Source organism: Microcaecilia unicolor, chromosome 6 (genome assembly GCF_901765095.1).
Source record: "Microcaecilia unicolor chromosome 6, aMicUni1.1, whole genome shotgun sequence".
Lineage (NCBI taxonomy): Eukaryota > Metazoa > Chordata > Amphibia > Gymnophiona > Siphonopidae > Microcaecilia > Microcaecilia unicolor.
In genome coordinates, this window is record NC_044036.1 from 297,631,564 (window position 1) to 297,772,469 (window position 140,906).

The 140,906-nt window shown below is 43.1% G+C and overlaps 2 protein-coding genes across 2 annotated transcripts; one reads left to right on the forward strand and one right to left on the reverse strand.

Annotated features, from left to right (window-relative positions):
* Positions 1–10,210: 10,210 nt before the first annotated feature.
* On the forward strand, positions 10,211–40,387 carry LOC115473208 (WAP, Kazal, immunoglobulin, Kunitz and NTR domain-containing protein 2-like). The gene is given in 11 exon segments (XM_030207978.1): positions 10,211–11,286; positions 22,604–22,777; positions 22,984–23,046; positions 38,446–38,784; positions 38,786–38,915; positions 38,918–39,031; positions 39,034–39,273; positions 39,276–39,317; positions 39,320–39,574; positions 39,577–39,698; positions 39,700–40,387. Coding segments are annotated over 10 exon segments (1,734 nt in total). The 5' UTR covers positions 10,211–11,286; the 3' UTR covers positions 39,955–40,387.
* Positions 40,388–50,240: 9,853 nt separating this feature from the next.
* LOC115473217 (myosin heavy chain, skeletal muscle, adult-like) lies at positions 50,241–100,169 on the reverse strand. The gene is given in 48 exon segments (XM_030207998.1): positions 50,241–50,527; positions 52,053–52,148; positions 55,351–55,455; positions 56,413–56,583; positions 56,671–56,796; positions 57,109–57,312; positions 57,395–57,703; positions 59,105–59,229; positions 59,323–59,488; positions 59,574–59,671; positions 59,674–59,756; positions 59,868–60,064; positions 61,925–62,043; positions 64,748–64,822; positions 64,825–64,870; positions 67,274–67,476; positions 67,479–67,662; positions 67,753–67,815; positions 67,817–67,844; positions 67,924–68,047; positions 68,050–68,068; positions 68,171–68,347; positions 69,276–69,407; positions 69,409–69,519; positions 70,125–70,232; positions 70,234–70,382; positions 72,139–72,210; positions 72,213–72,282; positions 72,604–72,727; positions 72,881–73,000; positions 73,081–73,166; positions 73,265–73,332; positions 73,448–73,645; positions 73,648–73,756; positions 75,567–75,737; positions 77,163–77,312; positions 77,397–77,515; positions 77,693–77,827; positions 80,461–80,568; positions 80,964–81,062; positions 82,269–82,332; positions 85,134–85,226; positions 85,446–85,557; positions 86,861–86,888; positions 91,074–91,230; positions 93,904–94,047; positions 94,135–94,384; positions 100,091–100,169. Coding segments are annotated over 47 exon segments (5,802 nt in total). The 5' UTR covers positions 94,339–94,384; positions 100,091–100,169; the 3' UTR covers positions 50,241–50,374.
* Positions 100,170–140,906: the final 40,737 nt, after the last annotated feature.

Genomic DNA, 140,906 nt, shown 5'->3' on the forward strand with positions numbered 1-140,906 from the left:
ACATGCTTGGGACAAACATGAAAGGATTGAGAGGTGAGAAAAGGTGGAGTTGGGATGTCATTGGTCACCAATTGAAATTGCACCTAAAACATCAAGAATGAGCCTCAGATCAGTAGGCCAAGAAACAATAAGTGCACGAGGTCAAACACCTGCCTAACAGTACCCAAGCTATCCCCAGATTACCTTTTGAAACTATAGGCCTGGTGAATGCCAGATCAGCTATCCGTAATGATTCATGATGCCTAGATGCTATTCCTAGATTGTATTTTAGGAATAACTGAAACCTGGATAGATGAAACGGGGGAATTACCACTGAATTAAGCCCAACAGGTTTCAACATCCAACATCAACCAGGACTAGGAAGATGGAGTGGATGGGTAGCTGTGGGACACACACTACACAGAAACTTCATCTCTCATATAACTGAATGAGAATCCCTTTTAATCCAGCTAGAAAAAGAGAAAGCAGTCTGGCAACTCATGGTATACCAACCAACTACATTATCTATGCAAGAACTCCTCAATCTGGTATAGACATGGCCCTGAGTTTTCCTATTTTGGTGAGCATAGGAAACTTTACATTATTGAAACACCTGATGCCACTATAGCTGCCTTCCTGAACCTGATGATAGCACTTAGGTTGACATAGATGATCAATTTCTCCAAGCCACAACAAGAGCCACATATTAGACCTGATGGGGTCAATGTCACCTTCCAAAGATGAGAAAATCTGCTGAGAATTTTCTAGAGTCCTTAGCTTCTCCCCCATATCAATAACAAGATGACTAGTGTCAGCAAGGTAATGACTGGAATACAAATTTAGGTAGACCCTAGAGAAAACTGCCACTAAGTCTTTTGACCCACTCATAAACAGACACCTTGGTTATTTCTAGAACTTAAGACCCTTAATCACAAAGGATGGAAACTGGCAGGAGAGCATGAATCTCAACCTGGATGAGGTCAGGCTAAGAAGCACATGATGATGAACTGCCAAGCTTTAGCAGCAGCCAAAAACTATTCCCCTCCATGCATTGAGCAGGTTGCCAATTCAACCAAGCACCTATTAAACAGCCTACTGCAACAGAACCAGCCTGTCTGTCTAAAACTGAACTGCAATGATTTTGTTTCATAATTTGTCAACAAAATTAAGTCTCTATCAGTACCTACTGATAGTCCCATTGTCTTATCAGTTAATCAGGTGTGCACAAACTTGCCCTCTCCTCACACAGACATATGGGATTCCTTTAACCTGATAACAGAGGATGCCCTTGACAAAATCCTGAGAGTCCAACCAATTACCTGCTTCCTTGAGCCCTGTTGAGAGAAACGTGCATCAGGCAAGTAGAGGCCAAATAGAAGGGATTACAAAAATAGTCAACTACACCCTATTTACTGGGCAACTCCAACAGCATTGCAAAGTGCCATAGTGTACCCTTTGCTAAAGAACAACCACCTTGACCAAGACAAGCTCGAAGGTTACCAGTTGGCAACTAACATCCCATTGCTAGGAAAATTTTTGTTTAAATGTGTTGTGTTCACATTGTGATGTGATTCAATAATGTGTATTGCTATTTGAATGTTTTGTATTGCTGTAATTACATTTTGCCTATATCCAGGTTATTGCTGTTTACACTTCCTTGAGTGAATTACTCAACAAAATGGTAAATTATTAAACATTATAAAGCACTTTCTGCATCTTTTAAAGTAAAACAAAATTACAGTAAAATTAACATAGCATCCCAATAAACCTATCGTCCCATCATACAAAAACCTATTGCATAATAACCCCCAAATTCTATAAATGGCATTTTAAGTTGCGCATGCAAATTTGGACACATGCCCAATTTGTGTGCACAATTTAATTGAATAATAAAGTGCCGCACGAAAGACTCCTGAAGAAATTGCAGAGTCATGGAATCGGAGGTAGGGTATTATTATGGATTAAGAACTGGTTGAAAGATAGGAAGCAGAGAGTAGGATTGCGTGGCCAGTATTCTCAGTGGAGGAGGGTAGTTAGTGGGGTCCCGCAGGGGTCTGTGCTGGGTCCGTTGCTTTTTAATGTATTTATAAATGACCTAGAGATGGGAATAACTAGTGAGGTAATTAAATTCGCCGATGACACAAAATTATTCAGGGTCGTCAAGTCGCAGGAGGAATGTGAACGATTACAGGAGGACCTTGCGAGACTGGGAGAATGGGCGTGCAAGTGGCAGATGAAGTTCAATGTTGACAAGTGCAAAGTGATGCATGTGGGTAAGAGGAACCCGAATTATAGCTACGTCTTGCAAGGTTCCGCGTTAGGAGTTACGGATCAAGAAAGGGATCTGGGTGTCGTCGTCGATGATACGCTGAAACCTTCTGCTCAGTGTGCTGCTGCGGCTAGGAAAGCGAATGGAATGTTGGGTGTTATTAAGAAGGGTATGGAGTCCAGGTGTGCGGATGTTATAATGCCGTTGTATCGCTCCATGGTGCGACCGCACCTGGAGTATTGTGTTCAGTACTGGTCTCCGTATCTCAAAAAAGATATAGTAGAATTGGAAAAGGTACAGCGAAGGGCGACGAAAATGATAGTGGGGATGGGACGACTTTCCTATGAAGAGAGGCTGAGAAGGCTAGGGCTTTTCAGCTTGGAGAAGAGACGGCTGAGGGGAGATATGATAGAAGTGTATAAAATAATGAGTGGAATGGATCGGGTGGATGTGAAGCGACTGTTCACGCTATCCAAAAATACTAGGACTAGAGGGCATGAGTTGAAGCTACAGTGTGGTAAATTTAAAACGAATCGGAGAAAATTCTTCTTCACCCAACGTGTAATTAGACTCTGGAATTCATTGCCGGAGAACGTGGTACGGGCGGTTAGCTTGACGGAGTTTAAAAAGGGGTTAGATAGATTCCTAAAGGACAAGTCCATAGACCGCTATTAAATGGACTGGAAAAATTCCTCATTTTTAGGTATAACTTGTCTGGAATGTTTTTACGTTTGGGGAGCGTGCCAGGTGCCCTTGACCTGGATTGGCCACTGTCGGTGACAGGGTGCTGGGCTAGATGGACCTTTGGTCTTTCCCAGTATGGCACTACTTATGTACTTATGTACTAATTGGGTCCTAACAATTATTGGTTTCTAATTGTCATTAATTAAGATCATTGTGAGTAAATTTATATGTGGATCAAAAAAGGGGACATGGCTGTGGGAGGGTTATGGGCAACTCGGGAGTTCCTGCATTTTATACATGTTCTAGAATAAGGGGGATCCAGAATCTAGCCCTATATGTTTCCAACACAATCTCCTCAAACCTCAGAAATCAGAACTAGTAGCAGACAACAGGCATAGAAATAAAAAAAACAAATTGTAAACCGCTTTTCCAAGCAATATTACAAAACAATGTACATTTTTAAACATCAATACAAAGTACATGAAAGCAACATGACACACTGTTTTGAGACATCCATGTATGTTAAATCAGACATGCCTCTCCCCCCCCCCCCCCCCCAAAATGGTATAGATTATGAATTTCTAAAGAAATGTTCTATAACCCAGCTGCCAATTCTTGTATTCCAGTCAGTATTCCTTCCCTAAGTCTTGTGCAGATTTGAGATTTTGGGGTGAAACATAATTAGCCTTTTAACTACAGTGGACTACTTTTATAAAGAAATGTAAACTAGTGTTAATTTAAATCTTGCTTAGTGTTATTTATTATTGAGTCATTTTACTAAGCTGCACTAAGTGCTAGCACATGCTTACCACATCTTAAAAGGGTTTACAGTGGGAGGTCCTGAGGTAAGTCTGAGATTAGCATACACAAACCGCACTAAAATCTTTTTTCTTTTTCATGGCAGAGGGAGCACGTTGGGGATGGAGAGTGGATACGCTAGCACTGATCAGCTAGTGCATTGTGCACTAACTGATCAGCATGTGAGCCCTTACCACCTACAAAATAAGTGTTGATAAGTGCTCACATGCTAATTGATTTTAATTAATGGCTGCAAGCTAATGGCGACCATGTGGCCATTAATTTGTTTTCTCCGAGGACAAGCAGGCTGCTTGTTCTCACTGATGGGTGACGTCCACGGCAGCCCCTCCAATCGGAAACTTCACTAGCAAAGGCCTTTGCTAGTCCTTGTGCGCCCATGCGCACTGCGCATGCGTGGCCGTCTTCCCGCCCAAACTGGCTCGTGTTCGTCAGTCTTCTTTTGTCCGCGCTCGGTACGGTCGTGTTTGCGCCGTTCGCGCCCCTTAAGTTGACCCTCGCACGTCTTTTGACTTTTTCGCTTTCAAAAAAAAAAAAAAGGGATTTCGGAGAAGGGCCTTTCGGTCTTTTTCCCTTCCCCGTATTTCTAGTTTTTGTCCCTGATAAGTTTTCTTTCGTTTTCGGGGTAGGCCCCTTTGAGGCCTCGGGTCGAGTTTTTTTTTCCTCTCCCTCTCTTTTTGGTGCCTTACCGCAATTACGAGTTTTGATTTCGCCGGCGTGATTTTTCCGCCCATGTCATCGAAGTCTCCCAGCGGCTTCAAGAAGTGCACCCAGTGCGCCCGGGTAATCTCGCTCACTGATAGGCACGCGTCGTGTCTTCAGTGTCTGGGGGCTGGGCACCGCCCGCAGGCCTGTAGTCTTTGCGCCCTTTTACAGAAAAGGACTCAGGTAGCGAGATTGGCCCAGTGGAACGTTTTGTTCTCGGGCTCTTCGTCGGCATCGGCACCGGGAGTATCGAGTGCGTCGACGTCGACAGCGTCAAGACCTCCGCCCTCGGCCGCGACTGTATCGGTTGCATCGAGGCATCGACTCTCTGCATCGTCAGGGCCGAGACATCGGAAGGCTGCGTCGGCGGTACCGGGACCTCCACTAGTGCTGATGTCGTCGGACGGTGGTGCTTCGTCTGGAGTGCAGGTGAGGGCTGTCCATTCCCCTGCTGGTGGCGGTGAGCCTTCGGGTGGGTCTCCCCCTACCCTGAGGGCTCCTGCGGTACAGCCCCCCCCCTTCCGAGACCGACCTTCGGCCTCGGCCCTGAGGAAGCGACGGCTGGATTCTACGTCCTCGTCGGTACCGGGAAGCTCCGGTGACATGCTTCGTTTGAAAAAGTCAAAGAAGCATCGACACCGGTCTCCTTCCCGCGTCGGTACCGAGAGCTCTGGGTCGCCGAGGGAGTCGGCACCCAGTAGGCATCGGCACCGGGAGGACCGCTCACCCTCTGTTCAGGAGGTGTCGATGCACTCCACCTTGGACAGCCCGGAACAGCCTCCACCCCCGGAACAGACTCTGACTTCAGCTCCTGCATCGGCTTCCATGTCTTTCTCCACAGCCGCCCTGCACGAGAGTCTCCGGGCCGTTCTCCCAGAGATCCTGGGAGAGCTGTTGCGCCCTTCCCCTCCGGTACCGGGGGTGCTTGCGCCACCAGTACCGTCGAGTGAGGCGCCGGCTGGCCCCTTGCCCGGGGTGAGGTCTCCGACATCGGTGCCGCTTGCGGTACCGACTGCGGTTGCCTCCCAGGAAGGCTCCCCAACGACGTCGGCAGAGGGAGCTTCGCCGGTGCGGGAGAGGGAGTCTACCTCTCGACGCTCCCACCGTGGCCGTGATTCCACGGAGTCGAGCCGGGCACGGCTTCAGACACAGGTTCGTGAACTTATGTCTGATACCGATGGTGAGGCCTCGTGGGAGGAGGAGGAGGACATCAGATATTTCTCTGACGAGGAGTCTGATGGCCTTCCTTCTGATCCCACTCCCTCCCCTGAAAGGCAGCTTTCTCCTCCCGAGAGTCTGTCTTTTGCGGCCTTTGTCCGGGAGATGTCTACGGCCATCCCCTTCCCGGTGGTTGTGGAGGACGAACCCAGGGCTGAAATGTTTGAGCTCCTGGACTATCCTTCTCCACCTAAGGAAGCGTCCACAGTACCCATGCATCATGTCCTCAAAAAGACATTGCTGGCGAACTGGACCAAGCCTCTAAGTAATCCCCACATTCCCAAGAAGATCGAGTCCCAGTACCGGATCCATGGGGACCCAGAGCTGATGCGCACTCAGTTGCCTCATGACTCTGGAGTTGTGGATTTGGCCCTAAAGAAGGCTAAGAGTTCTAGGGAGCATGCTTCGGCGCCCCCGGGCAAGGACTGTAGAACCTTAGACTCCTTTGGGAGGAAGGCCTACCATTTTTCTATGCTCGTGGCCAAAATCCAGTCTTACCAGCTCTACACGAGCATACACATGCGGAATAATGTGCGGCAGTTGGCGGGCTTGGTGGACAAGCTCCCTCCTGAGCAAGCCAAGCCATTTCAGGAGGTGGCCAGGCAGCTGAAGGTGTGCAGAAAATTCCTGGCCAGAGGGGTGTATGACACCTTTGATGTTGCGTCCAGGGCCGCTGCTCAAGGTGTGGTGATGCGCAGACTCTCATGGCTGCGTGCCTCCGACCTGGAGAATAGGATCCAGCAGCGGATTGCGGACTCGCCTTGCCGTGCGGACAATATTTTTTGAGAGAAGGTCGAACAGGTGGTAGAGCAGCTCCACCAGCGGGATACCGCTTTCGACAAGTTCTCCCGCCGGCAGCCTTCAGCTTCTACCTCCACAGGTAGACGTTTTTATGGGGGAAGGAAGACTGTTCCCTACTCTTCTGGTAAGCGTAGGTACAATCCTCCTTCTCCACAGCCTGCGGCCCAGGCTAAGCCCCAGCGCGCTCGCTCTCGTCAGCAGCGTGCGCCTCAGCAAGGCCCCTCGGCTCCCCAGCAAAAGCAAGGGACGAGCTTTTGACTGGCTCCAGCAGAGCATAGCCGACATCAACGTGTCAGTGCCGGGCGATCTGCCGGTCGGAGGGAGGTTGAAAGTTTTTCACCAAAGGTGGCCTCTCATAACCTCCGATCAGTGGGTTCTTCAAATAGTCCGGCAAGGATACACCCTCAATTTGGCCTCCAAACCTCCAAATTGTTCACCGGGAGCTCAGTCTTACAGCTTCCAGCACAAGCAGGTACTTGCAGAGGAACTCTCCGCTCTTCTCAGCGCCAATGCGGTCGAGCCCGTGCCATCCGGGCAAGAAGGGCTGGGATTCTATTCCAGGTACTTCCTTGTGGAAAAGAAAACGGGGGATGCGTCCCATCCTAGACCTAAGGGCCCTGAACAAATATCTGGTCAAGGAAAAGTTCAGGATGCTTTCCCTGGGCACCCTTCTCCCCATGATTCAGGAAAACGATTGGCTATGCTCTCTGGACTTGAAGGACGCCTACACGCACATCCCGATACTGCCAGCTCACAGACAGTATCTGCGATTTCAGCTGGGCACACGTCACTTCCAGTACTGTGTGCTACCCTTTGGGCTTGCCTCTGCGCCCAGAGTGTTCACGAAGTGCTTGGCTGTAGTAGCAGCGGCGCTTCGCAGGCTGGGGGTGCACGTGTTCACATATCTCGACGATTGGCTGGTGAAGAACACATCCGAGGCAGGAGCTCTGCAGTCCATGCAGATGACTATTCGCCTCCTGGAGCTACTGGGGTTTGTGATAAATTACCCAAAGTCCCATCTTCTCCCAGTACAGAGACTCGAATTCATAGGAGCTCTGCTGGATTCTCGGACGGCTCGGGCCTATCTCCCAGAGACGAGAGCCAACAACTTGTTGTCCCTCGTCTCGCGGGTGCGAGCATCCCAGCAGATCACAGCTCGGCAGATGTTGAGATTGTTGGGCCACATGGCCTCCACAGTTCATGTGACTCCCATGGCCCGCCTTCACATGCGATCTGCCCAATGGACCCTAGCTTCCCAGTGGTTTCAGGCTGCTGGGGATCTAGAAGATGTGATCCACCTGTCCACGAGTTTTCTCAAATCCCTGTATTGGTGGACGATTTGGTCCAATTTGACTCTGGGACGCCCTTTCCAAATTCCTCAGCCACAAAAAGTGCTGACTACGGATGCGTCTCTCCTGGGGTGGGGAGCTCATGTCGATGGGCTTCACACCCAGGGAAGCTGGTCCCTCCAGGAACGCGATCTGCAGATCAATCTCCTGGAGTTACGAGCGGTCTGGAACGCTCTGAAGGTTTTCAGAGATCGGCTGTCCCACCAAATTATCCAAATTCAGAGAGACAACCAGGTTGCCATGTATTACATCAACAAGCAGGGGGGCACTGGATCTTGCCCCCTGTGTCAGGAAGCCGTCAGCATGTGGCTCTGGGCTCGCAGTCACGGCATGGTGCTCCAAGCCACTTATCTGGCAGGCGTAAACAACAGTCTGGCCGACAGGTTGAGCAGGATTATGCAACCTCACGAGTGGTCGCTCAATTCCCGTGTAGTGCGACATCTTCAAGGTGTGGGGCACCCCCTTGGTAGATCTCTTTGCATCTCGAGCCAACCACAAAGTCCCTCAGTTCTGTTCCAGGCTTCAGGCCCACGGCAGACTGGCATCGGATGCCTTCCTCCTGGACTGGGGGGAGGGTCTGCTGTATGCTTATCCTCCCATACCTCTGGTGGGGAAGACTTTGTTGAAACTCAAGCAAGACCGAGGCACCATGATTCTGATTGCTCCTTTTTGGCCGCGTCAGATCTGGTTCCCTCTTCTTCTGGAGTTGTCCTTCGAAGAACCGTGGAGATTGGAGTGTTTTCCGACCCTCATCACACAGGACGAAGGGGCGCTTCTGCATCCCAACCTCCAGTCTCTGGCTCTCACGGCCTGGATGTTGAGAGCGTAGACTTTGCCTCTTTGGGTCTGTCAGAGGGTGTCTCCCGCATCTTGCTTGCTTCCAGGAAAGATTCCACTAAGAGGAGTTACTTCTTTCTATGGAGGAGGTTTGCCGTCTGGTGTGACAGCAAGGCCCTAGATCCTCGCTCTTGTCCTACACAGACCCTGCTTGAATACCTTCTGCACTTGTCTGAGTCTGGTCTCAAGACCAACTCTGTAAGGGTTCACCTTAGCGCAATCAGTGCATACCATAACCATGTGGAAGGTAAGCCGATCTCAGGACAGCCTTTAGTTGTTCGCTTCATGAGAGGTTTGCTTTTGTCAAAGCCCCCCGTCAAGCCTCCTACAATGTCATGGGATCTCAGTGTCGTTCTCACCCAGCTGATGAAACCGCCTTTTGAGCCACTGAACTCCTGCCATCTGAAGTACTTGACCTGGAAGGTCATTTTCTTGGTGGCAGTTACTTCAGCTCGTAGAGTCAGTGAGCTTCAGGCCCTGGTAGCCCAGGCCCCTTCATCAAATTTTATCATAACAGAGTAGTCCTCCGCACTCACCCTAAGTTCTTGCCAAAGGTTGTGTCGGAGTTCCATCTGAACCAGTCAATTGTCTTGCCAACATTCTTTCCCCGTCCTCATTCCTGCCCTGCTGAACGTCAGCTGCACACATTGGACTGCAAGAGAGCATTGGCCTTCTATCTGGAGCGGACACAGCCCAACAGACAGTCCGCCCAATTGTTTGTTTCTTTTGATCCCAACAGGAGGGGAGTGGCTGTGGGAAAATGCACCATATCCAATTGGCTAGCAGATTGCATTTCCTTCACTTACGCCCAGGCTGGGCTGGCTCTTGAGGGTCATGTCACGGCTCATAATGTTAGAGCCATGGCAGCGTCGGTAGCCCACTTGAAGTCAGCCACTATTGAAGAGATTTGCAAAGCTGCGACGTGGTCATCTGTCCACACATTCACATCTCATTACTGCCTGCAGCAGGATACCCGACGCGACAGTCGGTTCGGGCAGTCAGTGCTTCAGAATCTGTTCGGGGTTTAGGATCCAATTCCACCCCCCTAGGCCCATGTTTTATTCTGTTCCAGGCTACACTCTCAGTTAGTTGGAAAAATTGTTAGGTCAATCTCAGTTATGTCCTCGCTGTTGCGAGGCCCAATTGACCATGTTTGTTGTTTTGAGTGAGCCTGGGGGCTAGGGATACCCCATCAGTGAGAACAAGCAGCCTGCTTGTCCTCGGAGAAAGCGAATGCTACATACCTGTAGAAGGTATTCTCCGAGGACAGCAGGCTGATTGTTCTCACAAACCCGCCCGCCTCCTCTTTGGAGTTGTGTCTTTGTCTTGCTACATATGGGACTGACGAACACGAGTCGGTTCGGGTGGGAAGACGGCCGCGCATGCGCGGTACGCATGGGCGCGCGAGGACTAGCAAAGGCCTTTGGTAGTGAAGTTTCCGATTGGAGGGGCTGCCGTGGACGTCACCCATCAGTGAGAACAATCAGCCTGCTGTCCTCGGAGAATACCTTCTACAGGTATGTAGCATTCGCTTTAATGGGAAATTGGGCATTTTATTGCTGTGGTAGAAAGTTGCCCCATGTGCTAAGGCCACTTTTTCCTGCATCTTTGTAGAAGGACCCAATATTTTGCAGGAGACACTGCTTGAAACCAAACTCTCAACAAGAATGTAATTTTAATCCAGCACTGAACTCCCAGTCAGCAGATGAGAAGCTGCTTTATGAGTTGCTGGCAGTTTATGGAATAATCACTTAAGTAATACTGTATATAATGCATTGCAATATCAAATACATGCAAGGCTCAGTATTGCAGTTGGCACTGGATGCCAAATGCTTAGGGCCCTGTTTACTATGGTGCGCTAGCATTTGCGAAAAATTAGCATGAGCTGACGTTAGAGACACCCATGTAGTCCTATGGGTGTCTCTAGTGTCAATGTGCACTAAAAACGCTAGCATGGCTTAGTAAACAGGGCCATTAATACTTTTCCCCCAAAATTAATAGCACTTATACACCCAGAGTTATGCATATAAAATTGGGGTGGGATGAGTTTTGAAGTTTTCTGCAGACTAGTGATATTCTGCCACTGCATGGATAATCTAGGCAGTAAACTCTGGCTGCAGAGATAACGGGTATAATTTTATATGTATAAGCCATGCCTAAAAGTTTTGTCTTTTTTTTTTTCTTTTGTGGATTTTATATTCTTAGGATCACTGAAGATATGCATAATTTTATATGCCTGTCCTGTGCATGGAAAGGTAAATTTTCATCAGGATGTCCAGGAAATAATTTGAAATGTCTAGTGTATATGTTTAGTAAGCACTGCTGAATTTAAAAGTATATGCAGATGCGTCAATCATACATATGGATATCTATATAAACTGCAATATTCAGCCACTACACATAGAATTATACATTTAGCTTTTCTGGCACAGTTATACCTGTTGTTTTTGTTTTTGGCTTTGTAGCTAAACGGAAGTTGCAGCAGCTATTTTAAGATATGCGTCGGCAGTCTTGCAAGACTACTACTGGGGTTCGAGGCAGTCATTTTGATGGTAGAGACAGCATGGGCAGGAGTAACTGGGGATTGCTGCTACCCCGATTAGCCACTAGACCAACAGGGATTCTAAGGTAGATCCGGGAGAGGAGAAGGAGCCGAGCCTGCTCCTGTTTAGTGGGAGGAGGGGAAGAAGCAAGTGTGCACTATGGGTACAGCCTGATGAGTTTTGATTTCAGCTGAAACTGTTCTGGTATTTTTGGCTGAAACCGAAACAAGGCTGAATATGGATTTCAGGCAGGTTTTGGCACCAAAACCAAAGTTGTGGGCCCCTAAATGTATGTTAATATTAATTGCTGTGGGATACATAGTAATGAGATGCAAAGCATGGAAATACATTCAAGACACATCACTGTGTAAATTGAACACCACTACTTTTGGAGCATTGGGCCTCATCTTAAAGGGACTAGGCAATAATGCATAATCTCTAACTCCTGCAAACACATCCCTTTCGGTCTTGCCTGTAAAATTCCCTGGGGTCTAGAGATTGCAGGGCAGGATCTGCTGGCACCATGTAACAGCAATAATGTTATTTCCCAGTCCCTTTAACATATGACCTGGCTTCACAGCTGATGCTTCCAGGCAGTATGAATTGCAAAGTTGATCATAAGCTGTGTTACTTACATACTGTGGTAATAACTAACGTGCAGTATCTTAGTACTTTAGGGTACTTACTCTGTAAACTAAGGTGTAGTAAAAGCCTGACTTTTACTACATCTTAATAATGGTTAGAAAAGGGAGCAGAATCAATGAAAGCTGCAAAGAATAGGTACAGACATCTCATCAGAGTATACACGTGGTCTGCTTTTCCAGATAAGGCAGTATATCAAGTTGTTTTTAAACTTTAACCATTACCAGCCTACTCAACAAATATAAAGATGCATCTCTGTATGACATTCTGGGGCTCATTTTCAAAGCACTTAGACTTACAAAGTTTGTTGGTTCCAAGTTCCAAAGCAACTTGAAAGAAATTACTTTTTCTATTACTATGTCTTCTCTCTTACTTCAGTCATCCACTGGACCCGCTGACCCCATCACAGGCTTTTTGCTTCAGATGTACTTGAAGAGGTTTTTAGCATTAGTTTTTGCCTCTGAAGCAAGTTTCTTCTCAGTCTTTCTTGGCCTTCCTTATTACTTTTCTGCATCTAGCTTGCCATTGCTTGTGCTCATCCCTTCATTTATTTTCTTAGTCTGCTTTTCATTTTCTTAAAGGTTCCATTTTGGCTTTCATCATCTCTTCCACTTCACTAAGGCAGAAGCTATGTTTACATCGAGCTCTTGCAGATTATGTTTTATATATATATATATTTTTTTATTTTTTTTTTAATTTACAGCTAAAAGTTTTACATAACTTTGTTCAGTCTGTATTGAGTCTCCGGTCCTCATTTTTATTTCCTCTACTTAGTTTTATTGCAGTTGTTTGGAGAAAAGGCAATTTTTTGCCTTCCGTGTACACTACAAGCTGAATCTGCATCTAACCTCTCCCCCCCACACACACAATAAAAGAAAATGCCTCCAGTGACCTGCATTATTTGGACCATCAAAGGACATAAGAATCAGAAACTACACACACAAACATACATTTTAATTCAAGACTAGTTAATGTCTTTACCTTATACTGATCTTTAAGATTTTGATATTTTGCTGAAATCCCCACTGATCAAAGTTCCAGAGGAAATTCAAAGAAGCATGTGAAATAGTCATTTGATTTATAATTTAGTGAATAGAAGTGCCTTATTAAATATTGAATGCTGGACTTTAAATCTGTTTACCTTGTTCTTAAGATTAAAAAGCACAAAATAATATAGATAAAGATTTTCCTTTGCTGTGGATAAATAAAATTCTGCAAGGCTGACCGACCATTCATCCCCTAGGGCAGGGCTACTCAATTCTGGTCCTTGAGGCCTACAGGCAGGCCAGGTTTTCAGGATATTCACAATAAGTATGCATACCAAGGAGGCAGTGCATATTAATTGTGGATATCCTGAAAGCCTGGCCTGTCTGTGGACCTGGAGAACTGGAATTAAGTAGCCCTGCCCTAGAGAATCTCGACATTCCAGGAAGCAGGCACTTCAAAGAGACTTTAACTCTCACTAAGTACTATTTGCCTACTTAGCACTCCATTGGTTAATTTCTGACAAACTAGCTAGCTAGAGAACTCTGTAATCTCTTACTTTAAACAATAAGAATGTCTTCAGCCCACTATTCCAAAGCTACTCATATATCCCCATAGTTTAGGGAAGAGAAGACTATAGCCTCCCCAATCCACCTAAAGGTCACAAACCCAAGAGGCAAAACACCTATCTAACTATACCCACATGACTATCTGCCTACCACCATCTAGTTATCCCTACACCTAACCGACTACTATTTGGAAACTTGAGCCTCGTAAATGTTAGGTCAGCTAATAAAAAAATTCCGGTGACTCATAATGTCATCACTGAATTCCACCTTGACATCCTGGGAGTAACAGACTCGGCTGGATGAAAACGAAGTCCCATTCATGGAAGTGTGCCCCACAGTATTCATGATACACCATTAAGCAAGACCAGGGAAGTCGGGTGGAGGGATAGCAGTCTTGATCCAAGAGACAAACTGCTCAGAGTCTTCCGTACTCCACCTATCTGAATCAGAATTCTTCCTAATCAGCCAGGAGATAAGGAATCAGTGTGGCTTCTTGTGGCCTACAGAGAACATCACATTGAGGAGTTAATTCTCTAAAGTTAGGTGCTGGGATACTGCATGCTAAGCACAAATTCTATAATGGCAATAATATACATAATTGTCATTATAGAATACTTGCAATTTTGCACACTAAGTGTAAAAATTGTGCACAATATTATAGAATGAGGCATCTGGGTCTGAACTGGTGGCAAAGGTAACCCCCTAGGTTACTGCTATATTTTGAGCACTCTGGAGCAGGCCACAGCTAGCTTAGTTATATCAGTGCACTGCCACTGCTCTATGGGAAAAGAGGTTTGAAGCTACATGAGGTGGGGATTTGAGATGCTGAATCGTGGGCTGGTGAAGGGAGAGATTTCAGATCGTGCCACCAATGGGGGGAATTGATTTTCTTACTCCTATGGGGAGTTACCCATAGATAAGATGACCCTGCTTTTTCTGATGCCTTTTAGAGCACAAATTTCTCAACATAGCTGAGTATATATGGTACTTGACTGTTCGGGTTGGGCGGGGTAGGTAGATATATATTTGTCACTGTTGTGTTGAGTTCTCACACCTTCCTTCCCTGTTTGAATCTTATTAATTGATAATTGTATGTTGTATTATTATTATCTTCAGCAGTTATAACCTAAGCCTCCTGACCCTTACTCTTACATCCCTTGGCATTGTTTTGTGAATTATTATTTTAATGCTATTTTTATTTGTAAATTGCCAAAGATTTTTATTGTGATAAGCTGTAAATTGTTAGTGGTCATGAGAGACTTTATAACATATTTTCTCTACAGGCAGCGAAGGAGGGTTCAGCCTACTCGGCCCCAAATATCATCGGAAGTCCTTCCTATCATCATATTTATGGCCCATTTTGGACTTTCTCACCTTTCCTTTCAGTTTCGGTTTTTATCTAATCAATTCCTGTTCTCCCTTCCCTTCTCCCACTGATTCTTCTGCCCTCTTAACTGTCATTGTACTTGATTTCACAGTTCATTGTAAGCCGCTTTGAGGCAGCTTTAAGTGGTATAAAGCGGGGTATAAATGTTCTGAAATAAATAAATAAAATATTGGAACTCCATGCACCATGACCTCTTCTTTCATTGATATGGTGGTAGCTCTAGCATTCACTCAAGTGATCTGATCTCCAACCCATGAAAAGGGTCATATGCTAGACTTAGTGTCAAGGCTGGTTGCAATAAAATCCCTATCATGGACAGATCCTTTTCTAATAAAAAGTTTCTATAAAGGACTACCTTAAACAGATAAGCCCAACCAAAGTCTGGAAGGAGGTATCAAATATCATCTTTGTTTGATATACCCCTAAACAAGAAATATCTAAGTTTACAATGGATAAAATAAATTGTGGAAGGAGATCACAGGCCAAGGATATCTACGACAGGAGAACTAGGTTGCAGATCAATTCAAATTGAATCAAGTGTCCAAACCACAAAGCTGTACATCTATAAAACAAATATCTAAGACAATAGTTAAAATAAGCAAAAATGGCAAGATACTAATGAATGCATAAGCAGGGAGCACACCGTCACACCCTGAAGCCTTTATGACTGGGGGAATGACAAGTTAAAGGTAAGTTTTTTAAAATGTCTTAAATTTCTGGAACTACATTTCAGGATGAGTATCTAGTGGCAAGTTCAGAGCATTGGGGCAAGTATGCTGAAACAGAAATGCCTAGTGATATTCAGAGATGAGAAATCTGACTGCTGAGAGTTTCCTAGAGACCTTGTCTTACTCCCATATGGATGAAAAGTTGACTGCAGAACAGGTTGACGTCTGGAATGCAGTCTTAGCAGTACCCTTAGGAAAAAAACAGCCCCACCAAAGTAGTTTTATGCTGTATGCACAAAAGCTCTCTGTGGTTCACCCCAGAATTATGGGTCTTTAAGTGTCAAGGATGTAAACGAAAGAAAATGGTGGAAATCTTGCCTAGGTGAAGATGGGCTCAACTGTAAGAAACACATGGCAAGGTACTGCCAGTCTTTAACAATAGCTAAAAAACAGCACACTGAACAAATTCAACCAAGCAGATTTTCCAAATAGTAAAAAGTGTACTGCGAACTCCAGAACAGAACCTGCCTTCCCAGTTGCATCTAACCAGCAGTGCTTTTGCCGCATACTTTGACAACAAAATTAAAGGTCTCCATCAGGACCTGCAGTCTGTTCTATCTAGCCTCCCACCAGCTAATGAAGAGAACTCTCCCCTCCACCCCCAGCCATCTGGGACTCATTCAACCAGATAACAGAGGAGGCTTTTGAAGAAATTTTGAAAAGCCTTTGGCTGACATCCTGCCCTTTTGACCCCTGCTCGGCAAAAATAGTACAACGAGCAAGCAAAAACATTGTTAATTCCTCTTTAGTAGATAGGCTGCTACCAGCAACACTAGAAAGAGCTGTGTTGCGCCCCCTACTGAAAAATCAGTTTGTAACATCCTTTTCCTAGCAAAACTTGTAGAACAGCAAAATAAAAGCAACTGGCTTCCATGTCAGTCTGGCTCCAGACCTGGGTATGGAACAGAGACAGTACTTGTATCCAGGCTTTGACAGTCTACAGAAACCATGACAGAGGGTGTGCTTCTATAATAGTGTTGCTAGATTTTTCAGCAGGCACTATGGATCACGATAATATGCTTACGAGGATGGCAGAAACAGATATTGGTGGCACAGTGTTTACATGGTTCAAATCCTATTTGTTCTTTCCAGCAACAGCATGTCATCACCTTGAGCACTGAACTGTGTAGTTGACTGAGAAAGGGGTAAGAGAATTTACTTGTACCTTACCGACTATCTCTTTGTGTAAAGATCTGTTGATGGGAACATATCACTAGGCAGTCAGATTTGTGGAGGATTTTCAGTAGATTGTATCAAAAGGCCTTTATCAGGTTGTTTAAAGAATATGGATCTTAATTTTGCTCAAGGTTACTTTTTCTGCCTGGCTAAGAATCCGATCTGTTATCTCTTGGCCAGGTCTGAACTTTCACTAAGAAAATGCTGTCTGCAAGATGTCCATCATTTATTGAGAATTACTCTTATTAGTGCTTCCCCAGTGATAGAATGAAAAGAAATTCTACAGTGGTTATCACAGCTGATTATCACCCTTCTTATACAGGTGGCTCAATTAATGTATCTTGGGAGCTCTGAGGCACAGGACCACATTTCCAGGTAACACTGGAAGAATTTTGTAAATTTACGGATCATGTAATCAGCCTGTTTGAAAATACTGGATGGTTTGCCATCTAGTCCTGGAGATTTCCCTGCTGATACTGGTCTGAGAGCTTTACTGAGCTTGGACACAATTGATGGTGTGGGAGCAAACAGGTTATGTGCGAGTGTATGGCTGAATGTGTGTGTCTAGGGATCATGTATACATTTGTCTCTGCCCCCCAAGTTCTCTATTTCTCTTTATATACCTGCAATAAGAACTACACTTAATAGATTCTGTAAAAATAATGGTTTATTTAGCATGGCAGCATAAACACAAAGCATAGATTGTTACAAATTGTATCACTAATAGTTAAGTCTTAGATAAACAAAACCAAAGCACCAAATATTCTCTAATAAAATATAACCAAAATAACAACTTGATTTGGCTCATAATTCATGGAGCAATAGAAATGTTGTGTCTAACACCTGATCTCTGGAAGACTACATAAACTAAGCCATATGATATTTTAGTGGCAACAACGAGTACATGATGGTAGCCACAATTACTCTCCTTACACCGACCCAAGCTGACTTGGTATTAGCCGGCAAGCAGAGGTAGATACCATATCCAGTGAAGTCTTTTGAGTCACAGGCTTGCTGCTGCAAATAACAGAAAAAAGAGCAGACAACGTAAAAAATAAAATGATATTTATTTCAAAGTCATCAATTGCTGTTTTGATGACTTTGAAATAAATAGCATTTTATTTTTTACGTGGTCTGCTCTTTTTTCTGTTGTTCTGGATCTTGCAGATCGTTTGCCTGTTCATTTTTTGCTGCTGAGAATGGCAGCTCAGTATACCAATGTCCTGGACAAAAACTTGTAGGAAAAGCAGTGGCAGGATGCCAAGCAATGCAAAATAACTGAAGTATGGCAGAAATCATCATGTCTCTACAAAGCAATTATTATATTTCAGAAACCAATACTGTTTGTTCAAACTCTAAACAGTCTGTGATTGTTTGCACAAGGGCATATTGATACTGGCAGAACCAATCAGGTAGGCAATCCCACATTTGGTATTCAAGGTACAGTGTCTCGGCAGTAGTATGCTAGAGTCCAGTTCTGGCTTGCAATATTTTGTTTTCCCATTGCTACTTCTTTTTACATGATACTTTGACCAGCAGAATAACAGAGCTATAAACACATTGTCCATGGTCTTTCACACAAAACAGGCTATATGGCCATCCTCCTTAGTTTGGTTCTAATGCTTGTAAAGTGGTTCAGGCTGTATGCCCCACAGTGCTAAATTCAGGTTTACCAATATTGTTTAAGTGGGGAGGTGTCATTCAGAGCTTCTCCCTGCATGCTGGAAGGAGTATTTAGAAGAGAGTTGAAGTGTTATGCAGGAACTTGTCAGTAGTTCTGACCCCCTGCATGTGCCATTTCTGTCACTACAAAAAAAATTTTTTTTGTAGTGTCGGTGCTTACCTGGTGGTAACTGCTGCCCAGTTACCACCAGGCTAGCACAGGATCCTTTACCACTTTACTCAATGGATGGTGGTAAGTGCTTCCCCTGAAATGGCCACGTGGCAAGTGGTTCACTCACTGCACAGCCATTTCTTTTTGTGAAAAATGACTGAGGGGTCCTTTTATTAAACTGCAGTAAAAAGAGGCCAACACACGTGTCAAAAACACATGCTAGCACAGGCCCCCGTTTACTGCAGTTTAATAAAAGGACTCCTCAGTCTTTTTTTTTTTTTTTTGCAAGGATTTTAGCAGCATCTGTTGAATGAACAGGTGCATTTCCACTTGATGTGAGACCATTAACAGCTCAGAAACTCAAAAAGAAAAGTTTGGTATTGCGTTTATCAGCTGCTTCCCACACTTCTCTGGCTTTCTCATGTGACCATTTACATTTTTCATTTGCCACAGCCAGATCTTAACACCATGCTCGACTTGGATTTAGGGGATAGTCTTTCCAGTGTGAAGTATGTGCATCTTGACTGGAACGCGGGCTATTTCTGTTTCATTTTCCTCAGACCAGTCCTGATATTTCTTGTAAAAAACCTCCAAAACTTTAGCAGTCACAGAAATAGTAAATGACTTGAAGCAGATTTTGCAGTGCTATTTTGTAGTCTGTATCTGTGAAGTTGGAGGTCAGGGGGCTGTGCAGTCAGTTTGTTGTAACTACTCCTGAGTTTAGCTCTTTAATGATATGGGATTTGCATTAGAAGACGTATGAGGAGAGACTTGCTGACCTGAACATGTATACCCTGGAGGAAAGGAGAAACGGATGATATGATACAGACATTCAAATATTTGAAAGGTATTAATCCGCAAACGAACCTTTTCCAGAGATGGGAAGTCGGTAGAACTAGAAGACATGAAATGAGATTGAAGGGGGGCAGACTCGAGAAAAATGTCAGGAAGTATTTTTTTCACGGAGAGAGTGGTGGATGCTTGGAATGCCCTCCCGCGGGAGGTGGTGGAGATGAAAACGGTAACGGAATTCAAACGTGCGTGGGATAAACATAAAGGGATCCTGTTCAGAAGGAAGGGATCCTCAGGAGCTTAGCCGAGATTGGATGGCAGAGCCGGTGGTGGGAGGCGGGGCTGGTGGTTGGGAGGTGGGGCAAGTGCAGGGCAGACTTCTACGGTCTGTGCCCTGAAAAAGACAGATACAAATCAAGGTAAGGTATACACAAAAAGTAACACATGAGTTATATTGTTGGGCAGACTGGATGGACCGTGCAGGTCTTTTTCTGCCGTCATTTACTATGTTAATTTCTTTGAAGATGGCTGTGTATGGTTCTAGGTTGCATTTTTTTAATCATCTGTGCCTAAAGTGACATCTGGCTTTTGACTAATTGTGTGATCAGATCAGAAATTCTAACTTCTTATAATATGGCTGGTCTTTACATCATGAATGTCCATCTTCCTAACAATGATGTAATCTAGGAGATGCCATTGCTTGGAATGAAGGTGCATCCCAGGTAGTCTTGTACTACTTTGGCTGATGGAACATAGAATTGTTGATAGCATTTGGACAGAAAAAATAGTCTGGCTTTACCAATACTTATAATAGCTCAGCACTTTATTACATTAAGATATGTCAAAGCTAAGTCCTGCATTGTCATAACCCATGATTATCAGTTTATTATTAAGAATGGCCTTTGTGGTTCCATCTAGCTGCTCATAAGAAAATATCCTTGTGAGCCATGGTAGGGGCTAATGAATGTAGCATGCCTACCCTTGGAAAATTGAATTAGGGTGAATATCAGTCTGCCATTGATTCCTTTTGGAAGTTTGTCCAAACTGTGTCCCACAGTGGTATGAACGGTGAAGCTCACTCCAGAAGCTCATATTTCATCTTTCCAGTAGAATGTATAGGTATGCAAACCTCTGTGCTAATAGGGACATTGTCTCTTTCTGTTCTTGAGATGTCATCAATCAATGAACATACATAACCTGTTGCAAAGTTCATATTGAGTTGTTAACACTATTGGATGTCCTACACCAGCAGTAACCTTGCAGGCTGTGATAAGGGTAGGCAATTATTAAAGGCCCTTTTCATTAAACTGAGGATCTTTACTGACACTATTTGAATCTGTGTACCACCAATGCGTGGGGCACATTGGGCAGAGATAGAGCTGCTTCAAGAAAAAAAAATAGTCTCTGAGTTCCCTGGGTTTAATTTGACCTCATTATTGGCCAACCATTCTGCCATTCAGTTTAGGTGAAATATCAGCAATAAATTCAGGGGTACTAGAGATCCATATATCAAGCCTAACAAATAGAAGTTACAGTAGAGCCCAGGTGCTGATGTAACCAGGTCTGTCATGCAAGTTAGAACTCCTAACATTGACCAAGTTGGCTTAGGAGTTTGGTGGTGGGGCACCATTATGAAAGGCTTTGAGGGTATAGATCAAATGTCCATGTAACAACTGCACTGGTGTTTATGGCCATTTTAGATTATTGTAGAATCTCGTAGTTGGAAATGAGAAGAGATGGGTATTGAATGTAAACTAAAAGTGGATCTTGTATGCACAGCTATCCCAGGGGAGTGGAGCAAGAATGAAGCTTGATGACAAAACCTACCTTCAGGATATCATCCCATATCCAAAACAGTCACACTTTGGGCCTTGAAGCTGGGTTGTATCGCCTAGAAGTGTCAACTGGAATAGTTGGTCAGACTGCATGAACCTTGTCTATTGTGGAGGTCAATATTCAAATGATTTGTCCAGCTCTGGGAGCTGAAATTTACTACCTCTTCCCTGCCCCTGCTGAGAAGAAAAATTTTGTCTGGGTAGATTGTTGCCTGTGCATACTTACCCACGTTAAAAGAGGTGGGGCTAGAGGCATTCCTGGGGTATGGAAAAACTTTCTGATCTGTGCTGATTGAACAAATGTAGTAATAAGTCAGTTCACACAAAAGGCTGTCCCAAAGTTACCTGGATAAAGTTAACCAGAAAACTTTGCCCCTCTCTATCTTCTTGAACATTGATTTCAAAATTGCTATGTTTTAAAACATTAACAATAACATTTGTCATTGTTCAAGATAAATTATTGCTTATCATGTATGCTTTTGAAATAGTGCAAATAACACAGAATGTACTGTTTTCTTTCCATAACTAAAGGAATAATCAAATATAGTATAAACATGTTAACTAAGTTATTCCATAATAACAGAAGCAATAGTAGCACAGCACTGCTAATGAATTATAAATCCCCTTACAATGTATACAATTATCATAAATCTTGCTGGAATTTAATTTTTATACAAAATACTGTACATGTGTGGTTCCAGAGTATGGAACTCTTACTATGTTTTTAAAGATCAGCAATAGTAGGATTAAGGTCCCCTGAGGGCACTAAGGAATTCAATAAGCCCTTATGAATTTCAGAAGGTTTCAGCACTGTAACTCATACTGAAATTATTCAGTGTTAAAAAAAATGCAGAAAAATAGTGGAAATATGTAACAAAAGAGAGAAATATGCTGCATTTTTCCATTTTATTGAATGGTTTTAAATAAGTACCATACATTTCCTTGGAAGAAGTCCCACTTCTAGCTTCATGTAATTTAAAAAGCAGCCATTCATAAGTAAATACCATTCTCAGTGCAGGAAACCAGTTTAGGCCTAGGGGTTAAGAAGGCCCCCTTAAATTCAGAAACATGCAGGTGTCCTACCGTGCTAGGTCCAACCCTTTAAACTCTTTCCAGCTTTTTTTTTCCAGCTTTTTTCCTGTAAGAAATCTGCGGCTGCCACCCAAGCAAGAAAATGTGTCAAAGAAATCAAGTTCACTTTTTTCTGACTTTTGGAGCAGATCATGGGCATAAATTTAACAAACTGTACACTAAGTATTAACATTTTTTTTTCTTAAACTAAGGTGTTAACTTTATAAACCCTTTAATCCAATGCAGTCCAGACTAGACTGAATTAACAAAAAGAGGAAGGACTGCTGATTTTTCTAAGGGCAAATATGCTCCAGGCTTGAAATTCAAAGCAACAAGATCTCACATTGGAGAAGTTCTGAGATGTTGTGGGTGTTGTTTTGTCAGATGTGGATCCTATTGTGGAAGATGACTCTTCTGTTGCTGTTGGATATTCCTTTAAAGTGTAAAACATTGCCTCCCATAAGGTATTCTCATGCTGGGCTATGTCCAAATGATATGAATCCCAACCTATGGGTGGATGCCCAGAGCACCTGCAAGAGGGAGTGTGAAGCAGACCAGGTAAGCAACAATCTATGTATGGGAAATAGCATGTCTCTTTTTAATTGTTATGAATTATTGGGATGTAACTATTATAATGCTAGCTAAATGACTTTTCTGGCTCTGGATAGCATGTTAGTTTAGGTGTTAAATATATTGCTATACTATGAATTATTGGTGAGCTCTCACATTTTGTCTGGTGAAATTAGTTTAATTATTACATACAGGTCTGGTGGTGGCGAGCTGGAGACTCCTTCAAAAAAACACCCTCTATGCAAGATGCTACCAAGGTTTGAGTCTTGAAACTTCCTTTTTTTTTTTTTGAACACTCAGGTTTAAGATTTTTAAATATCTGTGGGGAAAGGACTGTTTTAGAATAGATTAGCTTTAGACTATTACTTCAAGTTCTGCTGATGAGAGTGCAGAGGAAAAGATCTACCATCACCACTTATTTATATATCATCAGACATACAGAGCACTATAGAGATACAAATAAGAAAGTCCTGTTCCATGGAGCTTACAGCAGCTAGATCAGGCCTGTCCTCTGGCTGAAATGTGCTGTACACAATGTTCCTTGTACGCTCACAACACAATAACCAGCTGGCACTCCTGCCTCCCTCAAGTCATCAACTTGATACAACAATTTTCCTTTTCTTATTATTGCCCTTTACATTAGAACCCTTTGCCCCACAACCTAAGAGGTGAACCAAATCACACTTGTTTCAAAATTTGTCGTGAGTCCTGAAGGGCATGGTGTGGGGGAAATGGGGGGTAATACCAATGCCTTTCTCTCCTTTCCTTGCTTCTTTAGATGTCATAATTTCTTTCTTTTTATAATTGGTATAAATTTGTGAACTGTTCTGCAGCATCCTTAAAAAGGTTGAAAGGTGGTATACCAACCACTGAAACTAAACTGAACAAGGTCCCTCATTCAATTAGAGATTCATACTTCTGCTTCCTGGGTTGTCTGGGACTCGGGATGTTGTGGAGGGAGTGGTAGTCATTGTGTGGGAGTGAAGGCTAGATGGTCAAAATTAGAGACCATGGTTGTAAGGTTCTAAGCAGACCCAGGCTGCATAACCCACAGCCAGGATGGTTGCTGCAGTGGACCAACTAAATATGTTTGTTGGGAGAGGAAAGTAAATCTCCCTAGTAGTGTGAGAAAAGGTTCATGAGGCCAGATCCCAGTCTTGTTCCAAATGAGCTGGAGAGAAAAAAACAGAGCAAAGAGAATTATTTGATCAATAAAAAAAAAAAAAGGACAGGGACAAAACAAGAGGGTTCAGGAAATATATTTGTTACAGTAAACGGTTAAAATCAAGAAGGTTAACATCCTAAAAAGCTAGGGTCAACATTTTAAATCAAAATCATAGGTATAGAGGTAGGTTCTGGAATATGACTAGAAAGAGAACAAGCATGATGTGCCAAATAGCTGCATGGGAGCGGAGTTAGCAGGAAGCCAGCGAGGAATCCCACAGGGATCTCCTCCAAGTCCATGGGATTCCCGCAGGAATCCCCTCCAGCTCTGCAGGGATAGATGTAGGTCCTGTGGGGTTCCCGCAGAAGTGTGGTGCCAGGCCAACCTACCTAGCCTTTCCTTGTGTTTCTAAGCTAGCTTAGCAATTATAATAGCACTAAAAAAAGAATTAATGGATATAGTTGATAGCATTGAAATCCCTATAAGCACTGAGAGAGGAAGTTGTCAGCATGGGCTACTGTTAAGTTGGGCTATTTTAGTACAGGGGATGGGGATAGAGGAGATTCCATTGGGGGCGGGTTAGATTCCTGTGGGAACGGGCGGGGACAGGTAACATTTCTGTCCCAATCAACTCTCTAGTGCCAAATTATGAAGGCTGTTCCAGACAAACAGCACAGTAAGATGTTAAGCATGGAGTTAGAAGCAGACGATGCAGAAATGGAGAATAGCTTACCTGATGAATGCAATTTTCCTAATTAGCCTTAATGTGTTGATATGTAGCTCTCCTATGTTTGAAATTTCTGGCAGTATTTACTCTCTAAACTGACTTAATACTTTCTGAACAGAAAAATAATGTACCAAAATTGAACATGTTATAAGTATACTGCACAGTGAGCATCATTTGACTGCTATCACTGCCTGCTGTTGCCACTCATCATAAATTTAGTGACTGCTGTCCATCTCACTTTGACAGGCAAAAAATTGAAAAATCTACAACTTGTCAATTAGCTTATGTAATTTATTTGATAGTGTCCCTGTGGTTTATTATACGTTGGACAAATGTCTTGCCCTTTAAAGACCAAACTAACTGAACATCACCACTGTATTAAATGTAAATGTTTACACTGGTGGCATATTGTATATAATTTGATCATGCTTTTGATTCTTTATGCTGTATTGTTTTGGAACAATTACAGCTTTCTGAGCACCTTGGATATATTTGACGCCATTTGATAAAGCACAAACAGAGACTGATTTTCTATTTTGGTACTGTGGCGCATTGGAGTTTGGACACTATGAAAGAATGGACAGTGTACTTTTGATTGGTGTATTGAAAGGAAGTAGGAGGAGAATGGTGATGTCACAGTTTTAAATCTGGGTGGCCTTGTTCCCCTCTGCAACCATTTTGAAAGCCGCAAATATGAACAGTGGATTTCTCCCCCTGATGCAGCAATTTTGCAAAACAGGGAATTGGATTTACAAATCTCTGTGGACTGAAATTTTTCAGAGATGGAGTTACAAAAAGTTTTTTGGCTGGTAGTGCAATTGACGTTTTGACTGGAAGGAAGCAAAGTATATTGAGAATATTGAACATTTGCAGACATTGTCTATAAAACTATTCTATTTGAATTCATGAAAGATCTGATTTGAATGAAGCGTCAAAAGCAAGTGTTTTGGTGACTTTATTTAATTGAAGAGTTAAAATATATAGCATTTACAGCGGATTTTTTTAGACTGGATAAATGTAACATCAGGGCATGCAAGGGAGGTAAGTTCCTAGATATAATAGGTGACTGCTGCATGGACCTGCTGGTTCAGGAAGTAACAAGAGGGGAAAATTCTAGATCTAGTCCTGTCTAGATCTAGAATTTGGTACAAGAGGTAACAGTGTCAGGGCCACTTGGCAACAGTGATCATAGCATAATCAAATTTAATAACTGGAATAAGTACACACAGTAAATCTGCTACATTTAACTTTCAAAACATAGACTATGATAACATAAGGAAAATGATAATTAAAAAAACAAACAAACCTAGAGGAACAGCTGCAAAGATCAGAAGTTTACATCAGGTTCAAAAGTACCATCATGGAAGCCTAGACCTCAATATATTCCACATATTCAAAAAGACGGAAGGAAGGCCAAACAGACAGCACTATTAAAAAGTGAGGTGAAGGAGGGCACCATTGTTGGGCTGTGCTTAGGGCATCAGTTGACCTTAATCTAGCCCTGGGTACATTTGAAGCAAGAAACTAGTGATAGAATCAGTTGGACCACTAGATGTTTGAGGGTTAGGACTGGCACTCAGGAAGCATAAGGCAATAGCAGAGAGATTAAGTAGGCAAATCTATAAGTGGTGCCTCTGCTGTGCGCAGAACATATATTTCAGAGTGCCCAGATTCCATTTTAGAATATTAGCATAATCTAGCATTGATGTGCCTTACATTTAGGTGCCCACAGTTAAACCAGCCATTGACATAACTGAGTATTTCTAAATGCAGCAAAGACGTGTGTAACTGGGAGACACGCACATAGCCTGCCCATGTTCTACCCTCTTGTGTACACCCTGCCCTTTGCTTTTGTTCTTAAAGGAAATTAATTATGCCTGATAACTAGAAAATGTATTCTTCAATACTAGACATTGCTGGGAAGCAGGAGCAGCCAGGGGGTCCTTGAAACAGAAGACCTTTTTAATGGTGTAGGAAGCTTATCTGCATAGTTTGAGTCTCAGAGGGTGTAGACTGTTACTTAATTCCTTATAAAATGGCTATTTGTTTTGCTTAGTTGTTCAGATAGGGAGTACACCCAAGGGGGAACATCTGTTTGTTTGAATTAGGGTGCGTGTGTGTGTGTGTGGGGGGGGGGGGTGGTGGTGGTGGTGGTTATTTATTTATTTATTCTTATATCCCACAATTATCCAAAAACAAGTTTCGGTTCATTGTGGCTTACGATTGTTACATGATTACATTATTAGTATTCGGTTACATATGTTGTGGAACATTTGTGCTTATGAGATTAACCATAAACTTTCTTGAAAAGGTATGTTTTTAGTTCTTTTCTGAATTGGAGGTAATTGTTGATGCTTCTTATGGCCTTGGGAATTGAGTTCCACCACTTGGTGCCCAGGTAGCTGAATCCTCTGGTGTAGATGGATTTGTATGTGATGTTTCTGCAGTTGGGTAGGTGGAGTAATAGGTAGCTCCTGGTTTCTGGGCTTGTGTTTTTTGGTGATAGCTCAGTCAGGTTTAACATGTAGTCAGGAGACATGCCAAACAGTATTTTAAAAATTAAAGTGCTAGCTTTAAAGAATAATCTAGCTTTGATTGGGAACCAGCTGTCTTGTCTGGGAAGAAGGTGAGCCCTTAGGTCCCGCAAGGCCCCGAAGGACCTCAGAGGACAGCCATGCAACCCTAAGTCTTCACCCGCGGCGACCGCCGTTCACCGGGGGTTGAGCCCCCAGCTGCAGGCGGCCAACGGGACTTCCGGAACCGCGGGGTTGACGGACTGACCCAGCACTGGGAGCGGGGAGGGCAGGTGGAAAATCAGAGAAGTCCAGAAACAGGCAACAGGTCAAGGTAGGCGGCTATCAGAGTCGTCCAAAAACAGGCAACAAGTCAGGGCAGGCAGCTATCAGGGTTGTCCAGTAACAGTCCAAAGGTCAAACCAGGAGAACAAGGGAACGCACAGAGAACAGGAGCACACGAAGACTGGCCTCAGGAAACAGAACCTGAAGCAACGTCCTGTTCCAGCCCTGCTCCTTAAATACTGTGGTGGAATATAATCATTGGAAATAACCCACACTGGATCCACTTAAGAAGCGGATGGGGATTTAATAGAATTACTGAAGAAGCTCACGATAAGATAAGTGAATTTAAATATTCTTTTCAGTGCCTCTCGAATATATGAACTATGAATTAGTCAATAAAACCTTACAAGAGGGATAGTGGCACAAGAGATACTTGCTGGACTGTTACTTTTAATACATTTTTTGAAGTGTTTGAGCACTATTGTGGTTTTCGTGAAGGGAACACGTATTCAAATAAAAAAAGAATAAAAAACCACGGAGAGGCTCTATGATTGAGATGCTCAACCACCCAATGAGATGCACAGATGTTGGGCAAATTCTCGTGTTATAGGGTGAGTTAATACTCTGAGAGCCCTCCAAAAATTCAAAACAATAACCATCCAAGGAGTACTGTATCAAACAATAGTTTAAAAGAGCAGTCCTTCTTTAATAGTACTCCCGTATCCACCAGCCTGGTCTCTTGGTAGAAGAGTAGTTATTTGATAAGTACCTAGGCATAACGCTGGGATTATTTTTGTTACCTTAAATACTGTCAGCATTCAACCGCCCAGCCCCAGCCGACATGGCCAGCCAATCGGAACTCGGCTACTGCAGAAATCCCTCTGGTTGGTTCCGTCCGGCCTCCCAGGCGGGACTACAGTACCGGCAACCCAATCTGGTTCCTCTGAGGCGGAGCTTCGGGTTCCCACGCCCGAATGTGGAGAAAACGCCGGCCATCGCGTCTCGGCGCCATCTTCCCAGCTGGTGCAAGCACGGACTCCGCAGCTGGCGACCGATAGCCCGGAAGCTGTGATCGCCGGCCTACGGGCCCGGCCCCGGACAAGGCGGCCACCGCTGCGACGGGTCCTGGCTCTCAGCCGCGGCCTCAGAATGGCCGGCCATCGCTGCAAGGGACACTGGCTCGGCCCTGACTGCACTCGAGACAGGCGTTCATCCGGGGAACCGTTGGGTAAGTCCTCTCTGACTGCGGGTCCTTCCTCCCGGCCCTTGCTTCCCGCAGAGGAGCAGCCGGAGGGATCGAAGGATGTGACATTATCCTCCCCGGATGCCCCCTTCTTTCTGGGTCCTGGTTTCTGAGGATAACGATCATGGAAGGCCCGTACCAACTCTGGGGCATGTACATTGGTGGCTGGCTCCCAGGAGTTGTTGTCGGGACCGAAATGCTTCCATGATAACAGGTAGAGCAGCTTTCCCCGGCGCCTCTTGAAGTCTAAGATTTCTTCAACTTCGTACTCAGGATCGGGGTCAGCCTCTGGAACAACTGGCTCTTTACCCTGTGGATGCCACTTAGACCCCCGAAAGACCTTCAGCAGCGAAACATGGAAGGCATTATGCATTCGTAGCGCTCTAGGTAACCGCAGGCGGTATGTCACAGCTCCGATCCGAGACTGGACCATGAATGGCCCGATGAACCGCGGCCCCAGCCTCCGGGAGGGCACCCGGAGCCTCAGGTATTTAGTACTCAGCCATACCTTTTGCCCCGGCTGAAGGACCGGGGCGGGGCGCCGGTGCCGGTCTGCAAACGACTTATACCTGGCGGCTGCTTTCTGTAGTTGTTCTCGGGCCATGTTCCAGACTTCCCGCAGGCCAGCAAGGGTTTGAGTAACCAGGGGCATAGAGGAGTCAGAGGGAATGGGCGGAGGAAGCCGCGGATGTTGTCCGTATACAATGAAGAATGGAGATTGCCCGGAAGCAGAGTGTTCACTGTGGTTATAGGCGAACTCGGCCCAAGGTAGAAGAGATGCCCAGTTGTCTTGCCGCCTGTTGACAAAAGCCCGCAAGAATCCCTTTAGCGTCTGGTTAATCCGCTCGACCATCCCGTTGGTCTGGGGATGGTAGGCAGAGGAGAAATGGGTGACGATCCCCAGGGCGTAACACAGGGCTCTCCAGAATCGCGAAGTGAACTGGGCTCCCCGGTCGCTGATGATCCTGACTGGTAGCCCATGGAGCCGGAAGATGTGCTGGATGAAGTGCTGGGCTAACAGTGCTGCCGACGGAAGCCCCGGCAGGGGAACAAAGTGCGCCATACGGGAGAACCACCCAAATTACTGTGTGCCCCTGGGAGCGGGGAGATCCGTAATGAAGTCCATAGACAGTTCTTCCCAGGGGGCTGCAGGAATGGGCAAGGGCTGCAGATCCCCCCAGGGGCGCCCCACAACAGACTTGGTCCGGGCACAGGTGGGGCAGGTCGTGACAAACTGAAGGATATCTTGGTTCATACGAGGCCATCGGTACTGTCGAGTAATAAGATGGAGGGTTTTTTGAAACCCGAAGTGTCCAGCCCACATAGACGAGTGTCCCCAGTGCATTACCTTTTCCCGGTTCTGCGGAGGCACGAATTCCCACGTTGGGGTGACCCCACCCGGGGCCGCACAGAGGCAAGCCGGATCCAACATAGGATGAGGTTCCTCGAGGTCCTCTGGAACTTCGAAAGGCTCTGGAGAGGGAGTCTGCAGGGGTGTTTTGCGCAGCCGACTGGAACACTAGTTGAAACCGGAACCTGGCGAAGAACAACGACCAGCGGGCCTGCCGCGGATTCAACCTTTGTGCCTCCTGCAGATACAAAAGATTCTTGTGATCCGTAATCACTGTAAATCGATGCTCTGCCCCTTCCAGCAGATGTCTCCACTCTTGCAGAGCTAACTTCAAAGCTAGCAGTTCTCTATCCCCTACGGTATAGTTGCGCTCCGCTGGGGAAAACTTCCGGGAGAAGAAGAAACAGGGTTGGCGCCGGCTCTTGGCGTTAACTTGAGAGAGAACAGCCCCGGCACCCAAAGCAGAGGCGTCCACCTCTACCGTAAAAGGTTTGTCCGGATCCGGGACCTGAACGATGGGAGCGGATTCAAATGCTTTCTTCAACTGACTGAACGCTGTGTGCGCCTCGGCCGGCCAGTTCTTGACATCCGCATGCTTCTTAGTGAGTGCTGTCAACGGAGCCGTCAATTGAGAATAATGGGGAATAAATTGACGGTAATAATTAGCAAACCCCAGGAACCGTTGCAGCGCCTTCAGGCCTTGGGGTTGGGGCCACTCCCGGATAGCGCGGAGTTTGTCTGGATCCATCCGCAGACCCCCAGGTAAGAGAATATGTCCTAAAAAAGGCAAAGTCTGATGGTGGAAAGAGCATTTGCTGAGTTTGGCAAACAAGCGGTACTGCCGCAAGCGCTAGAGGACGGTCCGAACGTGGGCCGCATGCTCCTGGGGATCTTTAGAGAAAATCAGGATGTCGTCCAGGTATACGATTACAGTAGAATAAAGCAGGTCTTCAAGGGCGAAGTTCATGAACCTTTGGAACACCGCTGGAGCGTTGCACAGGCCGAAGGGCATCACCCGGTATTCAAAGAGCCCCTCGTGCATGTTGAATGCAGTTTTCCATTCGTCCCCCTGCCGGATATGGACCAAGTTGTAGGCCCCACGGAGGTCCAACTTGGTAAAGATCTGGGCCCCCTGCAGCCGATCAAACAACTCCAGGATAAGGGGCAGAGGATATCGGTCCTTTACAGTGATGGCATTTAGACCCCGGTAGTCGATACAAGGCCTCAAGGAGCCATCCTTCTTGGTCACAAAAAAGAATCCTGCCCCGGCAGGGGACGTGGAGGGGCAAATGAACCCCTTCTGGAGATTCTCTCGGATGTAGGTTTGCATGACCTTCGATTCCTCTGGGGATAACGTGTAGAGTCGGCCCCGCGGTGGCATCTTGCCGGTCATCAAATTAATAGCTCAATCAAAGGACCGATGTGGGGGTAGCACGTCCGCTTCCACGGGATTGAACACATCAGCGAAGTCCCGGTACTCTTCTGGCAGAGCAGCTTGACAGACTGGCATGGTTCTAGGAGTGGCCACCACCGCGGGGCAGCTGGACTCCCGACCCCTCAGACAGGTCTCGGGGCAGGCGCCACCCCAGGCTTGAATCTTTCCTAGAGTCCAATCTATCACAGGGGTGTGACGCCGTAACCAGGGCAGGCCCAGCACCACGGGATGAATGGTACAGGGCAGAATCAGAAATTGAGCCTCCTCACGATGGTCTTCCCCCACTTGGCGCCCCAGGAATGGGGTCACCTCAGTGATAGACTGGGGTAACGCCATTCCCTGGATGGACGTCACCTGCAAGGCGGGAGGATAGGGCAGTATAGGCCATCCCATCTGCCGCTGGAGTTCCTGACTAATAAAATTTCCCCCTGCCCCGGAATCCAACAAGGCTCGGGTGTGAACCACCGTCTCCTGCCACCGCAGGGTCACCGGGAGAGTAATCAAATTGTCTGGTAGGGGATTTGAGTGCCCCAAGACCCCTCCCCTTATGGCCCCTTGGGAATAGCGTTTCCCGGCTGTGCGAGGCAATTGCTGATGAAGTGACCGGCCTCGCCGCAATACAGGCAAAGCTGCCCCGGAGCGTTGAGTCCTCTCAGACGGGGTTAACCGTTGACGGCCAATGACCATAGGCTCCTCGGAAACCTCCCTCGGCCCTCTGGAGCCCCGTCGAAGGGAGAGTACCCGACTAGGCTGGGCCCGCCTACGGACCCCCTCCGCCGGTCGGCATGGGTTCTAGCCCTTTCCTGGAATCGGGTATCCACCCGAACACAGAGCGAGATCAAGGCATCCAGCTGCCCCGGAACCTCCCGACCGGCCAGCTCGTCCTTGATCCGATCCTGAAGTCCCTCCAGGAAGATAGCGGATAGGGACTCCTGATTCCAGCGCAATTCTGTCGCCAGAGTCCGAAACCAGATAGCATAGTCCGCCACGGTCCCTTTGCCCTGCTGAATCCGCCGCAGCTCGGAAGCGGCGGAAGACGGCCTTCCTGGAAGATCAAACACCATGCGGAACCGGCGCTGGAACTCCGCGTAGTTATCCAAAAGTGGATCTTGTTGTTCACATAGCGGAGACGCCCAGGCTAGTGCTCGTCCAGTTAGCAAAGAAATAACATAGGCCGCCTTTACCTGGTCTGAGGCAAAAGCCTCTGGTTGCATTTTAAAGTACAAGTTGCACTGGTTGAGGAACCCCCGGCAGCTTCCAGGGACACCATCAAACCGAGTAGGCTCAGGGAACCGAGGTCCCGGGAAGGACCCTCCCTGACGGGGAGCCCCTGCAGCGGCCTGGTGCTGCACCTGGACCGTGGTTAACTGAGAGCAGACATTCTGCAGGGCCCCCGACAGAGCGTTCAACTGCTCCTGCTGCTGGTGGAGAATCTTAGCCAGGTCTCGTAGATCGGGTTGCGTTGGCGAGCCATGGCTTCAGGTTCCTGTCTGTCTGGGAAGAAGGTGAGCCCTTAGGTCCCGCAAGGCCCCGAGGACCTCAGAGGACAGCCGGGCAACCCCAAGTCTTCACCCGCAGCGACCACCGTTCACGGGGGTTGAGCCCCAGCTGCAGGCGGCCAACGGGACTTCCGGAACCGCGGGGTTGACGGACTGACCCAGCACTGGAACGGGAGCGGGGAGGGCAGGTGGCAAATCAGAGAAGTCCAGAAACAGGCAACAGGTCAAGGTAGGCGGCTATCAGAGTAGTCCAAAAACAGGCAACAAGTCAGGGCAGGCAGCTATCAGGGTTGTCCAGTAACAGTCCAAAGGTCAAACCAGGAGAACAAGGGAACGCACAGAGAACAGGAGCACACGAAGACTGGCCTCGGGAAACAGAACCTGAAGCAACGTCCTGTTCCAGCCCTGCTCCTTAAATACTGTCAGCATTCAACCGCCAGCCCCAGCCGACATGGCCGGCCAATCGGAACTCGGCTACTGCAGAAATCCCTCTGGTTGGTTCCGTCTGGCCTCCCAGGCGGGACTACAGTACCGGCATCCAATCTGGTTCCTCTGAGGCGGAGCTTCGGGTTCCCACGCCCGAATGTGGAGAAAACGCCGGCCATCTCGTCTCGGCGCCATCTTCCCAGCTGGTGCAAGCGCGGGCTCTGCAGCCGGCGACCGATAGCCCGGAAGCCGCGATCGCCGGCCTACGGGCCTGGCCCCGGACAAGGTGGCCACCGCTGCGACGGGTCCTGGCTCTCAGCCTCGGCCTCAGAATGGCCGGCCATCGCCGCAAGGGACACTGGCTCGGCCCTGACTGCACTCGAGACAGGCGTTCATCCGGGGAACCGTTGGGTAAGTCCTCTCTGGCTGCGGGTCCTTCCTCCCAGCCCTTGCTTCCTGCAGAGGAGCAGCCAAAGGGAGCGAAGGATGTGACACCAGCAATATAAGCAGTGGAGTTACTTTCTCGTATTTTGATTTTTTGAATATGTCTTACTGCCATATTTTGGATGGTCTGCAGTGATTTTAGTACATTACCTTTGCATCCTATGTATGCTGCGTTGGAATAGTCCAGCTGTGGTAGTATCAGAAATTGTGCTATAAGACGGAATTTGTCTGTGAAAATATTCTCTTTTCCTCCTCAGTTTCTATAGAGTTTTGAAACTCTTTGATGTCCCTGCTGAGACTTGATTTTCATAAGATAGGTGTTTGTCAAAGATGATTCCTAGTATTTTTAGTTGTTCTTCAATAGGGTATGTTGTTAGATTTTGGTAAGAATTGGGATTATGTGGGCTGGATAGTACCAGTAGTTTGGTTTTTGTCTCTGTTTAGTTTGAGTTTTAAGGTGTTGGCCCAGCCTTCCATAAGGTCCATACCTTTTTTTTACCCTTTCTGATGATATCTCTGTGATATTGTTCTCGAACGGTATATACGTGGTGATGTCATCAGCTTATATATATATGGATTGAATTTTCTCTAGTTTCTTTCCAAGTGGTGCTATCATAACATTGATTAGTATAGGCAATATTGGTGAGCCTTGTGGCACTCCACATTCTGGGATCCAGGGGGCTGAAAGCAGGTTAAACATTTTTACTATATATGATCTCATCTTCAGGAATCCATTTATCCAAGATGCTGCTGCTCCACTGATTCCCATGTGTCCAGCAGGATCATTAATATTGTGTGGTCTACTACATCAAAGGCACTCGACATATCAAATTGTAGTAGTAATATTTTCTGGCCTTGGCTTATCAATTTTCTGAATGTTGTTATCAGTGTGGTTATGACAGTCTCCGTACTGTGTAGTGGGCTGAACCTTGATTGGGAGTTGTGGAGTAGCGAGGACTTACATCAAATATTCTGTTAGTTGTTGTGCTACTAGACCCGCCATCGTTTGGTCAATAGTGGAATTGAGGCCACTGGCCTGTAGCTTGTAATAGCGCTGATCTTGTTTGTGGCATTATTGGGGATTGGGGTGAGTATGATGATGTCCTTATCCAAGGGGAAATGACCATTCGCAAACATGTATTCTATGACCATTCGTGAATATGTATTCTATGTGTTCCGTGTAGCATTGGATGAACCAGTCTGGTGGATTTTTTATCATATAGTTTGGGCAGCTGTCTAGTTGGCATTTAACATGTGCATACTTTAACATTGTTTTGACTAATTTGGTTGTTGGTATTTTAAAGGATGACCAGATTCTGTCTGCCTTGATATGATCATTGTTGGTTTTGTGTTCAGGTAAGAATTCTGTGAGGGATGTTTGCGGTGCACCAAGGGTTTATCTTACTTTTGTTATTTTTCATTCAAAGTATTGTGCGAGCTCATCTGCTGTTGGTGGTAATTCATTTGATGTCAGTAGGTTTTGGGTGTTTAGCAGGTTGTTCATGAGTTCATATTCTATTTTCGTGTTGGTCTGTTCTGTGTCTCCGTATATATTGCAGTGTTCTACTTTGGCTTTCTTAATGTTGTGTTTGTACATTCTTAGGGCTTTCCTGCATGTAATTTTATTCAGGTCTATTTTGTTTTTAGCCCAGTTTCTTCCCAGTTTTCACAGTTTTTTTTCATCTCTAGTAGTACATCCTTGAATCAGGGACGAGACTGTTTTTTGCTTCTTATTTTTGTTTTGAGTAGTGCTATTTTGTTTAGTGTATTTTTGCTTACTTCATCCCAGTTACTCAGGAAATGAGTGGCATTAGGTGTTATTTCTGTTTGTTCATTCTGTGCATTTGACCAGAAATTATTGTTGTCCACCTTCCCTCTGGTTTTAATTTTGTGTGGTGTTTTTAGTTTCCTTTCTTACCATTTTCTTTCCATTGGAGGGTGAGTGTGAGTTTGCTGTGGTCTGTCCATAGCACTTCTTACATAAGTACATAAGTAGTGCCATACTGGGAAAGACCAAAGGTCCATCTAGCCCAGCATCCTGTCACCGACAGTGGCCAATCCAGGTCAAGGGCACCTGGCACGCTCCCCAAACGTAAAAACATTCCAGACAAGTTATACCTAAAAATGCGGAATTTTTCCAAGTCCATTTAATAGCGGTCTATGGACTTGTCCTTTAGGAATCTATCTAACCCCTTTTTAAACTCCGTCAAGCTAACCGCCCGTACCACGTTCTCCAGCAACGAATTCCAGAGTCTAATTACACGTTGGGTGAAGAAAAATTTTCTCCAATTCGTTTTAAATTTACCACACTGTAGCTTCAACTCATGCCCTCTAGTCCTAGTATTTTTGGATAGCGTGAACAGTTGCTTCACATCCACCCGATCCGTTCCACTCATTATTTTATACACTTCTATCATATCTCCCCTCAGCCGTCTCTTCTCCAAGCTGAAAAGCCCTAGCCTTCTCAGCCTCTCTTCATAGGAAAGTCGTCCCATCCCCACTATCATTTTCGTCGCCCTTCGCTGTACCTTTTCCAATTCTACTATATCTTTTTTGAGATACGGAGACCAGTACTGAACACAATACTCCAGGTGCGGTCGCACCATGGAGCGATACAACGGCATTATAACATCCGCACACCTGGACTCCATACCCTTCCTAATAACACCCAACATTCTATTCGCTTTCCTAGCCGCAGCAGCACACTGAGCAGAAGGTTTCAGCGTATCATCGACGACGACACCAGATCCCTTTCTTGATCCGTAACTCCTAACGTGGAACCTTGCAAGACGTAGCTATAATTCGGGTTCCTCTTACCCACATGCATCACTTTGCACTTGTCAACATTGAACTTCATCTGCCACTTGCACGCCCATTCTCCCAGTCTCGCAAGGTCCTCCTGTAATCGTTCACATTCCTCCTGCGACTTGACGACCCTGAATAATTTTGTGTCATCGGCGAATTTAATTACCTCACTAGTTATTCCCATCTCTAGGTCATTTATAAATACATTAAAAGCAACGGACCCAGCACAGACCCCTGCGGGACCCCACTAACTACCCTCCTCCACTGAGAATACTGGCCACGCAATCCTACTCTCTGCTTCCTATCTTTCAACCAGTTCTTAATCCATAATAATACCCTACCTCCGATTCCATGACTCTGCAATTTCTTCAGGAGTCTTTCGTGCGGCACTTTGTCAAACACCTTCTGAAAATCCAGATATACAATATCAACCGGCTCCCCATTGTCCACATGTTTGCTTACCCCCTCAAAAAAATGCATTAGATTGGTGAGGCAAGACTTCCCTTCACTAAATCCGTGCTGACTTTGTCTCATCAGTCCATGTTTTTGTATATGCTCTGCAATTTTATTCTTAATAATAGCCTCCACCATCTTGCCCGGCACCGACGTCAGACTCACCGGTCTATAATTTCCCGGATCTCCTCTGGAACCCTTCTTAAAAATCGGAGTAACATTGGCTACCCTCCAGTCTTCCGGTACTACACTCGATTTTAGGGACAGGTTGCATATTTCTAACAGTAGCTCCGCAAGTTCATTTTTTAGTTCTATTAATACTCTGGGATGAATACCATCAGGTCCCGGTGATTTACTACTCTTCAGCTTGCTGAACTGACCCATTACATCCTCCAAGATTACATGGTTTTCTAGGATGTGGTGGTTGTTTAAGAGCCTGTAGGCTAGTATATCTAGTTGATGGCCTTTGGTGTGTGATGATATGGCTTGTGGTGTTTTGAAGTTTTATTGGTTAAGGAAGGTGATTAAGTTTGTAATATTAGAGTGGAGGAGTGGCCAAGTCGTTAGAGCACCAGTCTTGCAATCCAGAGGTGGCTGGTTCAAATCCCACTGCTGCTCCTTGTGATCTTGGGCAAGTCACTTAACCCTCCATTGCCTCAGGTACAAACTTAGATTGTGAGCCCTCCTGGGACAGAGAAATATCCAGAGTACCTAAATGTAACTCACCTTGAGCTACTACTGAAAAAGGTGTGAGCAAAATCTAAATAAATAAATAGGGTCGTGAGGATCTTCTATGAGCAGATTGATATCTCCTAGGAGAAGGACATCTGTGAAGTATGTGCAGGTGTTTGATACAAAGTCCATAAAGTTGTCTTGAGCATTAGCCCAGCTTCCTGGGGGGGGGGGGGGGGTTATAAGAGTATGCAGCATAATGGACCAGATAGTGTTTCATCCATGATTTTGCATGCTAGAATCTTGTTTGACTCTTCGGCCACAAGAGTAAGGGCCCTTGGAGTTCTGTTGGTATCTGACAGTTTGTTTGGGGTGGGGGGGGGTAGGGGGATGGTTTGTTTGGGGAGGATTTTGGCTTATGCATGCTCTGCTTGGATTTGTGTGTGTGTGAGGGGGGAAATTTATAAAACTTTGATGACAGACTTTATCTGTGTATGGGAAATGACTTTTTGGGTGGTTTTTCTTTTGGAACTTTGTATGCTTTGCAGTTCATTGTTGTTGAAACATAAAAGAAGCAATCTTTTGTATCATTTAAAAACATACTTATGGTGATTATGTAAATTTTTGTTTTCTTTCAGGAATGTGAAACCTATGAAAAATGTTGCCCTAATGTATGTTGGACAAAAAGTTGTGTTGCAGCCAGATACATGGATGTCAAGGGAAAGAAAGGTCCCGTTGGTATGCCAAAAGAAGCAAGTTGTGATCATTTCATGTGCACACAGCAAGGCTCAGTGTGTGACATCTGGGATGGGCAGCCTGTTTGCAAATGCAAAGATAGATGTGAAAAGGAGCCAAGCTTTACTTGTGCCTCAGATGGATTGACTTATTACAACAAGTGTTACATGGATGCAGAAGCTTGTACCAAGAGCATTATGCTGACAGTTGTTACTTGCAGGTATCATCTGACATGGCCTAATTACTAGTCCTGCCCCACCAGAAATCACAGCTCATCCTACCACAGTCTCTTTACAGACAACGGTCATAGATATTGTGCCACCAGCTCTAATTACTAATCCCATTCATCAGTCAGTCTATGTAGGAGAAACGGTAAGTTTCTTTGTGACATCACTGGAAGACCAAAGCCAGAAATCACTTGGGAGAAACAAGTTGATGGTAAAGAAAACATTATTTTGAGACCAAATCATGTAAGAGGGAATGTAGTGGTAACAATATTGCTCAGTTGGTCATCTATAATACCCAGCTTCAAGATGCTGGAATCTACACATGTACTGCAAAAAATACTGCTGGTCTGCTCAGGGCAGAATTTCCACTATCTGTCATCAAAGGAGAACATTCATCTAAAGAAACTGTCCAAAACAAAACCCATTTCCCAACAGATGAATGCCTGAAACAACCAGACAGTGAAGACTGTGGGGAAGAGCAGACCCGATGGTATTATGACGCAAAGAAAATAATTGTTTTACATTTATTTATGGTAACTGTAATAGTAACTTAATCACTTTGAAACATATGAGGTCTGCATGTTAACCTGTATGAATGGGCCAGTCAACATCTGTAACCTCCCAGCTCTTCAAGGCCATTGCAAAGCTTATGAACCAAGATGGGCATACAATAACTTGATGAAGCAATGCCAGTCTTTCATTTATGGTGGATGTGGAGGTAATGAGAACAATTTTGTAAGTAAAGAAACCTGTGATGATATGTGCCCTTTTCCAAAGAATCAATATTGCAAAATTTGCAAACCTCGCCAAAATTGGTAACAAGCTTCTGTAAAAGCGACTTTGTTATTCTTGGACGCATAATAGAACTGACTGAAGATCAAGAGTCAGGACATGCCTTGGTTATTGTGGAGGACATTCTAAAAGATGAAAAAAATGGGCTTAAAGTTTCTGAGAAAGGAGCCTCTTGAAATCACACTTTTAAACATGGACTGGAATTGTCCTTGTCCTAATATGACCACCGTAGAGGGGCAACTAATCATCATGGGTGATGTTCACAATGGCATGGCAGTGCTAAAGCCAAATAGTTTTGTTGGTACCTCCAGTGCCAGGCGCATAAGAAAACTTCGTGAAGTCATCCACAAGAAAACATGTGAACTTTTGAAAGAGATTCTAGGATTAAAATAATGAATCCCCCATAGAGAGGATTATTTTAGAGCAAGTAGATTGTTCTGTTAAAAAAATTGGCCCCTTACAGAAGCAAAAGTATAAGGCATATTTAGATTATGGGATTAAACAGTTCATATACTGCTGGCTGCCTATGAAAATAGGATGTCAAAGTGTGCATGCCATTTTCCAGGTTCATACTTTAGGCTAATGTAATTTTGCCCTTTAAACATTAGCAACAAGATATGTGCACACCTAGCAACACCATGAAATATTCAAAATTCAATTGATTTTTGTTGTGCTATTTGTTTGACTATCAAGTAAAATGTATTTTAATTAATTACTAACATTTAAGTCCTGACTAAACCATAAAGTAGAGGATAGCCTAGTAGTTAGAGCAGCAGACCTAGAAACTAGAGAAGCCAGGGTTCAAAGTTTACTGATGCTCCTTGTGACTTTAGGCAAATCACTTAACTGTCCATTGCCTCAGGTACAAAACTTAAATTGTAAGCCCTCTGGGGACAGGAAAATACCTAAGTGTATGTAAATGTAACTTGCCTTGAGCTACTATTGAAAAGATATGAACTAAATTCAAGTAAATAAAAACAAATAAAACTAAAAGCTTGATTCAATGAAAATATGTTTGAGGGTTTGCAACATCTATTTTTCAACTCTTTATTTTTCCAGGTCCTATTCAGTTAGATTGTTTAAGACATATAGAGGCTTATTTTCAAAGCACTTAGCCTCCCAAAGTTCCATAGAAACATATGGAACTTAGCCTCCCAAAGTGCTTTGAAAATATGCCTCATAGGGTGATATACTTGAATATGGGTAATTATAATGGCGAAAACTGAGCATGTGCAGGGTGCCGGGGGTGGTGGCAGTGGCTCAGGAACATGTTGCTAACTGCAGAGCTTGGAGTTCTGGCCATAAGAGGGAGTCTTCAGCTGGTGGGGCTTGGGGATCCGCACCAGCTAAGATATTTATATTTTCAATTCAGGGGGATGATGTGGGGGGGGGGGGGGGGGGGGGGAATGGAGAGAAACTTTTGTGCCCACCTCTTTGGGCTGAGGCCCAACCAAAATTGGCGGTCTGGCTACACTGCTGGTTCATTATTAAACAGACCTCAGAACTTAGTGTAAATTCAGAGCATGTGTATTTGCATACACAGCAGTCCCCTGTGCTCCTCAGTTCGTTTCTTTTTGGGTTTGTTTGGTGTTTTTTTTTTGCTCAGGTGAATGGATGCTAAACAAAGCTTTCCCAATATTTTTTTATTTTCCTTTTTTTTTCTTTTGCTTGTTACTGAAGTCAGGTTTCAGACCTTGCCCAAAATGTGGCAGAAAGATCTAGAACTTTGACATACATTCCAAGCCTTTAATCTGCTTCAATTTAGATCACAACCAGAGCAAATATAAGCACTGCTCAAGCCTGCAAGAATCACCTCAATTACCTTTGCGGCCACCATGAAACTGCGAAAAGGCAGCTTCAGGTGCAGATAGTTCAAAAGTGGGTTTCCTCTGCACAGTTTATGGGCTTTGTGCATAGAAGTTGAGAATCTTCTATGGAACCATCTTCTACTTCCCAGTACAATGGCTTCAGAAGTCCGTCACTCAAAAGGTCCTGCAAATAACACTTAAACTGGCACCTGTTTCCAAGGAAGATTCCAGGCCCATAGTGTAGCTGCTTATGAGCAGTTACACGGGCCTGAAGGGAAGGTGGCATCCTGGACCCATTCCAGGATGCTTGACAAACGGAAGCATATCAGTGCTGTATCTCTTCATTCTAAGTGCCAAGGACTAGGCTCTACTTTGGGACATCTATTGAAGCACACATCCAGCACAGACTGCACAGAAATCATGATACAGCACTGGAACTTTTCAGTGCAGATAGCACTGTCCCAGTTTAGACCTCGCCGGTTTCTCTTCATTCCTCTGCACAATACTGCCCTACATTGGCAGAAGGAAGTAAATCCATTCTGGCAGATTTGTGGGAAATGGATAAACATATGTTTTGTTCAGTTTCTCTGCAAGAAACTACTGTCTTTTGCCTCTGAAATATTGGGGATGCTGAAAGGGCTATGCAGAGGGACATATTTCCTAGTTACTGATAGACGCTTAACTTGTTTATGAGCATAAATGAACTTATCCCCTTCTGCCACTGCAGGGCAGGATAGCCTATATTATAGAAACATGATGGCAGATAAAGGCCATATGACCCATCCAGTCTGCCCATCCTCTGTAACCCCTAATTCTTCCTGTTCGTAAGCGATCCCACATGCTTATCCCATGCCTTTAAAATTCTGGAACAGTCTTCGACTCCACCACCTCCACCGGGAGGCCATTCCACGCCGCCACCACCCTTTCTGTGAAATAATACTTGCTTAGGTTACTCCTAAGCCAATTCCCTCTTAACTTTGTCGTATGCCCCCTCATTCCAGAGCTCTCCTTCATTTGAAAAAGGCTCTCTTCCTGTACATGCCCTTGAGATATTTAAACATTTCTATCATGTCTCCTTTTCTCCCTCCTCTCTTCCAGCATATACATGTTGAGGTTCATAAGCCTGTCCCTATAATTTTTGCATTCAAGACCGCTTGCTAATTTCATAGCCGCCCTCTGGACCGACTCCATCCTGTTTATATCTTTCCCGTAGGTGTGGTCTTCAGAACTGCACGCAAGTACTCCAAATGGGGCCTCACTAGAGACTTATACAACGGCACTATCACCTCCTTTTTCCTGCTGGTCATGCCTCTCTGTATGCACCCAAGTATCTTTCTGGCTTTGACCGTCGCTATTTCTACCTGTTTGGAAGCTTTAAGGTCATCAATCACCCCCAAGTCCCGCTCTCCTTCGTACACTGAAGCACTTCACCCCTATACTGTACTGTTCCCTCGGATTTTTGCAACCCAAGTGCATGACCCTGCATTTTTTGGGATTAAATCTTAGTTGCCAAATATCGGTCCATTCCTCCAGTTTCACTAGGTCCTTCTTCATGTCATTCACACCCTCCAGGGTGTCCACCCTGTTGCAGAATTTAGTATCATCCATAAGAGACAACCCTTACAGACAGCCCTTCCGCAATATTGTTCACGAAGACATTAAAAGAACCGGCCCCTAGGACCGATTCCTGTGGTATCCACTACCACTACCCTCTGTCTCTTACCCATTCAACCAATTTTTAACCCAATCAGTTACTCTAGGTCCATACCGAGGGCACTCAATTTATTATCAGTCGCCTGTCGGAACCGTGTCAAAGGCTTTGCTAAAATCCAAGTATACCACATCAAGCGCCCCTCCCACATCCAACTGTTTGGTCACCCAGTCGAAGAAGACAGTCAGATTCATCTGACACAACCTGCCACTAGTGAAGCCATGCTGCCTCGGGTCCCGCTTCCATGTAGTTTCAAGAAATCTCACAATCCTCCTCTTTAGAAGCGTTTTCCATTAGCTTACTCACCACCGAGGTCAGACTGACAGGTCTGTAATTCCCAACCTCCTCCTTACTTCCACTCTTGTGCAAGGAACCACATCCGTCCTTCTCCAGTCCACTGGGACCACTCCAGTTTCTAAGGAACCATTGAAGAGGTCCATCAGTGGCGCCGACAGAACTCCGAGTTCCTTAAGCACCCTTGGGTGTATCCTATCAGCGCTCAATCACTCGCTCTGTCTACTTTTAGTGTGGCAAGCTCCTCACGAACGCAGTCCTCCATAAATGGGTCTTGGTCTAACATCCATCCCCTTTAGCCTTCGTTTTCTGCAGCCCTACCCCCAGTCTTTCATTCGTGAACACAAAGCTAAAATAATTGTTAAGCAGTTCAGCTTTATCCTTATCTTCCACATATTTCTCTCCCTCAGCTTTGAGCCTCAGAATGCTATTATGGCACTTCCTCTTGTCACTTACATATCTGAAAAAGGTCTTATCCCCAATTTTACCGTATTAGCTATCTTTTCCTCCATTTGCCGCTTCGCTTTCCTGATAGCTTTTCCAGCTTCTCTTCGCTTATTTAGGTATTCTCTCCTGTCTTCATCTTTCTGAGTCGTCTTATAACGTGCAACTCCAGTGTTAGTCATAGTGAACAAATCCTTATGTTCTGTTTCACTTCCTTTTCCAGAACAGCCACATTCATTCTGGCAACAAGAAGGGGCTCAACCAAAACAAGCTACGCCCACTCATCCAAAACAGCATTCTTCTTTTTGACTCCAACCACCTTTTGCACCCCTGCTCAATAGATAACCTGCCCTTCCCGTCAGGAGGAGGGGGCTGAGTTCACTTCTCTCTCCCATTTTGGGAGAATATCACCACATATTCTTGGTTCTAAGTAGGGCTTGTAAGGCTTATAGCTATTTTGCATGCGGTTTTAGATTCTTTAATTTGTAATTTTTCAATTTGTATTTCTTACCTTTTCAGTACTTTTTATTTACATTTTTTAGGTCTGCATTTTGATTAAAATTTGTAATCAGTTACTTGTGCATTTAAAAGTATGTTATTTATTTACTTTTCTGTGGTAACTAGTAAAAAAGGCCCGTTTCTGACACAAATGAAACGGGCGCTAGCAAGGTTTTCCTCGGAGTGTGTATGTTTGGGAGAGTGTATGTGAGAGTGACTGTGTGAGAGTCAGAGTGAAAGTGTGAGTGTGTGTGTGTGAGAGAGAGAGTGAGTCTGGGTGTGAGTGTGTTTGTGAGAGTGTGTGTGTAAGAATGAGAGTGTGTGCAAGTGTGTATGTGAGACACAGTGTGAGAGAGAGAGTGTGTGTGTGTGTGTGTGTGCGAGAGAGAGAGTGTGTGTGAGACACAGATTCTCTGTGAGAGTGAGTGTATGAGACCAAGCGAGTGTGTGAGTGACTGTGTGGCACATAGAGAGTGAATGTGATACATTGTGAGACAGAGTGTGTGAGAGTGAGAGTCAGAAAGTCATTGTATATGAGAGAGAGAGTGTGAGCCTTGCCCTCCCAATCCATGCCCATCTGTCCCCTGCCCCCTCCATTCATCCTTTTCCAGCAATTCCCCTCTCTCCCTGAGCCCAGCCCTCCCAATCCATGCCCATCCATGCTCCTCTGTCACCTGCCCCCTCCATTCATCCCTATCCAGCAATTCCCCTCTCTCTCTGAGCCCTGCCCTGCAATCCATATCCATCCATGCCCATCTGTCCCCTCCATTCATCCCTATCCAGCAATTCCCCTCTCTCCCTGAGCCCTGCCCTCCCAATCCATGCCCATCCATACTCCTGTCACCTGCCCCCTCCATTCATCCCTATCCAGCAATTCCCCTCTCTCCCTGAGCCCTGCCCTGCAATCCATATCCATCCATGCCCATCTGTCCCCTCCATTCATCCCTATCCAGCAATTCCCCTCTCTCCCTGAGCCCTGCCCTCCCAATCCATGCCCATCCATGCTCCTGTCCCCTGCCCCTCCATTCATCCCTATCCAGCAATTCCCTCTCTCCGAGCCCTGCCCTCCAATCCATACCCATCCATGCCCATCTGTCCCCTCCATTCATCCCTATCCAGCAATTCCCCTCTCTCCCTGAGCCCTGCCCTCCCAATCCATGCCCATCCATGCTGCTCTGTCCCCTGCCCCCTCCATTCATCCCTTTCCAGCAATTCCCCTCTCTCCCTGAGCCCTGCCATCCCAATCCATGCCCATCCATGCTCCTCTGTCCCCTGCCCCTCCATTCATCCTTTTCCAGCAATTCCCCTCTCTCCCTTCCATGACCCCCCCTCGCATCCATGCTCTTCTCTCTCCCGTCCCAGCCTGTCCCGCCCTCTTCTCCCCCCCCCTTCGCATCCTTGCTGTCGTTTCTCCTCTGCCCTCCCGCTCCCATTGTTCAACTGCCCACCCTCTTCTCTCCCCCAACATCCCTTTTTTTTTTTTTTTCTTTTTAAATTTACCTCCGTGGCGGCGGTTCCGGCAGCGCAGCGTCAGGGAAGGAGGCGGCGCTCCCGACGTCTAGCCTTCCCTTCGCTGTGTTCTGCCTTCTTCTGATGTCATCCTTGACGTCAGAAGAAGGCGGAACACAGTGAAGGGAAGGCTAGAGAAGTCGGGAGCGCCGCCTCCTTCCCTGACGCTGCGCTTTGTTTGTTTTTTTTTCCGCCCTCAACGTCATGATGTTTGCCCTCGACGTCATGACGTTTGATGCGAGGGCGGGGCAGAGATGGCTGGCAGCCTGGCTGGCTTCACACCACGAATCCACGAACCCTTCAGGGAGTGTTTGAGTGACTTCAGAACGTTGTCTTCAGAACGTTCACGGTGCGTTTTATTATATTAGATATGAATGAGGGCGGGACTGGTGCCCAGGTAAGACAGAACCACACATCAGTTGTAGAACAAGAAAAGAGCATTTATTAAAGCTGCTAGGTCAGGAATCCTGTTCCATTCACAGCTAAAAGAAGCAGCTGTCCAGTTCTTAACAAATCTTAAACCCACATCCCTGCACTCCTGCACCATCTTCTCATCCATGCATTGAGACTCCGCAGCTTTGCCTGCCTCTTGGATCCTGTGCATTGACAAGGGAGCATTTCTGAAAATGCTACCCTGGAGGTTCTGGATATCAGCTTTTTGCCTAAGATTCCAAATTTGGCTTCTAGATCCTCCCTCTCACATTCTTAAGTCATTAGTACCACATGTACCAAGACAGCTGGCTGCGCCCCAGCACTATATACAATCTTATCTTGGTGACACTTGAGATCCGCCAACTTTGCACCAGGCTGGCAAGTGACCAAGGCAGTTCAGAAATGGGTTTGGTTAGTTAGACTGAAATTTTGCAGAAGTCTGATTGATTCTACTCGAATTGTGTCATCCACTTTGATCACATCTTTTACTTTGTGTCTAGGTAGAGATTAGATGATCCATATATTTTTTAGACACAGAAAAGAGAATTTCTTTGGGTGTAAGATAAGGATACTTCCTAATGTTTGTAAAATTACTGAAAGGAAGTGGCAACAGCTTCTGTTACTTTGGGAGGGAGTAGTTTAACTGGGAGGGGGTTGTTTTTTTCCTTTCATTTCCCTGTAGGTGTGTGGTGAAATATCAGTCTTACAGATGTTTTTATGAGCCTGCTCAGTTATCCGCTTTCTGGATGCGAAGCATTGTTAAAGCACTTCTTAAAGCCTGCTGAGAACTGGTAACTGAAGGTTATCTTAGCCTTGAACTTTTATTTTTCTTTTTAATAATTTATTTGGATTCGCTCCTATATTTAGGTGATTTGTGTTAAATGGCTGAGGGGGTCTTTTACTAAGTGGCGGTAAGCCCAACGTGGGCTTACTGCTCTGGGCTACTGCATCAGCCTGGTGGTAGTTCCCACCCCCAGCACACGCCATTTCCAGCACTATAAAAATATTTTTGTAGCGCTGGTATTTACTTGGCGGTATTCGGGCAGTGCCGCAATCTACCCAGTTACTGCCAGGTTAGTGTGGGAGCCCTTACCGCTACCAAGTGCTCCCCCTGAAATGGCTACAAACAAGTGCTTCACTTGCCACATGGCCATTTAAAAAAAAAAAACTTTTACACGCTGTGGTAAAAGGGGGTCTCGGTGCACGTCAAAAACACCAGCGCAGTCCCCCTTTTGCCGCAGCTTAGTATAAGGACCCCAAGACATTTATTTTTTGATGTTATGTGGTTAGGGTGGCGGACTTTGGTCCTGGGGAACTGAGGAACTGAGTTCGATTCCCACTTCAGGCACAGGCAGCTCCTTGTGAGTCTGGGCAAGTCACTTAACCCTCCATTGCCCCTTGTAAGCCGCATTGAGCCTGCCATGAGTGGGAAAGCGCGGGGTACAAATGTAACAAAAAAAAATTCTGTTTTCTGTACAAATGTGTTGCGTTGTTTATTTTAGAAAATTCAGATTTAAAACCAGCATGGTTATAGAAAAGGGATATTGTATCTTACTAATCTGTCAGAATTTTTAAAGATATAATGTGAATGGAGGAGAACAAATTGATTTTGGACTTATTTTAGAAGCATTTACATTGTAAATAGCAAAATTTATATGTATAGATCACACACATGTGCATATAGTGATTTCAGAAAGCCACTTTTTTTTGCAGGTAAAGACTATGAGGCATATTTTCAAAGCACTTTGGGAGGCTAAGTTCCATAGGTTTCTATGGAACTTTGGGAGGCTAAGTGCTTTGAAAATATGCCTCTATATGACCTATCCAGTCTGCTCATCCATAACTATTACTATCCTTTCCTCACCTTAGAGATCCTCTGTGCTTGTCCCATACTTTCTTGAATTCAGATACAGTCCTTGTCTCCACACCTCCACTAGGAGGCCATTCACACATCCACCACCTTTTCCATAAGGAAGTTATTTCCTTAGATTACTCCAAAGTCTATCCCAGTTCATCTTATGCCCCTTCATTTCAGAGCTTTCTTTCAATTAAAAGAGGCCCACCTCTGTAATTTGTGCCACAGAGGTATTTAGATGTCTGTGTCATATCTCCCATCTTTCTTTCAGTCTATACATATGCAGATCCAGTATGTTTTATGATGAAGAGAACTGCCCATTGTAGTAGCCTCCCTCTGGACTAACTCCATCCTGTGTTGCCAGAGTGGCTAAATCCTCTTTGGCAAACAGTTTCCTAAATTGCTTTGATGTCATTATAATAGAGATCCTATAACTATTCTAGGTACATTTGAGTTAGTTATTTCTGAAGTCTCAGGCAAACCTTTTTGCTGCAATATAAACCCATCACTGCTTGCTCTTTTCGCAGGAAAAATGGAGAACTGATCACTATCTTTCATATAAGCACCTTTTAATATGTGCACACTGTTATCGAAGAAGACATCCATCAAGCACTAGAGAGGCGAGTTAGATCTACATCAAGACGAAGCGAAAGAAAGTAGATCCCAAACAAACTCCTCCAAAGATAATTCTGTATTAAAAACTAGTACCTGACATGGTCAACGTTTCGCCCACTCAGGGCTGCATCAGGGGTATGAACACAATGGAAGTGTTAAAACACCCCAAAGAAGCTGTGACAATGCTCAGTAGCACTGTGCTAGCAGCAGCATAATCACAAAGTTCCCTCATTGCCAATAGCTTTCTTTCACATACTGTTGTCAAGGTACACTATCTGATATCGCTGCCTGGATGTCTCAACGTCATCTGAAACTTAACATGGCCAAAACCGAGCTTCTCATCTTTCTCCCTAAACCTACCTCTCCTCTCCCCCCTTTCTCTATTTCTGTGAATGGCACTCTCATTCTCCCTGTCTCATCTGCGCATAACCTTGGGGTCATCTTTGACTCCTCTCTCTCCTTCTCTGCTCACATTCAGCAGATTGCCAAAACCTGTCGTTTCTTTCTCTTTAACATCAGCAAAATCCATCCCTTCATCTCTGAGCACTCTACCAGAACCCTTATCCACACTCTTTTCACCTCTCGTCTTGATTACTGTAACCTGCTTCTCACCGGCCTCCCTTTAGCCATCTCTCTCTTCTTCAATCAGTCCAAAACTCTGCTGCGTGACTCATTTTCCGCCAAAGTCACTATGCTCACATTAGCCCTCTCCTCAAGTCATTTCACTGGCTCCCTATCTGTTTCCGCATTCAATTCAAACTTCTCTTATTAACCTATAAGTGCATTCACTCTGCAGCTCCCCAGTACCTCTCCACTCTTGCCTCTCCCTACGCCCCCCCCCCCCTCGGGTACTCCGTTCTGTTGATAAATCTCTCTTATCTGTCCCCTTCTCCTCTACTGCTAATTCCAGACTCCGTTCCTTTTATCTTGCTGCACCTCATGCCTGGAATAGACTTCCTGAGCCTGTACGTCTAGCCCCCTCTTTGGCCGTTTTCAAGTCCAAACTTAAAGCCCACCTCTTTACCACTGCTTTTGACTCCTAACCACTGCTCATTTGCCCTATCCTTTTATCCTCACCTCTTTATTTCTCTTACCCTTAATTGTTCTGTCTGTCTGCCTGTCTTATCTAGATTGTAAGCTCTTTGAGCAGGGACTGTCTTTTTTGTGTATGGTGTACAGCGCTGCGTATGCCTTGTAGCGCTATAGAAATGATTAGTAGTAGTACACTGCAGGCATTTCTCCAGTAGCCAAAATAAATCTCCTTTAACTTTTCCTCATCTTCCTCATCATTTTTTCTGCTTTCTTAAAGAATTTTTTTCCAGATACATCTTTTGTGAAGTGTGGAGCCTGGAACTGGATGCATAACTCCAACAAAGGTCTCATCAGGGTTGAAAGAACTTTTCTTAGTTACACAAGTACTGTCTCCTGTTTACTCTCTTATCAAATAACTATTCAAATTAAATTGTTGCATTACTGATGTAAAATTCTGAATAATAAATACGAGCAGACATGGTTCATTCTCTGCATTGATCTATATTCTTTAATTTTTAGATATTTATGACAAAATAGAGAACTAAACAACAGAGTGAGAAAGAGAAGATTCACTTTTGTGCCTTTCTTTAGTTATTTTCCAGCCTGGAAAGGTACTCATTCTTCACTGTGTACGATCTTGGTAACCTCCCGGGATTTGACTCTCAGTTTGTTGACCTGAGACTCTGCAATGTCTGCTCTCTCCTCGGCTTCCTCTAACTCATGTTGGATCTTGCGATACTTGGAAAGGTTTGTATTTGACAGCTCCTCCTGCACAAGTCAAATTAATTTTTTAGAGTTTTCATTTAACATTTACACATCCAGTATATTAACATTAATGGATAAGAAAAATATAATCATTTCAAGAGTTTTTCTAACTGCTCATTTCTTCAAGATCTGGTGGTAAATCACTCCTACTGGTCACAAGTCCTCCATGGGTTTACTCCTGTGTACATCTCCATTCTCATTGGTCTCTCAAAACTCTCACCTTAACCTGTGGCATCTGTGAAGTGTAGCACTATTGGTGGAATTATTTTTGTTTACCTCCTCTGTTCCTTAGCCAGGTACACCTTTTGCCTATCTTTACTGTGACCAGTTGCTCATCATTTATGATTGCTACCTCACCTAGGTAAACTTGAAGACTATTATCCATTTCTAGTTTTGCTCCCTTGAAAGCTTGGAGGTGTTTTTCTGAAACCAATATGGGTTTTTTTTTTTCCCCAGAAATCTGAGCTTCTTAATTTAGGCACATAAGTCATCCATTTATTGTCAGTCAAAGTTAGGTTCCTAAGATTTCAGCTGAAAATTCACCTAAAGTTTTGTGCCTAAAATTTAGAGCTGCAATTCATTTCCCTAAATTTTAGACTCTAGTAGTTAGGCCTCTAGTATAGAAAGTCAAACAAAGCTCCTAACTTTTTTCCCACCCTAAGTCCACACTCTCATTCCACCAAGTTTTTAGACCCCTACATTCAAGGACACAGCCCTTGTAGGTTTTCAAATGGCCAGTTTAGAAGCCTAGATTTAGGCTCCTAAACACTTTTAAATTTGGCTTATATGAGGTTCATATTCCATATATGACCCTAATGAGTATTGCTCCCATAGGAAGTTATAGTTACTTGGCTCAACATTCAAAGCTGCAGTCAGTATTTTTTTAAATGCCAGCCAAGGTGGGTTGAATATAGGTGCAGAATAGTGACCACATTTCTACAGATAGTGGCGATATTAAGCTGCTATCCATTTTAGCCAAGTGGTTTAATTTAGGGCAGCCTTTTTGCTGCCCTAAATTAAACTGCATAATTAGCTTAATATAATAGATTATCCATAGTTAGGCAGAATGCCCACACTCCACCCTCACTGTCCACCCTGGCACTTTCTGGATAGTGCTGGGGGTCAGTATGAATTTTTAGTGCCACTAGACCATAGTACTGTTGAAAAGTTATGGATATGACACTTATCCATATACTAGCTGCTGTTTTTGAATAAGAGATTGAGTATTATAAAATGTAAAAGTTGTCTTTCAGAAAATGATTGCATAGAATAAATCAGTTTGGTAAGAACAGTGATGGAGAACACCCCCCTCCCCCAGCAAACACAGAAGCAACTGAGCCAAGAACAGGGAAACTGATAGCTTGAAAAATCAAGTTGGTGCTTCTGCTTCTTCAAGAGAGCAAGTTATCCTCACTCTTCCTCCCATCCTCTCTCCCTCCTGCCTGCATTCTTTTCCTTCACATCCTTCCTTATTTCTTTTAAGTATTTGAAACTAATGAATACGAGTTAAGGCTTTGTAAGTACTCACAGACTCCTCAGACTGTCTCTTGTATGATTTCACTTTCAATTGCAGCTTGTCCACCAGGTCCTGCAATCTCAGGATGTTTTTCCTGTCCTCCTCAGACTAGAAAAGAATGTTAACAGGTAAATATAAGGAAATAGAACAATTATTAACTGTTTTACATTCGCTCTTCCTACTGATGGAACAGAGGGTAGTTAGCCCTTTCATGGGTATTGGCCATTAACTGCAGAAAAGACTGGAGATGATTTATTAAAACAAAATTTACAATAACATCCTGGCTTTTCCCAGGATTCCTGTCCTCTGCATGGAGGTTAATTCCTTCACACCTTGTGGTGACCCTATGTATAGCAGAACATCCACTTACAAATTTATAAGGATGGGTAGTCATTTCAAAACGATATCATTCTCTAGTAACAGCGCACACTATTTGCATATACCTCTAGATTCTGTATATGGTGCTTGGAAAATCAGTGCCAAAATTTCAGCGCAGATCCAAGGAATATATGGGTGTCTCTAGCATTAGCGTGCGCTAAAAATGCTAGTGCGCTACAGCGTGGCTTAGTAAATAGGGCCTTATCAGGCTTATTTTCGAAAGAGAAGGGCGCCCATCTTTCGACACAAATCGGGAGATGGGCGTCCTCTCAGGGTTACCCAAATCGGCATAATCGAAAGCCGATTTTGGGTGTCCCCAACTGCTTCCTGTCGCAGGGATGACCAAAGTTTGGGGCGTGTCCGAGGCGTAGCGAAGGAGGGACTGAGGCGTGCCTTGCAGATGGGCGTCCTCGAGCGATAATGGAAAAAGGAAGGGTGTCCCTGACGAGCACTTGGCCGACTTTACTTGGTCCATTTTTTCTTACGACCAAGCCTCAAAAAGGTGCCCGAACTGACCAGATGTCCACCGGAGAGAATCGGGGATGACCTCACCTGACTCCCCTAGTGGTCACTAACCCCCTCCCACCCTCAAAAAAACAACTTTAAAAACTTTTTTTGCCAGCCTGAAATGTCATTCTCAGGTCCATCGCAGCAGTATGCAGGTCCCTGGGAGGGGAGGTATGTGTGTGTCAGCGGAGGCATAGCGAAGGCGTGGATGTCCTTCTTTCAAACATTTTGGTGTCCTGAACTGCCCCCCCCCCCCCCACAGGGATGGCCACATTTCAAGGGAGTGGAGTGGAGCGTGCCTAATGGTTAGAGCACTGGTCTTGCAATCCAGAGGTGGCCAGTTCAATCCCACTGCTGCTACTTGTGATCCAAAATCCAAATAAATAAAGGGGGTGTCAGAGGCATAGCAAAGGCATGGGCATCCTTCTCACAGAAACATCCACATTTTGGACATCCTCAACTGCCCGTCGCAGGGACGGAGGCATAGCGAAGGCGCTTAACACTTAGATGTCCCTTCACCCGTACTCAAAAAAAAAAAAGATGTCCCTGACGAGCACTTGGGACGTTTTCACCTGGACTTGTGTTTTCTAAGGTTGTAGACGGCAATTTATTTAAGGTTGTAGAAGGCTATTATACACGCAGCTTGTCTGCATGTATGAAGCTGTCTTTGGCATGCGCAGAGCAGCCACCATAACGCTTGGCTGCTCTGCACTGGCTTCCCCTCCTTAGGAAGGAAATCGTGTTGCAAATGAGCTAACAGCGAGCAGCTCATTTTCATGCGGTTTTCATGCATGCATGCCCGTTCCTTCCGAATCGCTAAGGGATCAGTAAGGGAAGGGCTTTTTCCGTTCAGTTAGTGCATCTGGCTGAAGGTAAGGGAGCTATGTACCTGGGAGCAATTTGTGAAGTCCACTGCAGTGTCCCCTAGGGTGCCCAGTTGGTGTCCTGGCATGTCAGGGGGGCCAGTGCACTATGAATGCTGGCTCCTCCCATGACCAAATGGCTTGGATTTGGTCGTTTCTGAGATGGGCGTCCTCGCTTTCCATTATCGCCAAAAATCAGAAACGACCAAGTCCTGGGGACGACCATCTCTAAGGTCGACCTAAATTTGCTGATTTGGGCGTCCCCGACCGTATTATCGAACGAAAGATGGACGCCCATCTTGTTTCAATAATACGGGTTTCTCCACCCCTTGCTGGAGCCGTCCTGCGAGGACTCCCCAGGAAAACTTGGGTGTCCCTTTTGATTAGGCCCCTCTACGTGTCTTAATTAAATTTCAAAATATTTTTTGTGTGCTCATAAAGCTTGAGAGACTAAAACTGACCTACAAAAAGGGTCTTTTCTTTTTTTTTTCCAGTCCTCAATTGTTTAATCATTGAACACTTTTTTCAATTTTTAATGCTACAATTTTTCAATTGTATATAAATCTTCAAACTTTCAATTAACACCTTATCATCCAAGGTTATCTCCTCATTACAGAAATAAGGGTCTAAGGAGCCTGTCATTTATTTCTCTGATAATTAAAGAGTTAGGGGGAACTTATCAATATGGGCTATTGTTAAGGTGTGTTATTTTACTTTTAACCCTAGTTGTTAGTGACTAGGTCTCATTGCATAAAATGGAATCTGTGATAAATAACATGAATTAATGGTAAAATAACACATCTTAATGGAAACCCACATTGACAACTTCATCCTTTGGTGTGAAGAACTTTATTCTGTGATATTGTGATGTCATAATGCCTCATTCCACCAATGCCTAAGAGCCAACCTCATCAGTGAAGCAACAATGGCTTGATTATTATACACTTGGCTCACTTTATTACATATAACAGTGATTTCAAGTTCTGGAGACATTTCCATTAATTAAGGGGGGAAATTATCAATGTGGGCTACTGTTAAGACATGTTATTTGACTGTTACCCCCACTTATTAGTAACTAGGTCTCATTGCATATAGTGTGACCTGTGGTAAAATAGCACAAGTTAGTGGTAAAATAACCTGCCTTAATGATAGCCCACATTGAGAACAATACCCTAAATGCTTGTCACCCCTAATAATCAGAGAAAGTGCTGAGAAAGCACTGTGAACTCCAGTATGAAACGCTGTGTTTAGAGAGTGTATAAAAATCATTACAAATTTTGTCAAAAAAATTTTTCTACTTTTAAAGTGGTTTGCAAACTTTTAAAATTAAGTTTATCTACATTATGTAAAAATGGTTAGACTAAACTATGCTTTAAACTATTTTCTAGCATGTGATGCTCTATGAAAGCGATGACCACCTGTGGGCCAGGCAATCTTCTTTACTGACTCTCTCTCTCAACTTTCACTTCCTTCAAAAGGATATTAAAGTAATTCCTTTTCAACCATTTTACAGTTTATCTGCAATCTCTGACATTTGCAATGCACAGAAATCTTCTTGTTACCTGGTACGTGAGCTCCTTGACTCTCCTTTCATATTTGCGCACACCTTTAATGGCTTCTGCACTGCGCTTCTGTTCACTATCAACTTCATTTTCCAGTTCCCTTACCTGAAGCAAGAAAATAAGGATAAGAGTTAGATAAAATTGAAAACATGATGCAGCTGCTGCTGGTTTCTGCCAAGGAAAAATTACACATAAAATTTCAACACAAAATGATGAGTGTAGGTTTTTGTTTTGTAACAGATCTATTCATATTGTTTCATCTCTATGCTCTCTCCTGCCACAAGGTTTTGTATGTGGATAAAAGTATGCATATTACTGAGAATTTGCATACTTTTATATATTTTCTTACTGCCTGCTTATTCTGAGTCCTTATCAGATTACAAAATTTGACATAAAAATATAAACAATAAGAAAAAATACAAGCACAAAACTGACAGAAACTAAATACAAGTAGAATAGCAAAATATGTACAGTATATCAAAAAGGAAAAACAAATCACAAACATTAAAAACATTACTAAAATAAAAATCATCAGCAAGAAAGGACAGGACATAGACTGCCAGAATCCGGAAACATGAGAAAAAGTTCTTCACTTTCGCTGGAAATACAAATATGAATCTCTATCTGATGGAGTTCAGTTGGTAAACTGTGTTCTACAAAATGCGAGCAGTGATTGGAAATATTCAGGAGCAGGTCCGTCAATTGAGCTGCTTGTAAAGGGGGAAACAGCAAGCAGTGACTTTGTGACAGGCCTCACAGATGTGACTGTCACTATTCAATCAAAACATTTTTAAGATGATGAGGGGTAGCTGCCTTTAAAGAATTTTCTAAATAAGAGTAAGCATTTTAAATTTAATTCTCCAACAGACTGGGAGATAGTGAAGGTTCTAAGTACTGGGGTATTGTAGCTACTGGTTACATTATGAGTGAGCTGGGTGATAATTGAAGAACTCTTTTCTGTAGATAAAACACTGTGATACCTATGCCTTTGATTATTGCCCTTCCTCAGTCCAGCTGCTAACATAAATAACAAGAGGAATCTAGCTCTAATGATGGACTTACTCTGGCTTCCAGTTTCTGAAGCTGCTTCTTGCCTCCCTTCAGGGCCAGCTGCTCAGCCTCATCCAGGCGAAGCTGCAGGTCCTTCACTGTCTGATCCAGGTTCTTCTTCATCCTCTCCAGATGAGCGCTAGTGTCCTGCTCCTTCTTCAGCTCCTCAGCCATCATAGCCGCCTATTCAATAGATCCATACAGAGGATAAAGATACCCATCTCTGCTGCTCTTCTGTTTAAACAAACTTAATAAATATATTCTACATACATCTGTGATAGCCTTTTTGGCCTTGTCTTCTGCATTGCGGGCTTCCTGAACAGCCTCCTCAACTTCAGTTTGGAGTTGGGAAATGTCAGTTTCAAGCTTCTTCTTGGTGTTGATCAGACTGGTATTCTGTTAAACAGAAGAAAACATGACATTGATGGGATGTACAAGCAGATATATCCTATAGATACAATTACATTATATTCAGATTTTGTCATCATGGTTTGTATTCCAGTTTATTGATGTATAATGTAGACATTTCTGGTCTTATCAGGGATTCTGGTTATAATTAAAACCTGAAATTCTAATAATAAAGAGCTGATTCCATGCCTTTGACTTTTGCCCGTCCAGATTTTAGCAAAGATGACTTGTTATCATCCTATTAAAGGGGTCTTTATTGGAACAATGCCATTTTCTTCATTTTCAGCTTGTGCTACTTACCTGTGAGTGAAGAAGTTGCACCCGTTCAGATGCATCGAGAAGTTCTTGCTCAGCCACCTTTCTGCTCCTCTCTGTTTGCTCCAGAGCTGCCCGGAGTTCTTCAATCTCAGTTTGCAACAAGTTGGCTCTGCGCTCAACCATAGCCAACTGTTCTTTAAGGTCCTCTTGAGTTCTCAATGCATCATCCAGATGAATTTGAGCATCCTGTGTAAAAAGTGAAAGTAGTTTAAAGATGCTCTTCCTGCAGGTTAGTGATACTTTATACAGGACTTAAGTCTAAACTCACTTTGTACAGTCCTTGTACATTCCTTAGCTGCTTTTGTGACTCTGCAGCCTGGCGGTTTGCATGACTCAACTGGATTTCCATTTCATTCAGATCCCCTTCCATTTTTTTCTTTAGCCTCAAAGCATCATTTCTGCTTCTGATCTCAGCATCCAGGGTACTCTGCATAGATTCCACAACTCTCAGGTGGTTTCGTTTCAGCTGATCAATTTCTTCATCTTTTTCTGCCAGTCTCCTGTCAATGTCAGCCTTCACCTGGTTCAACTCCAGTTGAATACGAAGTATTTTGCCCTCTTCATGTTCAAGAGCAGCCTGCACAGAACCAAATGATAATAATTCTAACAAATGATGCAAATATTGATAGAACTCATAAATCTGGCTGGAATGTATCAGTATAAAATATTAATATATTTTAATTGTTGGTCTTTGGAGTTCTCCCGTAGCCTAGGGGGGAAGGACTGTACATAGCTATGTATGAGACTAGCTTCTGCTACCTCTGCCTACCAGGGCTAGGGATGCCGTGAAGGGGCCATTTAGAGGGTTACATTACATGTTACCCTGACTTTCAGATCAATCTGCAGATTCTGGCTTAGGACTGTTGTGATGATGGGTGCTAAATCGTGGGGCGGTGGGGAGGAGAGGTAATATGAAAATAGGGGAAAAAACTTGGGTAGTTGTGAATGAACGAGAAGCTGATTCAGACTCAGCTAGAAACTCAAGGATCAGGATAACAATGCCAGGCCAATAACAAGAAAACTCCCTTTGGTATTCTAAAATATGTTTAATTCTGCTAAAAGATGGCAAACTTGCAGGATATAGCACAAATCTTCCCCACAATTTCCTGTTAAAGTACTTTTGATATCTTTTCTAAGGTTACTGTTTTTAGGAGATAAACTACTTCACATTCCAGGATATCACCTCTTTTTGGTCTCTTTGCTTAGATTCCCAAATAGTTTTAGCAAGCCATCCAGTCTTAGAGGTGAACAGCTCTTTGTCCCTATGCTAATCCCCTGAGCCATTCAGTCCTAGAGGTGAAAGGATCTTCTATGCTCCTGTACCAGCTTGCTCAACCATCTAGCCCTGCGTGGTCTCTAGGCCTTAAATCATCTGGCTGATGAGGTGAGGACTAGGGGGCATGCAAAGAATCTACTAAGTAGTAAATTTAAATATTTCTTCACTCAACTTGTAATTAAACTATGGAATTCGTTGCCTGAGATATACTAAAAAGAATAGCTTAGCAGGTTTAAAAAAATATTTGGATAATTTCCTAAAAGAAAAGTCCATAAGCCATTATTAAGATGAACTTGGGGAAAAAAACACTGCTTATTTCTATGATAAGCAGTATAAAATTTGTTTTACTGTTCTGGGATCTTGCCAGGAACTTGTGACCTGGATTGGCTACTGTTGGAAACAGGATACTGGGCCTGATGGACCTTCGGTCTGTCCCAGCATGGCAAGCTTATGTTCTTATGAGTATACAGGGATGTGACCCTTTGTTTATTTGAAATTCATACATTTCTGTTAAAAGAGTAAGGGGCAAAATGTTAGTTTTTATTTGGCATCCATTCCCTGAGCTGACCAATCCTAGAGGTGACTGGTTCTGTAAACCCTCAGCCAAACTGACTGAGCTTTCTAAGCTATGGATGTTTTAAGATACAGTTTGTTGGAGGGAAAATTCTATTGTTCCACTAAAGCACTGAATAGTTTGTATACCTCTGCTTCTTCCAGTGCTGACTGAAGGTCACTCTTTTCTTGTTCAATCTGCTTCTTTGCTTTCTCCAGCTCATGCAGAGTCTTAGCTCCCTCAGAAACCTGTTCAGTCAGGTCAGAAATCTCCTCTGTACATAGAAAAATATTTAGTCAAATACATGGCTAAACTACAGCATCAAGTGGTACATAACATTTCCAACAATATAATAAAGCTGGCTTACGCTGCAAGTTCTTGTTCTCTCGTTTAAGAGTTTCAAGATGATCCAAGGACTCCTCATAAGCATTCTTCATCTTAAACAATTCTGTGCTAAGAGACCTTGATTCTTTCTGGGAAGCTTCTAGTTCAGCCTGGCACTCTTCATATTTCTGCTTCCACTCAGCCAAAACCTGAAAAGCAAGTGAGATTTAGTAAATTTGCCCTTAGCTTGCCTATGTGTATGTCCAGAAGTCTAATGTATGATGGCGAGAATACCTTATCAAAGTTCTTTTGCTTTTTATCTAGAGCTGCGCAGGCGCTATTAGATCGTTCCACATCAATCATAAGATCTTCTACTTCATTCTGAAGTCTCACTTCGTCTTCTCAAGTGAAGCACATTTGGAATTCACAGCTTCAATATGTTCCTCAGCCTCCTGCAGACGTTGAGCAAGCTTTTTTCTTGAGTAGAGAGATGTGGAAATTAGCCAGATAAGACATTTAATAAGCAAATCAAAACCATAGTATAATTCAAATAGGTTGGATGTGGCTGTAGAGGTCATGAGAACTTACTTTGCTTCCTCAAGTTCCTCTGTGCGCTGGATAGCATCTGTCTCGTATTTGGTTCTCCACTGGGCAACCTCGCTGTTGGCCTTGGAGAGTGCACGCTGCAGCTCAGCCTTGGCCTCCTGCTCCTCTTCATACTGCTCCCGCAGCAAGTCGCAGTCATGGCGAGCAGACTGCAGTGCATGGGCCAGTGCATTCTTAGCCTGTAAAGCAATATAATTCATACATGATCCACCTAACATTGCCAGAAAAATGATTCCATTAGCACAAATTAACTACAATCAATGTGTATCACGCTCATCAAATCTCGAAAAGGAAGATATTTTCATATTTAAAAATATGGTAGCATCTATATTCCTTCACAAAGACAAATGCAAGGTACTAGCCGCCTGAAGGATGTACATTATGAGACTAGATGCCCCTGCGTTATTAGTGACTTCTGACTCCAAGTTGGTTCAGTCTGCAACATCGGCTGTTAACTTAGCTTTAGTGTCTGACAAGGACTCACTTATGCAATTGTTTTTTCAACAATGTGATGCATTGCTCTGGATCCTTAAAGTTTGTATTTAATTGGATGTCTGAAAGGAAACTCAAAAGGCGAGGAAACAATTTTTATTAGTGTGACCTGGGACTTTACCAGTGGACGCTTTATTCTTTTTGAAATTCCCTGGTAAATGTGTAATTAAGTATAGATCTGAATTTTGAACTTGGTCCCCTAAGAAATTATTGAGGACTTTAGTGGTAATTATATATATATATTTTTCCCTTTTTTCTTCTTTTATGCCTTCTTACTTTATTTCCTGGGTTTCTGTACAGATGTTTATACTCAGATTGTACTTTTTCAAAATGCTTAAAAATAAAATAAAAATATAACAGCTTCATAAACTAACCTGTATTTGGCCAAGTTAATACACATTGTTTAAGCCAAATCCTATTATTCTCAATGGGACCTGTTTAATAAGGGGTCCTTTTACTAAAGCTTAGTGCGCACTAATAGAATTAGCGCATGCTAAATGCTAAGAAGGCCATATTATACTTCCTTCTTAACGTTTAGTATATGCTAATTCTGTTAGCGTGTGGTAAGCTTTAGTAAAAGAGCCACTAATGCTCCGATTCTCAGAACTCCCGCAGTAAGCCAACAGTGCAGAAACTATACCACCGGAAGAGCGCTGAGAATTATCTTGCCAATGCTCAAAGGAAATGGCATGCAAATCATATGCATGCTGTAAAAGGGAAAGCAAGGAGTGGGGGGATGTGCTTGGCGTATGCGCAGAAGAGTTTCACAGTAAGCCCAGCTCCTGTGAGCATGCACCAGGCAAACCCGAATGTGAAGCTCACGTTAGCATCTGTTTTCTGTACCTTTAAATACAAGCTTTTCAATTTTTAATTTTTTTTTTTACTTGGAAGGTTTATATTTAAATGCAGGAAACAGGTGCGAATGTGCGCTTTCACTTTCGGCTTTGCTTGAATTCGTGCACATTTGTTTCTCACTAGTGGTGCTTAGGGGCTTGCACGGGCTTCCTTCTGCTTTGAAATTAAAGAAAAACCGGCAGAGTTTAAAGAAAGAGTCATGAGAAGTCCTCTCTTCAAACACCCTAATGCCTGCTCTGAGCTGGTGTTATTTTTTCAGCGGTAATGGCGGTGTTGTTTTGTGTGCTGTTCTCTGAGCATTGGGCGGGAATAGGAAATTACCTCATTAACATCTGTTTGACTACATTAGCCTGCTATTTGCACTAATCTTTGGCTCGCTCATTGCCTCCCATGCTAGAGCCTCTGAGCATTCTGCGCTCAATCATGTGGCCACTAGTCCGGCACTAATGGCCTCTAGTGCCCGTGTTCACTTCTGAGCATTGAGGCATCACTGTGTTAAAATGTAACGCAAGTTAGTCAACATGGTCCTGGAAATTGTAGAAAAAAAATAATTAAAAATGTGGATAAAATGATTTTTTGAAAGGCAAGGGACCAGGGATGGACACCTGAATAGTGATCTGAGTGATATGCTTTTTATCAAGTGCTACCTTTTGCAGTAAACATTTTTTTTATATTACTAGAAAAATACATACTTTGACTTCTTCTTCAAGATGCCTCTTCAGTTCTTCGATCTGTTGGGTAAATGCTTGCTTGCATCTTGTTAACTGAGAAATCAAAGCATCTTTCTCTTCAATTTGACGGGCATATTCACCTATCAAGGGCAAATAATAAGGCACATAAAATCATTTCAAGGATTAGCTGAAAAATAAAATGAATATAACTGTTTCCACATATTGATAGCAATATATAGGCATTTTCTTTGAGTTTTAAATTTAATACATGCCTTTTCAGCTCTGAGCTCAAAGCAAGTTAAAGTCAGGTATAGCTAGTAATCCTCAGCCCAAGAGGGCTTACACTCTGTATCTGAGACAATGGAAGATTAAGTGACGTGCCTAAGGTTACCTCCTGTTTAGGCTACTGCAACCTACAATTGCATTGGTTGCAAATATATCCATACACAGTGTGTTCCCAGGTATTTTTGATATTGCAAGGTTTTGCACCTAGCTATCCCTGGGATTCTGTATATTGCAACTTAATTTCCGCACGGAAATCAAAGCATATTCTATAAGTGCACTTAACTTAATTGGTTAACTAGCTAATCAGTGCTGTTAATGGGATGTTAAGCAATTAGCACTAATTGGCATTAAGATTTACGCGCAGAACTTGCTAACTGTATTCTTTAACATGGTGCGCCTAAATTCTAAGTCGCATAGTTGAAAAGGTGGTGGGGCATGGGCGTTTCCAAAATCTATGCACTTTGTTATAGAATACACCCGCTCTGCACTTAATTTAGGCATCAGGTTTTACGCCAAGTAAAACGTGGCAAAAATGGCAGTGACTAAATTTGATTGCGTGGAGAAGTGCTTGGTGTATTCTATAAAATTCTGTAAAGCACGCCTATTCTATAAAATACAGGCATGCTTTAGAGAATACGCCTAGGTTTATTTTTTTTCCTCATGGAATTTTCAGGCACCATATATAGAATCTAGCCCTATATGTCATCGCTGATTTGTTTATCTGCCAGGAATTCTAATCCTATATCGAGAGACTTTTAAAATTTTGTATTTCCCTAATCCAAAAAGTATAATTTACAAAAAAAGTTTTTTTTCAGCTACATTTGCCTATCAGGCAACTAGTTATTGGAATGATCTTCCATACTATTAGAACTCAGACAAACTATGGTAACTTTCGTAAAATGCTTAAGACTTATTTGTTTAAGAAGCATTTAGGAATGTAACTGATTTTAATGGTTAACTATTTGAGGGGCCCTTTTATAAAAGCATGGTAGGCTCTATGCACATGGAGCGCACGCCAAAAAACAAGACTACTACCAGGCTAGCGTGCCCCCCTGGTGGTAATTTCAAATTTGGCGTGCGCCCATAATGCCTGGACAAATTATTTTTTTTATTTCCTACTGCATTCTGTGTTTCTGGCATTAATCAGTTGGCATGTGCCGACCAGTCACCGTGCGTGTAGCACATGAGCCCTTACCACTAGGTCAATGGGTGGCGGTAAGGTCTCAGGCCGAAAATGGATGCGCATTGGTTTCAATTTTAGCGCACGTCCATTTTCCGGCCCTTTAAAAAAGGCCCTTTTTCCTAGACGTGGTAAAAAATGGTCCAACACATGCCCAAAAGACACGCTCGCACTACCTCATGCCACTTAGTAAAAGGCTTAGTAAAAGGACTCCTTAGTATATTATACTGTATTTTGTCCCGGGTATGCCCAGTTTTTTAATTGGTGAGCCACACTGAACCAGAAATGGTATTTTGTGGGGTATAAATGCTATTATGTATGTACAGCCTAACCTACACCTTGTGGCTCTCCAGCAGAACCACCTTTCCCTAGTGCAATTTGTTCAAAATGCAACTGCTCGACATATCTTCTTTCAGTGTTGCAACACCCATGTAATCATTTTCCTCAAGACTTTCATCGGCTTCCTATCCACTTCCACATACAGTTAAATTTCTGTTACTCCTTTACAAATATATTCACTTTGCATCTCCTCGTTACTTCTTTCTCTTTATACCCTTCCTCATGAATTCCATTCAACTGGCAAGCCATTCTTAGCTGTACTGTTCTCCATTGCTTTTTAATGCATTCTCCTAGACATTCTCGTTTTGTCATGCATTTTTTTTCCTTGATAGAATGTAAACTCTGGGGATCATGGACCGGCTCTTTAGATGTGACTTTACAGTGCTGGGTCTGCTTAGTAGCATTTTAGAAATAAGTAGTAGTAGTAGTAGTAATTTTCATATTATGTTGCGGAATTTAATGTGGTGGAGGGAGACCGAATAAGTATTCTCGTTTTAAAATTACTGAGGGCAGTGAAAAGTTTGGGCTGAGCCTAGGTCTAAGAACTGCAGACAAAACATTGTACCAAGTCACATAAGGAAGCATTTTTCAATCGAAGAGAGCAGCACATAAAAAATTCACACAGAAATCATTTCCACCTTTAGGTGCGGTATATAGAATACTCTAATTTGATATCTCAGCGCCTAAACTACGCACATCTAAGTACACCAACAAAACAGGGCGTAAATCCCGACACACACAGAGTTAGGCGCACTGGGCCCCAAACTACGAGTGTAACTTTGAGAATGCCCACTTCCCCGCCATAATGTTAGAAGTTGGGCACAATGTGTTAGAATATGCTTAGCGAGTTGGTGCGCGGCAAATTCTAATATTGCCACATTAGTGCTCATTATTGCTTTTAAATGCTGGTTATCAATGATGATTGGCTTGTTTAAGCCAATTAAGTTTTCACACTTTGTACTGAATATGCTTGGATTTTGACGCGGATCTCTAGGCGTGCTATATAGAATCCGGGGACAGTGCCTACATAGGACATTTACCATTTTCCGTCTGTAAGCGAGCTCTCTGAACTGTAAATCTGCAATGTCGCTGGTTCTCATCCTCCTTTGATTTAGTTCACTGAGTTGATCTTCTAAAGTTCGGCAGACTTTCTCGAGATTAGCCTGTAATTAAATAGATAAATTCAAAGTAATAAGACGTTAAAACAGAATATTAGAGTATTACCATAGTGGTCATTTATTGTAGAGGAAAACTCTCCTCAGGTGTAAATACTCAAAATTACTGTTGTAATATTAAGGCTGTAAAATATTCATCTATATATACTTGACTCCTCTAAAAATCAAACATTTATGGCTGATTTTAAAGGGCATTTCTGCATGTAAACAGCTTTTAGCTTTTAATACTTATTTTATTTAGATTTAAAACCTCACACCTTTTCATTGTTGGCCCAAGCTGAGTTACAGTCAGATACTAGAGGTATTTTTCTGCACCAGGGATTCAATGCAAAGACTTATTAGGGATTCTTTTACCAACAGCGGTAAAAGGTGGCCCATGTGGTGTCGTTGCTTGGGATTGCCACACACGCCGAGGCCACCTTTTTCGTCATGGGTAAAAGGTAGTTTTCTTAAAGAACCAGTAAATAGCCATATGGCTATTTACTGGGGAGCCCATACCACCTCCTATTTAGGAGGCGGTGAGGGCTCCAGTGTTAACCCAGGAGTAACCGGGCAGTGCCAGAAGCCAGAACTACCACCAGGCTCCTGAGTGAGCTTGGCAGTAGGGCCGATTTCTCGTGTGCAAACCTGGTGGTAGCTCTACCACCGAGTAGTTAAAAGGGCCTCTAAGTTATCTGCATTTAGGGCTGCAGTAAGTGCAAGCACATGCTTACCACAGGTTAAAATGGGTTACAGTAGGATGCACGGGCATCCTGTGGTACGTTTTGGGTCTGCGCATGCAAACCACACACTAAAAAATATTTTTGAATTTTTCTGGGAGGGGCATGTCTGGGGGCGGAGAATGGGCACTTCTGCACTAATCAGTTTGCGTGTCTACATTACTGTTGGCTAACTTATTAGCATGGGATTAGCAGGTGAGCCCTTACCAACTACAAAATAGGTGTAGGTAAGTTCTCACTTGCTAATTTTTTTTTTTTTTTAATGGCTGTGCACTACTGGCAAAATTAGTGCATGGCTGTTAATTCCAAAAATCTGAAAACTGGCCCTTTTCGGGCTGCAGTAAAAATGGCCTTTGTGTGTGGGAAAGACCTGTGTAAGGGCACGCTAGGGCCACTTTTTACTGCAGCTTAGAAAAAATTACCCCTTAATGTTTTAACATTGATTAATGGAAGTTATGGCTTAATTAGTAGATAGGTCATATGGAGAATAATGGGGCTTATGTTAACTAAAATGTGTTAATTAATGTTAATGCAGGTTGTTAAATGAGACTATAAATTTGTACCTGAGACTACAGAGATTGAGGTGATTAAGGTACATTTTTGTTTGTTTTATATGATTGCTATGATGGAAAAGCATCAATTATCCATCAGGTTTGTTTTTTATTTTTTTTTTTTTATTAAAAACTTTCTTTTGCAGAATTTATACTTTACTATCTGTATCATTTCTAACCTTCCATTGACTGGGTACAAACTTAAACTGTGAGCTCACTAGGGACAAAATATGTACCTGCATATAATATGTAAACCACTTTAGTTGTGCTATAGAAAGTTGGTATTTTGTATATAATGGTATTTTATATTTTATATATAATCATATTGATGCTATGAATTGGTGGCGTTTTATGCAGCTGTTCCTTGTCTGAAATTCCAATTTTATGATAAAAACCAGTTCTAAGTCTAATTTAATGCAAGAATGCATTCTTATATGCTTTCTTTACACGAGCAAAGATTTCTTTTCATTTGAACTCCTTGGGTTAGAATAATCAGGATTTCTTATTACAGTATTGCTTGCGTCGTTTTAAGGACTATTCCCTGGATTCTATATATGGCGTCCAAAGTTGTGCACGCAACTTAATTGATCAACGAGCCCTTAACTAGCAATAATTGGATGCTAACAACCAATTATTGCAGTTAATTGGCATCAGTTAGAATGTGCACATGCAACTGGCTGCACGATTTGCTGTGAGGCTCAGCGCCTATCTCTTATAGTGCGTATCTGAAAAGGGGGACACGTTGGGTGCCTTCCAAAAAGTTGGGGCCTAAGTTGGGTGCTGACATTTACACCTGCTTTTAGCAGGCATAATTTCAGCACCCAAAAGTTAGGTGCCAGATCTGCACCAAACACTATTCTGTAATGGGCGTGCTTCCTTTATAGAATAGTGCTTAGCGCTCGATTTTTTTCAGCGATGAATTTCGGTGCCACTTATTGAACTCCTTCCATTGTACTTTTCAAAAGTTGTTTTTTCTAAGTGGAATGCTTTCCTAACATAGATTAATCCATTGGAAAAGAAGCGCATTGAGATTTTTCAGGAATGCCCTTAGTACAGGAGTTTTTTTTAAGTTGAATTGTTAGTGATAATTCCAGAATCTAGATGATAGTTTTTCCACAAACCTTAGCTTTAGAGATAGATTCCATATTACTGGCAAGGTCATCGATTTCCATCTTCAGTTCACTTTTTTCCTTCTCCAGTTTTTGTTTCACTCGCTGTAAGTTATCAACCTGTTCTCCGAGTTCTGCTACGCTGTCTGCGTGCTTCTTACGCAAGGCAGCTGCTGTGGCTTCATGCTGCAGTGTGGCCTCCTCTAGATCTCGCGCATCTTCTGGAATTCAGCCTCCCGCTTCTTGTTCATCTCGATCTGAACAGAGGTTGCTCCACCTGCCTCCTCCAGTCTCTCGCTGATCTCCTCCAGTTCCCTGGACAGGTCAGTTCTTTGCTTCTCTGCTTTAGCTCGAGATGTACGCTCAGCCTCAATTTCTTCTTCCAGCTCCTCAATACGAGCCTAGATCATAGCAAAGAAGTAAAATGTTCACTAGTTTCTCAAAGTGAATGTCCTTTGTAATGGCTATAAATGATTGAAAGTATGTCTTACCTGCAGCTCTTTGATCTTTTTCTGCAACTGGGTTCCAAGTGCCTGTTCATCTTCAATTTTACTTAGGAAACTGGCTAACTTCAAAGTCTTTCCTTTGGAAGAAAGTAAAATATTAGTGCCAAACCAGCATGTAAATTTAATGCAATAAAAACTGATTGCACTTATGCTTACTTTTTAAGTTTTTCATCCAATTGTTGTTTGTCATTTTCTAAGTCCATGATGGTTTCCTGAGCTAATTTTAGATCGCCTTCTAGTTTCCTCTTGGACCTTTCAAGATCCATGCGAAGCTTCTTTCTTGTTCCAGAGAGCCTTCCAGCTAAATTGAAGATAAAAAAAGAGAGAAAAGGCTCTACTGTAAATGTTATGTCGGTAATCATCTCATGCTGACCAGGCTTCTTATTGATGCTTCTGTGCTTACATCATCCACTTGTTGTTCAAGCTTGATCTTTGCTTTTGTAAGAGTATTAACTTTGTCCTCTTCTGCCTGCAGGTCATCCAGAGTCTGCTGGTGAGCCTCTTGGAGGGCTTTCTTCTCTTTGGTCAGCTTAGCAATGCTCTCATCCAAGACTGCCATCTCTTCTGTAAGGTTTTTAACCTATCAGAAACAAACAAACATTTCTCTAGCAAATGTCTTACTAAAGCCACTGTATATTTTTTTTGACTCAGCAGTTTTCCCCTACTCCTGACGGGCTTCCAGTTCACTGGTAATCCGGGCCAGGATCCATTGCCATAGCCCTTCATTTGCAACTACACCCTCTGCTTTGTACTTCATCTCAACTAACTTTGTCCCCTAACCCCTAAGATCTGTGAATGAACATGAGAGACCTGAACTGAGGGGGGGGGGGGGGGGGTTGATTCCTGGTCCTTTGCATGGGTAGTAACATAGTAAGTGACGGCAGATAAAAACCTGAATGGTCCATCCAGTCTACCCAGCAGTCACACTGATTATCAATTCAAGATTTAAATCAACAAGGAATGTAATATTATATACTTGATCATAGTCTTCCTTGGTGTTTCTGGGACATAGACCATAGAAGTCCGCCCGTATAAATCTAGTAGTATAATTCTAAATGGAAACCTAGAATATAATTTATATGAGTCCGCTAAAACTGTAGAATTTGCTATTCAGTGTGGTTAAACCATACTCAGAATGCTTGCTGGCCATATGCAATGCTATAGTACTGTCTAGTTAATGCTGGGGAAGAGCTTGAGTGGAGCTGGCACTTAACTGGCCCAGCATTGAATATCCAGGCTTAATTCATGATATATAATATGTGAGATATCATAGTTTAGAGTGTTTCATATCAATCTTGATTTTTTAAAAACAAATAGTTCATAATTGCTTGCTGCACTGTTTAATACACATGTAATATTTGTACACAGCGATATTTTCAAAAAACATTTTTTAAAGCTTTCAACACGGCCAGGTCATTCTACTTCAATGATCAAATCCTAGCCTATAATAGATTAATTAGCATTATAGCAGTATAGTGGTTACGAATGTAGTTCTATTTATACTGTACCTTGTTTTCTGTAGCATGTTTCTCCTTCTCCACCTTGGCCAATGTCAGCTCAAGGTCATCAATGTCTTTCTTCAGTTCAGAGCACTCATCCTCCAGTTTCCTTTTCTTGGCTGTCAACTCAGCGTTAGATTCTTTCTTCATCTTCCAGCCTCTCATTCAGCTCCTTAATCTTTGCCTCAAGCTGGATCTTGGCTTTTATCAGCTGGTCACATCTTTCCTCAGCATCTGCCAGATTTTCAGCTTCCTGTTAATAAATTATTTTTGTAATGTTTATCATTGCCATAGAGTGTTTGCATTAAGTTACAGTATGTATTACTGTTGGTTACGAATGATTAAATTGCTGCTGTATGTCACTGTAGCAGAAGTCTCAGAAATGTCTCCTCTTGTGAACAGTAAAATAATGCTCCTTACTGGTAGCTCATGTTGATAGCTTCTCTCCCACCTTTAAATATTTGATTTTTGGGGGCCTCACCTAATAAAGTTCTTTTACTTATAACTTACTCTGTTGTACTCTCTTGCTCTTTTTTTGTTTTGTGTTTGTGTGTGGGTTTGTTTGTTTTTTGCTCAAGTTAAGGGTTTGATCTTTTGCTCCTCCTCTTCCCTCTCTTCCATCTAAAATGACCTTTTGTTTTCGTGACCTGTGTCATAGATTTCTTGCATGTTTTTTCTCATTTAATTTAATTGGTATCCAGTTACAGATATTTCTTTAGATGCCTCCAGGCCAAACCTCATCCCCCACGTAGGGATGTCCTTAGCTGCCTCTTTAATGAGGAAATAGATTTGCAAAGGTGGAAACTAGCACGAAAGTACCTGCCGTAGTTAGTAATAATACTGAGGATAGCTACGTACAGACTGCACTTGGAGTTGAAGGTCGTTCTTCTCTTGCAGGACAGCCACCATTTTTTCCTCCAGCTCCTTCCTCTTTGCTTCTGATTTTGCAAGTTCTTCTTTTGTTTTTTTCAAACTCCTCTTTCATGTTCTGCATTTCCTTCTCAGACTCTGCGCTCTTCAGCAGAGGCTTAATCTTGAAGTACAGCTTCATCCATGGCCAGTGTTTCACATTCATGAAGGAGCGGATGTTATACTGGAGGGTGGAAAATGGCTTCCCTATAAAGGAAATACACTATGATATGCAAAGTTCTCAGGTACAATATTCATTATACATATGGAGGGCAATGTTCAAACAGCCCATGAACCTGTAAAGCTTGTGAATAATATTTATTTGTGCATCTTGTAGCTAATTTTCAAGGGGAAGCCATATAGGTAGTTTCCCTTTGAAAACTGCCTACAAAGTCAGCACATAAGATAAACTAATGGACTTTGCAGTAGTTTTTTGTGCCAGCACCTGCTTTCCTAATATATCCTTTTCTCACCACCCCTACCCCTCTTATCTAAAGGTATGTGCATTCTTGAAGCCCACATATTTTTAGCTGGGCCTCTTCTTAACCAGATAAATATTTGTCCAGCCAACCAGTAGGCAAGGGGATTTTCAAACAGCAAAGTATTGTCTAAGTAATTTCCAAAGATACCAGAACAAATGTTTTGAATATCAAGCACACTAAAAGATAGAACATAATTCACAATTCCATCAATATAAGGCTTGGCCGAAACCCCTTAAATGACTGTGTAAATTCTCCAATTGACTTTGGCACTGTGGGTAATACAATTATGTAGGAGCCTCAGCAGTAACTTGTTTCACACAGGAATAAACCCTGTGGCTTGCCTGCATTGTTATCGGTTTCCCTTCCAAAACTTTTAGACTTATAAATCATATTGAAGAGTTGAGGACATGCCGGGAACTAATGGCGTCTTGATAAAGGACCTGTCGCCCTGATTCAGCGTGGTGAAACATGGCCCATGTTGGTGTGGGTCTGAATATGCTATTTTGAAACTGAAAAGATAAGTTTTAAAGTTTATATTGTTTTATATCACGGAAATATATGATTTATAAGTCTAAAAGTTTTGTAAGGGAACCTGATGACGATGCAGGCAAGCCACAAGGTTGATTCCTGTGTGAAACAAGTTACTGCTGAGGCTCCTACATAATTGTATTACCCACAGTGCCAAAGTCAATTGGTGAATTTAAGAAGCGTAGGGTTGTGGTATTAAGTCTATTGCTCTACCCCCGCAGTATATAAGTTTTTGGACTTTTGAACAGTGATTTAAATGACTATGCTCATATAGCAGGCATGTTTTATGAACACTTCAGTCACACATGAGTGGAAAACTAGAACACCTGATAAAGTCCAAGATTTCCATTTAAAAAAACAGATGCTCATTATTAGAGACTGTATATATTTTTTAAAACATTTTTTGTACACTGTGTGACAGTTCCTTACAGGGTCACCTTAAATGCCGAGCTCTAAAGTGCTCAGCAGGGAGGGTGTAGTTCAATCAGGGAGCACAAAAGCCCAGAGCACAGAAAAGCCAGAGAGGTCCAGGGAAGAAAGGAACAGCCCTCTACCGTAGGCTTTAACAACTTATGCATAAAGATCCAGAAGACTGGCTAAGGTAGGAAAAGGATTTCATTGGAACACTGGGAGATTCCTGGCCTTTGAGACCAGGCCTTTGTTTACTACTGACTTCAGGCTGGTGTACACTGAGACTATGAGGCCTGGCTGAAGCTAGATAGGCTTTATTCTTACAGTTAAGCTATCTCACATGTGAACAGAACAAGCTGCAGCATATAAATATTGAACAGGCCAATAAAGAGTTTTGTTTTATTTTTATGCTGTGGTGTGGCTGTGTCTATGGAAGCTCCCAGCCCCCACACCCACTATCACCTACTGCCTTAGGATTTTTTGTCATAGGTGGTGTGCTAGGTATGATAGATAAATGTATATATCAACAATAGTTGAAGTACTTTTTACCTTTCTGTCCATCATTCTCTTAAATTCTACCCTCATTAAGAAACCACGGCAGATAGCTTGAGTGGGGTAATACGCAGAGCTAAGCGTTCATCTCGCATCTCTTCTAGGACACCCAGAAGACCAGCTTTAAAGAACACCTAGAAAAGAGAAATACATGTTATGAATAACCTGCAATCTATAAGAGCAGTGTTATATCTCTCCATATCAATGACCATTTAGAGGTGAAGTTATCAACCTGGGCTCCATTATGATGTGTTGTTATAAGGACTCAAATCTATATTAAATAGGGATTTCTCACACTTAGGAGTCAAATGGTGGAATTCAATTCCAAGTGAAAGAAAACATATCTCAAGTTACTTAACTTTCCGTAAATTCCTAAAGTTGTTCCTATAGTGCTAAGTGCTAGAACTAGACTCTAGATGACATTGCAAGACAAAAAAAACTAGGGATATTAGTACCTTGGTATGACCAAATTTGTATTGAGTATGGTCAACATCAATGGACCCCAGGAGCTTCTCAGAAGCCTTCTTGCTATCAATGAACTGTCCCTCTGGAATGGCACTTGCATTTAAAACCTTGTATCTATTAGAGGAAAAATAAGGTCAAATTTTAATAAATGATGATACATTTAAAGGCTTCATTCACCCTGCATTTGACACTCGTTGCTTTTTGCATTAGGTTTAGGAGTGTTAAAGGTTACAGGCTTTTCCATTTTAACTAAAGCTGGATTCAGACCTTTGCTTGAAATCTCCGTAGAGGATTCTGCTGGGAAATCCCTTCCTGCAAATCCTGATCCCTTCAAGCACTCCATTACACCTCAGCTGGTGCAGCACAAGGTCATGTTCCATGGCACCCTTAAGAAAAGCAAAAAACAATGAAGCACACAGACTAGCAAACACTGCATCCGTCACTGCTTCCTGATTGTATTCTTACCAGGAGTTTTCGTTTCATTGGGAATGAGGCAGCGTACAAAATGAGGGTGAGTAGTTCTCAGATTGGTCATCAGCTTGTTCAAATTTTCCTGTAATTCCACAATCAGAAATAGAAGATATTTTATGATGCATTCATTGATATTATATTAAACTAATTTGTAATCTCTTCCTGCAATGCTCTAGTTACCCTGAAGAGGGCAGACACGGTCTGGAAGGAAGAGCCCTTCTTCTTACCACCTTTCTTGGCACCACCCTCTGAAATAACAAAACAAATGGGATTTTAAGTTTTAGTGTGTTTAATCGGTGCCTATAACACATGAAATATTTGCTGATCTTGGAATCAATAAACCAAATTAATAATAAAATTTACCAGCTTCTGTACTAGCATAGGCGGAGAAGAGGTAAGACAAAGTTTTCAGTGATGACTTCTGGTATAGCCCGATAACAGTCTCATTCAGGGGGTCCTTGTTCTTGTCCAGCCAACCAGAGATGTTATAGTCTACAACGCCGGCGTAGTGCACCAGAGAGAAGTGAGCCTCAGCCTTTCCCTTAACAGGTTTGGGCTTCGGAAGTTGTTGGATTTGCCCAGATGCTGGTCATATAGCTTGTTCTTGAAGGAGACATCTGTAGCCTTGGGGAACATGCACTCCTCCTCCAGGATGGAGAAGATTCCCATAGGCTAAGAACAAAATGTTCAAATAGGATAGTGTTATTATTCAGAAACAAGTTTCATTTCACCAGACCATTTATTACAGCATAAAGGGGTTTGTGCAGCACATAGTAGCACAATGAAGATGGTACTTTCAAAAGCTATTCACATGGGTAAAATAGCGTTTAATAATATCAATAGTGGCATAACAGAATTAAGGCAGAACTGTCATGTGGATTGCAGGGCTCTTGCAGTCGGACCCAGATTTACATATAGGAAACTTAAACCCCCTAATTTTACATACTGCATCACAAGTTAGGTGCTTAAATGGAAGTTAGGCGCCCCAAACAGGGGTAAAGGGCAGTTAGGCGCCTAATTGCATCTAGGCGCTATTCTATAAGTCAGCACCTAAGTGATTGAGGGGCTGTTTACTAAGCAGAGGTTAAGCCCAATGTGGGCTTACCACGTGCCAATCTGGAACTACCGCAGGCCCAATGCGGGCACCGGCGGTAGCTCCACCCCCCAGCACGTGGCATTTCCAGCGCTGGCAGAAATATTTGAAAATATTTCCGCACGGGGTTACCGGCGGTATCGCCACTACTGGGTTAGCGCGGGAGCCCTGTGCTCCCTCCACATGGCCAGCAGTAAGTTCAGTTTTACCGCATGGCCATTTCTTTTTTCAGCCTTTTTACCTGCTGCAGTAAAAAGGTCTTAGTGAACAGTAAAACCGGCCACTGCCATTACCGCGGGGCCCTTTTTTACCACAGCTTGGTAAGGATCCCTTAGTGCATAACTGCAAAAGGGGCCTGCGTGTGGGTGAGGGCCGGGTGGGCACATAGCAGGTCAGACTTATAGAATACTGTAAGTTGTGCATCTAGGCGCCAACATTAACAACTGCCTTTGACATGGATTAAGTGTTGGCCCCATAATGGAATCTGGTCACCAGGTACCATTATATAATACTATCAGTGCACAGATTTTGGGCACCTAATTTTTAGAGCCCTTTATACAACTGCCCCCAAACTGTCTATGAAGCAAAATTTTGAAGGTGACATAAGAGGTGCAAGAAGGGCCTGAAGAAAGAAAGGAAGCCTGCTGCCCCTCTGCCATGAATAGCTGATTACTCGGCAGCAATAGGAAAGCAAATCAGCCAGTGCATTGTCAGGAACCCTGCCTCCATCTCCTGCACGTGAAACTCAAGCAAAGGGTATGGCTGCTGAGCCTGTGCATGCAGTCTGGCTCACAGGCCCCACCGTGATTTTCTTTCTCTGTTGTTGCTGCTGCTGGGCTCCAAGCCAGCCAAAAAGCGGTGGAGAAAGGAGACCTGCAGATGGGTGCAAGAATCTGAGGTAGGATATAGTGGAGGGGGAAGCAGGCAACCCTGTGAAAGGGACCACTGGGGCGAAGGTAGGGGGGGCTATTGTAGGAGGGTGCAGAAGGAAACTACCCAGGAAACGCTCAATATGGATAGGAAGGACAAGACCCAAGAAAGTGCCCTAGTGAGGAAAGAACGTTTAAATGGGCAGTAGGAGACAGTGGGTACTTCTAAATTTAGTACTATGGTTGCAAAATCTTAAATCTGGCCCTGCTTGCAGCCAGTTCTAGCTTTTTATATATACAAACGTAATATATTTCTTCAAAATTAATTATGCTTAATTAAAATCAGTTCAATGAAATAAGTTCATTCATTCATTTGCAGTAATCAAAAGATATAAAGTCTAGAGAAAGGAAAAGTAAATGAAAGCATGTGTATATAGAGAAACACTTATGTATCTCAATTCGCATACTATGTTGCTATTTTGTACAATATCCTGCAATATTTGTGAATTCTGATAACTACCTTCTCAATAAGCTCAATGCAGGCAGCCAAGTCCATTCCAAAGTCAATGAATGTCCATTCAATGCCTTCCTTCTTGTACTCCTCCTGCTCCAGGACGAACATGTGGTGGTTGAAAAACTGTTGCAGTTTCTCATTGGTGAAGTTGATGCACAGCTGCTCAAAGCTGTTGAACTGAAAATAAGGTATACATAGATGATAGATATCATACCTAGCTGCTAGACAGGTCTTTAAAGATACAACATATATTAGCATTCTCTGCACTGTGCCTGTGCATTTTGAAAAATACTAACCCTTATTCCTGTCTAAAACTGAGTTGTACTGATTGGCTAGTAGGAGATACTTTTCAACATTATTGTTAAACTCATAATCCACTCTGTTTTCCTATTTATAATAAAGCATAAACGTCTAATTGATAAAATTTATCTATTTCAGGAAGATAACTAAAATTATGAATGTGCTACTCAAAAACATGATAAACCTTTTTTTTTTTAATTTCGCAGTTCCCTCACTGCAAATGTGTCGCTATAAACTGTTTAAATGTTAATGAGCATGCACTTAGGAGTCCTTTTACCAAACGGAGGGAAAAGGGGCCCTTGCGGTGGCATCGGCACGCGGGTTTGCCATGTGCCGAGGCCCCCTTTTACTGCCATTGGTAAAAGGCTTTTTTTTGTTGTTATGAAGGAAATGGCTGTGCGGTAAGTTAAACACTTGCCACACTACCATTTCCTGGAAGAGCCCCTATCGCCTCAGTAACTGGGCAGTATGCAGCACTGCCCGATTACCGCTGGGCACGCTCCCAGCGCTAGAAAATTTAAAAATATTTTCTGGCACCAGAATTAGCATGCAGCGGGAGTTGGAACTACTGATCCTGGGGGAGCCTGGTGGTAGGGCCGAATCACCACACACCAAGTTGGCGCTACCTCTACCCCCCCCCCCCCCCTTTTGTAATAGGGCCCCTTAGAGAAAGATAAATCAGTTGAAATAAAATCCATGCACCAAGCTAATTGTTTTAGTCTTGATTCTGGCACTGATCTTATTTTATTGAGATTCTAGTAGTAACAGCATCCCTTTTCCATGAAGACAGTCCATGAACAAAATATGCAGATCAACATGGGAAAGGACATAAACCCCCAAATTCTATAAATGGTGCTAAAAATTGTGCGTGTGTATTTGGGCATGCGTACATGCAATTTAATTGAATAACAAGTCAATTAGTGCCAATAATTGAGACTTAACAATCAGTTATTGGTGCTAATTGACATTAATTACAATTTGCGCATTTAGATTTACATGGCTGGATCCACATGTAAAATTTATGCACAGATCCAAAAAGGGGGCAGGGTCGTGGGTGAATCTGGGGCATTCCCACAATTTATACGCACTGTTGTAGAATAAAGGGGATCCGTGCCTTATTTTAGGCATGGGAGATTTACACCAGGGTTTCGTTGGTATAAATGGATGTGCCTAAAAGTAGTCACGGTTCTTGGCGCTGAGTACTATCCTATAAAGGGTGCCTAACTTTGAGTGCCGTTTATAGATTAGTGCAAAATGTTCCCTAATACTTACAAAACTGCCAATGAATCAAACTTCACTTACATCAAAGATCTCAAAGCCAGCAATATCCAGGACACCAATAAAATACTGCCTTGACTGTTTTGTGTCCAGCTGTTGATTAATACGAGTGACCATCCACAAAAACATCTTCTCATAGACGGCTTTTCCCAGAGCGCCCACCGAATTGTGTACCTACAGCAAAAGCATAGTGACTGGATTCATCCTCAACAATTCACAGAGAAACACCATTGTTTAATTCTCTCTTTACTACAGTACCTGTTGGACAGTCTGGCCCTTTGTGACAAATTCATTGCCAACCTTCACCCTTGGGTAACAGAGTCCTTTAAGTAATCTGCTGAGTTCAGGCCCCATTAGGTAGGCAGCTTTGTCTGCAACTAGAAAACAGAGTGAAAGCAACGTTACTAAAAGAAGACTTTGCAATAGGAAGATCAAGAAACGTGAGGGAAAGTTGTCTTAACAAAGTCAATTAGTCAGATATTCTCCATATACACTAACCCTTGGATTTGATATATGGCACTAAAAATTGCAATCGCAATTACTAAGTAAATTACCTTCAGTGCCATCAGGCTCAGCCTGCTCCTCTCGTTGTTTCTGCTTGAACTTCATATTGCCATAGTGCATTACTGCTCCGGTCAGCTTGTAAATGCTAGTTTTTCATCTGGAGTGAAGCCCAAGAATCAATGGCACTCTACAATAGAAAAATGATAATTAATACCAACTTCTGCAATAAACATAAGAATAGCCATACTGGAGCAGACCGACGGTCCATCTAACTCGGTTAAAACAACAGGGCTGAACATTCCAAGATGGCAACCAAAAAGAGCAGAACAGACATAGAAAAGTCCCCCAAAAAAGGTTTATTAATAGTAAACAAGTCAACAGTGCCCGACATGGGCCGTGGTTTGCCCACTCATGAGCTGCGTCAGGGGCAAACAATGTTGAAACCTGGACACAGCCCAATGTGGTGTGTACAATATCACCACCATGATTTGACAAAGAAAACTACACGCTGCCAACACTTTGAAGCCTAGGCGCTGTCTGACTCATGCTGCCATCATGTGATTTTCTTTGTCAAATCATGGTGGGATGTGTCCAGTTTTCAACATCATTTGTCCCTGATGCAGCCCATGTGTGGGTGAAACACGGCCCTTGTCCGGTGTTGTTGACATGTTTACTATAAATAAACCTTTTTTTTGGACTTTTCTACATCTGTTCTGCTCTTTGTTGGTTTCAGTTTAGCCCAGTATTCTGTTTCCAGCATTGACCAATTCAGTCACAAGTACTTGGCAGAATCCCAGATAGTAGCAAGATTCCATGCTACCAAACCCAGGGACAGCAGTGGCTTCCCCGATGTCTATTTTAATAGCAACTATGGACTTTTCTCCAACATTTTTTTAAAACCCAGAAATGCTAAACACTGTTACCACATCCTCTGGTAATGAGTTCCAAAGCTCCTTCCCAGTTAAACCCCACTGAGCGACCCAGCACACGGTATTCAGTGGCATTTAACCAGTTAGTGCTGCTGAATACCACTGCTAACTGGCCATCTCCTAACCGGTTAGGTTAGCAGCAAGCTGGGGTGGAGTGGGGGCAGAGTGCTATTTAGCCAGCTAAGGTTGGATTCAGTAAATGGTACTGAAAATAAGGCACTGGAAAGATCCACGTTAAACTCATATTCTGTAAACAGTGATCCACTCCAAGTGCCCTTTATAGAACAGCACTTAGCATCAGCAGGCCCGTGCCAAGGGTCTATGCTGCCCCCCCCCCCCCCGCAGACAAAATGTTGGCGCTCCCCCCCCCGCAGAAGAACAGTTGGCGCGCGCGCCCCTCTCCCCCCCTTCCCCCCGTGAAGATGATCGCTGCGCGCCCTGGGGGCCTTTAAATCTTTTACTTGCAGTCGCAGCAGCGTCTGTGAAAACGGAGCGCTGCCAACGTCTCCCTTCCCTTGCACTCGTTGGTTCCCTCAGTGTCCCGCCTTCTTCTGACGTCAGAAGAAGGCGGGACACTGAGGGAACCAAGAGCGCGAAGGGAAGGGAGACGTCGGCAGCGCTCCGTTTTCACAGACGCTGCTGCGACTGCAAGTAAAAGATTTAAAGGTCTCGGCGTCACGGGGCAAGGGTAAGCACTGCGGTGGCGCCCTCCAGAGGTGGGCGCCCTCCTGCGGTGCTTACCCCGCTTACCGCATCGGCACGGGCCTGAGCATCAGTTCCCGTTCTAAAACTCTGGCATAAATGCTGGTATCTAATTTTTGAGAGATGAACACGCAAATGATAGTATTCTATAACTTAGAGGAACACTCCCTGATCTGCCCGTGCATTTCCCATGGCCACGCCCCTCATGAGCTGCGTGCTAAAAAAGTTAGGCACCGATGTTGTGGAATAGCAACTAGGGCAGATGCATGTGTGAGAGCAAGTAGGTGCCAATTAACCCCAGTTATTGATTATTAATACCTTGCGTGGTAATGTGGCCTGGCAAGGAGACGGGGAGCCCTGAATAAATACAACCAGCCAAAGGATTTCAAGTGGAAGAACAAGTTTATTTAAACTCAAAAGCAAAGATTTCCCTCTGTTCCCTCCATAGGCTGGACACTGTAACCATACAATCACTTGGAGCTTTGAGCACTGTCCCTAGCAGGCTCCACAGGATAAATACACAATCACTTCTTCTTAACTCAGGCTTTTGTAGTCTCTCTCTCTGACACAACCTCACAGGGTTAGTCAACTCTCACACTCTTAACTCTGAGGTTTCAAGGAAGCCTCTGCTTCTGGCAATTCCAGGGTAACCATCTCTGCTGAGGGCCACTTCTTTTCCCCAGGCTTTCCCCAGGTACTCAGAGCCTCCCTGATCTGTTCAACTTCAGGGCATTTAACTCCAGCCTGGTCCGAGTCCTGCCCTTCTGACTAAGCCTCAGCAGACTAGCACCACCTACTGTAAGGTGGCAGAACTTCATCAGTGAGGGAGTGATCTTCAGTATACCGTCCACTCCTTCACACCTTGTTAATCAATTACTTTGCGCACACATCTGCACAGTGCCCATCTTTTGGTGACCTATATAGAATCCAGGGGTTAGCAGGTGGATAGGGGCCAATATTGAGTAAAATGGTAACCTAGCCAACATGCCTGGATAACTCAATTGAATGGAAGCTGAATATTGCCATTATCCAACTAAAATTTAAACCCTCCGACATCTCCTAATTTTAAGCAGACAACCTTAGCTGTTTAGTGTCCTGGGAATTTTAAAACAATCACTTATCCAGTTGCTTCCCAAATGTTTTGAATATCAGCCCCGTAATTTGATAATATTATATCTATCTGGCACTTACATCTGTGGCCATGAGTTCATCTGCGTCATCTATGCTGGCAACGCTGATCTCCCCTTGACTGATAAAAGGAAAATCGTATGGATTGGTGGTGATCAGAAGCGTTTCTAAAGAAAGGACATTTAAGTAGAGTTAGCTACACTTCCCTCTACAGGAACCAAACAGTTCACATGCAGGCTTTACAACACTTTTCAAAATGAAAGTATGCATGTATTTTCATTTTGAAAATTGCCGTGATTAGATAGTATGGCATGGTCTCTTTCCTCTACGTTTGCAGACATAATTTTGCTTGAAAAATAGGTGTATTCATTTGAAAATGCAATTTACATGGATATTATTTATCCCCTGATCTAAAGGTATCCCAACAAGCATTTTCTTTCAATACAGCTAGAAGTCCACACAATTTTCCACAATATACACAGGGTAGGAAGTTTTCAGCCAGTACTAAAATCACTGTGAAGTTTCCCTCCTAATGCTTTATTAGTTGTAACAGATTTCTCACCAATCAGCTCAGGCCTCTTGTTGGACATGATCTGATAGAAGATATGGTAACTCCTCTCAGCTTTCAGCTGGAAAGTGACTCTGGATTTCTCCAGCAAATCTGCCACAAATAGAAATTCAGGATTAAGAAATGTAAAGGATTTGATATACCACCTTTCTGTAGTTACAATCAAAGCAGTTTACATGTTATATACAGGTACTTATTTTGTACCTGGGGAAATGGAGGTTTAAGTGACTTTCTCAGAGACACAAGGAGCTGCATTGGGAATTGAACCCAGTTCCCCTGGTTCTCAGGCCACTGTACTATCCATTAGGTCACTCTTCTACTCTGAAAGTGGAGGTCAAAATGGCTGAGAAAGAGACAGTCAAGCAAACACAGTGAAGGTGGCAACGAAGATGATGAAAAAACATCCAACGGACTCAAAGAGTTCACGTTAGAAGTTTATTTCACAATAAAACTGGACTCGACAGGAATCGTATGTCAGCTGCAGAGGCCTGCTTCAGGAGTCCCTGTGGTTTGATTTCTGAAAGTCCTAAAGTAACTGTAAATGTTGAACCAATAAGAGTTATAAAGTAGAAACATGCAGTCTGAATCGCACGTATTTTACTGTGCACGTCAGTGGTCCGACTCTGTGTGTTCGATGCGATTCAACTGCGTGTTTCTGCTTTACACCTCTACTTGGTTCAAATTTGCAGTTACTTTAGGACTTTCAGAGATCAAACACACAGGGACTCCCTGCAGCAGGCCTCTGTGGCCGAACACGATTTCGTCGCGTCCAGTTTTATTGTGAAATAAACTTCTAATGTGAGCTCTTTGATGTTTTTTCATCATCTTGTTGTCGCCTTCGCTGTGTTTGCTTGACTGTTTATCTGACGCGGAGGCTTTGTGCTGGAGAAAGAGGCAGGTCAATATTCAGCCAGTGTTTACACTGACCACCACTGGTTAAGTTAGACCAGCACTGCATATCTGGGTCTGTAGTGGCACCACAAAGTCATTTGGGTATGGATAAAATTCAGAGCCTTACCCGCCTACTAACCAGGCAAAGTGAGGGACTGCCTTTTCTGTTGTGGTTAACTTTCCAGTAGGTATGTGAGGACCAGCAGTGAATATCGCTGGTGCTCACATAACTTCTGGGACTATCTGGACAGTGCCACAGCAGTCAGATCCAATATTCAGTGGCACAGCCTGGTTAAGTGCCAGCGAGTATCGGTGGCCAGCCAGCTCAGCATGGTTGAAGCGGACAGAAGCCTCTCCTGCCTACTTAAACCAGCTACCTATCTACCCTATTACCTTTAGCCTACTTACATGTCTCAATATCAGCTGAGGCTAATTTTCCTGTGGTGCCAAAGTGGATTCTGATGAATTTACCCTAAAAGAAAAACAATGCAATAATTTGATTAAAGAGGAACCCAATAAGAAATGCAAAAGAATGATTATTACCCAGAACAATTAGGAATTCACTAAAAAAAAATATGAGACGTGTTCCAGACTTAAGGTTATTTTATCACAGTGTTTTCCTTAGATGTTATACAGCAATTCATTTTATTGATGGAAAACAGGGTTAAGCAAATAAACTTTTAAAGGGCAAGTGAGCCAGCCATAGGGACCCAGCTCAGTGGCTAGTCATCGGCTTTTGCCTTGTGAGAACCAGGTGGTAATAAGACAGACTTTGATAAATTTTCATGGGACATAAGCTTCAACTCAAAAACTTACAGATCAGCATTCAGAAGTACTGATCTGGGTACCTGCTGTCTGGATAAGTGTATGTAATATCCACAAACCAAGGGAACCGAAATCAATCACAAAACTTATACAATAATGTGCATAAGTTATGTGATTGACTTTGATATCCTTGGTTTGTGGATATTATGTGCATTGGGTAGCAGAGGGGTTTGGAGATTTGTGATTTGGTCTGGATAAGTGTGGCAGACTTGTGCCAAAAATTAGGCACCAGAGAAAAATCAGCGCTCAGCACTTTTCTATAAAGGTCACTCTGGGATAAGCACTCTTTATAGAACAGCTTAGAGCGCCGATTCCGATGCCCAACTTTGGGTGTGAGGACTTGCACCAACTGAAACCTGGTGTAAATCCTGATGTGCAACCCCAGAATACTAGAACATTGTGACTAAATTCCAGGAATGACCGTGACTCGCCCATGCCCCTCCCATGGCCACACCCCCTTTTCAGTTGCACGTGAGACTATTTTGGTGTGCTTCTTTACAGAATAACACGCAGGTAGATTTGTGCACAAGCCCAAACAAAAGCCAATTAACGCCAGTAATTGATGTTAATTGGCTCATTAGTTTATTGTTGGCACATGTCTGGGGACCCTTATAGAATCTGGGGGATGGTGTCTCTGAACATGTCCTTACAGACCACTCTGCACTGTGCAGATAGCACTGGGGCAGAGCCGGGCTGGTTCTGGATGTTATCCAGAGAGTGGCGATAGAATGCTGCCACTGAATACTGCCACTATCAGGCACTGACCGCTGTATCCGGATATTCAGTGCTGACCAATATCTGGATCGTGGTGCTGAATATCCATATATTTGCTGACCTTGGCAGCTGAATATTGACCCATCAGATGCCAACAGGTGAGAGCTCTCTTCTGCTTCTGTTCTTTATTGCATTTGCTATACCGCCTGAACTGACGCACAGAGCTAAGTAGTTTACAATTTAAAAATATTACATGTAAGAGGTCGAGAAAAGAACTCCAATAAAAGATAGGAAAGAGAGGATAAGTAAACAACAATCAGACAACGTTTGAAGAAAAAAAACCCAAAAGGACAAGGGAAAACCATTAAGGTAAGTAGAAACTAAAGAGGAAGAGAGGTAAAAAGAGAGGAAGTACTATACAATGTTCATTTGAGTGTAGCAAATGCATAGGAGAATAAGGGATAGTAGGGGAAGAGAGATATTAAAAGCAGGGAAGCGGTTGGACGGCTTCTAAAGGAAAAGTCCATAGACCTCTATTAAGTTGGACTTGGGGAAAATCCACTATTTCTGGGATAAGCAGTATAAATGTGTTGCAGTGGCGTTCCTGGCCTGGATGGCACCCGGGGCAGAGTGCCGATGCGCCCCCCCTCCGGCGAAATGACCCCCCCCCGGGTGCACGCCGCTGGCGGGTGGGTGCCGCGGCGCGCGCCTGCTCCTCCGAGTTCCCTAAACTTCGTTCGTTCGCTGCAGCTCCCTCTGCCCCGGAACAGGAAGTAACCTGTTCTGGGGCAGAGGGAGCTGCAGCAAACGAACGAAGTTTAGCGAACTCGGAGGAGCAGGCGTTGCACCGCGGCACCCCCAGCGGCGTGCACCCGGGATGGACCGCCCCCCCCCCTTGGTACGCCACTGATGTGTTGTACTTTTTTGGGATCTTGCCAGGTATATTGTGACTTGGATTGGCCACTTGATGGAAACAGGATGCTGGGCTGATGGACCTTTGGTCTGTCCCAGTATGGCCAATACTTATGTACTTATGAGATAGTAGGGGAACCTATTCTGAAGCTTTGAATACCGGTATAGAAGTATTTTATATTGAATTCGATAGGAAACGGTCCGCCAATGAAGCTTCTGAAAAGTGGTGAAACTGAATTATATTTACCCTGTCATCCCACAGGGGTAAAAAATTTAGGGCATGGATCCAAGGTGCGTGTGCAACTAAATTAGTTAATGAGCTATCAAGTATGAATTAATGGCCTTAATCAATAATTGCACTTATTGGCACTAATTAAATTTGCATACACATCTGCTTGCACTCTATTATATAACCTTGAGCGCCTAAAACCCATAGCATGCAACTCGAAAGGGGGGCCAGGGAAGGGAATGTGCTGGTCAGGGGTGTTCTTAAAATTTGCATGTGCTCTTATAGAATAGCACCATTTATGCACCGAATGCCATAAGTTGGGTGCCAGCACGTACACTAGGTCTCAGCTGGTGTAAATACCAGTGATCAACTGTTAGGCATGAGAATTGGTTCTGAGCGCTATTCTATGAAGCGTGCTCATTTCGGATCGCCCTTTATAGAATACTGATTCGTGCCAATTTTCCTGGTGTCGATTTTTGAGTGTCATTTATTTCCCCCTATATGTATAAGTACCACCTCTTCTCACATTTCTACTTATATCTATATAGAGATTTACAATGCCTATGTCTTAGGAAATTCACTTCAAAACTTACAAAACGTGAGGAGTTGTCATTTCTCACAGTCTTGGCATTCCCAAAGGCTTCCAGTAGGGGGTTAGCCTGGATGATTTGATCTTCCAGGGTACCCTAGAAACAAGCAAGTGCAAAATGGTTAACGTTGGGGACTATGAAGAGACGTGGTGGTCTGTGAAACTGAAAATGCAATTTACATGGATATTATTCATCCCCTGATCTAAAGGTATCCCAACAAGCATCTTCTTTCAATACAGCTAGAAGTCCACACGAGTTTCCTCAATATACACAGAGACATAGTGGTCTGTGACTCTGAAAGCTAATGTGCTGCACCTTGCTTTTTGAGACTTCCTCCTTCTTCTTATCGCCACCTGCTACTGCAATTGTTGCAAAGTACTGGATGACCCTCTTCGTGTTCACAGTCTTCCCAGCACCAGATTCTCCACTGCCAAGCAGAAAAGATCAGTTTATATAGAGCCATTCGGTCCTAGGTTATCAGACATATTCCCACAAATTCTACATAGTGTGACTTAATCTGCATGCGCAAATCCGGTCGTATTCTGGATTTGCGCACACAATTTAATTGGCTTAACAAGCCAATTAGCGCCAATAGTTGCCACAACAAGCAATTATTGACACTAAGTGGCTTTAATTAGAATTTATGCGCACAACTGTCTGAGCTAATTATTTTGTAAAGTGATGAGTGTAAATTCTACGATGCAGATCTGAAAAGGGGGCATGGCCATGGGCAGGTCGTGGGCATTCCTAGAATTTATGCACAGTTTTATAGAATATGCCCGTTCCACGCGTAACTTATGCATCAGCATTTATAATAGGTTTTCATTGGTGTAAATGGCCATGACTAAATAAAATCGCAGAAAATGGGCATTGGGCGTATTCTATAAACTGCACCTAACTTTAGGCAGTGTTTACACAATACGCCTAGGTGTATTGTTTTTCTTCACTGATATTTTAGGCCCATAAATAGAATCTAGTCCATTATGTGGAATCACTGTGTTATTTTGACGGAATATACTTGCTTCATGAGTTCCAGTGTACACACAAAAGCAACCAGGTTATAATAATCAAAACTCTATGTAAAATAATCACATCTACTAAAAGCACTCAAACCATTTTATTGGTTACAATGTAGTGGCTGCCACAGAACATACACACAGTAGTGAAGATACATCACAGTCCATCGTATATTAAACGATGTCTGCTTCAGGAGCTCCATATAAAATAAATGTAGCAATGACATCAGCGCAATTCAGCAGTATCAAGCAGGAATTGCTGCCAAACGGCTAAGGAGAGGCCATGTTTGATACTTATCCTTGTGTCTGAATTTGGTGGGTCCCTTCTCACTACTCTTGTTATATGATTCACTGCCCTGACATCATTGCTACATCTATTTCATATGGAGCCTCTGAAGCAGACATCTCGCTGAAACACGTCGGGCATCTAACATTTAATATTTTTATCACAATAGACTAAGAGTGAACAGTGATTGTATCTTCACTGTGTGTTTGTTCTGTGGTATCCCACTGTATCGTATCATTTGAATTGTTTGTGTGCTTTTAGTAAATGTGTTTATATATATATATAGATATATAGATATTACATAGAGTGTATAGGAGTTACGTTTTGTATGGGATTGAGAAAAGTTTCATTTGCTGTTTGCATTTAAAGCATAACATAAACCATAAACGCCCATTACTATATTGGTATTATTTTGAAAGTATACATACGTGATAAGAATAGACTGATTCTCACGATCTGTTAAAAGAAAAGGTAGAGTTTTAAACCATTTTAAGGGTTTTCAGTATATTTTCCATTTTATTCTATCTTACAGTCATTTTTCTTGTGACTTCATGCAATCTTATTCATATATTATTTTTAATGAATGTTCTATATATTCACATCTTTTAACATTTTCCACTTCTGTACAGCTTTCAAAGCATTTTTAAAGTTGGCAATTATATTTATTTCACACATTTTTTTAGGCTTGGTAAGAACATAAGAATAAGTATACTGGGCCAGACCGAAGGTCCATCTAACCCAGTATCCTGCTTCAACAGTGGCAAATCCCAGATAGTAGCAACATTGCGGAATTCCAAAGAGTTGCAACAGTGGCATTCCTAGGGTGGCTGACACCTGGGTGGATTGCTGATGCGCCCCCCCCCCCCGGGTGCAGCGCGCCCCCCCACCCCCGGCAAAAGGACACCCCCCCAGGTGCATTTTTACCTGCTGGGAGGGTGCCGCACGCCTCTTGGCTTCGCTCATTCCATGCTCTCTCTGCCCCGGAACAGGAAAGTAACCTGTTCCGGGGCAGAGGGAGCACAGAACGAGTGGAGCCAACAGGTGCGCGGCACCCCCCAGCGGCGTGCACCCAGGGCGGACTGCCCCCCTTGGTACGCCACTGAGTAGCAAGATTCTAGAATCCCAAATAGTAGCAACATTCCATGCTATCAATCTCAGGGCAATAGCAGACTATGGACTTAGTTACTTATGCAAGAACATTAGTCTTTTATTTCAATGTACAAGGGATTGGCATTGTACATTTAGGATCCTATTTACTAAATTGTGGTATGATTTTGTGTTTGTCTCACCTAGAATGTAAGCCACACTGGAAAGGGGATATTAGCGGTATACAAGAATTGATTTGATTTGATTTGACTCTGTGTTCATTGTACAATTTAAGGGGTTAAGTGGTGGTACTGGTGACATCACAACAGTTTTCCATTAAGGTAACTAATGGGAAATAGCAGTAGTGTGTATTAATGACATTGCAGATAACCCCATGTAGATAGTTGCACCTTTTAAAGTGGTGTTAACTGTACCACGTTATCTGCCATGTTAAAATTAAGTGTGTGGTAACTACCTTCACATAAACTGCAAAGTGCAGTCCTGCTCCATTGCATGTGAGTTGTTCACAAGGCAGATGATGTAGAATCAGCCCCATTTGTGTGCAAATGCAAAAATTGGTGTAATTGTTTGGGTACTATTAAGTAAGGTGCCGGGAAGATCTGCACTAAGCCAGTATTCTGGCACACTGTGCGGAACAATCGTTACCGAATACTGGCTTAGCACGCATCTTATGCCTAGCTTTGAGTGTGAGCACTTATGCTTGCCAAAAACTGGCACCTAATGAATGACAGTATTCTATAACATCACACCTAAATCCTGGTAATGCCCCTTCCATGACCACGCTCCCTTTGGAGTTGCGCACGAGAGAAGTTAGGTACTCAGTGTACAGAATAGGGGCATAAGTCTGTAATGTACACAACTGTTAATGCCAATTATTGGTACTTATTTCCAATTAACTGCCAATTTAGTGCCAATTATCTAATTAAGTTACACATGTAACTGGGCCTGTTCTATAACTGGGCATGCAATTGCAAGCCCATCTTTAGGCTCAATTTATAGAATGTGGGAGTAAGTGTGTACCTGTGTATGTTATACAATATGCATGTAGATTGCAATTCTACCTCTGCTCTGCTCCCAGGAATGCCTATGTATGACACACATATACGTTTTGTAGGTATACTCAGTCTTATTGACAATGAAATAATCAATTCCAATAATGAGATATCGAAAACTTCTAGTACTGTTGGAATTTCAAAATTAACCTAGTCACTTTGTTCACTTGTCAAGACCTCAGCCATGCAACTCGATGGAGCAATCTCATACCATCAAGAATTAAGCCCAGTCATTGTCACTGGTCTTTTTTTCAATGTTAATTATATATTAAATACTTTGTATGGTGTCTCAGAAATGTTTAATTATTTATAAATAGTATAACACTTATCATTGTGAGCTTGGAGGTAAATTATCTGAAATGGTTCATGTTTTGCTTCCTTGTGACTGTAGGCAAGTCACTTAACCCTCCATTGCCCCAGGTACAAAAATAAGTACCTGTATATATGTAAACCGCTTTGAATGTAGTTGCAAAATACCACAGAAAGGCGGTATATCAAGTCCCATTTCCCTTCCCTTTATCAAGGACGAACGAACCCCCTCCCACTTTGCCAGACACATCTTGCTGACATATGCTACGCCATCAAGATGTGTCTGGCTAAGTGGGAGGGAGTTTGTCCTTGATAATGCAGTTTGTGAAGCATGAATCATGTTGGACAATTTACTCCTGAGCCGACAAAGATAAGTGTTATACTATTTATAAATAATTTTAAAAATTCTGAGACATCTTACAAGTATTTCATTATAATTAACATTGAAAAAAGACCAGTGATGATGACTGTCCTTAATTCTTGATGATATGAGATTGATCCATCGAGTTGCACGGCTGAGGTTTTGACAAGTGAACAAAGTGAATACGTTCATTTTTGAATTCCAACGGTACTAGAAGTTTTGTAGGTAGATGCATACATATTGTGGTGATTAAGTGACCTTGCAGTCCCAGAAGTGGTTTTCTTTTCATTTAGTTTTGGTAAGAAACTTCAGGAGGGTTTAGAGCTCCAGGTAGAGAGAGAAACCCAGAATGGAATCCAGTCGAGGGGAAGGGAGGTTCCTTACCCAGCAGCTATACCTGGGAGCTGGAGGCTGCTGGGAGGGTTTTTGGGAGGGGTGGAACATGGGCTGTGTAGAAAACCAGGAGCCTACCTGAGGGGAGGAGATTCCAGGCTCCCTCCCTCAGTTCCTAGCTGTCCATCAAAGAAAGGGATGGCCTGGAACTTGGAAGGGAGGGGTTGGAGGACCCAGCAGCCATAGAGAGGGAAAGAAAGGGCGGGGACAAACAGGGAGAAGAGAGATCCCCAGCCCAGAGAGGAGGAGAACCTCCATAGAGGAGGGGGTAGAGAGAGTCCTCCTCACAGAGAGCAAAACCAGCTAGGAGTAAAATGGGCTGCCCAACCTGGGGCAAGAAATGACCCCAGAGTAAAAGGCTGAGCCAGAAAGCTCTGGAATGGCAAAGGACCAGTATAAAGATAATGGACCTAAGGGAGTCTGAGGAGCCAAGGGCTACCCTGAAGCCGACATGGCAGTAAAGCTACTAGTGTTATAAGCTTGGTGTAACCTAAGGACTGTGTTTTGGGAAGCTGAATTCTTTATTAGTGTTGGTAAACACGGGGTAGCACAGGAAGGACAGTGTGAGTAGAACACGAAACAGGTGGAAGCGGCCCTAGCCTTGGGGTAGGAATTATGTAAGCCCAATGTTGGAAGATTGTTCTTTTGTATGTGTAAATTAAAATATTGAGAACTTGCCTACTGAACTGCCAAAGAACAGAGACACAAGATGACTCCCAGGGAACTCACTAAGAAAACAGGATTCCAGTAAAAAAGATTTTTTTCTTTTATGTTTTGATAGTACTTTTATGAATTGTGAGGGTTACCCGGGACGCTAAGCTTCTTTCCCAGTGTAAGGAGGCTGGAAGCATCCGCTAGGGGCAGCAGTGTGCTTGTTCTAGTCCTAAAGATAAAATGAAGACTAGAGTACTGCATTGGGAATGCTTCTGGAGAAGCTCAGGCTGTGTTGTGCAGTGGAATGAAGCAATACATTCTCTTTTCAAGCCTGAAAGGAGCACTGTGGTGAATGTGTGTGGAAGAACAAAGCTAGATATAGCACCACTACTGGCATCCCCTGACAATATATATGGGTAGTTGCCAGTCCAGTAGCTTGGTGGCACAGGCTTTGCATTCCCTGGTTTGGTCTTCTATTCCTCAGAGCAGCCGAATATGGTACTGTAGCAGAGGTGGTATTCACAGTCCTTGGAAGGGAGCTGGGAGAGGATTAGCCATTAGCTGGGTTCTAAGTACTGTCTTTGTGGTGGCTCTGCTGAGTTAGGTGGGGGTCTATAAAAATAGGAAAATAATCCCTGGGCTTTTGCAAATGAAGGCTCATGGCACTGTCCCCAGCCCTGTTTCTGACTGAACTGGAAGTATAATGGAGAAGGAGGAGATGCTGGACCAAAGGGGAAAAAAAGCACTGATGGCTGGAAGACTCACCAGTTAACATGAACTGATAGGCATTGTCAGAGATGGAGAAAATGTGGGGTGGAGCCTCCTGACGCTTCTTGCCTCTGTATGCATTAACTACCTCAGGATTGTACACTGGCAACCACTTGTAGGGGTTAACAGTGACACAGAAGAGGCCAGAGTAGGTCTGCAAGAAAACAAACAGAAAGACATTGTACTGACTTTCACATCTGAAATATTGAATTTGAATAGCATGAAATCATGTGCCGTATTGAACAGTCATTTCTCTTTCTCCACTTTTAACATATACATTTCATTGGAAGTACTACTGTATTGCATTTTAGGATAGGCACAGCTATACATATAATTATAAAACAACCAGAATATAATAAGGAAGCATGCACAACTGGAAAACTTGGCTAGCCAGCAGTTCTGCTATACCAGTAACTGTGGATCGATCCACCTGAACCCTGAGCTGATTATACTTTCTCATGCTGTCTGTTGGTTTATTTTTATTCTAGACATTAGGGGGTTGATAGTCACAAGATCTGAGAGCTAAAGAAGCAAATATTCACTTTGAAATTTGCCATCCCAGTGACCAGCACAACTCAATGGCCAAGTAAACACTGAGGAAGCGGAGGCATGGTAAGGTTATGGACATCTTTAACTGAATGAGACCCAATATTCAGCATTTTTTGGTTAAAGAGAACTGGTTAAATCTGGTCAGAATAATTGCTGTCTTAAAGTTACTCAGATGACTTTATCAGGTTAACTTTATTTTAGCTTCACATACTTAACCAGGTATTCTTTGAATATCCAGGGAAAGATAAGTTACTCAGTAGCTGAACATTGGCCTCCCCTTTCCTCCCCTCCCTGTTGATTAGAATTTTCTCATTTCTCTGTCCTACCTGAAGTGCTTTATAAGTTCTTAACAGTTTGAAGTCACGGGGGGAGATTTGTGTGCAATTTTTCCCATTTTCTCTGATCTGCTAATGACCTTTCATAAAAATTTGCCAAAATTAATTATTGACAGTCTTACTCATCACATTGAAAGGAAATTTAGAAGCAGAAGTCTAAAACAGATTGCAGTGCTGTGGTGTCATAGTCACTGCTGGTTGAGTTTATGATGTAATGAGAGTAAATATGTATGACGAGGGTCTTTGAAAGAACATCTGAATTCTCTCTATCATAATCATATGTTCTAAAGTTCTATTACAATTTTTCTCCAGTCAGGACCCAGCATGATCTCCATGTTTCTTACAGACTATATCAGATGTTCAGGATGACCCACTGAGAACTAGAATTGAGAAGCAAATGGACCCTGACTCCTGAATCCATAGGTCATTCAGTGTTTGCCCTAACTGATCAAGCCTACTATAAATGAAGTTCCACTTTGCTCTTTCACTGGCTGATAAAACAAAATGTAGTGGTCAGTTCCATTACCTGGTGCCAAGATGTAGCCTCTACAGTGGGACGTGCTTAGCGCCAGTTCTTTAATGGCTTCAGGGTATGCCTAAATTCTTATAGAATACTAGTGCAAAACTGTATTGGCATGCCAAAATTCAGGCATGCTCTCTTATGATCAGTGAATGGCTGGTGTTGATGCACCTTAGTGCACAAAAACCAAACCCAAAGGTAAAGGTGAAAAACCCCTATGTGTAGTCCAAGAGAAAATCCAAATAGTAGAGGTGGACCAAAAAATCTTCACAGCCAGATGTAGATTATAATGAAATTTATTCACCACCACTTGTGTACCTGACCCAACACGGGGCCGTGCTTCGACGGGACCCACCCGTCTACTTCAGGGCTCTTATACTATACATAAATAAAAATACCAATTATTAATATCATATTCATAAAATACCAAGGCTAAAATAAAAGTAAAAGGCTGTTTTATTTTTACCTTTGTATTTTATGAATATGATATAAATAATTTATGCATAGTGTAAGACCGCTGAAGCAGATGGGCGGGTCCCGTTGAAACACGGCCTTGTTTCGGTTCAGGTGCAAAAGTGGTGCTGAATAAGGTTTGTTATAATCTACATCTGGCTGTGAAGATTTTTTGATCCACCCCTACTACTTGGATTTTCTCTGGTGCACCTTAGTGGAAGATGTGCAACTGATAGTATTCTATAAATTGCATGTATTTCTTGGCGACACATCCATGGCCCATGAGCATGCCCTCTTGCACTTACTGCCAAGCAACTGGTGCGTATACTATAGCATAGTGCCAAACACTTTCATATTACCCAACAGCTATTGACGCCTCTAATGCATGTATGTGCTATTTTCTATAACTTAAATGCACACTTGCCCCCAAATTCCATAAATGCCACTACAAATTGCATGTGCAAATATGGGCATGCACCCAACCTGTGTGTGCAATCTAATTGCTGAATTAGTTAATTAGCACTGACAACTGGCTTCTTAACAAGCAATTATTGTCACTAATTAGATTTACTTGCAATATATGCACGTAAATTTAGGCGTGGGATCTGTACCTAAATTTTACACCCGAGTTCAAAAAGGGGGCATGGAAATGGGAGGGTCATAGGTGGAACAGGGCCGTTCCTACAATTTACGTGCGTAGTTATAGAAAAATGGGGATACACACCTAATTTAGGTTCGATGATTTGCATGATTCCCGGGTGTAAACGCTATTCTATTCTGGGTTTGGTTTTAACTATAAGCACGGTTTATAGACTAGCGCTTTTCTCAGTGCTGAATTTTTTTTTGTGCCATAGATAGAATTCGTCCCTTGATGTCTAGTATTAGGCGTCAAGTTTTAGAATAAGGGGGTTAGAGTGCTACTCTTGCGTATCATATTTTTTTTCATTGTTTAATTTGTGTATATTCTTACATAAATCATCCAGGCTGCATAACGTTCTTTGAGGTTATACAGGACGGCAGGTTCATTAAGATGAGTCATCATGGCCATATCTTCAATCTTATCATATTTAGGAGGGTTCATTTGGAAGACTTGATCATCCTTCACAGTCAGAGTCTGATAAAGAAAAAAGAAAGTTTAGTTTATATCAGTGAAGAAGTAATGTTGCAATGTTTTCATTCTGTCTCTCATGGCACCACCTACCTGGCCACCTTCTGTTTTCACCGTGGCTTTTCCCCCTTCCTTACTTTGCAGGACACCCTTCACATAGCATTCCTTAGGCTCTGACACATACACTGATGTTTTAGCATCAAAAGGCTTGTTCTGAGCTTCAATCCTCTCTTTTTCTGATTTGCGGAGATAATGGGCCGCCTCCCCATAGGTGGCCATCTCTGCATCGGAACTCATGGTTGCGGCTTAGCAAAGGATGCACAGCAATCAGAAAAACTGAACTCTGGTGGGAGAAGAGAAGAACATAAGAATAGCCATACTAGGTCAGACCAATGGTCCACCTAGCCCAGTATCCTGTTTCCAACAGTGGCCAATCCAGGCCACAAGTACCTGGCAGAAACCAGGTAGCTGTTAGCTGTGAATGTTAAGAAATAGTTCATGCTCGAGATACTGAACTGTGCCTTTCTGCACTATGCATGATGCAGGATTGCCAGCTGTCCCTCTTAGTTGGCTTAAAACATTATAAAACACTACACAGAATCAGTGATATAAGCTTCTTAAACTCAAGACCTGATAGCAGATTGATACAGTACTGTGTGCACTGATGCTCTCTTGCCTCTTTGTGTTTTAAAAGAGATGACCTACTGCACTTCAGGACTCCGTAGACAAATGCATTGGAGGCAGCTTTTCAGAAGTTTATGCTTTTTTTCAAATCATGATGATATATTAATTTTGCTTCTTACACGTACAAGTGAGGAAAGGAAGACTAGTCTAGAGCAAGGGTTCTCAGTCAGGTTTTCAGGATATTCACAGTGAATATGCATGACATAGATTTGCACACAATGGAGGTAGTGCATGCAAATTTATCTCATGCATTATTCATGGCCTTTAGCTCTGAGCTCTCTCTTCTTTTAAGGTTACCAGTTATCTTTCCTAATTCGCCCCTAAGTAACCACTATTATCATGATATATGCTTATACTTTTATTTTATACTTGTTTCAAATTGTTTATATACAAAAAAAAATTTTCCCCATGGCATTTATCTTATTTCCCCACCCCACCAATCATTCTATTCAGTCATACCCTATACATTCTGTTAATATATGTTCCATCTGTGATACATAACCTTACAGATGTATCACAGATGGAACATATATTAACAGAATGTATCGGGTATGACTGAATAGAATTAATGAATAGAATGATTGGTGGGGAAAAAATAAGATAAGAAAAAAGGTCATGGGGAAAAAAGTTTTTTGTATATAAATGATTTGAAACAAATATAAAATAAAAGTATAAGCATATATCATGATAACAGTGGTTACTTAGGGGCGAATTAGAATGCATATTCATGGTGGATATCCTGAAACCTGACTGGGTTGAGAGCCCCTGTTCTATAGGTTAGAGCAGCAGTTTTCAAATCAAGGAAGCTAAGATTGAAATGTTTTTTTTTCCCCTTATGATGCTCCTGATGATCTTGAGTAAGTCACTTCATCTTCCACTATCTTAGGTACAACTTAGACTGTAAGACCTCTTAGGGGAAGTATAATACCTATTGTACCTTCAGCTTGGATTTAGAAAGGTGATGGTTAAAATCTAAAATCCAAGCCACTGATGTGGTGTAATCATAAACACCAGTCCTAACTGTACATTATTCTTGCAATTAACTTTGAACTCAGAATTGGAAGGTGGAATAAAAATGTTAAGTAAATTAATAGGTAATGTGGAAATTATGGAAAACTTGAAGTTAAGTGTTAGGAGCTGAAGCCCTAAATGTTTCTTCTACGTGGAGGGGCATTATTGATATAACGTTTAAATCCGACTTGGGATATTTTGCTCTACATGTCCCAATTTTGAATAGAAAATATAGCCATTTTGAAACGGCAAAATGGCTATCTTTTTGTTTCAAAAATGGCCATTTGCTGGATGTTTTGTGCTCAATAGGTTTATCTTTTTGGTCTATTTTTGAAAAAAATCACCCAAGTGAAAAAAAACACAAAATCAAGCCTTTGGAATGTAGGACATCCCAGCAGAGCAGTGGGGCACTCCAGGGGGCGCTGCAGTGGACCTCACATAAAAGCTCCCAAGTATACATCTCACCGTTACCCCCATATATTGTGTGCTGAACTCTCCAAAACCCACCAAAAACACACCGTCCCCAACTGTACACCACTACAATAGCCCCTGTGGCTGCAGGGGTCACTTATATGTGGATGCCGTAGGTTTTGGTGAGATTTGGAGGGCTCACACATTCCACCACAAGCGTAACAGTGTGGGATATGAGTCTGGATCCTTTTCTCTACAGTGCACTGCACCGACCACATGGCTACTCCAGGGACCTGCTTACTGCTCTAATAGGACTGGCCATAACATCTGAAGCTGTCATAGAGGCTGTAATGTACTGTTTCTTTCACATCTTTGGAGGGTGGCAGGGGGTCAGTAACCACTGGGGGAGTGAAGGGGGGTCATGCCTTCATTTCCCCAGTGATCATCTGGCCATTTCGCGTACCTTTTTGTACCTTATTCATTCTAAAAACAGGTCTAGACCAAAACGTTTAGATTGTAGCCCCGAACGTTTTTGTTTTATTCCATTATGGCGGAAAACCATCCAAGTGTTAGTTATGCCCAAACCCTGTCCTCACCATGCCCCCTTATCTGGACATATTGCTGATGAACTGCATATCAAGACAGCAGTGGCGTAGCAAGGGGGGGGGGCAGGAGGGGCGGTCCGCCCCGGGTGTCAGCTCAGGGGGGGGGGGTGCTCCCTGCCAGCTCCCCCCGGGTGCAGCACGATGACATCTCCCCCTCGGCGCATCAACACCCCCCCCCCCACCCACCCAGTGCCTACCCTCCTCAGCTCCCTCCAATTTCTTTAAAGAAATTTTGGAAGCTGTGGAGAGGCGAGGCGAAACGCCTCACGCCTGCATGTAAAAGAAGCGTGGATTGTCATCGGGCCTTCCCTCACGCTGTCTGTCCCGCCCTCCACCGACTCAACTTCCTATTTCCGCAAGGGCGGGACAGACAGCGTGAGGAAAGGCCCGATGACGATCCACACTTCTTTTACATGCAGGCGCGAGGCGCTGCGCCTCGCCTCTCCATGGCTTCCGAAATTCCTTTAAAGGTAGGGTGCGGGAGCTGGTTGGAGGGAGCTGAGGAGGGTAGGCACTAGGTCGGGGGGGGGGGGGTGTTGATGTGCCGAGAGGGGTGTCATCGTGCTGCACCCGGGGGGGGGGGGGGGTGCAACGGCAAACTGCCCCTTGTGGCAGCCCTCCTTGCTAAGCCACTGCAAGACAGTTAAATCATGAGTTTCGAAAATACCGATTTGAACATTTTGGCAAGAAAACCTCCAAATATGGCTTTGTTTCATTTTTTGTATGTTTTTCTGTTTCGAAAATGAGCCCCATAGTCATCATAACTTGTCCACACTCTTCGTACTTTTGTCTTGCTCCTGCTTTGCTTTTTTGTGATCTGAGAGGCCTAATACCTCATAATAAAAAGAAGTTCTACCACACATTCCAAGTACTGAAAAGCCCGTGAAATTTAATCTTAGATGGACTAAGCTAAGCTCTTCTGCAACAATTAAATACCAACACAACGGGAGCATATTGTACCATTTCATTAAGAATTAAAGGTTCTTTTACAACTGTCTCCTGCTGTACGAATTTGAGGAAGTGTGTCACAAAATGAGTCCCTATGTTGCGTGCAATGGAGATTAAATGCGCGCTGAGAGACTAAGGAAAACAAATTTCTTTTTCCATCTGTGGACATCAGTGTTCAAACAATAGCAGGATTCATTATCAAAATGCATATAATGATACATGAGATCCTGTTTGATAAGAATTGACAATTTAGTTTGAGTAACAACATGTGCAGATATAGTTTACAATGTACTGTGAGCAATTTATTATAAAAATTATGTAAGCAGGATCGAGCTCTCCTCATCTATAAAAGGTTGTATGTATGTTTGTTTTGTGATTTGTCATAATAAATAGAATTTGGATATATATATATATTGTCAGTCTAGAGCACATTAAGTAAGTGATTTACATAGGTGTGCTCTGGTTTCCATTAGCATATCCCCTTTGGTTTAAATCAACACTATTCTATATTGCAGGGTGCCTAACTCCCACAGCGCATATCTCAAAAGGTGGTGAGGCCATGGGAGGGGCATGGACGTGTCAGGAACATTCCAGATAGTTATGCACATAGTTACAGAATACCAAGTAAGTGTGCATAACTTGGGTGCCAGCATTTACACCAGATTTCAGCAGGTGTATATCTGGCACCTAAAGTTAAGCACAGAAATTGGCGCTTACCTGGGGATTCTATATAGCACGCTTAGATTTCCACGTGGAAATCCAGGCACATTCTATAACTACATGTGTAACTTAATTTGCTTAATAAGCCAGTCAGCGTTTTTAATAGCATTTAACAAGCAATAATGAGCAATAATTATAATTTCCATGCCCATCTCGCTAAGGGCATTCTGTAATGAACTGTGCTAAAATTCTAAAGCGCACAGTTCAAAATGAATGCATGCAGTTCAAAAGGGTCATGGTTATGAGCGGAGAAATGGGTGTTTCGTGGGCATTTCAAAATTTACACGCATATAGAATATGGCCCAGTGTGCCTAAATCTAGATGTAAGGATTTATGCCACGTTTTTGTTGGTGTAAATTGATGCATGTAGATTTCAGCGCTAGGGTACCAACTAAGTGTATTTTATATACCATTCCTAAATTTAGGTGCAACTTATAGAATACGCTTAGGAGGAAATGTTTTCCGTGCGGATATTTTAAGCGCCATATTTAGAATCCGGCTGATATTTTGCAGTACTGAATTATGGCTGCCATTTATAGAATTCCCTCTGTAGTGTATGCTCAAGTTAAGGTACTCAAATGCAAAATGTACATAGAATCCACACAGTGAATAAGGATTCTTTTATGTATAAAATGGTAAAAAGTAATAGTAGACACAATCCCTGGGCCAGCTCTGGTGCACTGAGTTACATCTAGGCTTCTTTGTATTCATTAAAAAAAATACTAGGAAAAAAATCCCCTTCCCCTTCCTCTTCCTCTTCTTTTTTTTTAATTTTTTGCTTTTATCTCTTGACTTTTGTATTTTTTTTTATCAGGCCTATTTATGAAGTGCAAATTGAGGCTCGTTTGTCATCTTCTGGGCCATTTCTCAGGTTATTTGCTGGTTCACAGATGGAATTTTGGTTTAGAATGAATAGTGTTTCATATTTTGTCCAGTAAGGAGCCCTGCAATGTGATAATGGTGTGATTCTCCCAAGGAGAATGCTAGAATGCAACAGCTGTCTCTCCAGAATGTTATATAATGCCTGCTCAGCAGGGGAGGGGACTTGAGTGCAGGGACCTGAGACAAGCAATGCTAAGAAGTTCATCTGGTCTCAAGCCAAAGAACCACACATTGGTTTACAAAACAGCTGTATCTTCTGGAGTATGTACACTGATCACAAACAGCATGGTTGCAGTCCTTGCAAGACAAAATCATCGGTGAAAAATATTTTTAAACAGTTGTTAAATGTGTTCTTTGGAACCATTAATTGTTTCCTTACTATGCAGACTATAATTTGAAAAAAAATTCTAAAAAGAAAGTCTTTTTTTTCTTTTAAAAAAAGTTTTCAATAATTTAAGGAATTAATTGCTTTTTTTAAATCTATCAGCTGATTATGTAGATGCACCGTCTAGGAAGACGAGCCATGAGAGAGGAAAGGTAAGAACAATTCATTCCAGACTGATATTGTACATCATATATCGAGTTCTACAATGTCCATGTGTAATCATGGAATAATTCTGTGCCAGTTGTCTTTAATCTCATGGGGGAAGACTCTATCACCGCAATAGGACTCCATCAGATAATTAATCCAGACAATATACAATGGAGTGTTTGCATGAATTGAGATATATGTTCTATCTATAGGTAGTTATTGTACTGCTCGCCCTTGTGGATTGTCTATATCTTACCTTTTGTGCTGCTAGGTGAAGAGTCCCCTGTAAGCCTGGAGCTGACCAGTACTGCAAAATATAAAAGGTAAAGAGCCCCTTTATACCACAAGCAACTCTCCAAAACGCACGCAGAATGTTTTCAAAGCCAATACCCAAACTCAGGTGTGATTATATGTAAAGGTATCTTCAGAATGGCTGTAGGATGAACCAGTAATGTCCAGATAGTAAAGTCTAGAGAGTAGTATCTGCCGGTTTGAGCAGTCAGCCAAAAAGTGGCTGAGCTATTTCCATCTCTGCTGTCAGACAGGGGTTCTAGCAACATAAGTGTATTCGGGATCCTCACACTTACCTTAAACAGGATGGATGAAAAGAGACCAGTGCTAGGCAGGACTTTTATAGGATCAAGTGATGTCCTCATACAGCATGTGACACCTCTCTCTTTATTTGGTCAATAGTGTTTGGACAATCCTACTGCCATTCACACGAAATGTGCCTGGATATATTTAGAAATATTTTATTTCAGATCAAGCATATCCATCAGTTTTACTATAAATAAGGTAGAAGGTGACTCGTCAGGCTTTCCTTATAATGCAGTCTTTAAGGAATCATCCTGCCCACTCAGATGTAGAGACTAACAATTTTATTCTTAAAATAGACGCTCTAAACCTCAGTGAGTCTGATGGACACACAGTTGTCTTTTTTCTTATACAATAGTGGTAAGCCTGCAGGGCAGTGAGCTGTTTAGTGGAATCAAGGAAATAATTAATAAAAGAGATTTATGGATTTACCAATAATGCCAAAGAAGAGGAACACGAATGCCTGGGATATTCTGTCTGATTGATCCAAGGGCAGAGAAGAGATTTGAACTTTACAGTGTGCCAGCACTGGAAGGGATATTTGATTTGATTTACAGACTGCTTCTTTTTTTAAATTTTAGTTTGTGATCAGCAGTGCGTGTTTTCTAACATTATAGAAAGCATAGGGTGGGTGGGGACAGAAATATGTTTATTCAATGCTGTTAATTATCTGCATAGTGAAAGTAGATGTTTGATAATTCTCTGAGTGCCTTTCCTTAAATGCTCTTCCTCAAGAGAGATAAGTTGTCCTATAGAATGCATATGTATGATTTTTTGTTTTTTCAGAAGGGAGAGTGCACAGTTATGGGCTCTTTATTTTGCACATACTTTTCTGCTCTCTCTAGGTGCCAATCTGTAATGTAAATGCTGCTCATCCATGGATTACAGAGATCAGGACCTTGAGAAATCACTGATAGGGAATCACTTGAGGACTTCTCGCCTTACATTCAGCTGCTCATGAGAAGGGACTGCAGAGCTGGAAACTTTATCAGTGCCTGGTGTCTAGTGTCTGATTAGAACTATGCATTTTTTGGATTGCTTGGCAGGTTTGATTGACAATTATGTCAGCCTGTGCGCAATTAGGTTCTGCACTGGAATCAATGGAAGATTGTATCCTATGAGATGAAAATCCCACTTTTATTTTTCAGATCAAATCCCACTTTTATTTTTCAGATCAGAATCCAGAATGCAAACTTTTGGAGTATGAGCACAAACAGAAAAATGTAGCGACTGAAAAGAACAGTTTCAAGCTGAGAATACTGATTGTATCTCTTTGGGTTGTATCACCAGCTTCTATATTATGACGATTTTTCTCAAGTTAAGCACATCTATTTCTTACTGACTGTAATGATAGGTTAATACAGCATCAAAAGAAATTACTGCACAGATTCAACACAAGTTCTAGTTTAGGAGAGAGAGAAATAGGCTGAGACTTTAAGAATGAGGAAGCTGAAATAACATGGTCTCAGAATGAAAGTACTATATTGTCGATGACATCATGCCTGTATTTTATACTTAAACTTACGATGTCATCAAACATTTACATTTTTTTATTTATTGAGAGGACTTGGAATTTTGTTTTAACATTTTATTTGTTTTCTACATTAAATTATGATTTTTATTGTAAGTTGTTCAAAATATGATTTGAATAAAAACTTTTCACTACATGCATGAGTATTAGAAAACATTTAGGATACAGATTGGAAAATTATGGAGATGTGAGAAACAGTTTAAAACCTTGATGATGAAAGGCGGAGTCGAGATGGTATCTGCATGCTGAAATCCATCAGCACACTGATAACTTTTCTTGAAGATGACCTTAAGTGCAAGGGCAGGAATTCAGGCCAAGTCTTCTCAGCCAATGTCTGTTCCAGCTGAAGAACCCATGGATACTTTTCTTTAGTGTGCTGGAGCTCCAGCTGCATTATCCAAGGCTAGTCCATCTTAGACATTGATAGCATTGGGATACTGGGCTCATCTTTCGAGCCCAATACAACTCTGAGCTTGCATTGCAGAAAGCGCTCACTGCAGTCCAGGTACAAAGCTTATGGGTACTGGCAGCTTGATGTCATAGCAGATGCTGGAGTGAGAGGAAATTAACACAGCAGAAGCTTAGCAAAGGCTGGCTTGGAGGTAGTAACCCTGTCCTGGGGAGAAGATCATGGTAGAAAGCTCCTGGAGATGCAAGAGGCTCAACTGTTGACTTAGTCCACTCTGCAAAGGGCTATCCAGCCTTGTGAGATTATCAAGGGACTTAGTTTTTTCTTTACCTAGCTATTTTATGGCTAGACTTACAGTGGTGACTCTGGAAACCATATAGGAAGACATGAAGATTTGAACCAGGTTAATTCCAGATTAGATGCTGCACACAAATCATTGGTAATGCTTAAGGGTTCTCAAACCGTAGTGATTAAAGACATCTCTGCATCTAGATTGAAGATGGAAACTATGGAGAACTTTATTACAAGTACAAACCTTTGGTTGTTAAATTTTCTTCGACTATGAGGCTTTCTGCAAGGGAGGTGTTTAAAAGCTTTCTACTTGAAGTTTTGAGTATTCTGCAGAACAATTTTTCTTCCCTTGTGAGAGTATATTATCTATGCCCTCAAGATGGATACTTTAAGCATGATTGTTTTATTAGAAACTTCTTCCAGTAATCAGGCAGTACCCACTACTTTGATAGTGGCATTTGATTTGATAATGTGATAAAAAATGGTTTGTGAAAATGTATTTTGGGAATCAGATTATGTTATTTCTAAATTTCACAGTAGGTATGCATGTATTTCATTATTGTTAACCACCTATATTAAGAGATTCACCAAGGCAGTGTACAGCAGGATCGAGCTCTCCTCATCTATAAAAGGTACAGTTTTGACATGTTTCCAGAGAGGCACAAAACAGGAGAAGGCAGTTTCTTCTCTTGAGACCTGGTGTGCTCCAGTTGGGAGCAGTCTTTTTCTTAAAATTCCTGTGTAAATGCATAATTAATTTTCAACCTTTAAACATAATTTTTTTTTAATTCAGGTCACTGCAGGGCTGTAACCAGACCTGGCATTTTGGGTGGGCCCAGAGTTAAGATAGGAGGGCCTTCCAAAACTCTCCACCCCTAGGTCCAGCATTTGTTCCCCACATGTGGTCTGGCAATACTCCACTTCTCTGAAACCCCCCTCTTCCTGCTCTACCTCAGCATGTTCACCAGTGGCAGCAGCAGTAATGCATGTACACTGTTGTGCAGGCCCCGCAGGCTTTACTTGGCTGCGTGCCACCAGAGAGGAAACAGGAAGTGACATGAGCAAGGGTGGGACACAGCCGAGGGAAATCTCTGGGACCTGCGCAGGAAGCAGAAGTGCAATGCTGCTGAATTCTGCAAAGGTGCTGAAGTAGTGGGGAGGTACAGGGAGGAGGGTGTTGCCAGGCAGGGGGCAAATGTCAGATCTGAGAGTGTAAGAGAGGGAGGCAGGCCTAAACTGTTTTGGGAGTCAGACAGGCTGGGCAGAAGCCAAGAATGGGTGGACCTGTACCCACTCAGGCCCACCCATAGCTATGCCACTGGGTCACCTAACTACTTTTCTGGTTTCTAGGAGACCGACTATAGATACATCTGTACTCTCTTGAGTATTTAGTTTAAAACTCTTTTTTGAACAAGTGCTGATGTTTTGGGTTTTCTAGTGTTGGATTTGTTTTCTTATTGTAAGATTTGTTAATTCTTCTCTTATGTTTCCTGTTACATTTTACCTCTTCTACTAATGGAGGACTCTTTGTAATAAGGGAAAGAATGAAGACCAACTCGTCCACAGGGAAACTCAGACGAGCAAAGAAGGTGGAAGGTCCAAAACACCATGTCACAAGATGGTCAGGAAAATGAAAGTTTATTCTTCAATAGTATAACAAGATACGTTGGTACAAATGACCCAACACGGGCTGTGTTTCAGCTATGAAGCCTTCTTTAGGGGTCGTGTAAATAACACTGCTGATGCCAAAAAGGCAATTCTGTAAGTTGCCACCTATAATTATGCACCACTGATATGCATCAGAGGCATCAAAATTGGCAGTTACACTGTTAGGGCTAGATTCAATGAATGGCACCTAAAAAATTATCTCTGAAAAAAGCTTAGGCAGTATTCTATAAGCTGGGTCTAAAGTTAGGCGTGGTTTATAGAATAGCAGTTAAGCACAGGGGCTGTGCATAAATTTATGCACATCCATTTGCCTGCAATTAGGTGGGAAAATGTGGGATACAAATGTAACAAATAAATAAATAAAATGGTGCAAATGCCCTTGCCTAAATTTGCACGCGGAAACCCCTTATTCTACAAATGTGTGCATAACTTGAATGTATGCCCATGCTCTGCCCCGAAATGCCCATGACCCTCCTATTTCCACACCCCCTTTTCCAAGACATGATTAAAACTTAGGCACATGCATGTTAGTTTTCAATTAACACCAATAATTGCTTGTTAAAAAGCCAATTGTTGGCACTGATTGGCTCATTATTCAATTTAAATGCACATGCTATTTGTACATCCACCCAAATTTATGTGTGCTTCTCGAGGTGCATTTTTGAGAATTCTACAAGATCACGCCTAAGTGCTACAGCATAGAACCGCGAGGGGCAGAGTATGGGTGGGCTATGGGTGTTTCTCCAACTTATGTGTATAAGATAGAATGCTATAACTTATATAATAAATTATGTGCCATACACAATGCATTTCTGTTTGCCCACTTACACCAACCATTGACCTGATGTAGACGGTTCGTATCTAAATTTAGGGTTGAGAACGGGTCTTTCAACACAAGATACTCGTACACTGATGTGCCCTTGAGAGCTGTATTTATTGGATGAACTGTTAGGACCTGACATGGGACCATGTTTTAGCATAAAAGCCTGCCTCAGGGATCTAGAATAATACAGTCATTAAAAAAAAGCCCAAGTCAACGCAGAGTGGAAGAGAAAACAAATCCAAGTGACCAGCAAAACACAGTGGTGCGAGCTCCAAACAAAGTTTATTGGGACGGATTTCAGTGACATTATATTTGTGCTTCCCTAGCACGCATAGTCAATTATACATCCTGCAGAGGATTTATCGACCCCTGAGGAAGGCTTTTTGCCGAAACACGGACCTGTGTTGGGTCCCAATAAACTTTGTTTGGGGCTCGCACCACTGTGTTTTGCTGGCCACTTGGATTTGTTCTTTCTTCCACTCTGTGTTGACTTCTGCTTGCGAGATTGTGGAAGGAGTGGACCCCCTTTTCTTGTACCATTAAAAAAAAAAAGGCTTCCATTTCCTGCTGACTGTGAATTCTGTAGTGGTCTTTGTTCCTCCACCCTGGTGGTTATTTCCTGCACCTGGGTTCCTGCTAGTATTCTAGAACAGCATTTTAGTCAACAGATGCCATTATAGAGTTGGCATTCAGCATGTGGCACTGACCTGCCCTAAATGGAGGCACCAAGCTCTAGAACCGCCCCCTTTATGTTTTATGTTCTTCTGTATGATTTCTGTTTAAAATGGAAATAAACAAAAATAACTCATCATATGTTCAACATAAAGATTCAACAATAAATATCCTTTTGTGAGAAAGCATATGAACCCATGCATTTGGTATATATTTATTAATATTTTCAAAGCACTTAGCCTTCCAAAGTTCCATAGGTTTCTATGGAACTTTGGAAGGCTAAGTGCTTTGAAAATATGCCTCCCATTGCACCTTGTGTAGCAATAAATTCAAATAAATGTTTCCTATAACTGAATTCTACATCTTTTTTTTTTATTATTTCAACACTCTTATTTTACATTTTTTTTGCTTTATTATTATTATTCAGTTTCAAAATAATAAAATCACAACAACAATTTGCTATAATTAGAAAAACTGAAATAAGAATCCAGGCAAAATTAAAGAAAAAAACAATTTAAACTCTTGACCACAAGTTAAGGATAATATGAGCAAAGAACAGTAAGAATACCAAGAAATAAAACATGTCTCCAAAAAGAAGCAACGTATCCCAACCAGGTATCCCAACCAGCCCTAACAGTAACACAGTAAGTAACGGCACATAAAGACCTGAACAGTCCATTCAGCCTGCCCAACAGTCACACTCATTATCAATTCATGATTAAATCAACAATGAACGTGATATTATATACTTGAACATGGTCATTCTTTAGTATTTCTGGGACATAGACCATAGAAGTCATCCGGCTCTGTCCTTATGTTCCAGTTACTGGAATTGCCGTCAAAGCCCACTCAAGCCTATCCGAATCCATCTTGTCATTTGCAGGACACAGACTGTAAAAGTCTGCCCAGCACTGTTTGCGGCTACTGAAGTTGCTGTTGAAGCCCTTTCCAGCACATCCTAAACTGGATTGCCATATACAGAACACAGACCTACAAAGTCTGCCCGGCACCGGCCTTAGTTCTTCACAGCTGGAGTCGCCATCCAAGCGTCACTCATGCATCCACACTCATGCAGCTATTTAAGATTTTTTTTTTTTAAACCTTAAACCCAGTTAGTCATATTCGTATCTTCAACTTGTCCTTGACACCAAGAAAATACAAAGGCTGCTTGGAGTCAAAGAATAAATAATTTCCCCCCTCAAAAATAACAAAACAATTACAACAAAATTGCAAGAAAAAACTAGCATCCAAAGGGCCACTTTAGTGTTATCTTGAATTAATCAGGAAATATATGGATTTTTGACCCCATACAGAGCTCATTCATTCATTGCAGTCAGGTTCCAAAGTGAAAGTCACTACAACAGTGGTCCTCTGAGGGATCACTTGCAATAAGCGCTCCAAAAAACCTGTGAGGTTCCCATTAATTTCTCACTGACTAGTAACAATTCCAAACTGCCCCACAATAGGCAAATATTTGGCCCTCACTACTGGTTGTAAAGAATCCAAAGGCTTTTTTTTTTTTAGGATTTCCATAAAGTACTTCCACAGCATTTCCACTGGAGGGACCAATAGGAAGTTCTTATCTCTAACCAACAACCATTAAGATGTTGTACTGCCATCATCTTTACCCCCCTCCCCACCCCACCCCAAAATTCCAATTCTGGTAGCATATAAATCTATCATTTGAGCCTGTGCTAATAATGCAACTCTAAAGTCACAACGACCGATCTCTTAATCAACTTCACACCAGAAGCAAACACTCCTCCGGCCTGAGTGATAACACTCACAGTTTGCACTGGAAGCTCTTCAACCTCACAAGATGTATTTCCCACTGGAGAGGACACAGCTATTGGAGGACTCTCTGGCAGTGATGAAGCCAGTAAATTTTTAGCCAACCTCCCTGAACACTGTTCCTCTGCAACGGCTGCACTTCCTGATTGCTGAGGAGCCATCCTTTTGACAAAGCACAGAGAGACCCCGTCAACACTGCTGTTAGCAGAGATATCATCTTGGGTTGAAGGGAGTGCCACATCAGAACCATCAAGATTTGAAAACCCTCAAGTGTAGTCTGCCTGAGTGGAGGGGCTGAGTTGGTTGCACAAGGACAGTATCAAGCTTTCTCCTTCCTTTTTCCCATATTCAGGGAGAACAAGAGCTGCCATAAACAATCTGAATGCCAGAGGTAAGAGAGCCTCCATGAGCACATTCTATGTAGCCGCCATCTTGGCCCTAAGTACCCATTTCAGCTAAGGAAATACAAATCATAACATGACCATTGCAGTTACAATTAGGGCAGTTCACCTGTAGTGAATACAATTATCCACTCCTACCCTAGCTGAGATAATATTTAACCATCTCTCTGAACTCATGTGCAACTTTCTTCAAATCAGTCACCTTACTTTCTAATTCTTCCTACTTTCTTACCCATCTATATGTTACAACTTTGCCTTACACTTCACTACCTATTATAATGTTCTATTATGTATTGTGTTGACATTGCAAGTAGTGTACCATGCCATACTTTGTATTGTTAGTTGAATATTTTTACTGCTGTAATTGCCTATTGCTCATGTTTGATCTATTCTTACTGTACACTGCCTTGAGTGAATTCCTTCAAAAAGGCAGTAAATAAATCCTAATAAATAAATAAATTGTTTGCATATGACTAGATGAAATCTCAATGAGAAGTGTGCTTTCTGTGTTCTTACAATTGTTATCACTTCAAATTTCATATGATCAATTATGCAAAGCATTAATACAGAGAGACCAGGCCAAAGTAAGAGAACATACAATAAGCACTAGATGAAAAAATATGAAATCCTATCCATAAGTAAATCCAATCACCTTGACCTGTGTACGGGGCCGACAGTTTGTCTAATAAATGCTTCTGATTTCTGAGCTCATATGTCATCTGCTCGGAGATCAGAAGCAATCTCCCAAACTTTCGGAACCAATCTATTATAGAAGGAGAATGGGTCTCTTCCAATTTATGACTATCACACTCCCAGAGGCAAGCAACATGCTCATAACTAATTTCACATATTCCTTTATTGCACCAGAGTCCCAACATGGGGCTATGTTTCAGCAGTATGAACCGCCTGCCTCAGGGGTCAAAAATACAATATCTGTTGTTGAAAGAATTAGAAATCAATGTAGCGATTGCTACAGTGGTGATTTTTGCACGAAGGCATTTTTTGCACACCTTTGGAATCTGTGTATTCAACCATTGATTTCTAATTCATTCAACAACAGATATTGTATTTTTGAAACCCTGAGGCAGGCAGTTCTTACCGCCGAAACACAGCCCCGTGTCGGGTCTCTGGTGCAATAAAGGAATTGTGACAGACACTCCCTGTGTTGAAGCTTGTGTCACACTCTGTATTTCTTCTTTCTTCTCGAATATTTGGATAGTGCAGTAACCGTGCTGGCACTATGAATTTTTTTATTATATCTGATATGTTATCATCACTATCTGGATAATTTCTTTTTGCCTCTTCTTGCCTCACCCAGTCTCATCCCTTTTTTATACAGATACTATTGGACCATTTAGGAGTGTAGTTACTAACATGGGCTACCATTAAGACGTGTTATTTTACTGTTACTCCCAGTTATTGTCATTGCATGAAAATGGACCTGTGGTAAAATAGCACACGTTAGTGGTAAAATAACATGTTAACACTAGCACATGTTAGTAACCATCTCCGGCCCCTAGTAACTTAAAGGACTCTCTCAGGAGCAGTTGTGCCACAGTGTACTTTAGTGACAGTCATAGAGAGAATTTTTAGACTTCCATGATAAATATTCATGAGATGCTTTATCTAAGAGGCAAGTTAATTTGCATAATTTGGCTACCATGAAAACAACACCTGTTTGCAGCCCTTCAAAATTCGAGTTTGTCATTCCTGATGTAAAATATAGACAACAGTGAAAGTTTTCAGGGTGTCTGTGCATGAAGACCAGCTTTGTACAGACTGAACTATACTAGAGAGTGAGTCTGCTCCTCCGGATCTCATTCTTTCCTGAAAATCCCAATACATTTTTCCTCTAGGAAGGCATAGTATAATCTTGGCAACACAAGGCAGCTGTCGGCATGTTTTTGGCAGTATGAAGAAGAGAATGTTGTGGCAGCTCTGGAGGTGGCAGAATGTAAGATGCAAGTACTTCCAGCCAATGTTCCTAAGCAATGTGATGAATTTACCAGCCAGGATTGCTGACATTAGCCAGAGACATAGTAAGTTTCATAGTTATGCTGAAAATAGACCATTCTTCAAGGAAATGATTGATCAGTCATAAACACCTCAGAAACAGCTTGCACCAGTAGCAGTGGCTATCAAAAGTAGAGGTGAAGGAATGAATCAGAATCCCCCAAATTCTGCAATTTGGGTGCACAATTTAATTGAATCACGAGCCGATTTGCACCAAAAATTGAGATCTCTCCAAACAGCGCACAGAATAATCATTTAGGACTGACACTTCTATTTTCAGTGCTCTTCTCATGTTTTTCTTCTTTGTGAGGGTAATTGTATAAGGGGATGGCTAGTTAAAGCGCCATTTAAGACACTTCTGTGAAGCCTTTTTCTAGACGTCTACTTGTCTTTATAAAATACTAATGCTTTGTGGCAGGCACTGATATTTATACCAGTGGTGGTAAGTGGCTTGCAGTCTGTTTCCAGCCGTGGGCGGAACTAACTCCAGATATTCCATTCAATGTGGAAACTCAAAAGAGTAAAACCTTTCTTCCCAAGGAGCATCTTTCGCAACCTGGTACAGTCAATGGTGCTGAGTCATTTAGATTACTGTAATGCACTCTATGCGGTCTGTAAACAGCAAATCATCAAGAAACTTCAAACAACCCAGAACACTGTAGCCAGACTCATATTTGGAAAAACAAAATACGAAAGTGCAAAACCCCTAAGAGAAAAACTACACTGGCTTCCCCTCAAAGAACGTATCACATTCAAGGTCTGCACTCTAGTTCATAAAATCATTCACAGAGACGCCCCGGCCTACATGTCAGACCTTGTTGACTTGCCACCCAGGAATGCTAAAAAATCAGCCCGCACATTCCTTAATCTTCACTTCCCCAACTGCAAAGGACTAAAATACAAACTAATACACGCACCCAACTTTTCCTACACGAGCATGCAGTTGTGGAATGCACTACCACTTAAATTAAAATCAATTTACGAACGAATTAACTTTCGTAAATCTCTGAAGACCTAGCTCTTCAACAAGGCATACAACAATGATTAACTAACTGAAATTGTAACACACCACCACTCTACCTTATATCCTGAATGCTTTCTTACTATATCTGTTTGCTTAATTCAATCATGTCATCCATGTTCTTTATGTAACACCAATTGTACCTCTACTCCGGAATGGCGAAAGCCATGATGAAACATTGTAAGCCACGTTGAGCCTGCAAATAGGTGGGAAAATGTGGGATACAAGTGCAACAAATAAATAAATAAATATTCAATGTCGGGCATAGAGGGTTCATGACATTGAATATCCGGGTATAACCACCAGCCCGGAAATTAACCGGAGACCGACTGATATTTAGACCAATGCCTGGTTAACACGCCATATAAAGGGGCTCTTTTATGAAAGGGTTGCCATGCGATAACCTAGAACTACCGCTGGCCCAACGCGGCTGCCAGCAGCAGTTCTGCCCGGAGCGTGCGCCAGAAATTATTTTTGTTATTTTTACCATGGTGCTAACCTGGTGGTAATTGGGCAGTGCCGTGCATTGCCCTGTTACTGCTGGGTTACCACAGGAGCCCTTATCACCACCTCAATGGGTGGCGGTAAGTGATCTTGCCATTTGGCCATGTGGTAGAAGTAATCATCGCATGGCCGTTTTCTTTTTAGGGGCTTTTTACCCACTGCGATAAAAACGGCTCCTACCACAACTTGCTACAGGACCCTTTTTACCGCAACTTGCTAAAAGGACCCCAAAGGATAGCTGTTTTGCTGTCCTAACTTTATATAGTTACTTAGCCAGTTAGTGGACTGAAAATTGCAGCTAACCGGCAAAGTTTACACTCTGCCCTAACTCTATCTCTGGACCACCCACAAACTAGCCAGTTTCAACCTAGGCAGTTAGGGGGATATTCAGTGGCACTATTCAGTTAATTGCCACTGAATAACCCTGGATAGCCCTGCACAAGAAATTTAAATGGCCAGAAGCCTCTGCTGGGCATTTAAATCACTTTGAATATCAACCCCATAGTATTTTATAATCTAGGCTCACACTTGCATGCCCTTCCCAAACTTCATCCCTGTGCATTCCCACCAGCAATAAATACACCACTAGCATAGCCAGGAGTGTATTTTTGGGTGGGCCCATGCATTTCCTCTCCACCCCTACCCCCCCTGTTAAAAATTAATGCCTTGGCTGGTAGGGATCCCTAAGCCCTGCCAGCTGAAGACATCTTTTGTAGAGCCATTTGAACAGCTGGGAAGTCTGGTCCCCCTACTGCACATGCTCAGTTCATGCACATGAACCGAGCATGAACAGGGTGTGTGTGTTGGTGGCTGGAACTGCACCGCAGACCTCCCTGCTGTTCAGATGGCAGAACCCTGCAGATAACATATAGGGTTTTTTTTACTAAAGGGTTGCCGCATGGCAATCCAGAAATCCTGCTGGCCCAGCGTGGGTGCCGGCAGTAGTTCCACCCCAGCTCATGGCATTTCTGGCGCTAGTGGAAATATTTGAAAAATATTTCTGCAGGGGGTTACCAGGCGGTAATTGGATTACCACCAGGTTAGCACAGGAGCCTCTACCGCCACCTCAATGGGCGGCGGTAAGTACTCCCTCCAAAATGGCCATGTGGCAAACGTGAGGTTTTTGCCCGCTGTGGCTCCCAACAATCTAGAGACATGGAAATTAAGAAAGCTTATATTCAAACTCTTATTTTGGTTCTCCAAGTTCTCTCTCATTCTTAATAACAGGGTTTTAACCCCTGGCCTGTTGTGCCATCGAAGTTTTAGTTTCCAAAGAATATTTCTCCAACTTCTCCGAGCTGGCGTAGGGTTGACGGTGGAAAGAGCACCCTTGTTTGGCATGCTGTCTGTTGAGCATTGGGAAGGAATAGGAAGTGACCTGATTAGCATGCGTTTGCATACTCATTGTGCTGTGATCCATCAAGCTCATTGGTTCACGTGCTCATCGGCTCTCAGTATTCTGTGCTAGCAAATGTGGGCACGAGTCCGGCGATAATGGCCTCATGCACCCGCATTTGCATCTGAGCATCAGGGCCTAAGTAATTGATATATATGTATTAAGTTTGTTTGATTTTATTTTATTTTAGAAATATTACCCCCGATGCTGCCATCTGCCAAAACGTGGCTGCGTCAGGTTTGTGTTTATCCAATAAATCATCTTCTGTGCCAAATTAGTGTCTCACAGTTTTCTTCATTTTGCCCTATACCCTATATAGTTATCATTTAATATGATTGTCAAATGCCTTTTAAAAAACATTTCCTGCCACTACCTTTCTGTTTAGTAATCTATGACATAAATATATAGGGAAAAGTCATACTGCATGTGTTACAATCATAACATTTCCTAGGACATGTGATTTATTTATTTATTAGCATTTATTTACCGCCTGTTTGAAGGAATTCACTGAAGGTGGTGTACAGTAAAAATAAATCAAACATGAGCAATAGAAAATTGTAGCAGTAAAAATATTCAAATAACTATACAAAGTATGATGTGTATACTACTTACAATGTCAACACAATACATAATAGAACATTTTAATTGACAGGGTAGGGTATAAGCAAAGATGGAACATATAGATAAGTAACAGGCAAGGGAGTAAGAAGAGCTAGAAAATAAGGTGACTAATTTAAAGGAAGTTGCACATGAGGTCAGAGACATGGTTAAATATTATCTTAACTAGGGTAGGAGTGGATAAACATGTCCTCCTGCTGCAGTATGTGCAGCCCGTGTCACTCCTTGTGTGTATGCGTGAGACTAACAAGTTAGTTACTTCTTCCACTAAAAGCCTGGTTGAAGAGCCAAGCTTTCAGCAGCTTCCTGAAGTAGAGATAGTCTTAAGTGGAGCCTTTCAGGGAGTGCATTCCAGAGTGTGGGGGTACTATGGAGAAGGCTCATTTGCGGGTATCACATCATGTAATGTCTTTTGGAGAAGGTGTGGTTAGTGATAGTCCTTGAGAGGACTTTAGTGTCCTTGGAGGTGTGTAGAGGATCATCCTATTCTTCAGGTACTAGGGGCCATTTCCTTTAAGGGCCTTGAAGATCAGACATAGTTTTAAATTTTGGCTTGTATTGTACTGGTAGCCATTGAAGTTTTTGCAAAAATGGTGTGATGTGGTCACATCACTTGCAACCTTCCATGAGTCTTGCTGCATAATTCTGAATCAATTGGAGCTGGTGCAGGCCCTTTGGTAGTCAGACCATTGTAGAGTGCATTACAGTAATCCAGTGGCATGCACAACTGGGATAAGATTTACCTTCTCGATGTAAGGAGAGAGGCAGTGTAGCTGTTGCAAATAATAGAAGCAGCTCTTGAAGGTTGCTTGGATTTGGGGAATCAGTTGAATCTAACTGTATTCTAAGGTTCCTGACTTGTGATTTGAGGGGCAGTTTGTACTTCCCAAAAGATATATATATATATATATATATATATATATATATATATATATATATATATATATATATATATATTTTTTTTTATAACCATTTAAGTTTTTACAAGCGATAAAACAACTTGCCAGAAATACAGAGAAAGTAATATATAGGAATTATTTCAGTCAGGTAATTCTATTCTCTTCCTTAGACCACTAAATAGGGAGAGTGAGACAAGACAAGGAGATCAATTAAACAGTAAACAGAAAAAAAAAACGTGGTATTAACCTGATTATCCCCAGATATTACTCGTCTAATTCATTATTCCACATTGATCATCTGGTTGGCTTCTTCAAGGCCAATACGGTGTATAGTCAAATCATTTCATTAAAAACATACTTATTGTCCAATATTAGTTAGAAATAATAGATCTGATTACATTCTTTCTCTTTTAAAAACCAGAAGTTATTTAACAATACATATACTTAAGTCTCTAATTCAGATCCCACTGATTAAAGTAATCCCAGTTTTCACAGGCTTCACTCCTTTTAAAGCCCAAAAGATATTTTGATGTCAGGTATGTATCCACTTGTGTTAGGGACCCAGAGAAGCTCGGTTTTACTTGGGTTCAGGCAAAGTTTGCTTTGTTTAGCCCATTCTTGGATTGGTGTTAAACAGGTAATCAGTTTGTTCAGGACTGTAGGTAAGTCAGGTTCAATGGGTTTGAGTAGATCATTCACATAGATGTAGAACTGAGTGTCCAGTGACCAAATCAGCTTAGCTAGTGGCTTGAGGTAGATATTGAACAGAAAATGTAACAGTATCAATCCTTGTGGTACCCCACAGGACAATGCCCATGGTGGTGATGAGTTTCTGCCAAACGTTATGGATTATTGCCTGTCTGATAGATAGGACCTGAACCAAGCAAGTACTGTTCCATTGATACCTGTTTCTGTCAGTCATGCTAGTATGATATCATGATCCACAGTGTCAAAAGTTGCTGAGAAATCTAGCAGTACTAACACCAAGGCGAATCCCCTGTCTCGGTTTCTGCAAAGATCACCTAGTAGGGATACGAGGGCCGTTTCTGTTCCATAACCGGGTCTGAGTCCAGATTGACATGGATCCAGCCAGTTTCTCTCTTCTAGCCAATCATTTAGTTGTACACAGACTGTTTCTATAAGTTTCCCTAGAAATGGGATGCTGGATACCGGCTGGTAACTTTCAAGTTTGTCCTGGTCAAGGTTGTTTTTCTTTAAAAAAGAGTGGACCACTGCCCTTTTTAATGCTGTTGGTAGTTGCCCATTAGAAAGAGAGGAATTCACAATTTTTGTGATGCCTTCTATGAGGCCCATACTTACCTGCTACACTATCTTTTTATGGGCGGGGGTTGAGGGAGCAGGTAGTTGGTTGAAGGTCTCTTAGGACTTTGTGAAGGCTTTTGTCTTTTGTGTTTGGAGGGGCAAAGCAAACACATGGAATATAACAGGGGGTCCTCAAATCCAGTCCTCGAGGCTCCCAACCCAGCCTGGTTTATAAGGTTTCCACAATAAATATATATGAGATCTATTTGCATGTAATGGAAGCAGTGAATGTATATAGATCTCATATATATTCATTGTGGAAATCTTGAAAACCAGGCTGGGTTGTGGACCTTGAGGACTGGATTTTAGGACCCCTGGAAAACAGCAAGTGGAGGGAGCATCACGAATAGAAGGATACATAAAAAGGTGTTTGGCCAAGGCATGTATGGGCAAAGCCAAATCGCCTGCATGTAAAAACATTTCCTTTTGCCAGCATAGATTTCAGTTCAGCCATATGGTAAGGCTCACTCACATATGGGCCTATGGGTTCATAAGGCAGTCCTGTCACACTGGAGCAACTGTGCAAGAAGTTCTTGATACCAGAAATCTGGCAATCCACAGATGCAGCTTCCAGAAATATAGGGATGCCCAAGGGTTATGTACTATAAGAGCAATTCTATAACTATACATCCCTTACACACAATTTTTTCCAAAAGTGCCAACAGGGAGCTTAAATGTTATTCGGTAATGGCACATATAAGTGGCATAACATGTAAATGCAAAGGTGCAAATACATGGCGGAGTGTATGGGTGGGACATGGGCGGAGTGTGGGGTGGGGCATGGGCAGGTCTCCATGTGTCCGTGCTGTTTATATGGAATTCAGCAAGGACATGGAATGCATTTATGGAATGCAAACATGCATGGGATAAACACAAAGGAATCCTGTTTAGAAGGAATGGATCCACAGAATCTTAGCGGAGATTGGGTGGTGACGCTGGTAATTGGGAAGCAACACTGGTGCTGGGCAGACTTCTACGGTAAATTTTAAGGGGCTTCGATGTTAGCTTCAGAACTTTTAGTACAAGAGACTTCTACGGTCTGTGCCCTGAGAATTGCAAGGACAAATCAAACTCGGGTATACATATAATGTATCACATACCATGTAAAATGAGTTTATCTTGTTGGGCAGACTAGATGGACTATACAGGTCTTTATCTGCCGTCATTTACTATGTTACTATGTTGCAGTTAGGTCAGGTCTATGGCTGGTGTAACTGTATTGTAGGTGGTGCTGATACTGGCTTATGCTGCTATCCTATCTGGGTGCCCAGACAATGTTATAGAATAGGTTCTCACTTCCTGGCATCAGAGTGCCTAAATGGAGGTACCCACTTATACAATTTTCCCCTATGTATAAGAAGTAGAGGATTAGCCTAATGGTTAGAGCAATGGGCTGAGAACCAGGAAGCCTGGTCCAAATCCCATTGCAGCGCCTTCTGATCTTGGGCAGCCTCAGGAACAAGCACAGATTATGAGCCCCCCAGAGACAGATAAATACCTACTGAATCTGAATGTACACTGCTTTGGTAGCTTATGGGCTTCCAGACTGTATATACACTAAATGTTGAAGTTCTCTAAAATTGACATTGAACTGTGTGTGGAGGCCCTTAAGGCAAAATACATGGCACTCTGGCAGGCCTTGGATCAACTCAGAAATGAGATTCAGGGGCACTTTTACTAAACACACCCAATACGCGTCAATTTGGAATTACTGCCCGGCTGCCATGTGACCCAGGCAGTAATTTCATTTTTTACGTGCATCCATTACGCAAGCCGGAGAATATATTTACTTTCCAGTATGCAGGCGGTAATTGGTATTTGAATGTGCGATGACCATTACCACCTGGCTAACACGTGAGACCTTACCGCTAAGTGAATGGGTGGCGGTAAGATCTCAGACCCAAAATGGACATGCACCAATTTAAATTTTGCTGCATGTTCATTTTACCCCCTCCCCAAAAGGCATTTTTTACAGGTGCACTGAAAAATGAATTTGTGCACGTCCAAAACATGCGCCTAAACTAGCACAGGCCATTTTTCAGCGCACCTTAGTAAAAGAACCCCTCAGAGAGGAGAAGGTAAAGTGCCATGAGCTCATGTAAGTTATGTAGTGTGTAGCATACGTACACACACTTTTGTACCAGGGGCATAGCTACGTGAGGCCACAGGGGCATGGGCCCCGGTAGATTTGGCCCTGGCCCCCCGCTGCCAACCCCTTCGACCCCCTCCTGCCGCCAACCCTCCCCCGCCACCGGGTACATTTCCTCTTCTCCGGCGCGGCCGCGTTGCTGATCTGCAAGGCTTCTGTTTCTGTACGTGCCAGACTCACATAAACAGAAGCCTTGCAGGTCAGCAATGCGGCCGCGCCGGAGAAGAGGACTTCAGCTGGCGGAGGTTGGGGACCCCCACCAGCAAAGGTACCCGAAAGTGGCGGGGGAGGGTTGGTGGCAGTGGATAGGGGGTGTCGAAAGGGTTGGCGCCGGGGGGAGGTCAAAGGTGGTGGTGGCAGCGGTGGTGGTGGAGGGGGGGACAAAAATGGCAGGGGGAGGTCAGCGGTGCCCGGGGAGGGCTAATATGTACCCCCTCACCTCGGGCTCTGGACCCCCCTCCCGCTGAAGTCTGGCTACGCCCCTGTTTTGTAGACCTGTTTTGTATATAGCAGGAGACAGATCCTGATTAGAGCTATTGAAATGTCCACAAGCACATACTTATCCCGGTATCAATGCTAAATGTCAGCCATACCAGCAGAAGTTCCAGCAAGCAGCTCATACTTGCATAGTCAGCGCCAATGAATATCTGGGTACATCTTTAAATGCTGTGGTGTTTAAATATCGTCAGAGAGTCAATATGAATTCATTCTTAACTATGCACAACCAGATCAGTGGTGCAGCTAAGGTATATTGGTATCACTTTTAGATTATTTGATTCTTGGGACCATATTTAGGAAGAGAAGATCTGACTACAGTAGTGCATGCACTAGTGAAAAACCAGTTGGATTACAGCAACTCTTTATATGCCAGTTTGCCTAAATATCAGTTATATAAACTTCAGCTCATGTAAAATACAGCATCTAGGACAGTAACTGGTGCCAGATTATATGATCATATCCATGTGTTTGCATTGCCTATTGATAGTGCCAGAGTTTAACATTTTGATTTTTATTTCAAAGATTTAGCACCACACAACTTGTCAAAGTGTTTAGTGATATCAGGTGTTACACTTCCTTCAATCCTCTCAAAGGAACATATTGCAGCTCCCATCAGGGTTTAAGCTGAGTGAAATGCTGCTCTTGTGCAGGACCATCTTATTTTTGTATTTTAACTTGCAACTTTCCAGTGAGAGTTCATGGCAAGTTACACTCAGATATACTAGGTATTTCCCAGTCCCTAGAAGGCTCACGATCTAAGTTTGTATCTGAAGCAATGGAGGCTTAAGTGACTTGCCCAAGGCCACAAGATGTATCAGTGGGATTTGAAGCCTAGTTTCTCTGGTTCACAGCCTGTTGCTCTAACCACTAGGCTTCATCTCCATTCCCAGAAAGTACTTCTAGAAGAACTGAAGCAATCAGACGAGCTACTAAAACTTTGTAAGCAAGGTAAAGCTTGGTTGCTTGTGAAAGACTAACGTGATCGTTTTAGAAGCACTATTCACAATTTACACTTGAAAATGGGGGCATTAACCCCTGGATTCTATATATGGCACCAAAAGATCAGCACTGAAATTTTGGTGCGGTGCATGCAACTAAATTGGTAACTAAGCTATCAAGTATGAATTAATGAGCCTTAAAAATCAATAATTGCACTTAATTGGAATTTACAGGCTCATCTTCTTGCCTGCTATTCTATAACACACTGCGCCTAAATCTTCTAGCGCAGTGATGGCGAACCTTTCAGAGACCGAGTGCCCAAACAGCAGCCCAAAATCTAATTATGTATCGCAAAGTGCCAACAGGGCAATTTAACCTGAATAACAGAACTTTAAAAGCATTTGGCATGCTTTTGAATAATTAATGTGATTTTTGCTGTTGCATGCATGCTGATAACTCCCTTCCCCTCCATTCATGTGCATCTCCTTCCTGTCTTCCCTTCCCTCCCCTCCATCCATCCAACAATTGCCCTCCCCTTCATCCATCCATGTCCAGCAACCCTCCTCTCTCCTGCCCTCCCCTCCATCCACCCATATCCAGCAACCCTCCTCTCTCCCCTGCCCTCCCCCTATGTCCAGCAACCCTCCTCTCCCCTGCCCTCCCCTCCATCCATCCATACTCAGCGATTCTCTTTTCGCCCCTGCCCTCCCCTCCCGCTCCCATCCATGTCCTGCATGTAAATCTTTTTTATTACCTCTGTCGAAGCGTCTTTGAAAGCCCTGCCTGTCTCTAGCCTTCCCTTCGTGAGTTCGTTCCCTCAGAGTCCCACCCTCGAGGAAATGATGTCAGAAGGCGGGATTGACTCTGAGGGAACAAACTCATGAAGGGAAGGCTAGAGACGGGTAGGGCTTTCAAAGACGCGGCCGCTTCGTCGGAGGTAATCAGCGCCAACGGGGAGTTCATGCGAGGGGACGTTAGGTGGGCGGGCCTGGAGGGAAAGTGGCTGGGCCTGGGCCCGTCCAGGCCCACCCATGGCTACGCCCCTGGCGATGGTGCACGTGCCAACAGAGAGGGCTCTGTGTGCCCTCTCTGGCACGCGTGCCATAGGTTTGCCATCACTGCTCTAGCGTGTAACTCAAAAGGGGGCATGGCCAGGAGAGGGGCATGGGTGTTCCAAAGAGTTGCAAATACTGTTATAGGATAGCAAAATTTACACGCTGAAATGCCATGAGTTGGGCGCCGGAATTTACATCAGGTTTCAGGGGTTCAGATCTCTGAATAGATACAACTAATGGTTCATGTACCGTATGTCAAAGCAGCAACTCACCAAAGTTTTAATGTCTTTGTTCACTTAATGTGATAGAAGCAAAGAGTAGCACCCTGTAAAAAACAAACAAACAAACAAAAAACTCTAAGTAATTATGCATTAAAAATTGCAGAAAGATGTTGGGATTGATGTTCAAAAGGGTTTAACCCCACTGAGTGACCAGCGCCTGATATTCAGTGGCACTTAACCGGTTAGTGCCGCTGAAAATGTCCCCAAACCAGTCATCCCTCAATTGGTTAGGTTAGGGGCAGGCTAGGGGCGGGGATTAGGGCAAAGTGTCAACTTAGCCGATTAGCAACCATTTTAAGTTCACTAACTGGTTAAAGAAATAACATGTGCCTAACACAACACAAAATGGAGTACCGCAGGATGCAAATAAGTGTTCTGCAGTAACTTAGAAACCTGTGTATGCTATCCACACATTAAAAAAAATCGTGTCAGGGATGGTAAGGGAGGCATTCTGGCACCAACCAGTTAGTGTATCTACATTACTGTAAGCTAACTGGTTACTGCACGGATAATCGAGGAGCCCTTACTCCCTACAAAATGGGTGGTGGTAAATGCTCCTGTAGTAATTTTAAAATGGCCACACGATAATGACAACATTAGCACATGGCCATTAATGCCAGCCAGAGAAAAATAGCCTTAGCACGCAGAAAAAACTTGCTTAAGGGTGTGCGAAGGCCTATTTGTACTGCAGCAAAGTAGGACAATGAAACAGCTGTCCTAACATTATGCAACAAGTTAACCAGGCATCAGTATGAATTTCGGCCAGTGCCCGGTTAACTTCTAGGTCGGTGGACATATCTGGATATTGAATGCCAGGAGCCACACATGCCCTGGCTGCTTCGAAGAAAATACAGAAGAACCACACTCCACAAAGAAACCAGTAAGGAAACACCACAGTGGAGGTGACAAAAAGAACAAAGGAGTCTTCATTCAAAATCTTCAGTTGACTGTACGCGGCCATGATTCACCTATAGGGCTTCAGTTGACTCAACACTCTATAGCCGAAACACGGCTGTGTCGAGTCAACTGAAGATTTTGAATAAAGACTCCTTTGTTCTTTTCGTTGCCTCCACTGTGGTGTTTCCTTACCAGCTGCCTACCACCACAGGCTGGATATCGGGCCCATTGAGCTTTAACTTAGTACCAGGTAGAAGCTGTGTTTGCTTCTGTTCACTTAGAGGTCCTTTTACTAAGCTATGGCAAAAGGAGGCCTGTGCTGATGTCAGCATGTATTTTTGATGCGCGCTGAGGACCCCTTTTACCGCAGTGGGTGAAAGGCTGGTTTTTTTTTAAAGAAATGGCTGTGTGGCAAGTGAAGCACTTGCCACGCAGCCATTAAGGGGAGGAGCATTGACCTCCACCCATTGAGGTAGCGGTAAGGGCTCCTGCGCTAACCCAGCAGAAACCGAGCAGCATGCGGCACTGCCCGATTACCGCTGGGTAAACACCGGCACTACAAAAATACAAATATTTTTGTAGCTCCAGAAATGGTGTGTGCTGAGGGTGGGAACTACCGCCGGGCTGCTGCGGTAGGCCGGCAGCACTTCTGGTTTAGCGAGCGTCAAGCCCATGTTGGGCTTACCGCCACTTAGTCAAAGACCCTCTATATGATGTATTAAAACATACAGTTTGATCATGGATGCATATAACTATTGCATATAACTGAATGTTTGTTTTCAGCATATGTTTTGGTTGCAGGCTGGTGAGAAGAGGGCACAGCGAGTCTGCAGCTTATTTTCGTAGATGTCAGCAGTCTTGCCTAGGATTGTGTTTCCCAAATCACAGCTTGTGTTTGCTGCCTTCTGAAAGCCCAAAGTGGGACTTTTCAGGATGTCAGCGCGGAGTTAATGCAACAAATGACCCTGCCAGCTGGGTCAGAAACTTGAACCAGCCCAAATATGAGAGCGCAAGGAGTGAACATGTTTCTTAACTCATATTACAATTTTTATTCTCCTTCTCTCTCCTCTTTTGTACCTCAGACATTAACACAAACCATGTAAGGGTTTTTCAGGGTCTTTGCTTAATGATATCTTGAACAGGTGGTATTATACAGGCAGTTGAGAAGTGCTGACAAGACATTCCCTAGAAACACAGCCTGTACAGTGTAGGGAATGGTCAGACAGCACAAACTCCTTGAATTTATTCTCCAAATAATCATACACAAGGCTTCTGAGGACTCCCCCCACCCCCTTAGTTCTATCTATGGCACCAACATTTGCAAGCCAAAATTTTGGCGCAGATCCAAGATGCATTGCAAACAAAATGGTTAATGAGCCATTAACTATCAATTAATTGACCTTAACAATCATAACTGAAGTTAATTGGGACTAATTTGGTTTTGCACATCTGCCTGCACTTGATTCTGTGACACAGAGTGCCTAAATCCCATAGCATGCAACTCAAAAGGAGGAGTGGCCGGGGAGGGGTGAAAGTGGATCAGGGGTATGCTGAAAGATTGCACTCAGTGTTATAGGAGTGGAGGAGTGGCCTAGTGGTTAGAGCACCAGCCTTGCAATCCAGAGGTGGCCAGTTCAAATTCCACTGCTGCTCCTTGTGATCTTGGGCAAGTCACCTAACCCTCCATTGCCTCAGGTACAAACTTAGATTGTGAGCCCACCTGGGACACAGAAATATCCAGTGTACCTGAGTGTAACTCACCTTGAGCTACTACTGAAAAATTTGTGAGTAAAATCTAAATGAATAGATAACTAAATAGTATAGCACCATTTCAAAGCCTAAATGCCATGAGTTGAGAACATAACAACATAACATAAGCACCACCATACTGGGAAAAGACCAATGGTCCATCAAGCTCAGCATCCTGTCTCCGACAGCAGCCAATCCAGGCTTCAAGAACTCAGCAAACCCCCCCCCCAAAATTTTTTTTTATTTATTTATTTTTTAATTTTAATGTTCAATGGACTTTTCCCTCAGGAATCTGTCCAAACCCCCTTTAAATTCCATAAGGCCAACTGCTCTCACTACATTCTCCGGCAATGAGTTCCAGAGTCTAACTACACGCTGAGTAAAGAAAAACGTTTTCCTATTTGTTTTAAATCTATCATATTCTAGCTTCATCTTGTGTCCCCTGGTTTTGTTGTTGTTTGAAAGTGTAAACAAACGCTTCACATCTGCCCGCTCTACTCCGCTCATTATCTTGTAGACTTCTATCATATCACCCCTCAGCCGCCTTTTCTCCAAGCTGAAGAGCCCTAAGCTTCTCAGCCTTTCCTCGTAGGGAAGTCATTCCATCCCTTTTATCATTTTCGTCGCCCTTCTCTGCACCTTCTCCAGTTCCTTCATATCCTTTTTGAGATGCGGCGACCAGAATTGGACACTGAAATTTACACCAGGTTTGAGCTGGCACAAATACCAGGGCTCAACTTTGGATGCATGAATCAGCTATAAGCGTTATTCCATAAAGGGCGCTCATCCCAGAGAATTGTGCTTTTTTTTTCCAGTGCCGATTTTTGAGCACCATTTATAGAATTACCTCCACAGTGCGAATGCACTTCAGCTCCATCACCTGTTATATATGTAGCATTGTTATCTTGCTCTTTAAAAGAAGATAATCTCTTCCACGGGTCTGATATTCAAAAGATTGATGCTTCTAACTTAGGGGCCCTTTTACAAAGCGTCGGTAAGCCCAATGCGGGCTTACTTCATGCTATCCCGGATGAACCACTGGCCCAATGCGGCTGCCGGTGGTAGTTCCGGCTTGAGCGTGTGTCATTTCCAGCATGCTGGAAAATATTTTTTAATTTAATACTGCTGCGGTAACCTCAATGGGTGGTGGTAAGTACTCCCCCCCCCCCCCGCCGCATTGCCACGCGGTAAGAGTACTCTTACTTCATGACCATTTTTTTGGGAGGGGGGGCTTTTTACCCACTACAGTAAAAAGGGTCCTGGCACGTGGGAAAAAATGGCCCCCGCTACTACCACAGAGTCTTTTTCTCCCTCAGCTTAGTAAAACGACCCCTTAGAGAGATAAATTGACCTCTTTGAAAATTTACTAGGGCTGTGCATAAACTTTTATTCAAAATGTTACTAAACTCTTATATTTGGGAGCATATAAACTAGGTGGCAATAGGGGCGGATAGAGGGTGGGGGAAACGTTAGGAGTTTAGCACTGATTTTCAGTTTTAAGTTAATATTTTAGGCTTCGAATTCTAGGCAAACAAATGGCAGACCTCAATGTATAAGCCGATAATGGAAAAAAGAAGGGCATCCCTGGCGAGAATTTGGTCCACTTTATTTGGTCCCTTTTTTTTCAGTTCCAAGTCCCCAAAAAGTGCCCAAAGTGACCAGATGACCACCGGAGGGAATCGGGGATCTCCTCCCCTGATTCCCCCAGTGGTCACTAACCCCCTCCCACCCTCAAAAAAACAACTTTAAAAACTTTTTTTGCCAGCCTCTATGCCAGCCTCAAATGTCATACTCAGGTCCATCGCAGTAGTATACAAGTCCCTGGAGCAGTGTTAGTGGGTGCAGTAGACTTCAGGCAGGCGGACCCAGGCCCACCCCCCCCTACATGTTACACTTGTGGTGGAAAATGGGAGCCCTTCAAAACCCACCTGAAACCCACTGTACCCACATGTAGGTGCCCCCCTTCACCCCTTAGGGCTATGGTAGTGGTGTATAGTTGTGGGGAGTGAGTTTTGGGGGGCTCAGCACCGAAGGTAAGGGAGCGATGTACCTGGGAGCAATTTGTGAAGTCCACTGCAGTGCCCCCTAGGGTGCCCGGCTGATGTGTCCTGGCATGTGAGGGGGACCAGTGCCCTACGAATCCTGGCCCCTCCCATGACCAAATGCCTTGGAGTTGTTCATTCTTGAGATGGGCGCCCTCGGTTTCCATTATCAGCGAAAACCGAGGGCGCCCATCTCTACAGCTGGCGATCTCAGCATTTGACCCAAATGTTGAGATTTGGGCGCCCCCAACTGTATTATCGAAACAAAAGATGGATGCCCATCTCATTACAAAAATACGGTTGGCCCGGCACCGTCCTCGGAGATGGGCGCCCTTAGAGATGGGCGTCCCTGGTCAAAAATGCCCCTCCATATGTCCTCTTTTTGGTCGTCTTCAGATATGTCCTCCAGGATTTTTAAATTTCAGGAAAATATCCTCTTTTTCTTTCATGTGCCTATGACCAACACATCTACCCACATAATGAGAGAACTCATCTCTGGTCTATTAGTCCATCTGGACACATGGAGATGCTAAAGAGAGAGAGAAAGGCATTGCTAATCTCCAGTCTGTTTCCCTGCTGGTAGAATCTGTCAAATGAATTTTGTTTGTAACTTAGCAACATAGTAAGTGACAGCAGATAAAGACCTGAATGGTCCATCCAGTCTGCCCAAAAGATTTAAATCAACAATGAAAGTGCAGCACAACTTTGAGCATATGTCATGCAAAGATATCTCAGAAGCCAGCCAAAGTTGTTGAGGGATATTTGCTCTTCCGATAAATGTGCATCTGCTCTTCTAAGTCCGCTTGGGCTGAGATTCAGTCAAACTTAAATCCGGAAGTTCTTGAAAAGTTGATTGTCTACTGCTGTACTGTAAGTCAGTCACTGTTTGATGTGTCTACGATTAAATATTTCTTTAACAAAGGTAGCAACTATTTTTATTTTTTCTGTCCTCTTTTGTGTCTCTGCAGAATGTGGTAACCTTAAGCTGGTGGGTTTTCTATCAGACTATAAACCATAAAATTCTACTGCTTTGTCACCTTCTCATCACCTATTCATCAGCTCCTTTCTCCTTCCCCTTCTTTTCCCCTTTGGGCTGTGGTTGGAATGCTTTTATGAGTCACTTTTATATTTTCATATGGTCCTAATCTGAGGAAGGAGGATTTAACTCCTAAAAGTCAAGAAGGGACTCTTTTACAAACAGTGGTAAAACGTGACCTTAGTTTGCCTTTGTTTGGGTCTTTCCTGCACGCTAAGGCCATTGTTACTGCTGGAGGAAAATGGCTAAATTTCCTATTTTTTAAAATTTTTGTTATTAGCGCATGGTCATTAAAACAGATTAGCGCATGAGCCCTTACCGCCACCCATTATATAGGCAGTAAGGGCTCATGCACTAAGCATATGCTCAGGGGCGGCCCAAAACAGTATGCCGCCTGAGGCAAGGGGATGGTCTGCAGCCCTGGCTCTGCTCTACCCCCCTCTCCCCCAGTCTCACATCTCTCCCCATTCCTTCCTTCCCTGAATTTACCTTCTTTTCTGGCTTTCCAAATGTTGAGGTGGAAGTGGTTCCAATACTGTGCCCTACTGATGGCCCTGGCCCCTTCTTTCTACTGCGGCCTGCCCAACCTCCAAGGAAACAGCAAGTACAGAGAGGCGGGCTGTAAGAGAGAAGTGGTCAGTGGCAGGAACCGTTGCTGCCCCGACTTTTGGAAAGCAAGAAAAGAAGGTAAATTTGGGGAAGGAAAGGCGGGGGATGATGCCAGAGCATGGGGGGCATGGGGGTCGATGCTGCTCCAAAAGAGTGCTGCCTGAGGCCTCCTCCTCAGGTGATTGAATGGTAGGATAGTCACTGCATTTGCTAATCAGTTAGTGTGCGGCAATGTAGCTGACTAGCTCAGAACATGCCACTCTCCAACCCCCCCCCCCCCCCCCCGTGCAAAAAAAAACATCTAATTTTTTAGCATGCGGGTAGTGCATGCACATCCCCAAATTACTGTGTGATGCCTCAGTGTGCCCCATGGTATGCCAATTTTTTGCTGCGGTAAGCCCACATTAGGGCTTACTGCAGCTTTGTAAAGGGCCTCAAAATGTGTTAAGTTAGTTCAATTAAAAGGTATCACCCTATATTCTATTTTTTTTTTGTGGTCTGTTTTAATTTATTAAGAATTAATAGAAATTGTGAACTGCCAGTTTTGATTGGCCAGCAGACTTGCAAATGTATATGCACTAGTTGTGATTGTGAACCAACCTTCACCATATGTTTGCTCTTTCTATTGAAGGGTTTTCCGATGATTTATGTGCATTCTTCAGTTTCAGCTTTAGTCTCTTGGCATTTACTGTTGTACCAAGTCCAGAGGCCTCAATGGAATTTCTTTCTCTTGGCAGTGCAGTAACCAACAATGTCCCCTCCTGCTGTGATATTTGTACTGTTAAAAGAGCCAGAGGAAATCCCTGTTGGCTAAAGCTTTGTTTGAGTACATAGGAAAGTCTGCTTCCTAAAATCTGAGCTAATGCTTTTATTGGCTACCACTATGTACACTGTCCGCAAGGCATGAAGAGCTGGCAGACTGAAAAATATAGCAGAATGCCCAAGATGCTTCCTTTATGACTATTTTCCACATCAAAGACTGAACTGAAGATCTCAAATGTCTATTGTATCATGTGATGCCACTCAGGGATTGGCAGAACTGATTAGTGTAGGTGATTTGTGCAGCTTGACAATTGTAGAGTTAACAGTTCTCTCTCTTTCAGAGGTCAGATTGCAGCTGTTCTACCCACCTTAGAGAGATAGGTAGAGCACCTGGAGCTATGCAGACCTTGCTGGAACCTGGCCTATTAATGCAGAGGGCTAAGAACCTGGGGAGGCAGGGTTTGATTCCCACTGCAGCTCCTGGTGATCCCGGGCAAGTCAGTTAACCCTCCAAAACGATTGTGAGCCCACTAGGGACAGAGAAAGTACCTTCATATAATCTATGTAAACTGCTTTGGTTGTACCACAGAAAGGCAGTATAGCAAATCTATATATAAAGTGGGCACAATGTTTTACACCTTGTATTAAAATATAGTCCCTGTTCTATGAAGCTTACAATAGACCTTGAGGGCAGATGGAGACTAGTGAATTTGTTAGATCAACTGACTGAGTCATTTTATCACATGGACCAAGAAGTTTATGGGCTAACAATGGCGACAAGGTAGCTAGCAAAACAGTCTAACCAAACCAGCAATAACATCCAGAGCCAGCTACATCCAGCCAGGGGCGTAGCTACGGGTGGGCCTGGGTGGGCCCAGGCCCACCCAATTTCAGCCCAGGCCCGCCCAGCGCCAGCCCCAGCACCCATTGCCGGCCACTGCTGCTTTTCCTGTTGAGCAGCAGGGCCGGCTCCACAAAAAGAAGAAGCGCTAACGGCGCTAAGGACGAGAAATGTTAAAAAAAAAAAAAAAGCGCGGCACCGTCTGGCAGGCACTGTCTCGGCAGCCTTGAGGCATTGGCTGCTGAGGCATTGGCTGCTGGCTCGCAGGAGGAGCCAGCAGCCAATGCCTCAGCAGCCAATGCCTCAAGGCTGCCGAGACAGTGCCTGCCGGTGCCGCGCTTTTTTTTTTAAAAACATTTCTCGTCCTACGGTCCTTAGCGCCGTTAGCGCTTCTTCTTTTTGTAGCACTGGCCCTGCTGCTCAACAGGAAAAGCAGCAGTGGCCGGCAATGGGAGCTGGCGCTGGCATGCAGGGCGGGCCTCGTTGAAGAAAAGAGGGAAAACATGGAAGGATGGGGAGAAAGAGGGAAAACATGGAAGGATGGGGAGAAAAGAGGGAAAACAGATGGAAGGATGGCAGAGAATGAGGGAAAACATGGAAGGATGGGGAGAAAGAGGGAAAACATGGAAGGATGGGGAGAAAAGAGGGAAAACAGATGGAAGGATGGTAGAGAATGAGGGAAAACATGGAAGGATGGGGAGAAAGAGGGAAAACATGGAAGGATGGGGAGAAAAGAGGGAAAACATGGAAGGATGGGGAGAAAAGAGGGAAAACAGATGGAAGGATGGCAGAGAATGAGGGAAAACATGGAAGGATGGGGAGAAAGAGGGAAAACATGGAAGGATGGGGAGAAAAGAGGGAAAAGAGGGAAAACATGGAAGGATGGGGAGAAAAGAGGGAAAACAGATGGAAGGATGGCAGAGAATGAGGGAAAACATGGAAGGATGGGGAGAAAGAGGGAAACATGGAAGGATGGGGAGAATGAGGGAAAACATGGAAGGATGGGGAGAAAGAGGGAAAGCTTGGAAGGATGGGGAGAAAAGAGGGAAAACAGATGGAAGGATGGCAGAGAATGAGGGAAAACATGGAAGGATGGGGAGAAAGAGGGAAAACATGGAAGGATGGGGAGAAAAGATAGAAAACAGATGGAAGGATGGGGAGAGAAAGAGGGAAAACGGTTGGATGGGGAGAGAAAGGGGAGAGACTGGAAGGATGCAGAGAAAGGTGAGAGACTGGAAGGATGTGGAGAGAGAAGGGACACTGAACAGAAAAGGGTAGAGTGATACAGAGACACTGGTTAGAAAGAGGGAGAGAGACATTAGATGGAAGGATCAGGAGAGAGGATAGATGGATGGAAGGATGGGGAGAGAAAGAGGGAAGACGCTGGATGGAAGGGTAGGGAGAAAGAGGTGACACTGGACGGAAGGATGCAGAAAGAAAGAGGGGAGACTACTGGAAGGATGGGGAGAGAGAGGGGAGACTGGAAGGATGGGGAGAGGAAGAAGAGAGCTGCTGGATGGAAAAGGAGAGTAGTGAAAGACTGGAGAATAAGAGGAAGGGGCATGGGGAGAACAAGGGTGAGAAAAAGATGAAAAGCCATAAGTAGATGAAGGAAATTAAAGAATGGATAGTAAGAATGAATTAAATCAGGACAGAGAGAGAGAGAGGCAGAAAAATATTGAAGAACGCAAAGAAAAAGGAGAGAAAAATGAGAAATGGCCAGGAAACCGTGGCAGAAGAGTTAAGCGAAAACGAAGGAAAGCAGAATCTAGAGACTGGGAGCGACACAATGAGAAAAAGTAAATGGCCATACAAGAAAGGTAAAGAAAATAATTTTATTTTTAATTTAGGATAAAGTAATATGGTACCTGTGTTAATGAAGTTTCAGAGACCAATACTTCCTTCCTTAGGTCAGGCGAGGATACCGTAACAGCATTATACTGACCTGAGGCAGGAGGTTTTGGCCTCTGAAAGCTCATTGAAAAGGGTGTTAGGCTATTAAATAAATTTTCTGAAATCTGATGCACTGAAAAGCAGCACTTTACCCTGTGTGACAAATGCATCTGATTAGCGTGACTAAATGTTGTTGGGGGAGGGGGGTAGAGAGAAAATTTTGTGCCCACCCACTTTGGGTTCAGGCCCATCCAAAATTGGCAGTCTGGCTACGCCACTGATCCAGCCTCTGAAAGAGCAGCAATTCAAACACTGGAATGTGTCCTAGAACACCAATATACCTCCTTTCTGGAGGTGCAGATTATTAAAAGAGAAAAAACTGGATTGATACAGATCTCTGTGCAGAACCTACAACCTAGCAGAATACCTGAACTTGGTCACACATGCAAAGCATAAGCAGATCTTAACCAAACCCAGAACAAAGGACCACAGATTAGAAACGAAGACATGGAAACAAAAACTGAACTGGAAACTCTGTGCAATACCGCACTGGATTTTTCCCTGTTTATGCCAAATACAAAGAAATCAGAGATGCACATCTCACAAAGCTAAAAGGGGAAATCAAAGACCTCCCACGAAAGAATGAGCAGGGAAAAGTGCATTTAATCCAGGGGAAACAGGAGCTGCAGCAATAAAATATTTTATATTTGTACATCAAGCCCAAAACTTAAGCTGATAATGAAAGTACAGAGATCAGTGCTCGAACCTGAAAATGATCTTTATTAATATCCTTTCTGCACCATGCAGTTCTCTCTTACTGTAATTTAGAGTGGCTGCTCTCCACTTCAGCTGTTATATCAAACCAAACCGTTTGATGGTCACTGCTTCCAAGGTGTGCACCCACTCGGACATTTGACACACTATCCCCATTTGTGAGCATCAGATCCAGCATCGCTCCCTTATGTGTTAGGCGGTGAGAGTCTGATAGGTACTGAGGGGGAGAGGGATCTTGGGGTGATAGTATCCGAGGATCTGAAGGCAACGAAACAGTGTGACAAGGCGGTGGCCGTAGCGAGAAGGTTGCTAGGCTGTATAGAGAGAGGTGTGATCAGCAGAAGAAAGGAAGTGTTGATGCTCCTGTACAAGTCGTTGGTGAGGCCCCACCTGGAGTATTGTGTTCAGTTTTGGAGGCCGTACCTTGCAAAGGATGTTAAAAAAATGGAAGCGGTGCTAAGAAAAGCTACGAGAATGGTATGGGATTTGCGTTTCAAGATGTATGAGCAGAGACTTGCTGACCTGAACATGTATACCCTGGAGGAAAGGAGGAACAGGGGTGATATGATACAGACATTCAAATACTTGAAAGGTATTAATCCGCAAACAAATCTTTTCCGGAGATGGGAAGGCGGTAGAACGAGAGGACATGAAATGAGATTGAAGGGGGGCAGACTCAGGAAAGATGTCAGGAAGTATTTTTTCACGGAGAGGGTGGTGGATGCTTGGAATGCCCTCTCGCGGGAGGTGGTGGAGATGAAAACGGTAACGGAATTCAAACATGCGTGGGATAAGCATAAAGGAATCCTGTGCAGTAGGAATGGATCCTCAGAAGCTTAGCCGAAATTGGATGACGGAGCAGGTGGGGGAAGAGAGGTTGGTGGTTGGGAGGCGAGGATAGTGGAGGGCAGACTTATACGGTCTGTGCCAGAGCCAGTGATGGGAGGCGTGACTGGTGGTTGGGAGGTGGGAAATACTGCTGGGCAGACTTGTACGGTCTGTGCCCTGAAAAGGCAGGTACAAATCAAGGTAAGGTATACACATATGAGTTTATCTTGTTGGGCAGACTGGATGGACCATGCAGGCCTTTTTCTGCTGTCATCTACTATGTTACTCTTACTGTAATTATCACCTTTTTGTAAATGTTCCCTAGGCAGGCTTTCTGATTATTTTCTATCCTATATACAAGTATGCATATAGGAAGCATATTCCTGGGCAGGGTGAGGTCAGAGAAAGCATGCAGTTTTCCCTAAAAAATAGTACCCACACAAAAGCAGAAATAAATTGGGGAGAGAGTAGTTTTGCTTTGATTGTAATGTTCAGTAATTTGATTACATCTCTAGGGGCAATTTTATAACTGCCCCATTTATAAGAACAACATGGGTATTTTCCTCTCTATGGAGTACAGAATTTCAATTTTTTAGTTAACTTTTTTCATTATTTACAACTCAATTAACAGTCAAAACACATGAAAAGTAAAACAACATAATATTAATTTATTTTTAAAAATTTTCTTTCACTTGATCCATCGGTCTCAGTGGATTACATAATTATATACACAATCTAAAAACAAATAAAAGAGCAACAAAAGACACTTAAAAAAATTTAATAAATCAAAATCCTGGAGCATATATTAACATGTCATGCATTACCCCAACTGTAGGCTTTCACGAACAATAATGTTTTAAGCTCTCTTTTAAATTCCTTAGGGGCCCTGTTACTAAGGTGCGTAGGCATCTATTATAACGTGGTCAGCTTGTACAGTAATATCAGTCATAGGCATGACCTTAGATTTCATCCAGTTGATCTTATAGAGGAGCATTTTCGAAAGAAATGTTTAAGTTGGAATTTGGATGTTTTTGTAAAACATCCAGATTCCGATGCGGGGAGAAGGTCATTTTTGAAAAGGATCTCCATCTTTTGTGTTCGAAAATACCATGGTTGTCCTAGGATTTGGACATTTTGCGATTTGGATGTCTTTGATTTTCGGGCATTTTCAAACATAAGGGCGTCCAAGTCTAAAACGTCCAAAGTCAAGCCATTTGGACGTGGGAGGAGCCAGCATTTGTAGCAGACTGGTCCCCCTGACATGCCAGGATAGCAATCGGGCACCCTAGGGGGCACTGCAATGGACTTCATAAAATGATCCCAGGTACACAGCTCCCTTACCTTGTGTGCTGAGCCCCCCATAACCCACTACCCCCAACTGTACACCACTGCCATAGCTCTTACAGGTGAAGGGGGCACCTATATGTGGGTACAGAGGGTTTCTGGTGGGTTTTGGAGGGCTCGCTGTTTCCTCCACAAGTGTGACAAGTAGGGTCCACCTGTCTGAAGTGCACTGCATCTACTACTAAACTACTCCAGGGACCTGCATGCCCTGTAATGGACCTGAGTATGACATCTGAGGCTGGCATAGAGGTTGGCAAGTAATGTTGTTCATCACAATTTTGGGGGTTGGGAGGGGGTTAGTGACCACTGGGGAATTTAGGAGAGGTCATCCCCGATTCCTTCCAAAGGTCATCTGGTCATTTCGGGCACCTTTTTGTGTCTTATTTGTAATAAAAACAGGTCTAGCTGAAAACGTCCAAGTTTTAGTCCTGGATGTCTTTGCTTTGTTCCATTATGGCTCAAAGACGTCCAAGTCTTAGGAATGCCCAAGTCCCGCCTGGAACACGCCTTCGATATGTCCCCTTGAGATTTGGACGTCCTTGCGACGGACATCTGACGAAGACGTCCAAAATGCGGTTTCGATTATACTGATTTGTTTTTTTAAAAAATTGCATAGCCATTTAAATTTTTACAAGCCATAAAACAACTTGTTGGAAATACAGAGAAAGTAATATATAGGAATTATTTCAGTCAGGTAATTCTATTCTCTTCCTTAGACCACTAAATAGGGAGAGTGAAACAAGACAAGGAGATCAATTAAACAATAAACAGAAAAAAAACGTGGTATTAACCTGATTATCCCCAGATATTACTCGTCTAATTCATTATTCCACATTGATCATCTGGTTGGCTTCTTCAAGGCCAATACGGTGTAAAGTCAAATCATTTCATTGAAAGCATACTTATTGTCCAATATTAGTTAGAAATAATAGATCTGATTACATTCTTTCTCTTTTAAAAACCAGAAGTTATTTAACAATACATATACTTGTCTCTAATTCAGATCCCACTGATTAAAGTTCTGGGTATGACTCCTAAAGTTTTCCTCAGAAATATTTCCTCAATTATTACTTTAAAAGGAGTGAAGCCTGTGAAAACTGGGATTACTTTAATCAGTGGGATTTGAATTAGAGATTATACTGATTTGGACGTCTCTGAGAGATGGAAGTCCAAGTGCCGATTTATGTCACTTTTTAGATGTCCACCTTTTTCGAAAATGAGCCTGATAGTCTGAGCAGAAAACTAGATGACTATATCCAATAATGGAAGTATGGTAAGGTCTGGTTGTCTCAGAAAAAGCTTAACCTCAAGCCAGTTTATACAAAGAGCCTTTGATTTTTGGATCTGATCTAAAGGCCATAAGAAGTGCTTCCAAGGCCAAGTTAAATAAAAGAGGGGACAAAGAACAACCTTGTCTGGTACCTCTGCCCAGGGGAATAGGATCTGAAAGTTTGCCATTGACTATAATTTATTTGTTACATTTGTACCCCACATTTCCCCACCTATTTGCAGGCTCAATGTGGCTTACATAGTACCGTGAGGCAATGTAAGATGATGGAAATGTATATAATAAATTTAATATAATCATCACCTTAGCTAAAACCAGCAAAACATGGTGAATAGATAAGATCATTCTATGGGGTCAAAAGATACCCCAACAGCTGGGGTAGCTGATTTGGCTGCGGCAACCAGATATGATTGGGTAGACTGGAAAATCTGAATGTTGTCATCAGTGAATCTACCAGCCCTAAATCCAATTTGATCTGGGTGTATAAGCTCATCTAGTACTTTACTTATCAGACTGCCAATATTTTAGCAAATATTTTACAATCCAAATTAAGCAGAGAGAGAGAGAGAGAGAGAGAGAGAGAGAGAGAGAGAGAGAGAGAGAGAGAGAGAGAGAGAGATTCAGAAGTCAAAAAGATGAAGTAGAAGTCCCAGGGAATAGGAAGATATTCCCTTACCCTTAATTGTTCTGTCTGTTTACCTGTCTTATCTAGATTGTAAGCTCTTTGAGCAGGGATTGTCTTTTTTGTGTATGGTGTACAGCGCTGCGTATGCCTTGTAGCGCTATAGAAATATTAAATAGTAGTAGTAGTAGTAGTAGAAGTGTTACAGTCGCTCTGTTTTTGTCTTTTTGAATGTTTGTGAAGCTAACAGATAAATGATAGGGGGCAGGATGGAAAAAATATCCGTTTGTTTTCGGTTCATTTTTCTTTTTCATCTTAATTGTATGTGCATTAACTTGTAGGTTTATATAAGTAGAATTTATTTATTTATTTATTTGTTGCATTTGTATCCGACATTTTCCCACCTTTTCGCAGGCTCAATGTGGCTTACATATTGCCGTTATGGCGTTAGCCGATTCCGGTCTGAACAAATACAAGGTATGAATGAATACAAGGTGATGTTGTGGTAGATAAGGTACATGTAAGGTAGGTGTAGTTGGGGGAACTTAGAGAGGGGGGGGGGGGGGAGGAAGAGTCAGGTAATGTCCTTTACGTTCTTTGGTTGCATTGTGTCGCAGGTGTCCATGTATTTTTATGTTAGGTCGGTGGGGTATGCTCTTTTGAACAGCACCGTTTATAGTGATTTCCGGAAATTAAGGTGGTCTGGCATAGTTTTTACTATTTTTGGCAGTGCGTTCCATAGTTGTTCGCTTAAGTAGGAAAAGCTGGATGCATCAGCTTTGCATGTACTAAAGTTTTTATGGCGCCCAAACAAACCAAATATACGGTAACAATGGCACATCCCAAATAAATTTAGCTGCTTTGGATTACCTTGTATGTTTTGTGTATTCAGCCAAACAACTAGAATTTGAATCCTTTGGATGAAAGCAGATTCAGTGCAGAGCGACACTGGTGCCCCCATGTAAAGCATCAGGAACAGAGCATGTCTTTCTTCCTACTCCTCAATCCTCTAAGGAAGGTAAGGACTGATCTCCACTTTTATAATTATGGCCCTGGAAACTGCTAGGAAAGACCACATTCCTGAGGGGACCACTACACTATCTAAAGAGGAAGAGTCTGTGCAGAAATTACCCTAAAAAAAAAAAAAAAGGAATTGGGGAGGGTGTGTGTACTTAGGGGTAGATGCATCAAGCAAACGTAAAAAAATCAGAAACGTAAAAACCTTTACCGAATCTCAAATAACGAAGCATGCTCCAAAAACACAGCCCCAAAAAGTTTGGTGCAGTATTGGAAAGAACGATGCACTAATCCCCGTCGGTAATCGGCTCGTAAAGCATGCGCAAAGCATGCTTTTTCTTCCTGTGTCCGCCCTCCTCTGACGTCAGTTATCTACGTAGATAGCTGACGTCAGAGGAGGGCGGACACTGGAAGAAAAAGGAGACATCGGAGGAGACATAAGAGCTAAAGAATAGCTGATCCATCCTGTGCAGCGCCTTCAAACATAGGTGAGAGGCGCTGCACCGGCCATTATGGTGGAGGGGGGGGGGGGTCCGGGGGGGGGGGGGAGCGGCGGGGACGAAATCGGGGGGGTGGGGCACGGAGGTGGAGGAGGGCAGGAGGCGGAGCATTGCCGACTAAAGAAGAGAGACACAGGAAGGGAGGGGGAGCCCAGCAACTGCAAAGGTTTCATTTTTAAAAGCTTTTATTTCACAAACGGAGCAGCGGGGACTTCGGGGGGGGGGGGGGGGCACAGGGAAGCAGGGAGCCACTTTTCTTTTAAAACATGCCAGCAATTTGGTTTTTCATCGTGCAGGGGGCAGTGGGGAGATGACAGCTCAGGCTTTAACGACAGGTCTGAGCTGACGTTAAATTTCTGGTGGTAAGTGAATCGTTGCTATCATTGGTATGGTTAGTGCATTCCGAATTGTCTACATTTCAATGGTAGTTTCTCATTTGCATTCCAGTTTCGTTAGCTGCTACTGCCGTCGAAAAATAGGCTTTAGTGCATGGAAAGGATAGGAAATTCTTCCTTAAGGGCTCATTTAACGATGAAAAACGTTTAGTGCATCTGGACCTTAGTCTTAATTGTCCTCCTGTCTTGTTGATAGAGAGAAAAGCCACAGGTGCTGGTGGTACCAGGTCTCTGCTGCCCTCTAGTGCTATTAATATAAAGTTTTTATTTCTACCAGTCAAACATTTGCTTATTTCCGATCTGACGAAGAAGGGCAACCTTCGAAAGCTAATCAAGAAATGTATTAAGTTATGTCCAATAAAAAAGGTATCATCTTATTTTCTTTTCCATTTTTTATTTTGTTTGATTTCTATTGATAACCTTAAGAGTGGACTAACACAGCTACCACACTCCTCTACCAGTCAAACAGAAACCACTGAGTCCCTTCATGAAACCTTCACAAATCTTTTATCCTAATTGATATTCAGGTGGGGTTACTTTGTAACCAGTTTTCTGTGTGTAATTCTGGTCACTGCATCTCAAAAAAAGATATAGCAGAGTTAGAAAAGGTACAGAGAAGGGCAATGAAAATGATAAAGGGGATGGGACAACTTCCCTATAAGGAAAGGCTAAAGCAACTGGGGCTCTTCACCTTGGAGAAGAGATGGCTGAGAGGAGATATGATAGAGGTTTATAATATACAGAGTATAGAGGAATGGGTCAACGTGAATTGCTTGTTTACTTTTTCCAAAAATGTTAGGACTAGTGGGCACGCAATGAAGGTACTAAGTAGCAGATTTAAAACAAAACAGAGAAAATATTTCTTCACTCTATGTGTAATTAAATTCTGGAATTTGTTGCCAGAGAATGTGGTAAAAGCAGTTAGCTTAGCAGGGTTTAAAAAAGGTTTGGCTAATTTCCTAAAAGAAAAGTCTATCAGCCATTACTAACATGGACTTGGGAAAATCCACTGCTTATTTCTAAGATAAGCAGCATAGACCTACCAACTAGAAACACAACAAGATCAACACACTCATACCTAAACCTTCACCACCCAGCTGCAAAAGTCTCAAATACAAATCAACCTATGCATCCAGCTTCTCCTATATAAGCACGCAACTTTGGAACATACTACCAAACACCGCAAAAACAACGTATGACCTACCAAACTTCTGGAAATCACTAAAGACTATCTTGTTCAAAAAGGCATACCTTAATGATCCAACTTAAATGCCTGAATCCTGCAACACAACGATACTAATACTTGAACTGGACATAACTTAACGCTTCCTCCTTTCTATTCCCTTATGTGTATGTCACACATGCACCTTATTATACCATAATATCACTCTGTATTTGTCATACCAGAAAGGCGATCACCTCACGGTACTATGTAAGCCACATTGAGCCTGCAAATAGGTGGGAAAACGTGGGATACAAATGAAATAAATAAATAAATAAATAAGTAAGTAAGTAAAATCTGTTTTACTGTTCTGGGATCTTGCCAGGTACTTGTGATCTGGATTGCCACAGGGGTGTAGCCAGATATCGAAGTGGGGGGGGGGTCCAAAGCCGAAAGTGAGGGGGCATATTTTGACCTGCCTTCCCGCCACTCCCCCCATCCCCCGCCAGCTGAAGCGTTTCTCCAGTGATGCTCTCCTTACATTGTCTGCCCTGCTTCCCCTCGCGTTGCGCATGCTCAATTTTAATGAAATTTAGCATGCATGAAGTGTCGCGCCTGCTCAGTTTCACGAAAACTGAACATGCATGCGATGAGAGGGAAGCAGGGCAGGCAATGTAAGGAGAGCAACATTGGAGAAATGCTTCAGCTGGCGGAGGGTGGGTGCCCCCGCCAGCCAAACCAGGGGCCATTTGGGGGGGGGGGGGGCAGACCCCTGTAGCTATGCCACTGGATTGGCCATTGTTGGAACAGGATATAGGTTTTGTGGACCTTTGGCTATACCACTGGATTGGCCACTATTGGAACAGGATATAGGTTTGATGGACCTTTGGTTTGTCCAGGGTATGGCAGCACTTATTTTCTTATGTTCTTATGTACTTATAGGGTCATGTCATTAAATACAAATTCTCACCCCTAAGTCCCATACCAGGCTGTGTCAATGGAGATTTAGCCACAGTCGTGATTACAAACGAGGAAAAGACAAAGTGCACTGGAGAATGCAGTACAGATATTCAGAAATAGAACAGAATCAGGTAAGCTGCAGGTTATATGGGGAACTGCCTCCCAGGGATACGATGTGGGCAAAAATGGTGTTAGAATTCACAAAAGCATGAGAAAAGTAACGAGAATACTTAGCAAAGGAAAAGTCAGAGAGCTGAATAGAATCTGTCATATTATAGCAGGAAAAGATCAGGACTATACAAAGGCTGTTTCTCTTTGTTAAAAGGTAATGCATTATTTTACACAAAGAGGGGCGTTTAAAAAAAAATGTCAGAATTGGGACACTTAGCTCATTACGTTCAAAAAAATCTTCCATCTTAGAGCCATTTTTAATCAGGAAAAACATCTGGCTCTAAGATGGATTTGCACAGAAGAAACAGTCACAAGAACGTTTTTCTTGGCATCATTTTGAAAGATATGGCTACAGTGACGTTCCTGCAGATCAGAGGGACAGCCTAGTGGTTAATGCAGTAGACTTTAAATAATGGCAGCCAGGTACAATTCCCACCGTAATTCCTTTGTTTTGCATCATGAGCCCTCCAGGAACAGAATAAAATCTACTGTATCTAACTGTACACCTTTACAATTGCCTTCCAACCTGCAGGTACCTCCTATATTTAGGTACAGTAAGTAATTTGGTGGGCTGACAATTTCCACTGCAAATTTACTAGGTAGAGTGGGATTTGGACCAGGATCCTCTTGTTCACAGTTCACTGCACTGACCACTAGGCTACTCCTGGGAGCTGCTTGCTGCTCTGTTGGGTATGGCCCATAATACCTGATGCCGTTCTAGCGCCTGGTATCCCCTTTCAGTTTCAGTTCTTAAGGGGGTGGGTAGAAGACAGCATCCACTGGGGGATTAAGGAGGGGTCAAGCCTTAATCTATCCAGTGGTCAGCTGGTCATTTAGAGCATCTTTTTAAAAACTTGGACATGATTGTAACAGGTCTAGAGAAAACCATAAACTTGGAAACTTGGGATATCCAGGTATGTGGACCAGCTCAGAAGTAAACGAGGCACCAGCTGTTATTCAGACCGATGCCCGTTAACATGGCTCATAAAGTTGGGACAGCTGTTTTGCTGACCTAACGTTACAATTTTCTTAGCCAGTTAGTGGACTAAATATCATGCTAACTGTTTAAGTTGGCGCTCTGCCCTAACTCCATCCCTGGCCTGCTCTTAACCTAGCCGGGATGGCCAGTTAGCAGCGATACTCCATTTAAGTACTGCTAAATATCAATAACTGACCAACTCAGCAAGGTTTAACTGGGCAGGAGTCTCTTCTGCCCAGTGAAACCCTTTTGACTACCAACTCCCTCCATATTAAACTATAGGCCCCAAAGAACTGTACATTTATTTATTTATTTAATTGATTTAAA